General features: G+C 43.5%; 1 protein-coding gene across 6 annotated transcripts; it reads right to left on the minus strand.

Annotated features, from left to right (window-relative positions):
• Positions 1-21,370: 21,370 nt before the first annotated feature.
• Positions 21,371-78,804, minus strand: LOC132820209 (probable G-protein coupled receptor 174). 6 transcript variants are annotated; one of them, XM_060832192.1, is made up of 4 exons: positions 78,647-78,804; positions 50,206-50,262; positions 45,492-45,599; positions 21,371-23,052 (listed from the first exon to the last, which is right to left on the minus strand). In XM_060832192.1, exon 4 carries the CDS (start codon positions 23,001-23,003, stop codon positions 22,038-22,040), a length of 966 nt encoding a protein of 321 aa, XP_060688175.1. In that variant the 5' UTR covers positions 23,004-23,052; positions 45,492-45,599; positions 50,206-50,262; positions 78,647-78,804; the 3' UTR covers positions 21,371-22,037. The 6 variants fall into 6 exon arrangements, with proteins under 6 accessions (XP_060688175.1, XP_060688176.1, XP_060688177.1 ...); XM_060832193.1 differs by having other exon boundaries at positions 45,492-45,602; XM_060832194.1 differs by lacking the exon at positions 78,647-78,804 and adding an exon at positions 78,531-78,610 and having other exon boundaries at positions 45,492-45,602.
• Positions 78,805-144,179: the final 65,375 nt, after the last annotated feature.

The following is a 144,179-nucleotide window of genomic DNA, read 5'->3' on the forward strand; positions in this document are numbered from 1 at the left end:
GTTTTATACTCGCTCCCTGTGTGCTCAGTGAGTTTTATACTCACTCCCCGTGTGCTCAGTCAGTTTTACACTCACTTCGTGTGCTCCGTGAGTTTTATACTCACTCCCTGTGCGCTCAGTGAGTTTTATACTCACTCCCCGTGCGCTCAGTGAGTTTTATACACATTCCCTGTGCTCACTGAGTTTTATACTTACTCCCTGTGCTCTCAGTGAATTTTATACTCACTCCCTGTGCGCTCAGTGAGTTTTATTCTGACTCCCTGGGCTCAGTGAGTTTAATACTCACTCCCTGTGCGCTCAGTGAGTTTCATTCTGACTCCCCGTGCGCTCAGTGAGTTTTATACACACTCCCTGGGCTCAGTGAGTTTTATACTGACTCCCCCTGCACCCTGTGACTTTTATACTCACTCCCCGTGCACTCAGTGAGTTTTATTCTCACTCCCTGGGCTCAGTGACTTTTATACTCACTCCCCATGTGCTCAGTGAGTTTTATATTCACTCCCCGTGTGCTCAGTGAGTTTTATACACACTCCCTGTGTGCTCAGTGAGTTTTATACTCACTCCCCGTGTGCTCAGTGAGTTTCATATTCACTCCCCGTGTGCTCAGTGAGTTTTATACACACTCCCTGTGTGCTCAGTGAGTTTTATACTCACTTCCTGTGTGCTCAGTGAGTTTTATACTCACGCCTTGTGTGCTCCGTGAGTTTTATACTCACTCCCTGTGTGCTCAGTCAGTTTTACACTCACTTCGTGTGCTCAGTGAGTTTTATACTCACTCCCTGTGTGCTCAATGAGTTTTATACTCACTCCCTGTGTGCTCAGTCAGTTTTACACTCACTTCGTGTGCTCAGTGAGTTTTATACTCACTCCCTGTGCGCTCAGTCAGTTTTACACTCACTTCGTGTGCTCAGTGAGTTTTATACTCACTCCCTGTGTGCTCAATGAGTTTTATACTCACTCCCTGTGTGCTCCGTGAGTTTTATACTCACTCCCTGTGTGCTCAGTCAGTTTTACACTCACTTCGTCTGCTCAGTGAGTTTTATACTCACTCCCTGTGTGCTCAATCAGTTTTATACTCACTCCCTGTGTGCTCCGTGAGTTTTATTCTCACTCCCTGTGTGCTCAGTCAGTTTTACACTCACTTCGTGCGCTCAGTGAGTTTTATACTCACTCCCCGTGCACTCAGTGAGTTTTATTCTCACTCCCTGGGCTCAGCGAGTTTTATACTCAGTCCCCATGTGCTCAGTGAGTTTTATATTCACTCCCCGTGTGCTCAGTGAGTTTTATACACACTCCCTGTGTGCTCAGTGAGTTTTATACTCACTCCCCGTGTGCTCAGTGAGTTTTGTACACACTCCCCATGTGCTCAGTGAGTTTTATACTCACTCCCCATGTGGTCAGTGAGTTTTATACTCACTCCCTGTGCGCTCAGTGAGTTTTATACTCACTACTCATGCACCCAGTGAGTTTTATACTCACTCCCCGTGCACCCAGTGAGTTTTATACTCACTCTCTGTGTGCTCAGTGAGTTTTATACTCACTCCCCGTGTGCTCAGTGAGTTTTATACTCACTCCCCGTGCACCCAGTGAGTTTTATACTCACTCCCCGTGTGCTCAGTGAGTTTTATACTCACTCCCTGTGCGCTCAGTGAGTTTTATACTCACTCCCCATGCACCCAGTGAGTTTTATACTCACTCCCCGTGCACCCAGTGAGTTTTATACTCACTCCCCGTGCACCCAGTGAGTTTTATACTCACTCCCCGTGCACCCAGTGAGTTTTTATACTCACTCTCTGTGTGTTCAGTGAGTTTTATACTCACTCCCCGTGCGCTCAGTGAGTTTTATACTCACTCCCCGTGCACCCAGTGAGTTTTATACTCACTCCCTGTGCACTCAGTGAGTTTTATACTCACTCCCCATGCACCCAGTGAGTTTTATACTCACTCCCCGTGCACCCAGTGAGTTTTATACTCACTCCCTGTGCGCTCAGTGAGTTTTATACTCACTCCCCATGCACCCAGTGAGTTTTATACTCACTCCCCGTGCACCCAGTGAGTTTTATACTCACTCCCCGTGCACCCAGTGAGTTTTATACTCACTCCCCGTGCACCCAGTGAGTTTTTATACTCACTCTCTGTGTGTTCAGTGAGTTTTATACTCACTCCCCGTGCGCTCAGTGAGTTTTATACTCACTCCCCGTGCACCCAGTGAGTTTTATACTCACTCCCTGTGCACTCAGTGAGTTTTATACTCACTCCCTGTGCGCTCAGTGAGTTTTATTCTCACTCCCTGTTTGCTCAGTGAGTTTTATATTCACTCCTCGTGCGCTCAGTGAGTTTTATACTCACTCCCCATGCATCCAGTGAGTTTTATACTCACTTCCTGTGCGCTCAGTGAGTTTTATACTCACGCCCCGTACACTCAGTGAGTTTTATACTCACGCCCCGTGCGCTCAGTGAGTTTTATACTCACTCCCCATGCATCCAGTGAGTTTTATACTCACTCCCCGTGCACCCAGTGAGTTTTATACTCACTCCCCGTGCACTCAGTGAGTTTTATACTCACTCCCTGTGCGCTCATTGAGTTTTATACTCACCCCCCATGCACTCAGTGAGTTTTATACTCACTCCCCATGTACAACTAAGTCCAGGGTTTACCTGGTCATTCCGCTATTGTGGGGGATGTAATGGCATTAACTTTTATTCTTGTTGGCATTGTGGGCACTGCCCCACCAATGTTGCTATTTCAGCATCCAATCCTGGTCACCAGACATAACTCCTTGCCAACATATTGATATTGGACATCTCTGGATGACCCTGGTGGAGTTCGGCCAGTATCCAGCAGGGACCTTTGCTTGGGATACTCACTCTAGCTCCCCATAATAATATGTCGTCCTCGATGATGATCTGGTCTAGCTGGGTCCAGAATGCCTTCATATCTGGTTGTGATGGCCCTTTTGTTTCCCCCTTCACCATCAGCTGTTTTAGCCAGGACAGGATCGTTTTATGTCCACAGCCTAATATTATCAGCGGTGACCAGGAAGGTGTCCAGAAGGTTTTAAAACCAGCATGGACTCTAACGGCAGTCCCACCAGTGATATCCGCCAGCAGGAGGTGGGTCAAGACATTTGCCACTTGGCCTTCTGGGCAGTGTTCCAACTTGTGATTGTACACACTGAGGACAATAGCCCACTGCTGAATTTGATTTGAAGCTATGGACAGCACAACCCTCTCCTTTTTAATTAGCCCAAGCAGAGGTTTGTTGTCCATTATTATTGCAAATTTGTATCCATAAAAGTATTCATGGAACTTTTGCACAAGGAAGATGACTACCAAACCTTCCTTCTCTGTCTGGGGGTATTTTTGTTCGGCATCAGCCAAAGTCCAGTAATAATATAAAATCAGGCCTTCCTCTCGCTGGGGCGCCACTGAGTCAGCACTACCCGGATACCACGCAGTGAGGCATTGCATATTAGCCCTGACACTTGCTTCGGATCGTAGTAGGCCAACACCTTCAATGAAAATAGCTGTTTCTTCACATCCCTGAAGGCTCCTTCATGGCTTTGAGACCATTTCCAAGGGCTGACCCTATTTCAATGGCAGGTGTAAGGATGGTTACATATGAATTTTCCAAAATGATTTACCAATCCAAGGGAATGATTTGGATGTGGGATCATCTTCACTTTATCTTTCAATATATGCAACCTGGTTTTGTAGATTCTGTAGCCCAAGTAAGTCACTTTGGGTCCTGGAACACATAAGGTTATCCCTACCTTGGAGAAGCATTTAAGCACTATGTCCAAGTACTCTAAATGCTCTTTATTCGTTCTCCCGTTAGTAACAGGTCATAGATCCATACAGCTCTAAAGTCACACAGCCATACTGCACGGACACACACCCTTCACTTCAAACAGTCCCTGCTGACCATAATCCCAAACTAAACTGGTTCCAAATGCATGCACTTCCTTCCAAATATTTCATGTACTTTCCAAATGTCTTTTAAACATTTTATCTGCAACCGCATCCCCTCAACCAGGATCTTGGGTTCATGTCACAATATAGGTGATCCCATTGCCCTACACACACACACACACACACACACACACACACACACACACACACACACACACACACACACACACACTCTCTCTTGCAGACCTTTACACTCACGCAGACCCTCTCTCACACATACACCCCCACACACACCCTCGCGCAGACTTATACCTCTTTATACTCACACCCACACGTATACACACACTCTTCACAGAGACTCATAACCACACACCCCCACTCCCCCACACACACATACACCGACCCACATGCACACATACAATATAAGTTTGTGCAGTGAATTTGTACTTGCAAAAATACATTTTACTTTGCTCAAAAACTGCATGAATCCATGTAAGATTCTGTAAATCCGTTTTTTAGATAAGAATCAGTCTGACCATCGTGGCACAGACAGCCTCACACAGGGCACCTCACACCTTGAATGCATTATCTGGGCCAACATGACACCAATTGTTAAATGATTTGGAGATGCCGGTGTTGGACCGGGGTGTACAAAGTTAAAAATCACACAACACCAGTTATATTCCAACAGGTTTAATTGGAAGCACTAGCTTTCGGAGCACTGCTCCTAACCACCTGATGAAGGAGCAGCGCTCCGATAGCTAGTGCTTCCAAGTAAACCTGTTGGAATATAACCTGGTGCTGTGTGATTTTTAACTGTGTATTTATCCAGCTGTGAAAAGCAGTTTATTGTTTGTTCAAGAGACTCACAAAGGTGAATCGACCCATTGGGCTTCACAATCAGTACAACCGGTTTTGCTCATTATGCAAACTAGGTTGGTTTCATGATTCCTTTACATTCTGGCCCCCGATTTCTGCCTCTACATTTGTATGTCAGGTAAATGGCACTGGGCAGAGCTTACAGAATTGTGGCATTGCTTCCTGGTCAACATGCAAGGTGGCCTTTGCCCCTTTGACAACCCTGAGATCTTCTTGGAAAACTTCCGAGTATTTAATTCGGGCTTCACACAGGCAGACATTTCCTAATTGAAAAACGGCAAGCCAATCAAGTTGAATCTTTTTCAACCAATTAAGCTTGGGCCCAAGCCTTTTATTTTATTTTATTTTTTTTTCAGGCAGTGGCCAGCCAAATTAGAGTCAGCCTGTGAAGTGAAGAGATTCTGAATCTCCTGTTTATTTTTGTTTTTTTTTGGAAAACACCCGAGTGGTCCAGTGAACACGCCTGTTTATTTGTTTTTCTTAATCCCCACACTACCGCCTAACTGAGGTAGTGCTTATTTTTTTCTCCAGCACCCAGTTGTGTGTGTGCAGGGGTGAGACACAGTGAGAGACACAAAGTGCACAAATCTTTATTTAATTTCCACCACCAGGAAGATAGAAAAACACCCGACTGGCCTGTGACAAGCAGTGCCCTTCCCATCAAAGGGCAATGCTGTGTGATCAAACAGTGAAGGAGAGGACAGGGATTAAATCAAAATAGAGTTGGAGGGGGCAATAATGCACTCCACTCCCTGCGGCACCCACCTCTCCTGAACAACTCCAGGGTGTTGGTGGACACCGCGTGCTCCTTCTCCAAGGACACCCGGGCTCTCCCAAGCCTTTTATTCCAACTGAACCCGCTGTTTCTCATAATCAAAGCTGTACCTTTACTCTGTAAAGGTTCCCTGGTATAGGTTCTCAGCCTGGAAGAGGTCTTAACAAATTTTGTTAAAGACTGCTTCTGCGATAACTAAAATGGACGCACCGGTATCAATGACCGTGAAAACCGAGTGATCATTTAACTAGACATTTATTTTGATTGCTTAGCAACATCCAAATCATAACCAATCTAACTGTTCCAGACCAGCTGTAGGTAGACTTTCCAGGGTCTCTAATCTCCTAGATACCCGCCTATAAGTTCCCTTACTCCATTCATACCTAGTGGGACTCTTTTGCTGTCTTGAGTCCACATACCAGCAGCAACTACAATGGCCTTCCGACTTAGAGCCTCGAGAAAATGTTAACCATTTGACAAACACTTGGTAATGTTTTGGGGTTTTGCTGTCGGTGACCTAGAGTCCCTCTGTTCAGGATAATATCCTGATAGAAGCTATGCAATTACCTTCACTCAAGAGGTGTACCCCCAAGGTCATTCAGCTAGGGAGGGTGTCCACTTCCATCAGCATACCCTGTAACTCATACACTTCTCTTGCTACATTTTCTAATGATAAAGCCAATTGTAGTGCCTATTTGAAGTCCAGTTAGATTCAATGATTACGAGCTTATGCACGGTCACATCATCAATTCCACTTCGCATTGGACTCTCAGTATCTCCAAATTCACATGCCTCCACCAGTAATCATAACTTAATCCCCTGAGTAAAATGGGTGGCATCTCTGAATTAGAGGAGGCTCAGGGGCCTAATATTTCATAGCTAAATCCACCAACTCTTAAGGTTTTAGTATCTAGTGCCTCAGGGAAAGTTAGGCTCCTAATACCTGAAAAAGATGCAGGTCCGCAAGCTGTCAGAAGAATTAGTGATTGATGGCAGTATCAAAAGAGTCAAGCTTCCCAAAAAATGGCATAATGCCAGAAATGTTTACTCAAAGACAACCTTTGTGAGTGAATCTCTTCGGGGCGTGTATTTCTCTCTTCTACATGGAAATAACTCCATGAAGGCCTTCACAAGTCACCCTTTATTTACACGTCTGTAGTACAAGGCACTGACCCAGTTTCTTTAGAGCTGGCTGTGAGAGTGAACAGAACTCCTGACACTCCTGTATTTTTTCTTTTTTTTTCCCACACTACCACCTGATAGTGCTCGTGCTTTATTTATCCCCTGCACCCATGTCATGTGTGTACAGGTGTCGGACACAGTGAAGAACAACAAGTGTGTAAATCTTTATTTATATTCCATCACCAGGAAGAAAGGAAACACCCTAGTGGCCAGTGACAAGCAGTGTCCTTCTCAGAGGGCCATGCTGCGTGATCAAACAGTGAAGGGGAGGGCAGGGACTAAATCAAAATGGAATTGGAGGGGGAAATGATAAACTCGGCTTCCTGCAGTGCTCACCTTTCCCTGAAAACCTTGAGGGTGTTGGTGGACACCGCCTGCTCCTTCTCCAGAGACACCCGGACTCTAACATTACCATGGAAGAGGGTCAGGCAGTCGGCCCTAATGATCCCCTCCACAGCCCGATTCCTGGACCTGTTTATGGCCAGTTTGGCCAGGCCCAGGAGTAGACCCACAAGGAGGTCCTCTGACCTACCCTCCCCACTCCGTACCTGATACCCAAAGATCAGGAGCGTGGGACTGAAATGCAAACACCCTCGTTCATTTTTTTTTTAACCTTTGATACTCCTGTTTCTTTTTTCCCCCTTTTTTTTCTGTTCTTCCTTTCCCTTTATATCTAGAAGCAGCTACCAGAGAGACACTCTTGTTTATTATTTTAAAATTTTTTTTAAAAACCCCATATAACCGCCTAACTGCGGTGGTGCTTAATTTTTCCGCAGCACACATGTGTGTTTGCAGGTGTGAGACACAATGAAAGACACAAGGTGCAAGAATCTTTATTCAATTTCCACCACCAGGAAAAAAGGAAACACCTGAGGGCCAGTGACAAGCAGTGCCCTTCTCAGAGGGCAATGCTGTGTGATCAAACAGTGAAGGAGAGGGCAAGGACTAAATCAAAATAGAATTGGATGGGGAAATAATACACTTCACTCCCTGCGGTGCCCGTCTTTCCCTGAAAATCATGACGGTGTTGGTGGACACCACGTGCTCTTTCTCCAGAGTCACCCGGGCTCTGACACAGCAGCAGAAGAGGGGCAGGCAGTCGGCCCTAACGACCCCCTCCACGGCCCGATTCCTGGACCTGTTTATGGCCAGTTTGGCCAGGCCCAGGAGCAGACCCATGAGGAGGTCTTCAGACCTACCTTCCCCCTCCGTACCGGGTGCCCGAAGATCAGGAGCGTGGGACTGAAGTGCAAACACCCCTGTTTACTTTTTATCTTTATTAAGCAATTACAAAACAATTTCAAAACACAGTTTACAAAAAAACAGTTAACATTTGCAGCTGTATACAACAGCAATTCCACAAGGGAGGGGAGCAGCAAAGCCAGGCCCCAAACCCTATCGTTCAACCAGTTTACAGGGAATTGAGGACAAACCACAAATCCCAGTTTCAAATATGAAAAGGCATTTATACACAAGACAATCCCGTTACACAAAAAAGTGCAGACAATACAGGCCCAGCAAGCTCCCGTCCCTCCCACCTTCAGGCCACTCTAAGGCGGCCTGCCCCCATGCATCTTCAGGCTCTCTGTCCACGCCTGTTTATATCTGTCAGCCAGGGCTCCCTGATTGGACCAGATTAACAGCATCAATCAGAAAATTCATATTCAATGAGGTCCATTTGGCTGGCCTCATTCCTGTCACTAAAATACCGAATGTCTTTTAGTAGTCCACGTAGACCACATCAACAGCATTTCCCTCATCAACTCTCTCTGCTCTATCTTTAAAAAGACTTTGAGACAATTTTCACTAAGAAAGGTGGGGATGTATCCCAAGCAAATATGGAGCCTGGAGGGTCAATAGGGTTAGTGGTGTTGCATTTGGGGTGAGTGACAGTGAGTGGGCAGGATGTTGCAGGCAATAGTGAGAGTGGGAGAGAATGAGCCTAGGTGGCAGGCAGACACAGTTGAAGAGACAGAGTGCGTGTGAAGAATCAGAGAGAAGATGGTGGAACCTAATCTTCCAGCTGGAGAAGAATATTGACAGTCCTCCAGCCAGCTGAGGTTGTTTTAACCCGGGTTACAATCTCAGACCAGGCTGTCATGGTCTGGGGTTCTGGTCTCCATTGCATTCTGGAGGAAGAGGAAATCCCGCATTGGCACCATTGTTCAACAAAATGGGGCACTGTTTTCTCCCTGCCAATCATGACCAGGGCAAATATCCAGAGCTGTGTGGAGCAGTTCCAGACTGACAGAGCTTGTCCCCATACACAATAGGCTTTTAAAAGTGGCTGAGGTGCAAGATTTACCAGTCAATTCCAGAATATACACAGAGTTGTTCCAGGAAAATGGGATGGGCGTGGGGCATTAGAGTGCAGGAGAAAGTTAATGAAGCGAGTTTGGTAAGATTGGACAGGAGAACGTGTCAGGCTTTCTGGCAACAAACGTCCCAAAAAACTTGATTCAAATCAGACTTAGCCAAAAACAACCATAAAATTCAGCTTGCAATCTGGCAATATGTGCTTTTTCATTCCCATATAAATGTGGCTAACATAAACTGCCCTTTGAAATGGTCTCGCAAATCATAGCAAAAAGTATCAAGCCACTTTAAAAAGATTGGACTCAGCTGTTCGAGGAAAAGGCCTACGACATCTTTCACAGAGCAACTGGTGTGGACATTAACTGCTGGCCTTTGATGTGTTGAAGAATATATCTTTACAAGCTAGAGGAAGTGGCGGAGGCTAGTACAATTGCAACATTTAAAAGGCATTTGGATGGGTATACGAATAGGAAGGGTTTGGAGGGATATGGGCCAGGTGCTGGCAGGTTCGGCTATATTGGGTTGGGATATCTGGTTGGCATGGATGAGTTGGACTGAAAGGTCTGTTTCCATGCTGTACATCTCTGTGACTCTATGACTCTATGTTATGTATGTCATCCTGTCTTCAAGCAACTCTGAAAGGAAGTTCACTTTCGCATTGGTAGGGCATTAAAAGTTTGCATGTAAATCTAATGTAAGCATCAGATTTTATCAGATATGGCACATTGTTATGACAGAGGGCAGTGGAGGGTTTTTTTTGAGACTGGACGCCTGTGACTAATGGTGGGCCACAAGGTTCGGTGCCTGGTCCACTGCTTTTCATTATTTATATAAATGATTAGGATGTAAACATAGAAGGTAGAGATAGTAAATTTGCAGATGACACCAAAATGGGTGGGCAGTGAAGATAGTTACCTCAGAATATCACGGGACCTTGATCAGATGGGCCTATGTGCCAAAGATTGGAAAATGGAGTTTAATTTAGAGAAATGTGAGGAGCTACATTAGGAAAGGCAAATCAGGGCAGGACTTTTGGTAAAATGTTAAAACCCTGGGGACTGTTGCCTAACAAAGAGATGTTGGAGTGCAGGTTCATAGTTCCTTGAAAGCAGAGTTGCAGGTAGATAGGACAGTGAAGAAGGCATTTGGTACACTTGCCTTTGTTGGTCAGTGCATTGAGTGTAGGAGTTGGCAGGTCATGTTGCAGCTATCCAGGTAATTGGTTAAGCCACTTTTAAAATTCTGCATTTAATTCTGCCTCCTTGCTATAGGAAAGATGTTGTGAAACTTGAAAGGATTTAGAAAAGATTTACAAGGATGTTGCTAGGGTTGGAGGGCTTGAGCTACAGGGAGAGATTGAACAGGCTGGGGCTGTTTTCCCTGAACCGTCAGAGGCTGAGGGCTGACCTTACAGAGGTTGATAAAATCATGAGGGGCACGGATAGGATAAATAGATAAAGTCTCTTCTCTGGAATGGGGAGTCCAGAATTAAAGGTCATAGGTTTAAGGTGAGAGAGGACAGATTTGAAAGAGACCTAAGGAGCAGAGGGTGGTACATGTATGGAATGAGCTGCCAGAAGAAGTGGTGGAGGCTGGTACAATTACAGCATTTAAAAGGCATCTGGATGGGTATATGATTAGGAAGGGTTTTGGGGAATATGGGCCGAATGCTGGCAAATAGGATTAGATTGGGTTGGGCTATCTGGTCAGCATGGACGAGTTGGACTGAAGGGTCTGATTCCCTGCTGTACATCTCAATAACTCTATGATTCTAAATCCATGTTGGCTGTTCTGAATTAAACCATATTTTTCCATAATGGAAATCCTAATCTAATCTTAACCTGAATAATTGTGTGTTTTAGAACTTGGGGTAAAAAATGAGGTCTGCAGATGCTGGAGATCACAGTTGAAAATGTGTTGCTGGTTAAAGCACAGCAGGTCAGGCAGCATCCGAGGAATAGGAAATTCGAAGGGCTTATGCCCGAAACGTCGAATTTCCTATTCCTTGGATGCTGCCTGACCTGCTGTGCTTTAACCAGCAACACATTTTCAACTGTTTTAGAACTTGCACTACCACCAAAGTTAAAGTGTTTGACTTTTCATTGCTGGGCTCATCTGTACAAACCGGTTTTCCACAATGGTATACTGTTAGCAATTCTCCAGAGTTTTGGCACCTGGCCTAAATCCAGGGAAGATTGAAAATTAATGCTAATGCCTATGCACTTCTAAATAAACCTGTTGGACTATAACCTGGTGTTGTGCGAGATTTTTAACTTGCTTCAGCATGCTAGGATGCATCTCTTTATCAAATTTAAGTCATGACAGTAAATCCAATACTCCCCACTTATCAATTTTAAACTTTGCAGGTGACTGTGTTACTTCCAATGTCACAGGACCAGGGCAGCATCCATCTTATAGGGAATGGCAAAAGCAAAATATGCAACTAACACTTTGGCTTTGAATCTCACTTCCATGTGTAAATCCCCCTTATGGTCCCAATTGACAATGGTCCCCCTTATATCACCATTTGACTATTTATGTGCTATTGGAAAACTTCGGGATTTCCCAAATGCAGCCATAGAGTCACAGAGATGGACAGCACGGAAACTGACCCATTAGTCCAACTCGAGTATGCTGACCAGATACCCTAAATTAATCTATTCTATTTGCCAGCATTTGGCCCATATCCCCCTAAACCCTTCCTATCCATATACCCCTCCAGATGCATTATAAATGTTGTAATTGTACCAGCCTCCACTACTTCCTCTGCACTGCCCTCTGTATGTAAAGGTTACCTCTTAGGTTTCTTTTAAATCTTTTCCCCCTCACCTTAAACCTATGTCCCTCCAGTTTTGGACAGCCCACCCTGGAGAAAAGACCTTGGCTTTCACCCTATCCATGCCCCTCATGATTTTATAAGCCTCTTTAAGGTCACTCTTCAGCCTCTGACACTCTAAGGAAAATAATCTCAGCCTATTCAGCCTCTGCCTATAACTCAAACCTTCCAACCCTAACAAAATCCTTGTAAATCTTTCAACTTTCACTATATCCTTCCTGTAGCAGAATTGCACATAGTATTCCAATAGTGGTCTTACCAATGTCCTTTACAGTCACAACATGAACTCCCAATTCCCATACTCAATGCACTGACCAATAAAGGCAAGCACACCAACACCTTCTTCACTATCCTATCCACTTCATACTCCACTTTGAAGGAACTGCGAACCTGCACTCCAAGGCTCTTTGTTCAGCAATACTCCCAGTATCTTACCATTAAGTGTATAAGTGCTGAAAATGTGTTGCTGGTTAAAGCACAGCAGGTCAGGCAGCATCCAAGGAACAGGAAATTCGACGTTTCGGGCTGATGAAGGGCTTTAGCCCGAAACGTCGAATTTCCTGTTCCTTGGAGCTGCCTGACCTGCTGTGCTTTAACCAGCAACACATTTTCAGCTCTAACCTCCAGCATCTGCAGATCTCACTTTTTACTTGAAGTGTATAAGGGCTGCCCTGATTTGCCTTTCCAAAATGCAGTTCCTCACATTTTTCTAAATTAAACTCCATCTGCCCCTCCTCAGCCCATTGGCCCATCTGATCAAGGTTGTACTCTGAGAAAACCTTCTTCACTATCCCCCATACCTCCAACTTTGGTGTCACTGCAAACTTACTGATCATACTCTTATGTTCACATGCAAATTGTTCATATAAATGAAGAAAAGCAGTGAACCCAGCACCAATTCTTGTGGCACACCACTGCTCACAGGCCTCCAGTCTGAAAAACATCGCTTCACCACCACCCTCTGTCTTCTACCTTTGAGCCAGTTCTGTATCCAAATGGCTAGTTCTCCCTGTATTCCATGTGATCTAACCTTGCTAACCAGTATACCATGAGGAACCTTGTTGAACGTCTTCCTGAAGCCCATATAGATCACATCTACTGCTCTGCCCTCATCAAACGTCTTCATCACTTCTTCAAAAAACTCAATCAAGTTAGTGAAACACAATTTCCCATGCCCAAAGCCATGTTGACAATCCCTCATCAGTCCTTGCCTTTCCAAATACATGTACATCCTGTCCCTCAGGATTACCTCCAACAACTTGCTCACCACTGATATCAGGCTCACCAATCTATAGTTTGCTGGCTTGTCCTTACTACCTTTCTTAAACAGTGGTACCGCATGTTTGAGTATGTATTTTTATAATCTGTCTTTGTATTTCATATTGCCTTTTCACCTTCCCTCTGAACATCTGTATTCAGCTTGCTTCTAAATTGTTTTCTCTATCTGACAACAAATCATGGCAATATATTGCATTCCCAAATTACTAAGGGAACTCTTTCATAAGTCAGGTCATGGGGTTAAAAGCAAAATATAAAAAACAAAGTTAGTTTGGAGTATAACTTCTGAGAGCTTGAAACCAGTTACAGTCTGGAGAATGTCTTTGAGAGACCATGGAATGTCACATCTGAGGGTGTCAAGGAACCTTAGACAGAGACCGTTCAAAGGAAGAGATGTACTGTAAAAACTAAACTCTAATCACCTGCTGTTGTAGAAATTATGGCGACCACTAGTCCCTTAACAGATACCATCTGCTGTGAGTCTTCATGGTGGCTCAGTGGTTAGCACTGCTGCCTCACGGGTGCCAGGGACCTGGATTCAACTCCAGCCTCGGACAACTGACCGTGTGGAGTTTGAACGTGCTCCCGTATCTGCGTGGGTTTCCTCCGGGTGCTCCAGTTTCCTCCCACAGTTCAAAGACGATCATGCTAAATTGCCCTTTGTGTTAGGTGCATTAGTCAGGGGTAAATGAAGGGGAATGGGTCTGGGTGGGTTGCTCTTCTGAGGGTCAATGTAGACTTGTTGGGCTGAAGGGCCTGTTTCCATGCTGTAAGGTACCTAATCTAATCATGACGCGAAATAAAAGAAAGCAATTCAAGGTGAAAAATGATTTTCTGCTTTTCCCTTCCAGGAACCTGCTCCAAAGTTAAATGACTGCAACACATGAGACCAGACTGGGGTTCCAACCCATTGGACTTGCGAAGAGGAGAGCTGAGAAACATCCACTATGAACTCCTGTACTAGCAGATAAAGGGCAATCTCTCTTTCTATTCTGCTGATTACTGGAAACAAGTCACAAGTCAGCAAAATCACTGTCAAAAAAGGAAATAGGACAACCCCCTTTAATTTAGTTGCTAAATGAAGAACATGCAGACCATCTGAGGTCAGTGACATCCAACTTAATTAATTCAACTTTTCACACTATCTTCCTGCATAGACAAGCCAAAGACTCATTTATACACCCTTTTTGCTAACTGTTTACCTTCTCTCTTCTTATTTCTAATCTCTGTGTACGTGTTTTATTTTCTTGTGACTGATGATTTCTTTACCCGTGAAGGTATGGTTGAATTGGCTTCTTTTAACACATAGATGCATTTCCATTTCCAATGTATTTAAGACGGAAAGAATCCCTTATGTCAAGTTAACCTTGTTGTGGTCGAACAAGGAGAGGTGTTGAGTAAAAGAGAATCAGTTTCTCCCTCCTCACCTGGGAGTGTGAACAGTTTGAGGATGTATCTGTCCAGAATTAAAATGATTTTGGGATCACTCGACTGGGGAACAGTTGCAGCAGTTGTGAAACTGAGAAGTCAATTTTGCATTTCCACTTCTTCCCTGACCCCAGCATATCCCTCACAGCTTCGCCTGGTAGAACACCAAGGGCAGAATGTTGTCAATGTATGTGATCATGGAACCATTTCTAGCATCTTGCTTTTCCTTATTTGCTACACAATTACCATTGCCATGTGAAGTTCCAGTAACATTCATAGGAGACAGGAGCGATCACTGGGTGGATGATGCTCTCCAGGAAAACCTGGAGTCAACTAACAATCCAACAGTCAGACCATAAAAGAATCTTGTGTTTTCATCATGATCTCAACTTTCCTGCCCAACTCAACTACCATAAGACTCGAAAGCCCAAAGCTATTTTCTCAGAATTAAATGTTGCTTGTATATATTTCACATGACATTGATTTCACTTGTTCATACATGCACTGATGTGAAGATGCCGGAGTTGGATCAAGTGATAGTCCGACAGGTTGATTGGAAATTGTAAGCTTTTGGAGTGTCTCTCCTTCACCATGCATGGTATTTTAGGGAGGTCTAAGACACAGTATTTATGAGCAATATGTTAACAGCTTAAAAATAGCTGGCCTTCTTGAATCCTTTGAACAGTTAGGAGGTCAGCTACTGATTAAAATGCAATATCCAGATTCCTTTCAAGTCTTTGTCTGTAGATAATTAAAGGATTTATCAATGCACAATAAGTGATATCTCAGATTAGACAGTGAATTTAGGTATGAGCTTCTGCTTTGAATCTATATTTTAAGCTGCGGACCAGCTTTTTTTTGACAGAAAGAATCTTGAATGAAATATTTCCCGTGTGTGTGTGTGTGTGTGTGTGTGTGTGTGTGTGTGTGTGAGAGAGAGAGTGTATGTGGGTGCGTGTGTGTGTGACAGAGAGTGTGTGTGTCTGTGTGTGTCTTGCGGGTGTGTGTGCATTTGAGAAAGTGTGAGAGTGAGTGTGTGTGCACATATGTGCATGTGTGTGCATGCGTGAGCGTTTGCATATGTGTTTGTATGTGAGAAAGGGTCTAAGTATGCGACAGCGTGACTGTGTGTGTGTGTGTCTGTTTACATATATACAGTGTGGTGGAGTTATCTACAGTATGACATCAACCCAAGCTCACAGTTGACTGTCCTCATGGATACAGAACTTATCTATCAGCCTCTGCTCAGTGATTTTGTATTGTTGATTAGAGGCTTAATGTACTAGACCACTGAAGTGTTCCCCTGCTGAGAGCGAGCCCTGCTTTGTGTTGATCATTGTGTGGTGTCCACTCATGTTTTTGTAGCATCTGCATGGTCTCGCCAATGTACCATGCTTCAGGGCATCCTTGCCTATGTTATATAAGATGGACGACATTAGCAAAGTCACATAAGTACCTATCGTGTATGTGGTGGGTGGTGTTCCCACCTGTGACAGTAGTATCTATGTCGCTGATCTAACATGTCTTGCAGAGGTTGCCATGACAGGATTGTGCGGTGTTGTAGTCGATGTTGTCCTGAAGACTGAGCAGTTTGCTGCAAACGATGGGCTGCTTGAAGTTCTGTGGTTGTTTAAAGGTGAGAAGTGGAGGTGTAGGCAAGCTCGCAAAATGGTATTCATCATTGTCACTGATGTGTTGAAGACTGCAAAGAACATGGTGTAGTTTCTCTGCTCCTGGGAAGTACTGGATGACAAAGCAGAAGCTCACACGGTCGTATCCCGTGTCTGTCTCCTGAGGGGGTCCTTGCGTTTCTCGCTGTGGCATGATGGAATTGACAATTGATGAGCTGAGTATTGTATCCTACTCTTATGAGGACGTGTTTCAGCATCTTCAAGTATCCATCACTTACCCCCTCATCAGAGCTGATCCTGTGTATGTATATGGCTGTTTTAATATGTTTTGTGTGGAAGCTCGAGAGGTGAAGCATTGTGAGGTTATCCGTGGCCTTGCAGTAGAGTGAGGTGTTGAGGTGTCATCTTTGATGTAGATGCATGTATCCAAGAAAGAGACTGATTCTAAAGAATAATTCATGTCAAGTCTGATGGTGGTATGAAACTTGTTGATATCATTGTGTAGTTGTTTCAGTGATTCCTCGCCATGAGACTAAAGGATGAAAATGTCGTCAATGTATCTGGTTGGAGGTCCTGGATGGCAAAGACGTCTTGTTTGAACTTGTGCATGAAAATGTTGACATTTTGGGGTGCAAATATGGTCCACAGAGGGACAACAACTTGAAAGGAATCTAGATTTTGCACTTTCATCAGCATCTCCTAACTGATTAAAGGATTTAACAAGGGCAGCTAGTTTTAAAGCTGTTAACTTTTTACTTATAAATACTGTGTCTTATACCTTCCAATCATATCGTGCCTGATGAAGGAGTAGCACTCCGAAAATTTACAATTTCAAATCAACCTGTTGGAGTAAAACCTGGTGTTGTTATTTATTGAGACTAGCTTAACCAGAAAGCCAAAAGTATTGATATACCTTGTGATTGGCATATATTGGTGGTGACAGGGGAGTTCGGGAAATTTCCTTTATTGTCGAAGAAACAATAGTTTTTTTTTGTTTACACTTTATTGAATGTTCATAACTATTGTAGCACTCACCATTCTGGTTCATGACTGAATGTGTAGGCTCACCTGGTCTTCCTTCAATGCATCATAAAGGACATTGTCTGAGATCACTCTTCACAGAAATAACTGAAATGTCGTAAGTGAACTCAAATCCCTCTTACAGTCTCTGTCCTAGTTCAGATGGACTGAATATCACACAGCCTTAACCATCTCCACCCTCAGAGGGCACTAGCCTTCTCCATATCACTCCTCCTTATCTCTGATCCAATTCTCTGTCCTCCCCTTTTACATACCATTGACCTAACTCCATCTCCTCTCCCTCACCATTGATCCATCCTTGAGCCTTCATGGAAGTTACCATTCTTCTGATTACCTTCCTTGTGGCATAACGTAAAATAAAGAAAGCTACTGACCTTACCCCAACTGCACAAAGCTGACCGGTGCACTCCACCTTCAAGATAGCTGGATAGCAGATTTGTGTGCCTCACAGCTTTATCTCGAAGTTGGAATGTGATTCTAAAATGTTTGGCAAAAATAAGTATTCATGGCGTGCACATGCATTTCAGGATAAACTCACCACTGTCTTGGCATGAGACTTAACACCAAGCTGACATTAATCCTGCAACTCTACTGCTGTCAGCAAATTAAGATTTCACAATCTGCCTCATTAAGTTGCTACATTCTCCTGCTCTTGCAGGTTTCACAGAATCTCCCTGGAGTGATTGGTAGTGGGATTACCAGTTATACCACCAGGAACGCTTATGATACTCAGGTGGATCACAAGATGTATTATTTGGTATGAACAGGAGAGTTTAATCAATCAACTGTGAGCGTGCACAAGCAGGACTTGGGCAGAGGCATTATATGTTGTAATGAATGAAAATCTGTCAGTGCAGGGAAATTTAAGTCCTAAAATTAACTGCAATACATGGATCAGTAAATGTATCTCTCCTTACTATATCTGGAATAATTTGGTAACACCAGATTGCAGAAATTAGTACACAGGATCAAAGTTCAAAAAGCTGGAATAGCCTAACCTGTAGATTATTATCTCATCTGTCGGAAACACTCAGTGGTTCCATAACTGGCTGAGAGTGGAACAGAATTGCTATGATGCAGATGATGCCATTCGGCCCATCACACCTGCTCAGCTTGCTAAAAGAGCATCATTACCTTGTGCCAATATACTATTTTCTCCCCACACCCTTTGAACATTATGTTTGTCCAAATAATCATCCAATGCCCTCTTAAATGTCTCGATTTATTAACCATGACATATGGCAGTTGCATCTCTCTGTAAATATTTTAGAAATAACTGCTTCTGAAAGTTCCATGCATTTTCTATGACTATGTATTGGGCTAATAACGAATAAGGAATGCAACATTCTGCTTCCTCACTCAGAACCTATAAAGACTGGAACATGATGCCTTGTAACCATGTTGCTGTGGTTGTGACCAATGCCTCTATGGCCAAAGGAGCCTATTTCTTTTTTATTGCAAAAATATACTTTATTCATAGAAAGAAATCTTTGGTACCTGTACAGTTAATGGAGCCATTCATATCTATACTCTCTTAGCTTATAGAGAACAAATTTAATCTTTGATGTTTACCATTCTCTATATTTGCACTCAATCTCTTGGCATTTAACTGAGGAGTCAGCGGGGCCCAATTGCTGAATGGACCCGTTATTCTTTGGCAGAATTACCTTACACGGTGGTCTTTCCCAACCGCGCCTTGGCAGCAGCTACCCCAAGCTTCGGTGCATCCCTCAGCATGTAGGAGTGGACCTTTTAATGTGCCAGTCTGCAACACTCAGTGGGCGTCAACTCCTTCAGCTGGACGACCAGCAGGTTTCAGGCAGACCAAAGAGCATCTTTCACCGAGTTCTTTGTTCTCCAGGCACAGTGGGTGTTCGTCTCAGTGTGCGTCCTGGGGAACAGACCCATAGTGCATAGAGCTGCATGGGACGAACCTCGACAAACACCACCACATTCCTCTCCAGACTGCCTTTGTGTAGGCACATTCCAGAAGGAGATGTGTGACAGTCTCATCCCCTCCACAGCCGCTTTAAGGGCAGCGTGCGGTGGCGTAGAGAGTCCAGGCGTGCATAAAGGATCTCACAGGCAGACCCCCACTCACCATCATGCAAACTGTGTCCTGGTGCTTGTTGGAAAGTTCTGGCAATGAGGCATTCTGCCAAATGACTTTGATAGTCTGCACAGGGAACTGCTCGACAGGATCTGCCCTCACAACAGGCTTTGGCTTAACTCTAACATGATTACTCGGAAGACTGTAGGTTGAAGGAAGGAATAAAAGGCAATATAGTCAAAACATGGTTTCGACAAGGAACAACAGATCCAAAAAGGTGATGCTGATGATTTGGGCCCGTGTTTGTAACGACAACAGCTGGAAAACTAACATGGCCCTGTCTCCAAGGAAAACCAAGGAAGCAAAACTGGACGGACAATGTCCAGAGTGATTTACCACAAAGACAGGGGTATTTACCACAAAGACAGGGGTTTTTCCCACAAAGACAGAGGTTTTTCCCACAAAGACAGGGGTATTTACCACAAAGACAGGGGTATTTACCACAAAAACAGGGTTTTTTCCCACAAAGACAGGGGTATTTACCACAAAGACAGGGTTATTTACCACAAAAACAGGGTTTTTTCCCACAAAGACAGGGGTATTTACCACAAAGACAGGGATATTTACCACAAAGACAGACAATACAATGACTGAGGAAGCCAGGCTGGAAGAGAACCAAATACAAGGCAGGGAATTGACTAGGCTTCACTGTTACCGCCGGGCTGCAGGCATGAGTTATGTTTTAGCAGTAATAGTAATGGGTGCGTCAGCTCAGAAGCATTGGACTAATTGAGGCAAATAAGTACGTTCTGACATCAAGCTGGAAGGCAATTGTTTATTCCTATAATTATTAACAGTAAAAATCCATATTAAAATGCAAATAATTCACATGTAATGTCTAAAACATAGCAAACCTAAATTTTTCTAATATAATACTCATCAATGCATGTCTTATTGTAAGGCCACCAACAAATCAGGTCTTGCTGCTTTATAAACTGAAGAAGAAGCATTACAATACGCACCCTGTCACCAAATTCTGGCTAGATTGCAACTTCAACTAGTTTGGGTTTGTCAAATTATTGATGGATTCAGTTGCAGATTGGAAAACAAATGTCCTTAAGTAGTAGTTAGGATTTGAACCTTAGTCAGCTTTTCTTGTTGATTAAGGTTAACTCGAATTTCTTTGCACCCCGTTGGAAAATAACAGGTGCCAGTTTTGTTGATAAGAACACTGGAGGCAAAATAACAGCACAAAATAAGGCAGAAGAACAGAAATAGCTACATCTTTTGGTTTACTCCACTGTTGGGCGACTATTTTAATTTCCATATCGATTTGCCCTGAAATTCAAGGGAAGTTCCTGATGATTGCATAGACCCATTTAACCTTAAACACACAGGAAAAACAGTCCCGTGAATAAGTGAGATATTTGAGTTTTCAGATTTCCAGCATCTGCAGCACATTTGAGTATTTTGTGTTACATCTGCTGCCCTGTAAATGTCACCTGATCTCAATCAGTTTGGAGTTTCTTACGAACAGAAGTAAAAACTTAATAAGCGACTCAGCAATTTATTGGAAGCCAGCAAGAAACTGGAGCTAAGATCATAATCAGATCCGTCACAATCGGACTAAGTGACGCAGCAATCTCAAGAGCTAGATGGCCTAAACCCTGTTCCTAATTTGTCTGTTCAAATGTTCATAAAACCTACAGTTCACACACACTGTGCATTAAATTAAAAATCACACAACACCAGGTTATAATCCAACAGGCATGAGCTTTCAGAGCGCTGCTCCTTCATCAGGTGGTTGTGGAGTACACAGTTGTAAGACACAGAATTTACAGCAAAAGTTCACAATGATACATTGAAAAATACCTTGATTGTTTGTGAAGTATTTCATCTGTTAGAATGAGAGGTCAATCTAACAGATGAAAGACTTAAAACAATCAAGGTATTTTTCAATGTATAATTTCAGTTACATCACATTGTGAACTTTTGCTATAAATTCTGTGTCTTACAACTGTGTATTCCACAACCACCTGATGAAGGAGCAGCGCTCTGAAAGCTCATGCCTGTTGGATTGTAACCTGGTGTTGTGTGATTTTTAAGTTTGTCCACCCTAGTCCAACAGTGGCATCTCCAAATCATGACTGTGCATTAACACCCTGTTAAGATTGGCAGTTCATTTGTTTGCTGTTTTGAAGTGATCACCATTAATTATTACTTTGATCAGTTTCCAATCAGAATAAGTGACTCTTGGCTTACAGGGCAGTGTGTGGATTATGGACAGTAAAATGTGTTTAGAAAGTCACTGGTAATCCCCTATCATGCATATTATTAAATGAGTTTAATCACTGTCCTGGCATTTAAATGAAAGCTACACTGCAAACATTTTTTTATGGATGAACGTTGTAAAAAAAATCTTGTCTTTACTTTGCGGGCAGAATGTACATGAAACACAATTAATGAAGGTAAAAAAGAATTGTTCAAACACCACTAGTGACTTATGCTGACTACTACATTCCTTGTTGCTACCATTTCTGGTAGCTCACCAGGAATGGGTTAACATTTGCTGGGAAACAAATGGTGCTTTAAACATCAACTCGCTCGAAGATGCACCGATCCAGTGACTGCTGACTCAACGATATCTCCGTTGCAAGGTGGAGCAAGATGGAAAAGAGAAACGCCAAACAATTTGTCCAAAGCTTGAGATTATCGACTCGTGGTGCTTTCTCTGCTCAAGTGTCGGCTCCTTACAAGGAAGCTGCTGGTCCGTGAAAGCTGCTCTCTGAACTCGGCGGTGACAAAATAGTAGATGAATGGGTCCAAGCAGGCATTCATGCTGGCTAAGCACAGTGTCACTGAATGCAAAATCTCAATATTCTTCCGTGCGCTGCAGTTTGCAATGAGGTTTAACTTTCTCAGCTGGTTTAACAGGAAGAATATATGATAGGGAGCGAAGCAAATCAGGAACACGGTTGCACACATCAAGACAAGCTTCAAAGCCCTGCTTCCCCCTCGGTTGTTGGGGACTGTGCTCTTCTCTTTCAGTGACTGTGCAGTCTTCCAGGTACAGGTGAGAATGATGGCGATGGGCCCCACAAAGCCCAGGAGCTCTGCTACTGTAAGCATGAGTATGGAAGATGCCAGGTTGACCTGCTTCATGGGGAGATCCGCAAAGCATTGCGAGCTGTTGAACGACTCGGTGTTTCTCATGATGGGGAATGGAAGGCACATCAGGATGACGACCAGCCATCCAATAATACTCAGCGCCACATCATACCTGCGCCTCCAGCTACTGTACTTGAAGGGGTGGATGAGGAAAACGCAACGCTGGACGCTGATGCAGACTAAAAACAAGATGCTGGCGTACATGTTGAGAAACTTCAGGTAGAAACAGAACAAACACATGAACTTTCCAAATGGCCAGTTATGCGTTATGTAGTAAAAGATCCTCAGGGGCAGGCTCAAAACGTGGGCCAAGTCAGCCAGAGCTAGGTTGGTCATGAATATCACTGCCTTCTTTTCCCTTTTGATGTTTCCGATCAATACCCACAAGGCCACGCTGTTGCCAAAGAAGCCAGGGATAAGGATTATTCCATAGACAACTGCATACAAAGTTATCTCACTTTTCCAGTGCTCCTGTTCATCTTGGCACATGCTGGCATTAAGGGACATCTTTCCAAGGCGGCGGGTTTCTTTTCTTTGAGAGGAATGCCTTTCCAAACTGCCGAGAGAAGAAAACGGCATGTGTGTAAGGTCAACAGTTTCTTTCTCTCTCTCAGATAAATAGCATTCAAACAGCTCCAACTGTTAAATTCCTGTCTGTCAGCTCAATATTGCTTCCTCCCATTGTTGTTGGTTCTTAACTAGCCTGGCATTTAGTGCCATTAGAGACCCTTTCGTCGAACCCATCCATGCCAACCAGATATCCTAAATTAATCTAGTCCCATTTGCTAGCACCTGGCCCATATCCCTTTTAACCCATCCTATCCATATACCCATCCAGGTGCCTTTTAGATGTTGTATTGTACTTGTCTCTACCGCCTTGTCTGGCAGCTCATGTCTAATGGCTTATATTTAAGCAAATATTTCATAACACGACAAAGATTTATCTCAAGGAGAAGGATGAACCACTGATGGTTAACAAAAGCACTCACACAGAGCATCCAATCAAAAATTAAGATATTTGAAATTGAGCATGCAGATTCAGCAATTATGGAGGCAATTGAAATTTTGGTTTTTATTGGAGTTTAAAAATAGGCATGTCGTGGTACAACTATGCAGAGCATGGGTAAGGTTCTACCTGGAACACTGAATACAGTTTATCTTGCCATATTTACAAAAGGGCATGTTTAAGGCAATTCTAAAAAGATTCATTATGCTGATCCCTGGGATGATGGACATGGCCAAACAGGTTAGGCCTTCAGAGTTTAGAAAAATCTTGAATCATAAATCTTATTAAAACATACAAGTTCATGAGGGGAGTTGCTAAGAAGATGTTTCTGATAGTGAGGTGGAACTCGATTTCGAGGACTTAGTTACTGAAGAAGGTGATACTCATTTAAAACTGAGATGAGAAGGAATTTCTTCTCCCAGAGGATAGTGAATGTTTGGAATTCTCTCCGCCTGGAGGCTAGGTCACTGAAACTACTTAAAGAGGTGGTAAATAGATGTTTGAAATATTGGGGATTTATCGGCTATGAGGAGTTGGCACGAGAGCAGATTTGATCTTTGCTACTGGTGGGGAAGATGTGAAGGGCTGAATGGCCTCGAACTGTTCCTATTTCCTATGTTCTTAAGGTTGCTTCAGCCACCTACGTTTCTTTATAGTCGCTCTAGGCATTGTTTGTCTGGCCTTTCTATTTCCCGTTCCTCTGTGTGCAGGGCCTTGAAAGAGTTGTCTGTTTTTACTACAGGGCCAAACCATCACATCTCCATTTATATGCAATCACAGAATTGTTACAACAGAGAAAGAGGCCATTCAGCCCTGTAGTGGTCCTCAGCCAGAGCAACCTAGTCTCACTCCATCGCGCCTTTTCCCCATTGTCCTGCAAACATTTTCTGCTTAGATAAAATCCAATCGTGTTTTGAAACCCATCATTGGATCTGCTTCCACCGGGACATCATAAGACCATAAGACATAGGAGTGGAAGTAAGGCCATTCGGCCCATCGAGTCCACTCCGCCATTCAATCATGGCTGATGGGCATTTCAACTCCACTTACCAGCGTTCTCCCCGTAGCCCTTAATTCCTCGAGACAACAAGAATCTATCAATCTCGGCCTTGAAGACATTTAGCGTCCCGGCCTCCACTGCACTCTGTGGCAATGAATTCCACAGGCCCACCACTCTCTGGCTGAAGAAATGTCTCCGCATTTCTGTTCTGAATTGACCCCCTCTAATTCTAAGGCTGTGTCCACGGGTTCTAGTCTCCTCGCCTAACGGAAACAATTTCCTAGCGTCCACCCTTTCCAAGCCATGTATTATCTTGTACGTCTCTATTAAGTCTCCCCTCAATCTTCTAAACTCCAATGAATACAATCCCAGGATCCTCAGCCATTCCTCATATGTTAGACCTGCCATTCCGTGTGAATCTCCGCTGGACATGTTCCAGTGCCAGTATATCCTTCCTGAGGTGTGGGGACCAAAACTGGACACGGTACTCCAAATGGGGCCTAACCAGAGCTTTATAAAGTCTCATTAGCACATCTCTGTTTTTATATTCCAACCCTCTTGAGATAAGAGACAACATTGCATTCGCTTTCTTAATCACAGACTCAACTTGCATGTTTGCCTTTAGAGAATCCTCGACTAGCACTCCCAGATCCCTTTGTACTTTGGCTTTACTAATTTTCTCATCATTTAGAAAGTAGTCTATGCTTTTATTCTTTTTGCCAAAGTGCAAGACCTCGCACTTGCTCACGTTAAATTCCATCAGCCATTTCCTGGACCACTCTCCCAACCTGTCTAGAACCTTCTGTAGCCTCCCCACTTCCTCAGTACTACCTGCCTGTCCACCTAACTTCGTATCATCGGCAAACTTCGTTAGAATGCCCCCAGTCCCCTCATCCAAATCATTAATATATAATGCGAATAGCTGTGGCCCCAACACTGAACCCTGCGGGACACCGCTCATCACCGGCTGCCATTCTGAAAAAGAGCCTTTTATCCCAACTCTCTGCCTTCTGTTAAACAGCCAATCCTCAATCCATCCCAGCAGCTCACCTCGAACACCATGGGCCCTCACCTTGTTCAGCAGCCTCCCATGTGGCACCTTATCAAAGGCCTTTTGAAAGTCTAGATAAACCACATCCACTGGGTTTCCCTGGTCTAACCTACTTGTTACCTCTTCAAAAAATTCTAACAGGTTTGTCAGGCATGACCTCCCCTTACTAAAACCATGTTGGCTTGTTCTAATCAGACTCTGCTCTTCTAAGAATTTAGAAACCTCATCCTTAATGATGGATTCTAGAATTTTACCAACAACCGAGGTTAAGCTGATTGGCCTATAATTTTCCATCTTTTGTCTTGATCCTTTCTTGAACAAGGGGGTTACAACAGCCATCTTCCAATCATCCGGGACCTTTCCTGACTCCAGTGACTCTTGAAAGATCTCAACCAATGCCACTGCTATTTCCTCAGCCACCTCTCTCAGAACTCTAGGGTGTATCCCATCGGGGCCAGGAGATTTATCAATTTTAAGACTTTTGAACTTTTCTAGCACTATCTCTTTCGTAACGGCAACCATACTCAACTCAGCCCCGTGACTCCCTTTAATTTTTGGGATATTACTCATGTCTTCCACTGTGAAAACTGACGCAAAGTACTTGTTAAGTTCTCCTGCTATTTCCTTATCTCCCCATCACTAGGCTTCCTGCATCAGTTTAAAGTGGCCCAATGTCTACTTTTGCCTGTCGTTTGTTTCTTATGTACTGAAAGAAACTTTTACTATCATTTCTAATATTACTGGCTAGCCTACCTTCATATTTGATCTTCTCATTTCTTATTACACTCTTTGTTATCCTCTGTTTGTTTTTGTATCCTTCCCAATCTTCTGATTTCCCACTGTTCTTGGCCACTTTATAGGATCTCTCTTTCTCTTTAATACATTTCCTGACTTCCTTTGTCAGCCATGGTTGTCTAATCCCTCCCCGGATAATCTTTCTTTTCTTGGGGATGAACCTCTGTACAGTGTCCTCAATTATACCAACAAACTCCTGCCATTCCACATCCAGACATGGCATTCCACATCCTAACCACTCCCATACCAAACTATCAAAAAAAAACCCTGTCGTGAGATGAGCAGTGAATGTAGAGCAGCAAGTTGTTGGGGGGAGGGGAGAGGCTAGGCAGACTTTGAAGGTGAAGGAGATGACGGGAGCAGGCAAAGAGAGTTTTATGAAGTGAATTAGAGTTGACAGCTGCACAGATGATAAAGACTGACCAAGGAGCAGGTTAACAGGGGCAGACACCATGTAATGAATCAACAACAACAACACACATTTATGCGGTAGTTTTGTTAAAGGAAACAACGCGGAGTACTTCACAGCAGCATAATCAAGCAAAAATTCAATCAGTGCATATGAATAGGCTGACTTCCAGTCCATAAATTCAATGAAGATACGTTAATAGCATGTGCCTGATATCCTCAAATTGAAGCTAGGAGTTGCAGTCAACCAACAATGGACACACAAGTCTAATTAAAGGCTATACAATAAATTACAGGCATTTCTACCATGCAGGAAGAACCACTTAAGCTATGTTGCAGTTTCTCATCTCATTTTGGAACTTATCTTCCTCTCCTTCTGCACCATTCCCTCCCCACCATATCTCCACAGGATACTACATTTGGAGCTGCCTCACTTCTGCCCTAAATAAAATGTCACTGCAATCTTCTAATGACTTGCTTGCATTAACTTAACCATTAATTTTATGCGCTGATCTAGAACATAGAACATAGAAAAATACAACGCAGTACAGGCCGTTTGGCCCTCGATGTTGCACCAATCCAAGCCCACCTAACCTACACTAGCCCACTATCCTCCATATGCCTATCCAATGCCCGTTTAAATGCCCATGAAGAGGGAGAGTCCACCACTGCTACTGGCAGGGCATTCCATGAACTCACGACTCACTGAGTAAAGAATCTACCCCTAACATCTGTCCTATACCTACCTCCCCTTAATTTAATGCTATGCCCCCTCGTAATAGCTGACTCCACAGGTGGAAAAAGATTCTCATTGTCAACCCTATCAAAACCCCTAATCATCTTGTACACCTCTATCAAGTCACCCCTAAACCTTCTTTTCTCCAATGAAAACAGCCCTAAGTGCCTCAGCCTTTCCTCATACAATTTTCCTACCATACCAGGCAGCATCCTGGTAAACCTCCTCTGAACCCGTTCCAGTGCCTCCACATCCTTCCTATAGTATGGCGACCAAAACTGCACACAATACTCCAGATGAGGCTGCACCAGAGTCTTATACAACTGCAACATGATCTCAGGATTCCGGAACTCAATTCCTCTACCAATAAAAGCCAGTACGCCATATGCCTTCTTCACAGCACTATTTACCTGGGTGGCAACTTTCAGAGATCTGTGTACATGGACACCAAGATCTCTCTGCTCATCCACACTACCAAGTATCCGACCATTAGCCCAGTACTCCATCTTCTTGTTACTCTTACCAAAGTGAATCACTTCACACTTACCTACATTGAACTCCACTTGCCACCTTTCTGCCCAGCTCTGCAGCTTATCTATATCCCACTGTAACCTGCCACATCCTTCCTCACTGTCAACAACTCCACTGTCTTTCGTATCATCCGCAAACTTGCTCACCCAACCTTCTAGCCCCTCCTCCAGGTCATTCATAAAAATGACAAACAGCAATGGTCCCAAAACAGATCCTTGCGGAACACCGCTAGTAACTGCACTCCAAGATGAACCTTTACCATCAACTACTACCCTCTGTCTTCTTCCAGCCAGCCAATTCCTAATCCAAACCTCTAACGCACCCTCAATGCCATACCTCCATATTTTTTGCAGTAGCCTAACATGGGGAACCTTATCAAAAACCTTACTAAAATCCATATACACCACATCTACTGCTTTACCCTCGTCCACCTCCTTAGTCACCTTCTCAAAGAATTCAATAAGGTTTGTGAGGCACGACCTGCCCTTCACAAAACCATGCTGACTATTCTTGATCACATTATTCCTATTCAGATGTTCATAAATCCTATCCCTTACAATTCTCTCTAAGACTTTGCCCACAACAGAAGTGAGACTCACCGACCTATAGTTACTAGGGTTATCCCTACTCCCCTTCTTGAATAAGGGAACCATATTTGCTATCCTCCAGTCATCTGGCACTATTCCTGTAGACAACGAGGACATAAAAATCAAGGCCAATGGCTCTGCAATCTCCTCCCTTGCTTCCCAGATAATCCTAGGATAAATGCCATCAGGCCCAGGGGACTTATCTATTTTCACCCTTTCCAGAATCTACTGCAGTTTATTTACTAAATACTGTTGACTTCTGAGAACTTATACATTCAAGATAAAAACAAGTTGGCACCTGTTTTCTGAATACAAGGCTGAACTATTTGAGTTGCAGATTAATTAACAGGAGAATAGGTTACTGAGGAAACATTTTGACATAATTGGGAAATGGCTGAACGAGAGAAATTATGATTGTTTAACTCGAGGATGGGAAGATGAAGTGAATGAGTTTCCCGCAGATGTCTGCTCAATTCTAATGATCAAAAACCACCTCGATTGAAACATACACTATAAACTGGGAATGGGACTAACCTCAGGGAGCTACACAATCGGACACATTTTCAAGTCATCAAGACTCTGGGTTGAAGTTCAGGAGATTAATTGCAAAGCTTTACAAATTGGAAAGAAAAAAATACTGTGGGCATATTTAATAAATGGCACTAGATTAGTCTGAAAGAGATCTGGGAGCAATAGCAAAGCATTTTGAGTCACTGCTGAGCAATGGTTCACCAAAGCAAACTGGATGCTGAGCTGCACTGCCGTATCAGTACAGTTTCATCAGTTCATATCAGGTCACATCTTTCAGACCCTGACCAGTTCTGTGCTCAAAAAACCATGTGAAACATTCACACTTCAAAACTTATGAATCTCTGACCAATACTAATTAGCAACTTGGCCAAGTTCTCTAAAATCTATTCAACAAAACAAGTTTCAAAGTGAATGTTTCCACTGAGAACAGTTGATCACCTGATAATTAGACCATGTTCATTGATCATCCCCCACATTTCACATGAAAAACACAGATATATTCCATCCCAACATTCTTAGCAACATATTTAATGAATTCAGTTCATCTATCTCAGTGACCCTCCTATGATGCCAATTATATTTTACCCTCACATTTCAATTACTAATGGTGAGCTTGTAATATTTGACAATTAAACAATCTGGGATAGAAACTGATATGGTTGATTCCTTTTTCTGTGGTTTTGGATAATGGAACTTTAGCAGTGAGGGGCCAAACTGTCATAGTGCTACTCTTATTCTAAATTTGGAGCATCATTGGTAGCGGCCCACTGCCTGATGAGGGATCCCTGTGGTAGATTTGTTTCTGATTAATCTGGGGCTGCTTGGAATTTTCACAGCCACCATCTGCCAGAGTGCTTTCACAGGCCACCCACCTCGACCAAATAGTGCATGACCCAGATCTCCTCCGAGAACTCCTCGTGTGAAATTCTGGCCTGTGATACTCACTCAAAAGATGTGGATGAAGCCTGAGGCCCACAGTTCTAGGCCTAACAAAGGCTGCTCCAATTAGGCCAGAGAACAGGCCCTCGAGTTATTTTCTATTCCTCTGAGTACTGGCAACAGTACAGCAAATAACTCTTTCCATGGATTGAAATCATTTACTGTCCAACCCTGAATTTGTTAACAATTTAAGTGGAGAAGCAGTTGGCATCTGCTATTTCTCTTTTTGTTGCAAAAAGGAAATCCCCTTTTACTTTCCCCTATGTAAAAAACCAAAACTGAAGTTGTGGCAGGAACTTTAGCTAACAAATCTGGACTAAGTTCCGAATTTGTCGGTTTGTGCAGAAGGCACAGTCTCCCTGCTTTAATCCCCCAAATGGTTGAAATTTAATGACGATACAATCTGTGCTGCTATAACCTGAAGTAGAATACCAGCTGAAACAAAGTTCATGAAAATTGACCCCATGTACTGAAATGTGAGGGTAAAATATAATTATTATCACCGGAGGGTCATTGAGTTGGATGAACTGAAATCATTAAATATGTTGTTAAGAATGTTGGGTTGGAATATGTCTGTGTCTTTCATGTGAAATGTGGGAGATGATCAAGTGATAAAATAGAAAGGAAAGACAGAGTGACTACTGGAGCAGCATCTGTGGAGAGGGAGACAGAGGTAATGCTCTGAAGATTCACAGAATCCCTACAGCATGGAAGCAGGCCAATCAGCCCATCGGGTCCACACCGACTCTCTAAAGAGCATCACCCAATCCCTCTAAAGCTGCATTTCCCACAGCTAATCCACCTTGCCTACACATCCCTGGACACTATGGGCAATTTAGCATGGCCAATCCACCTGCACATCTTTGGACTGTGGGAAGAAACTGGAGCACCCGGAGGAAACGCACGTAGATGCGGGGAAAGTGTACAAACTCCACACAGACAGGTGCCTGAGGGTGGAATCGAACCCAGGTCCCTGTGAGGCAGTAGTGCTAACCACTGAGCCAACATGTCCCCCTTGGCTTATGCCCGAAACGTCGAATTGGATGCTGTTCCTTGGATGCTGCCTGACCTGCTGCGCTTTTCCAGCAACACATTTTCACCCCTTAATGTCATACCAGACTTAAAATGGTAACTCTGTTTCTCTCTCCACAGGTGCTGCCAGACCTGGTGAGTTTCTCCAGGATCCTCTCTCTGTTTGTTTCAGATTTTCAGCATCTGCAGTATTATAGTTTTACTAATTAGATAGGAAATTTGTTTTTTCAGAGGAGGGGCAGCCTAGCCTTGACATTACAGTCTTGTGATTTGAGCACAGAACAGCAGAATCCAATCATTGGAGTCCTTCTAGGATAAAGTCAGAAATCACAGGATGCCAGGTTATATTCCAACAGGTTAACTTAAAATCACAAGTTTTTGGAGTGCTGCCCCTTCATCAGGAGAAGTGAGAGAGAAGCAGACAGACACAGAATTTATAGGCAGAGACTAAGGGCAGAGAGATCAAAAGATCATACAAATGTGATGAGTGGAATATCAAATGATAGGTCTCTGTAGGTGACCAACGGTGTTAGACAGTGTGAGTTAAACCCTTCCTGATGAAGGGCTTGTGCCCGAAACGTCGAATTTCCTGTTCCTTGGATGCTGCCTGACCTGCTGCGCTTTAACCAGCAACACATTTTCAGCTCTGATCTCCAGCATCTGCAGACCTCACTTTTTACTCACAGTGTGAGTTAAACGTCAATAGCTGCCAGTAAAGGAGGCTCAGAGATAATTATAAAAACATTAAAAATAAGGTGGTGCTGGAAACAAACCAAATGACTGGAATAACATGGAACACAAACAGAAGCTGCTGGAAAAGTCCAGCAGGTCTGCCAGCATCTGTGAAGCAAAACCAGGGAAGGGTCACCAGACCCGAAACATTAACTCTTGATTTTTCTTCACAGGTGCCGCCAAACCCGCTCAACCCCCATCCCAGCAACCTCTGCGCCTGATTTACAGCATCTGCAGCTTTATCCTCCAGGATAGAATCCTATCGAGGCCTGAATGAGGTGGGCTATGGTGAGATTTGTGGCAGAATTGGAGCAAAAATCTGGCAAGGCCCATCTCAACTTCAGGAACTTCCTCTTTTATGTTGTTGATAAGCAGGGAGATGAGTTTCTCACGAGGCAGCAGTGAGTTGCCAATTAAGAGGGATTAGGAACTTGTTAAATGTCTTGTTGACGGCCTAATCCACCTCATTAATACCCAGCTTCCCATCTCACCAAGAAAGCTGGACATTAAGAGAAAACACGACGTGGACGCCAGAGCAGGTGCCTGGCAGATTCAGTTTGCCACCTGCTCCAAAGGGTACCCCTGTCAGACAGTGAGTGCCAAAATCTCAGGGCAAATCCATGGGCACTAGCCTTATGCATCCCATCTACCAACAGCCATAGGATATGGGCCAGCTTCAAAAAACCCACACAGCACATCTCCGATCCATTTACAGGGCACGTCTGAACTTCAATGCTTCACTGGCAACTGTTCTGGGAATGGCATATGGTGGCAATCAGACATGAGAGACACCATAGGAGCAGGGTAGGTAATTAATGTGGTGCATTTGGTAAGATGTGGTAGGAGAACTTGCTAGACCGCACAACAAAACTCCTTCCAAATCATGCCAAAACTACCGTTTACACCAGTCTATAGTGTCACTCCTGTCTCCCTTTTAATATTTCCACCATTGCCAAGTCTTAAATCATCTTCAGACATAAAAACTGCATTTCTTATTCCCAGTTAACTTGCCCTCGCTCCATGGATACTGCCTGACCCACTGTGATTTCCAGCATTTTTTTGTTTTCAGTACAGCCTTCAGCATTTGTAGTAATTTGCTCCGTCCTTATTCCCAGATTGTGATGCTAGGGGCACTTGTTAGCCCAGTGACTCACATGTGGATCAGATCAATCCTCAACATCAGGGGTTCAATCCTCTCTCTCGAGGACATGCAACACTTTAACTCCCCCTCCCACTCCACCGAGGACATGCAGGTCCTTGGACTCCTCCACCGGCAGAACACAACTACACGACGGCTGGAGGAGGAGCGCCTCATCTTCCGCCTGGGAACCCTCCAACCACAAGGTATGAATTCAGATTTCTCCAGCTTCCTCATTTCCCCTCCCCCCACCTTGTCTCAGTCGGTTCCCTCAACTCAGCACCGCCCTCCTAACCTGCAATCCTCTTCCTGACCTCTCCGCCCCCACCCCACTCCGGCCTATCACCCTCACCTTGACCTCCTTCCACCTATCCCACCTCCATCGCCCCTCCCCCTAGTCCCTCCTCCCTACCTTTTATCTCAGCCTGCTTGGCTCTCTCTCTCTTATTCCTGATGAAGGGCTTATGCTCGAAACGTCGAATTCTCTATTCCTGAGATGCTGCCTAACCTGCTGTGCTTTGACCAGCAACACATTTGCAGCTGTGATCTCCAGCATCTGCAGACCTCATTTTTTACTCACTGCAAAAGACCCAGGTCTGTCTCTTCAAAATGCTCTTAGTCAAAAATAAAACTCTCCTTTTGTTGAGTACATAACAGATAAGGATTGCCTTCATTTAGATAACTGAAGAGGAATGTCCTGCTCATCTTAAACAACACTCTGGACTGACTGTCTTTGGAAGGAAATAAACAGAAACTATAGAGGTTATAATCTGAGGGTGCAGGCAGAAAGGTGACTGACTGAAAAACCAGATGTGATTTGAAGATAAACTCTTTTTCTATCTAGTGAATGGTTAGAATTTGGAATGTGTTCCCTCATAGCGTGGATGTTGTGGATAGAACAGCTTGAGATGGGAAATGAATGAATGAACGCGTGAAAGAAAAAATGGAGGGTAAAAGCATGAAATTTGGGCATATTGCATTACTCTTCAAAAAGGTAGGACTGGGGTGTGGGGATGGTGTGGGTGGGGTGAAGGGCAGAATGTCCTGAATCATTGTATGATACATGTGTAGCTGTCTTAATGAGATCATGGAGGAGATGTGTTCGAAGCCATGATCTCAGGGTGATCGGATCTGATGTGGAAGGGGAGATGTCTGGCAAACAGACTGGGACAAGGTTTGGTGGTGATGCAGCTCACCCTACTCTGAGCAAGCCACAATTTTGTGAGTTAATACTCCCCTGGATATATAGCTATTGACTTTTACATAGAACATAGAACATAGAAAAATACAGCGCAGTACAGGCCCTTCGGCCCTCGATGTTGCGCCGACCAAAGCCTACCTAACCTACACTAGCCCAATAACCTCCATATGCTTATCCAATGCCCGCTTAAATGACCATAAAGAGGGAGAATTCACCACTGCTACTGGCAGGGCATTCCATGAACTCACAACCCGCTGAGTAAAGAATCTACCCCTAACATCTGTCCTATACCTACCACCCCTTAATTTAAAGCTGTGTCCCCTAGTAACAGCTGACTCCATTAGCGGAAAAAGGTTCTCAGTGTCTACCCTATCTAAACCCCTAATCATCTTGTACACCTCTATCAAATCTCCCCTAAACCTTCTTTTCTCCAATGAGAACAGCCCCAAGTGCCTCAGCCTTTCCTCATACGATATCCTACCATGCCAGGCAACATCCTGGTAAACCTCCTCTGCACTTGTTCCAATGCCTCCACATCCTTCCTATAGTATGGCGATCAAAACTGCACACAATACTCCAGATGAGGCCGCACCAGAGTCTTTTGGGGAACCCCAATGCAAACTTCCCTTCACCACAACAAAATCTGTTCACAATTACTGACTACCTTCTATCTCTATAGTTGGGCACCCAAGCCATCCTGTCCCTTGAGTACCATGTACTTATATTTTCTGTATATATCAGTTAGCTGGTATTTTAACAAATGTCCTTTAAAACCCATAGGTACAACATTTACTTATAACATTCATCAACCCTTTAAACTACTAAGCCATCAGGGTGCTCCATTAGATGTAAAAGATTCCATGGTACAATTTGAAGGACAGTAGAGAAGATTCCCCCAATGTTCTGCAGGTAACATTTACCTTTCAATTAATATTTAAATATGATCATCTTACAGCCTGTTGTACATCATTTAGTCGCTGTGTTTCCTACGTTACAGTGGTGACTACTGACTGCAAAGTGGTTTGTAACATTGGAATATAGATGGAGAAATAGTCTATTCAGCCCATCAATCTTGCTCCTCTAGTCAATTAAGTCAATTAGATAATAGGAAATCATCAATCTCTTTGCCTTTTTCCTGTACTAAACCCATATTTCTTGATGTTGATAGCAACCAGAAATCTATTGATTTCTGCCAGTGCATGTTCAATGATTGAACTTCCATAGCCCTTTGCCATTGAGAATTCCAAAGACTCACCATCTTCCTGATTGAGGAAATTCCCCCTCATCTCTGTCCTTACTCTAAGCTTCTGGACTCACTATGATGTCCCGTGTAAGAATTTTGCAAGTTTTAATGAGAACATCTCTCATTCTCTGAAACTCTAGAGACTGTACATCTGCCTTTCTTAAATTCTCCATACAGAGCGGGCTCACCAACCCAGGGATTCATCTGGCCAACCCTGGTTGTACTCTCTCTCTGGCAAGTATATCCTTCCTTAGTTCAGGGGACCAAAGCTATATGCAAAACTCTAGGGTTTGATCTTAGCAAAGCGCTATACAATTGTAATCAAAAAGTGTGGTGCTGGAAAAACACAGGCAGCATCTGAGGAGCAGGAGAGTCGACGTTTTGAGCATGGTCTCTTCATCAGGAATTAAGACCTTATGCTCAAAGTGTCGACTCTCCTGTTCCTCGGATGCTGCCTGACCGGCTGTGCTTTGCCAGCACCACATTATTTGACTCTGATCTCCAACATCTGTAGTCCTCAGTTTCTCCTAGTTGGCTATACAATTGCAGTAAGACATGGTTATTCCTATACTCAAATCCTCCTGTGATGAAGGCCAACATATCATTTACCTTCCTATTTGCTTGCCGTGCCTTCATGGTAGCTTTTATTGACAAGTCCCACACAATTAACATCAATACATCTGAATTCCAACTATTTTAGGAATACTGTCTGATTTTTCTACAAGTGGGATGACTTCACACTTATTCACATTATATTCCTGTGCTGTACTCTTGCCCATTCACTTAGCCTGTCCAAGTCACCTTGAAGCCTCCTTGTATCCTGATGTCCTGAGGTCAGCAAAGGCACAATATTATTCTTTCTTTCTTTCATGTAAGAAAAACTGAGGAAGTGTTGGTGAATGAAAATGGTGAGAATCTCTTTCAGGATCTAGATCATGTGAATCAAGCTCCATTACTTAATGTTGAGTTGTGATGAAACTGGAAGTATTTGCCCAGACGCATCTGAAATGTGCAAGAGTGAGTTCCTTCTCGAGATCTCCTGTGCCCAAATGTGCTTGCTGCTGGGTTACACCATATCATAAATTAACAATCTCCTCAAAACAGAGAAATGAGCAGAATCTATGATGTTTACCACAATGCCAGAGTAAAGAAAACCCCCAAAAAGCAGACTGTTGATAACTTGGAAACGGTCTGAAGCTGTGACCATTGTGGTTAAGACTGAAGCTTGATAGACCACAAACAGGAGTGACACACGCTATTGTGAGCAGGAACTGGAGCTCTGACAGAATGTGAGGAAACAGTCTCATGTTATAAATAATTTGCTGCATTTTCCTGCTTCCTAATTCATTTCAGCACAACTATGGACAGTGAGAGTGTAATTTACTGTGCTCTGGCCAAGCATTTGTTCAGGTACTTCTAGGGAGCTGGGAGGGTTAAAATGCCTGGAAAATCCTTTGAAACCAGGGGTGCCAGGCTCCTGTTGAATAAAACATCAGGGCACTGTTATTATTTCTTTCTTCTATCTCTGGTGTGGCAGCTACGCAAATTGCTAGGTTGGTGGGCAGGAGAAACCAGAGGCAGGACGTTTAATGGTAGACTGTGGCGGGATGTCGAAGTGAGAGATCAGGGTCAGGAGATGTGAGGTGGGGGAGGTATGTGGGTAATAGCATCAGCTAAAGATTGCAACATAGAGAGAACAATGGTGCTTGCTTTGGGGTCAGGGATGGTGACAGAAGTCTGTGAATGCTGAAGGTGAAGAGAGAAGCCAGTGACTGGCTGAGGGGAAGGTTTCTTTCAGGGACTTGGTGGGGAAAAAATCCTGCTCCTCCTGGCCCACAAGCAGTGCTGTAAAAAGAAGTTACCTTGTCAACCTGATCACTATCTCCTCCCATTTACTCCCCAGCGTTGGAAAAGCAGCACTGCAGAACCAGTAAAGCTGAAGCAGACTTCCAGCTACACTGTGGGTGTCTGATTTAATTATATTAATGAGGTGTTCCATCCTCTCTCAAATCAAACACTTGTACATCATAAAACTGTTTTCAAGTTTTTAATGCACTGAGATCCTTTCCAGCTTTTATCATTAATGGGAGTTGGTGGCTGTTGGTGGTAAAAGGATTGGCAGCGTTTGCTTGGGCCATAATGCCAAGGCCATTAATTCAGAATAACATCCTGAGGGGACAGGGCAAAGTGGGAGATTCCCAATTTTGGGCACAGTTCAGTGAGAGTCAAGGTAAGTGTATAAAGGGTCAGCGAAAAAGGAAATAAACTACAAGAAACAAAGCCAAACCCTTTGGAATATCATCAAAACAACGTGCCATCCCCTAGAGTTTGTGCAGCAGTGAAGGATAAGAAAAAGAAAAAGTGTTTAGGAAGAGAAAATGCAGAAAATTATACCCAAGCCCAAAAGAATTTCAAGATATGTAAATGTGCAGAGTTTCCATGCTGCAGTACAGTACTGAGGGTAGGCACTCGATTCTGTGCTGTAATGTGAACATTTTTACTGAAGCTTCCATAAGGATTGCCTGAGAATGGGAGTTCTATACTAGTTAAAACACTTTGAGATTCTCCTCTGCGGAGAGTAGTAAAGTAATTTCAATGTGCACTAGTAACACGTGGAAACCTCCCAAATGCTGGTTTATTAGCAGTACTGTAAAGATATTCACTCTTGGCAAGGTCCACAATTGCCTTCTGTCCCTTGACAGCATGATGATAAGTCACCTTCTTGAATGCTGTAGTCAATGTGGTGGAGATACATTCACCATGCTCGAAGAATGAAAAGCTATTAATGGAGACTGTTCGTGGCTAACAATAAGTTATGCGTAATAGCAGACTATGTGATATCAAGGCCTGGGGTATGGGGGTTGGGTTAAGGACATGGGAGAAGCTCAAGCCGTAAAGCTGTTGAACTCAATATTAAGTCCAGAAGGCTGCAGGGTCCGCAAGTGGAAAATGAGGTACTGTTCTTCCAGCTTGCACTGAGCTTCAGTGGAGCACTGCAGCAAGCCTGAGACAGAGATGTTGGCCTGGAAACAGGGTGGGGTGGTAAAGTGGCAGGCAAGCAGAATGTTTTTAGCAGACAGAACCTAGTTGTTCTACAAAGTGGTCACCCAGTCTTTGCTTCATTTCGCAAGTGTAGAGAAGACCACATTGTGAGAAGCAAATGCAACAGATTATGTGAAGTGCAGGTAAAATGCTGCTTCACCTGGAAGGTGTGTTTGGGCCCTTGGATATTGAGGAGGGAGGAGGTAAATGGGCAAGTGTTACACCTTCGGTGGTTGTAGGGGAGGGTGCCATATAGTTTTGGCAGGTTAGGGGGGCGGTTTAGATGTTCGGGGTGAAGGAGGACCAGACCAGGGTGTCCCTGACGGAACAGTCCCTGTGGAAGGCTTACAAGAGAGGGGAGGGGAATGTGTGTCTGGTGGTGGTATCTCACTGGAGGTGGTAGAAATGGCGGCTAATGATCCTTTGGACATGGATGCTGGTTGGATGGTAGGGGAACCCTATTGTTGTTGCGGGAGGGAAGAGAATGTGTGAGGACAGAAGTGCGGGAGATGGGTTGGACCTGGTTGAGGGCCCTGTCAACAACGGTGCTGGGGAATCCTCGGTTGATGAAGAAAGTGGACATTTTGGAGGCTCGTCTATCAAAATTGACCTCATCAGAATAAATGTGATGGAGACGAAGGAACTGGGAGATTGGAATCGAGTCTTTATAGGAAGCAGGATATGTCGTTGAGGTAACTATGGGAGTTGGTCGGTTTGTAGTGGATATTGGTGGCCAGCCTATCCCTAGAAATGGAAAATGAGATGTTGAAGAAAGGAATTTGCATGAAATTCATCCAAGCTTTCAGTTCATTTGTAAGTTCAAAACAGACATAACATGAGTCATTGCTATCTACTAAAGTTTTAAAAGTTTGCAACAGGAATGTAACCTGCTTCGAACATGCCTACTTTTAATTTTAAATGAGAAGCATTAATGAGTGCGTGATCAAGCCACTCTTGAGGAGGTGGGAACACCATTGAGACTATAAGGAGACTGTATAATCTGCTTTAAAGTGATTTCATTTGTGACCCAATGTATTTTCTTTTGGGAAATGCGGACAACATTTGCCAGGCCCAATTCTTATTGGAATAGGACATGGAAGATATAGAATGTAGGGAAATAAATGGTGACATCTTGAAAAATGTCAATATTACCGAGGAGGGTGCTGGATATTTTGAAACACATAAAAGTGGATAAATCCCCAGAACCTGATCAGGTGTATCTTGGAACTCTGTGGGAAGCTAGGGAAGTGATTGCTGGGCCCCTTGCTGAGATATTTGTATCATTGATAGTCACAGGTGAGGTGCCGGAAGACTGGAGGTTGGCTAATGTGGCACCACTATTTAAGAAAGGTGGTAAGGACAAGCCAGTAACTATAGACCGGTGAGCCTGACATTGGTGGTGGGCAAGTTGTTGGAGGGAATTCTAAAGGACAGAATGTACATGTATTTGGAAAGACAAGGACTGATTAGGGATAGTCAACATGGCTTTGTGCGTGGGAAATCATGTCTCACAAACTTGATTGAGTTTTTTGAGGAAGTAACAAAGAGGACTGATGAGGGTAGTGCAGTAAATATGATGTATATGGACTTCAGTAAGGCATTCGACAAGGTTCCCCATGGGACACTGATTAGCAAGGTTAGATCTCATGGAATACAGGGAGAACTAGCCATTTGGATACAGAACTGGCTCAAAGTAGAAAACAGAAGGTGGTGGTGGAGAGTTGTTTTTTTCAGACAGGAGGCCTGTGACCAGTGGAGTGCCACAAGGATCAATGCTGGGTCCGCTGCTTTTCATCATGTATATAAATGATTTGGATGTGAGCATAAGAGCAATAGTTCGTATGTTTGCAGAGGACACCAAAATTGGAGGTGTACTGGACAGCAAAGAAGGATACCTCAGATTACAACGGGATCTTGATCAGATCGGCCAATGGGCTGAGAAGTGGCAGATGGAGATGAATTTAGATAAATGCAAGATGCTGCATTTTGGGAAAGCAAATGTTAACAGGACTTATACTCTTAATGGTAAGGCCTAAGGAGTGTTGCTGAACAAAGAGACCTTGAAGTGCAGGTTCATAGCTCCTTGAAAGTGGAGTTGCAGGTAGATAGGATAGTGAAGAAGGCGTTTGGTATGCTTTCCATTATTGGTCAGAGTATTGAGTACAGGAGTTGGGAGGTCAAGTTGCGGCTGTACAGGGCATTGATTAGGCGACTTTTGGATAATTGTGTGCAATTCTGGTCTCCTTCCTTTCGAAAGGAAGTTGTGAAACTTGAAAAGATTCAGAAAAGATTTACAAGGATGTTGCCAGGGTTGGAGGATTTGAGCTATAGGGAATAGGCTAGGGCTATTTTCCCTGGAGCATTGGAGGCCGAGGGATGACCATGATTTACAAAATCATGAGGAGCATGGATAGGATAAATAGACAAAGTTTATTTCCTGGGATGGGGGAGTCCAGAACTAGAGAGCATAGGTTTAGGGTGAGAGGGGAAATTTATAAAAGAGACCTAAGGGACAACTTTTTCACATAGACGGTGGTACGTGTATGGAATGAGCTACCAGAGGAAGTGGTGGAGACTGATACAATTACAACATTTAAAAGTCATCTGGTTGGGTATATGAATAGGAAGGGTTTGGAGGCACATAGGCTGGGTGCTGGCAGGTAGGACTAGATTGGGTTGGGATATCTGGTCGGCATGCTCGGGTTGGACGAAGGGTCTGTCTCCTTTCTGTACATCTCTATGACTGTATGGCTCTATCCTCCAACTTTCCTGAGAAAGTGATGGGGCGATATAATTTGAACCACTGCAGTCTGTTTGATCAGTCACAGCTTGTGGAAACTCACAAAATCGGGCAAGTGACGGACAGTGAGATCAAGCACAAATCCGTCAGATTGCTGCATTTCCAGCACAGTTTTCAGGGAGAAGCAGGTCTTCTGAGACCAACAAAGCTAACTCCAGCCCTCCATCACTTCAATCTCTCCCTGAATTTCTAACTGAGTACTGTCTCCCTCTGACTCTTCCACAATGATCACCCGATCCACAAAATCGGAATTTCCTGAACATATCTCCACCCTGTCACTCCAAAATCTCAGTCTAATGAAAATCGGAATCACCCTCTCTGTCAGGCTAGTGCCCTTCCCTTTTACGGACAAATAACCTTTGGCAGAATGAAAGAGGAAGCTTGGGCTGGTGCACCTTGTAATTGCTTTCCCTTTTCAGGCTAACTGCACGATACAATGTGGCGCATCCTCCTGATGACTCAGAAAGCCTTCACATGTAATGGCACATGCTCTAACTTTGGCCCAGTTGTGGTGAACACAGCTTTCCTCTGTCAAGGCGGCAGGTTGAGCCTTGCATGCATTGAGTAAAACCATAAATCCACAAACCTCTCAGACATCTAACATGGGTCAGAAATAGAATGACTTCAGTGACCCAAAATCATGGAGTTGTACAGCCCAGAAACAGACTCTTCAATCCGATTTGTTCACGCTGATAATACATCCCAAATTAATCTTGTTGCATTTGGCCCATATCCCTCTAAACACTTCCTTTTCATGTTTCCACCCAGAAGCCTTTTAAATGCTGTAATTGTACTAGCCTCCAACACTTCCTTTGGCAGTTCATTACATACGTGTACTTCCCTCTGCGTAACAAAGTTGCCCCTTAGGTCCCTTTTAAATCTTTCCCCTCTCACTTTAAACCTATGCCCTCTAGTTGTGGACTCCCCTACCTTGGGGAAAAATACCTTGACTATTCACTCTATCCATGCCCTTTATGATTTTATAAATCCCCATAAGATCACACCTCAGTCTCCGATGCTGCAGGGACAATAGCCCCAGCCTATTCAGCCTCTCCCAATAGCTCAAACCCTCCAACCCTGGCAACATTCTTTCAAATCTTTTCTGCACCCTTTCAGGTTTCACAACATCTTTCCTACAGCAGAGAGACCACAATTGAATGCAATATTTCAAAAGTGGCCTAACCAATGTCCTATACAGCCACAATATGACCTCCCAACTCCTATACTCAATGTACTGATCAATAAAGGCAAGCATACCAAATGCCTTCTTCACTACCCTGTCTACCTGTGACTCCACTTTCAAGGAACTATGAACATGTGCTCCAAGATTCCTTTGTTCAGCAACATTCCCCAGGACCTTACCATTAAGTCCTGCCCTGGTTTACCTTTCCAAACTGCAGCACCTCACATTTATCTAAATTAAACTCCATCTGCCAAAGGTAGAAGACAGAGGGTAGTGGTGGAGGGTTGTTTTTCAGACTGGGAGCCTGTGACCAGCTGAGTGCCACAAGGATCGGTGCTGGATCATCTATTTTTCATCATTTATATAAATGATTTGGATGCGAGCATAAGAGGTATAGTTAGTAAGTTTGCAGATGACACCAAAATTGGAGGTGTGCACAGCGAAGAGGGTTACCTCAGATTACAGCGGGATCTTGACCAGATGGGCCAATGGGCTGAGAAGTGGCAGATGGAGTTTAATTTAGGTAAATGAGAGGTGCTGCATTTTGGGAAAGCAAATCTTAGCAGGACTTATACACCTAATGGTAAGGTCCTAGGGAGTGTTGCTGAACAAAGAGGCCTTGGAGTGCAGGTTCATAGCTCCTTGAAAGTGGAGTCACAGGTAGATAGGATAGTGAAGAAGGTGTTTGGTATGCTTTCCTTTATTGGTCAGAATATTGAGTACAGGAGTTGGGAGGTCATGTTGTTCTGGCCTCCTCCCTAACAGAAAGATGTTGTGAAACTTGAAAAGGTTCAGAAAATATTTACAAGGATGTTGCCAGGGTTGGACGATTTGAGCTATAGGGAGAGGTTGAACAGGCTGTGGCTATTTTCCCTGGAGCGTTGGAGGCTGAGAAGTGACCTTATAGAGGTTTATAAAATCATCAGGGGCATGGATAGGATAAACAGACAAAGTCTCTTCCCTGGGGCAGGGGATTCCAGAACTAGAGGGCATACGTTTAGGGTGAGAGGGGAAAGATATAGAAGAGACCTAAGGGGCAACTCTTTCATGCAGATAGTGGTATGTGTATGGTATCACCTGCCAGAAGAAGTGGTAGAGGCTAGTACAATTGCAACATTTAAAAGGCACTTGGATGGGTATATGAATAGGAAGGGTTTGGAGAGATATGGGCCAGGTGCGGGCAGGTGGGACTAGCTTGGGTTGGAATATCTGGTCGGCATGGACGAGTTGAACTGAATGGTCTGTTTCTGTGCTGTACATCTCTATGACTCTATGACTTGGCCCATTCGTCTATTTGATCAAGGTACTGTTGTACTCTGAGATAATCCTCTTTGCTGTCCACTACACTGCCAATTTTGGTATCATATGCAAATTTACTAACCATACCTCCTATATTCACATCCAAATCATTTATATAAGTGACAAAAAGCAGTGGGCCCAGCACCAAACCTTATGGCACACTGCTGGTGACCACTGGCCTCCCTCATATTATTTTTATAAATGACAAATCCACTTCCTCCAAATGAATCATTTGCTCACCCTAACTCCACTAATATCTGAACCTTGATGCAAGTTGGTATCTTTTCCAGATATTGTTTAGAATTTTAACCACTGATTTCATCCCAACCCAACCAATCAGATTCAGATCATAGATTCCCTACGATGTGGAAACATGCCATTTAGTCCAACAAGTCCATACCAACCCTCTGAAGAGTATCCCACCCAGCCCCCTTCCCTTACCTTACCCTATTACTCTATGTTTACCCCTGACTAACGCATCTAACCTACACATCCTGGAACACTATGGGCAATTTAGCATGGCCAATTCACCTAACCTGCACAACTTTGGATTGTGGGAGGAAACCCATACAGTCATGGGAGAACATACAAACTCCATACAAATCAGTCACCCAAGGCTAGAATTGAACCCAGGTCCTTAGCACTGTTAGGCATCAATGCTAACCACTGAGCCACCATAACATCATTGCTTTCAGATGATATCTGTTCTCGAGGTCAAGCTGTTAATTTCCTCCCACTTTAATATGTTTCCGAAATGATAATCGAACAGGCATTCAAAAGCAAATGAAGCCCATACATACTTTAATGCTCTTAAAACATTTCCCTCGGACTTTTCATATCTGAGGCCCAGTAATCCTGGAATGTTTCAGAATTTCCTGGAGGGATGGTTCCCATCCAGACAGGATGCTAACAACGGGAGTGCAGACCAGAGAAAGGAAAGGCTTGACAGCAGAATGAGAGAGCAGTATGATAATGAAGAATAAAATATTGTCAACAAGCTGTGGTTCATTGTGTGATCAGTTTTATAACCACAATTGTGTTTGGTCTCTGATGATGCCTCATGTCAATGATTCATCACTGCACGTGTCATGCTCCCCAGGTTTATCCAGTGTTGAAAACTGTCGTCACTGAAGTACAGTATTGATGCAATTAAAAAAAAGTCACCTAACGTTCAGGCTTTAGAAGATTGCCCTTGTCTTCTAATCATTTTTCTTAGAACATTTTGCATTTAATTTGTTTCCAATTATTTTCTAAAAGACATGAGAACAGTAAATGTGTTCAGGTCTGACAATCGTAGGGTCCAAGGTGATCCAATTCTTCATGTACTCAATTTTGTGCAGTCTGCAAGTACTTCCATTGTTATTGCCTTCTCTGGTAAAGCCATCTGTTTCATCAATGTCCTTCATGGAAGGAAATCTGCCAGTCTCACCTCGTCTGGCCTACGTGTGACTCTAGACCTACAGCCATGTGGTTGACTCCTAATCACCTCCTGAAATGGCCGAGCAAGCCATTCAGATGTACCATGAGCTACAAAAGTCTCTTCAAGGGCATCTTGGGATGAGCAATAAATACTGGCTAACCAGCGATGCCCACATCTCACAAATGAATTTTAAAATAAACTACCATCAGGGGATTTCTGCAAAGTTGAGAAAGCCACCCTGTAGATTATTCAAGCACCAACCTGACTGTGCCATACTCATGCAATTGACCTTACAGCCAATATCCCAAATCCCACTCTTACCGTTGCTGGGTCTGTCCTGTCGCACCAGCAGATCAGAACACTTGATGTGATGGCACAGTGGGAAAGAGTTGGGAGGAAGTCACCCAGTGATTCTGGCTCCCAGGAAACCTGCTGAGGAAAACATGGACAATTAAACATCCTTCTGATTCCTGTGTCCTGCCCTGCCTCCCTCACCGGGTGAATCAGTACTGCTTAATGTTAGACATCACATAAAAGGAGCACTGAGAGTGATAAGATCAAGGAATATACGAGGTTGAGGAATTCAAGGTCTCTTACCAAGAGTGGTTAAGTAGTGTCACTACTGATACCACTTTCTCCAGGGCCATTAAAAATAGGACATAAGTATTGCCCTCAGTGTCAGTGACACTCAGATCCCATGATGATTGAGGAAAAAAATGAACAGATGACAATCAGACCTCAAGCACAATAGCAGATTGCTTCTTTAGATTTCTTACGTAAGTTCTGGTTTAATGTCTTTGCCGTCCCACCAAAAATGCATGAATGAGCAAATTTCCAGATGTTTGTATAACTTTTGTTTTTTAATGAGGCCAACAAGCTGCAGACAGTGTAGCTTTAGCTCCTGGTTGCTTAAGTTTACATCTATGCTGTGGTTTAGTCAACCAGCCATCTGCGTCATCAGCCTTCGATCAGCAGGTACCTGGTATAGCAACCACTTTGCATGCTCCACGCACAGAACTCTACTTTATAACACTGCAGTGACATCATTGTACTTTTGTACATACTGGGGAAAGTGCTCAGATTCTGAGGAAATGAATAGCTTTTGTGGCTTTCAATATCAACAAAATGTTAAATTGCTTTTCAAAAATATTTTCGAATCAATCTGTCCAGAGATGTTTGTGATGTACCTCTGATGCAGGTGGGACTTGAAACACAGCCTCCTGGTACACAGGAAGGATGCTACCACTGTACCAGAAAAATCCCTTATTTGTTTAGGGTTCACCCCCCCCCCCCCAAGAAAAAAAAACACAAACACATGCAACTGAATGTGAAGCTCAGAGGGATATGGTGACTCAGTGGTTAGCACTGCTGCCTCACAGCACGGGGATGCGGGTTTGGTTCCACCCTTGGGCGAATGTCTATGTGGCGTTGGCACATTCTCCCCGTGTCTGTAAGGGTTCCCTTTGGGTGCTCCAGTTTCCTCCCACAGTCCAAAGGCTGGTGGATTGGCCATGCTAAATTGCCCATGTGTGCAGGTTACATGAGTTAACCTTGGTAAAAAACTCATGTGGGTTACAGGGATGGGATGAGTTAGTGCTGACTCAGGGGGCCAAATGGCAGGGCTTTATTGATTTCATGTGCCTTTGATGCTCCTGCTGAATCTCGCTTATTAGAAGCCGTGGTCAAGCCTTTACACCAGATTCTCTGATCTGTGTACACAGGGAATGTGCCCTGTGTTGAATGTAACAAATATGAACTGCATAATTTAGTGTCACGTGCACCATCACAGTTTGATGGTGTCCCATGCCACTGGGAACCTACAAAGTCATGTTCCCTATTCTCATCAGTAGGAAGAAAATGGTCTGCACTCATCTGGAGTAAATGGCTTCTAAGACATCCCAGATACTGCAATGGATGGCACACTGTGAAATATTGTGACAAGCACTGACTCCTGCGTGCAGCCATAACAACTGAGGGCAGCAAAAATCTGTGTAGCCAATAGCATGCCTTTCCTCATCATGTTGTGAAATCACGTTGAAGTAAGGAGTACAGTTCAGTCAACACCTCCTAATTAAAACTCTAGCCCTCTCAGTCACTAGTCCTGGGGTAGAGGTAGTAATGACAAGTGCTCTTGAAAACCCCAAGTGGATAGACTTGCTCCTCCTCCTTCCCCTGCTTCCCTTCCCAGCATCCTTTGTTCCCACGTCCTGATCATGTTACAGACATGTGATACCACACACCCACCCTCTGGGGGTCTGGTATTCCTCCCTAACTAGCAGACTGTCAAAAACCAACTGCAAACACAAACCCAGCCCAAGCTGGAAATAAACTTGTTGTTTGACAATTTTATAAAATGGCAGCGCAGGGACAACACAGAACACTTAAGCTTCTGTAAGTGAAACACAAATTCGTTGAAAGGACTGGAGTGTTCCAAATTTGGAAGACAGACGTCATGGTCAACAGATAGGGCTGTGCATTGTCAAAACCTCAGCAGGTCACGCCTGGTATGAAATGCGCAGCCCCAGAAAGGTGTTCAGGGCCTCTAGTGACACAATTGGTCTGAATTATGCACCCTAATTATTTGTTGGAAGTCCCCTGGGAGCATGTCAACATTTGCATGGGGACTTAGGGAGTTTCCAATATTTACAGGTGGTCTCTGGAGTATACCAATATTTACAGGGGGTTATTGGAGGTGATCAATATTTGCTGGGGATCTCCAGAACCTGCTACTATTTACAGGTGGTTTCTGGAACTGTGTCTACTTTGATCAGGTCTTCTCCACTTACAGCATTTTAAAATTATTTGCAGTGGAGGTTCCATGAAGCATAAATAAAGTTTGCGAAGCAGAGATGTTTAGTAGCTAATAATAAATGAAGAATTTCTAGTTTCTTTCTGCAACCATTGAGAGTTAGTCACATGTTCTGGTGGTTAACTGGATGAAACTTGACTTTGTTTGAGATTAACCATGAAATGTAGTCTGTGGTATAAAATACAGATATAAAGGACAGGGACAAAATTGAATGCAGCTGTTTCCTCAAAGTATAGCAATTTTCACACTAACCATCTATCAAATAGTCAAAGGGCACACAGTTACTAAAACTTTGGAATGTGCTTACATTTCCACTGTCTTCACCTTAGCGCAACAGTGCAAAGTGCACACTTAGTGATCATGTTAAAATGGAGAAAATTAAGGAGAGATTGGATAGAGGTGTTAAAAAGTATTTAGGGTTTTGGTGGGGTGGGTAGAGAGAAACTGTTTCCATTAGAAGGGCAGTCAGGGCACTGATTTGACATAACTGGCAAGGGAATTAAAGAAGAGGCAAGATTTTATTGTCCAGATTTGTGCGAAACTAGAAATAACTGCTTGAGCTGATAATGGATCAAGACTCAATAGTAATATCCAGTCGGGAGCTGGACAAATTCAGAAGGTGAAAAAAAATGACAGAGCAAGAGGGAAGTGCAGTGCAATGTAATGGATTTAAAAATGCCACCAAAGAGCTGGTAAAGGCACAGTTGGTCAAATAGCCTTCTTCTGTGCTAATGTTGTATGATTCTATCCTATGTGCAGCAAGGCTGTGATCATTGGAGAATGGAGCACATTTCACTAGATTCAGTCCGTATTTGCTACAGCACAGCATTTCTACCTTTTCTCTGCCCAGGCAATGTGCCAGCCTATTCCTCACTGCTTTAATGTGGCATTTTGTCCCATACCTACCATCCCTGGGGGTTAATCAGATTGCTAACTAATGGCAAAAGAACAGTATTGCACTGTCAAATGATACTGGCCACTGCCTGACCATGGGTCACAAAAGTCACTTAGAGCCAGGAGACAAAGAAAATTTAAAGTAGGTTGAATAATCAATATGTAACCCCAAATCCCAACTGGATCACTTCTGGTTATTGTGATGGAAGCATCATTCCAGTCATTTTAAATGGGATTATAATATGCGAGAGTAATAAAGGAATTTGTACAAACTAAGCAATGCTTTCAATATGTTTCATTGATCAGCTCTGAACCTTAAATAGCCATGGGTTACATTACCTTCCTTTTGCTAATGGTTTATAACTTCCAGACTTTATAATCTAGACCATTTTATTTTTCTCCAGCTTCAGTGCACTCAGGAAAACATTATCTTCCAATTATGCTAGTTTTCATCTTCAGTGATAGTGAGGTGGCGATCTGTTAACAACCCAATCCATTTTTAGAAATGAAGATCTGACGGGATTTACAACTGAACCCAAAATCCTGACCAAAATTTATTCGCAACAAATCATGGGAAATCAAAATCATGTGACTGTTAAAACTATTTGTCGGGGCCTTGCTGAATGCAAATTGACTGCGGTATTTGCTGCATAAGTAAACTGACTATACTTCAAAACTAACGCATTGGCTGTAAAGCTTTTTGAGAGTTCATGAGGTCAGTAAGGTGCTATACAATTTATTTGTCATGAACTTGTCAAAGTTGAACAGACCACGACAGAATAACAACAAAAAAAAGGTTGTCTGTGAAATGCAATCTTTCTCTCCTTTTGTGTGAAGGACTTTCAAATTGCTTTCATGGCATGGTTGAAGACTTTTCTTGACTTCTACCTCTATTGTGGCTTAAGTGTGTTTTGTTAAATATAAAATAGAAAGTGTGTATTAGACTGTGGGATCATCTAATTGCAGATCAAGTAGATGCAGGTATCTAGAACATACTCTGACAAGCCATTGCTGAGTCAGTTAACTTCAAATGTCTTCATTCTGAATTATATGTTTTTTCAGAGTAAGACTTCACCAGTTTTAACTGTGTGTGTGTGTGTGTGTGTGTGTGTGTGTCTCTCTCACACACACACACACACACACACAGAATGTCACTGCATACAAGTTCACATGGTGACAGTCATAGGAACAGAAAGAAGATATTTGGCACGTTGACCCTGTGATGGCCGTTTGCAAGACAAAGTTAGTTCGTCTGCCATGTTCCCGCGCCATCCCAAATAGGTCATGTGAAAAATATGACATTTGAAATAGAAGATTAAAACTAAACTGTACCTTTCACAATGGATTCCTCTTACTTCTTCTCTGTGAAGCCACTCTATAGAGCCACCTCTGGAACATAAAACAGGATTAGGCGATTAACAGATATCTCAACCTGAATAATGCTCAGCCTTAACTATATAACGTACTGTTAAACAGAAGAAAGAACATTGCAGTGCAGGAACAGGCCCTAAACTTTTCCCCTCTCACTTTGAATTCATGACCCCTAGTAACTGAGTCCTCCACTCTGGGAAAAAGTTTCTTGCTCTTCACCCTGTCTACGCCTCTCATGATTTTGTAGGCTTCAATCAGGTCACCCCATCAACTGCCTTCTTTCCAATGAAAATAATCCTGTTCTACTCAACGTCTCCTCATAGGTAGCACCCTCCATACAAGGCAAAATCCTGGTGAACCTCCTCTACACCATCTCCAAAGCATCCACATCCTTTTGGTAATGTGGCGACCAGAACTGTATGCAGTATTCCAAATGTGGCTGAACCAAAGTGCTTTACAACTGTAACATGACCTGCCAACTTTTGTACTCAATACCCTGTCTGATGAAGGAAAGTAGGCTATATGCCTTCTTGACCATTCTACTGACCTGCGTTGCCACCTTCAGGGAACAATGGACCTGAACACCCCGGTCTCCCTGTACATCAATTTTCCCCAGGACTTTTCCATTTACTGTATAGCTCGCTCTGGAATTGCATCGTCCGAAACACATCACCTTGCATTTGTCCGGATTGAACTCCAACTGCCATTTCTCTGCCCGACTCTCCAATCTATCTATATTCTGCTGTATTCTCTGACACGCCCCTTCACTATCTGCTACTCCACCAATCTTAGTGTCAGCTGAAAACTTGCTAATGAGGCAACCTACACCTTCCTCCAAGTCATTTATGTATATCACAACAACAGTGGTCCCAGCACATATCCCTGTGGGACACCACTGGTCACGTCTCCATTTTGAGAAGCTCCCTTCTACTACTAATCTCTGTCTCCTGTTGCCCAACCAGTTCTCTATCCATCCAGCTGGAACACCCTGGACTCTATGTGACTTCACCTTCTTCATCAGCTTACCATGGGGAACCTTATCAAATACCTTACTCAAGTCCATGTATATGACATCTATTTCTCTTCCTTCATCAACCAAATTTGCCATTTCTTCAAATAAATCTATTTGGATTGTAAGACATGAACTTTCCTGCACAGAACCATGCTGCCTATCACTGATAAGCCCATTTTCTTCCAAAGGGTATATCTCTTATCCCTTTGTACCTTCTCCAGTAGCTTCCCTACAACTGATGTCAGGCTCACTGGTGTGTAATTACCTGGATTATCTCTGCTACCCTTCTTAAACAAGAGGACATTAGCAATTCTCCAGTCCTCGGGACCTCCCCTGTTTTCAAGGATGCTGCAAAGAAATCTGTTAAAACTCCAACTATTTCCTCTCTCTCTTCCCTGAATAACTTGGGATAGATCCAATCCAGACTTGGGGACTTGTCTACCTTTAAGCCTTTTAGAATCCACAACACTTCCTCCCTCCTTATGCTGACTTGACCTAGAGTAATTGAAGATCTATCCCTAACCACAACATCCATCATGTTCCTCTCCTCAATAAATACTGATGCAATGTACTCATTAAGAAGCTCAGTCATTTTCTCTGACTCCACGCATATCTTTCCTCCTTAGTCCTGAAGTGGGCCAACCCCTTTCCCTGGTTATCCTCTTGCTCCATATATATGAACAAAAGACTTTAGGGTTTTTCTTAACCCTGCTCGCTAAGGATATCTCATGACCTCTTTTAGCCCTCTTAAATCCTCATTTCCTACATTCCTAATATTCTTCCAAGGCTTCATCTATCTTCAGTCGTTTAGATATTATGTACGCATCCTTTTTCCTCTGAGCTAGTCTCACAATTTCCCTGTCATCCATGTTTCCCTAATCTTGCCATTCTATTCCTCATTTTCACAGGAATATATCTCTCCTGAACTCTTATCAACCTCTCTTTGAAAGCCTCCCACATATTGGATGTGGATTTCCCTTCAGACAGCTGCTCCCAATCTGCATTCCCCAACTCTTGCCGAATATTGGTATAGTTGGCCTTCCACCAATTTAGCACTCTTCCTTTCAGACCACTCTCGCCTTTGTCCATGATTATCCTAAAATGTATGGAATTGTGGTCACTATTCCCCAAGTAATCCCCCACTGAAACTTCAACCACCTGGCCGAGCTAATTTCCTAACAGCAGGTCCAGCTGCCTTCACGAGTTACATATTGCTGTTGAAAACCCTCCTCGATGCTCCTGAATAGGTGCAATACCTAACCTTTCTTTCAATTTGGTAACATCTAAAAGGAGAAACTGAAATAGCTTTGTTCATGTCCCCCTTGAAGATGTAGCTGTGTAGCATAAGGCTACTGAGATGTACCTTGACTCTGATATCTCAGTGTGTCAGCTGTGACTGTCTGGGCTCACACACAGAGACAGCAGGTGGGGCTGGATTCTGGAGGATTGCTGGTGTCCATGAAAGTGATTTAGTCTTCAAGAAAGGGAAGGGGAATTTAGAGAGATCCAGCAAAGGGAAATCATCACTTTCCCTTCCCTCCCCTACACTTTGTACAAATACATTGCTAGCTCTGACACTTGAACATTGCTGTGGGTATTTTTGGCAGACGCAGTGTTTCTTTAACATTTAATTTGATGTTGATCATTCAATGAACAATGAGTCACTTTACCGGTCAATGCCCACTCTCAGGATCAATGTTGAACATTTAAGCAGTAATCATTTGGAAACATGCAAAAACATATATATGCTCCTGTCAGTTTCACCCACAAGTGCCATCTCCACCAGATAGAAACAATTTGCATACACAGTATCAAAAGAATGTCTCGCAGTTGGAACAAGAATATACGGCAATAACCCTCATATTCTTGATTCTAAAAGATAATTTAAACTTAGCCAAAACATTGCATATATTGCTAACTCTTTTACATGTTCTGCCGTTTTTAAAATGACCATTCTCTTCTCCCGCAGCTTTGTTGAATTATAATTATTTTGCATGATGCATATCTTTTTGTGACCCTTTTGTAACATGAACATTGCATAACATTTAACCGCTGCTGGTGGTTAAGAGCTATATTCCACACAGTATCGAGAATGATTAATATTTTAAGCATGTCCTGTTTGAGCAGATAGGTAAAATGGGGGTTGTTTCAGTACAATTTATTTGCAACCAAGTTTCAAGAGCTGAATGAGCTGGAAGCTAATGTGAAAATAAACTGTTGCTCTCCATAGAGAAAAAAAAGTGTGCTTCAGCCTTTGATCAGAATGAATACAGAGTTAAAAATATTTTTTGGTATTAACAGTCAATGTTCAAGTTAGAACAACAGCTTGCATTTCTATTTGTTGTTAAAGTAATGAAAATATCCCAAGTCATCTCCCAGACAATGGAAGCAGATGAAAAATAATGAAACTGAGTAGAAGAAGTTGACATTAAGTAACCAAAGGCGTGGTCAAAGGAGTGGGCTCCTAAAAGGAAGAGAGAGAATGTGGTGGCAGGACAAAGTGGTTTAATAAGAGCCTTCCAAAGCCTGGGTCCTTGAGAGCTAAAGATGAGGCTGTCAGTGGTAGGGTGAAGAGAGGTCGTGATGGCGAGAAACATGATGTTAGAACTGAAGAAGTGCAGAAGTCTCTTGGAGGTGTAAAGTGGCACAGTGGCTCAGTGGTTAGCACTGCTGCCTCACACTGCTAGGGTCCCAGGTTCAACAGCTACAGGCAACTGCCTGCATGTAGTTTGCACATTCTTGCTGTGTCTTCGTGGTTTTCCTCCCACACTCCAAAGATGTGCAGGTCGGGTGAATTAGCCATGCTAAACTGCCCATAGTCGCATTAATCAGAGGGAAGTGGGTCTGGGTAGGTTACTCTTCGGAGGGTTGGTGTGGACTGGTTGGGCCGAAGGGCCTATTCCCACACTATAGGGAATCTAATCTATTAAAATTGACCAGTAAAACTCACTGGGTGGCACGGGGGCTCAGCAGTTAGCACTGCTACCTCACAGATCCAGGGACCCAGGTTCAATTCCAGCCTTGAGCGACTGTCTGTGTGAAGTTTGCACATTCACCCAGTGTCTGTGTGGGTTTCCTCCCACAATGCAAAAGATGTGCAAGTTAGGTGAATTGGCCCTGATAAATTGTCCATAGTATTCAGGGATTGTAGGTTAGGTGCATTAGTCAGGGAGAATGGGTCTGGGTAGGTTACTCTTTGGAGGATTAGTGTGGACTTGTTGGGTCAAATAGCCTGTTTCCACACAGCAGGGATTCTATGATGATGAGAAAGAACATGACATTTCCTGAGATGTGCTATCGAATCAGAGTCTGCTGTTATATTCCATTTAATTGAGTAGAATAATGGTGAGTTCCCTCTAATATGCATCTCTCACAGGCTGGGCTTTCTTATAACCAGCACGTGGCCGTTCTAATTTCACCAATCCCCCTGATGCTTGGTTTTAGCCAAATTCTTTTACAATAGTTTGAGCTTGATTGGCCAGTAGGAACTTTGGAAGTTTTTTTTTAAATTTGCAAGTTACAAGTGAATTGAAATCAGTTAACTTGCTGAAAACCCAAACAGATGATTTAAACATGCAATGCATTGACATGTGACTAGTCAGGTACATATTACAATGAGTCAAATGTCTGGCTGGTAAGAAGCAGAGATTTTTCCCTCTCAATTATGCAATGTCTGGGAAGGCAAAGTTATAGCAAATCACACACGTGAATTTTATCAGCTGACTGTGGATCTCATATTTGGGGTGAAAGTTGGTCCCAAGACAATCTTTGCCAATAGCAAGACATGCTCAGCAATTTTACCACAATTGACCTCCTGACTGGCTCTGAAGCCTAAGCAGCATTTCTAAGGGAGCTGTGGTGGGGGCGATGACGGAGGTGGTGAAGCAGAGCACAATATCACAGATGACTGAAGTTGAAGTGTTTGGCCACAGTGCCATGGGGTTGGTTGGTGCATGTCTCCCAGAGATGTTCCACAAGTTGGCGTCCTGCCTCCCCAATGTAGAGGAGACCATGCTGAGAGCAATGGACACAGCAGATGACGTGTAGAGGTACAGGTAAATCACTGTCAGGTGTGGAAGGATCATTTGGGGCCTTGGATGGAGGTGAGGGGGAGATGTGGGTTGCAGTGGCAAGGGAAGGTGCCAGGAATGGAGGGTGGATTGGTGAGGGGCATGTCCCTAACAAGGGAGTCGCAGAGGGAATGGTCTTTGCGGAACACAGATAAGGGTGGGGACGGAAGTATATCCCTGGTGCATTAACTCTGGCACAGATGCTACCAGACCTGCTGAGCTTTTCCAGCAACTTTTGTTTCTGTTTCTGATTTACAGCATCTGCAATTTTTTCAGTTTTTATTTAAAACAAAACAGCGATGTTTTAGTGTTGACAGTCCCCACCCTTACCCGAGGGTTTGTTAAGACGTTAGTATTTGATGAGCATCTGGCAGAACCAGATTGCAGGTTTTCTCATCTGACAGCTCAGATATCCAATCACCCCTTCAGCACATTCACCTCGCTGTCCTATCAACTTAACTGCCTGCTCCTCCAGGGTGCCTTATGCCAGGCATTACCCTAACTGGGCACATTCACACTTATTGTGTACCTTTCCTCCAGCAGAAAGAAAGCAATTTTAAGAGGCATTAGCATGGATTCATGACAACGATGGCCACACTGATAGATACCACGTATGGAGTCAGATATTATGAGGGGGCATAGCTTTAAATTAAGGGGTGGTAGATATAGGACAGACGTTAGGGGTAGATTCTTTAGTAAGCGAATCGTGAGTTCATGGAATGCCCTGCCAGTAGCAGTGGTGGACTCTTCCTCTTTATGGGCATTTAAACGGGCATTGGATAGGCATATGGAGGAAAGTGGGCTAGTGTAGGTTAGGTGGGCTTGGATCGGCACAACATCGAGGGCCGAAGGGCCTGTACTGCGCTGTATTTTTCTATGTTCTATACCAATAGAGATGTCAATCCCAGGGCTGTCACAGTCCACTTGTGTTACTAGGAGCAGGAATGTTGTATGGGGTCAGTTAAAGAGTTTGGAAAGGAAGGTTTCAGCATAGTGAGATACTCAAAACAAACTCAACCCAAAGCCATCTTTTGTGGTTGTGCCTCCATTCCGGGCAAGCCTTTGATAGGAGCTAGTGAGGACTGGAAAGATGCTGGAAGGTCAGAGTCGAAAGAGTGCGACGCTGGAAAAAGCCACAGCAGGTCGAGCAGCATCAGAGGAGCAGGGGAGTCGACGTTTCAGGTCAGCACCTTTCATCAGGACGCACTGCCTTCGATGACAGGCTATCAAATGTGCATGTTCTCCTAACTGTGATGGAGGATCAGTGAGCTGATGGTGCGAGAGATCCTGAATTTGTTGCTACTTTTTATGATTTTAGTGTGAACCCTTTAGGTGTGAGACAGGCAGTACCACCGTGGTGTCAGAAGTGCTACACAAATGGCTGAAATGAAGCAATAGATATTAACTGTGCTTGGGGCTTCTGATGGAGATGTCTTATAAATAGTTTGCAAATCAAAGTCTAGAAGGTCCTTGGTAGGGGTGAGGCAGAATGTCTGAACTGACTATCCCCTAAGATTTCACCTATGACCTGTTCATGTATAAGCACTTGATAGTTTCTAATCAACCTGTTCATGGATCTTATGACACACCTCTAAATCAAATGGCTCTTGAACTTGAGACCTCCTGGTCCAGAGGTAGGGACACCGTCGGTGCACCAGAAAAGTCCTCATGCACACGAACTGAACGGAATGAGAGAATTAACCCTGCTTTTCGATCTGCCTCCGCATTCATATTGAAAATTCAAGCATTTGCCCATTACTTCCAATGCAAGATGAGCTGTGCAGTTCTGTTTATGTCACAGCATTATTTCAAGCTACTGACACAGATTCCAACCAGATAACATTTTGGCATCAAACAGCAAATTCTTAAAACTGTACGAGAAAGTCTCAGCCGAGGTTTTAGACACTGATCAGGGAAGGACTTGCTGCATCAAACCCCTACTTACCAACGATCTTCCATGTGAAATGCTTCATGTTTTTCTTTTTTGCCCTGTACTGGATCATAATCCGCGCTTGACTGTGTTTCTACCACAAACTAGGTCAGTTATGTCATACTAAGATAGAAAGAATTCTCTTTTTCAAGATTTCTGTGCAATGAACACTGCCTGCAGTTCTAATGTAATTTTTTAATTCTAGATTCATACAGGGCTATGTCCGTGATGCTGAATCTCCACATCATTAAGGCTGGGGCTGTTTTCCCTGGAGGGGTGAGGCTGAGGGGTGACCTTATAGAAGTTTATACAATCTTTAGGGGCATGTATAGGGTAAGTAGACAGGGTCTTTTCCCTGAGGTGGGAGAGTCCAGAACAAGAGGGCATAGGTTTAAGATGCGAGGGGAAAAATTTAAAAGGGACCTAAGGGGCAACTTTTTCTAGCTAAGGTTAGTGCATGTAAGGAGCGAGCTGCCAGAGGAAGTGGTATAATTACAGAATTTAAAAGGCACCTGGATAGGTACATGAATCGGAAAGGTTCAAAGGGATATGGGCCACGTGCTGGGACTAGGTTAATTTAGGATATCTGGTCGGCATGAACAGGTCAGACCAAAGGGTCTGTTTCCGTGCTGTACATCTCTATATCTCTATTTAGCATTACATGCAGTGGACCCCTGTACAACCCGATACTTAATGAAAATATCTCTGGTACTATTCTGACTCGATCTGAAGTACCAAAAGAGCATTATAAATATCACCAGAGATAGTATTTCCGAAACTGTTTGCTACCTTCCTGGAATAAGTCTGTTTTCTTACCCCAACCTGTTCTTCTGATTCTAACTTACTCAGCACTCTATGCTTTTAATTTAGGGAACTCTAAAGTAAATTTACACACACCATGTACATATAGGTTTCAGAAGCTGTTTTATTCCTCATCTTGCAGAAGTATGAATGATATGAGGTGGTATAGATTTGGGTAGATCTGAAGCATTAGTTCAATGTGAACTATGGCAGTCTGTTAAAGCACATGCTGTGTGAAACACAAGTTCATGATATGATGGGCTATAATTGGCTGTATCAACTCTATTTTGAATGGTAAGCTGATGAATGTACCATCAGATAACGACACAGCGAAGAAGCAGAGGATTTGCGACTTGAGTTAATCGGCCAATCAACGGTCGATTCCTGAGCTAAAAAAGATTGAGGCATTTTGAAATTAGTAGCAAGGACAAAATATTGTTCAATATCAAACCAGATACAAAGCAAGGATTAGAGAGGGGGGAAAAAGATTTGATTAAGGAGAAAAAATACAGACAGAAAGGAAAAGTAGCTTTTATTTTAATTACATTTTAAAAATTCTGTGCAAATCTGAAGGAATCGAATTCCACATTTGTAACCATTGACTGTCCGTTGTTTGGCAGTGACACTGAACCATATTATTAAAAGAAATTTTCACTGAAATAGATCGGTTTTAATTTCTCTGCAGTGCTCAGTTTTTTAAAATCTATCTTGCAAATAAAACATTCGTACAAACATACATACAGACATGCATGTTAGGAGCAGGAGTACATCATTCAGGCCCTTGATGCTGCTATTTCAGAATGCTAACTCAGTCTGTTTTACCAACAGCGACAGAGGTTAATGTCAAATAGGGCCTGCCCCTGACACCATTCAATAAAACCTTACTTGATCTAATTGCAATATCAACTCTGCACTTTTGGCCCGTTAATATTTTGCTCTCTTGCTGACCAAAAATCAAACAATCTCCACCACAAAAAATATGGAAAAACTCTGCTTCCAACCACTTGAAGAAGAGAGTTCCAAAGACGTTTAATCCTCTAAGAATTTCTCCTTATCTTTGAGAGACCACTCCTCACTTTTGAATTGTGAGCCCTAGTTCTACATCCTCCCGGAAAATAAAACAAAATAAAAAATTTTAAAAATATAGATGCTCTGTCAAAACCCTTCAGGATCTTTAAACCCTTCAATCAAATCACCACTTCCTCTTAAAAAAAACTTTTCACATTTTCCAGATTTTTGCCCACTCATCTAACGTAACTCTATCTTTTGTAGCCTCCTATGTACTCTTCACAATTTACTTTTCCAAATATCATTGTGCCATCATCAAATTTCACAACCACAACTCGGATCATTTGAGTGTGAAATGTAGTTACATAAATTGTAAAGAGTTAAAGCCCCTGCATTCACTGTGTAGCACACCAATTAGGAAAGAACTGTCTATGTCTATGCCAATGCTTGTTACCTAGCCAATCTATATTCGGTTGCTAATGTGTACACCATCAACTGGACTTTCAACAATAATCTTTGATGTGACACCAAGTGTCGTCTGGGAAATCTAAGTACAATACATCCATAAATTCCTCATCATCCACAATAAGTATTACTTTTTCAAATAAATTAGTTAGCATTATTTCCCATTCGCAAAACACATGCTAATTCTATTGGATTTGCTTGATTTTTAAAAATTATTCTGTTTTATTATCTTTAACGATAACTTCAAGCATATTCCCTATTTTCACACGATCCAAGATATAATCAGAATCAAAGTCAGATATTGTTCTGACAAAGCTAACTGCAGAACAGCAATCACAGGCAAACACATTTGGATTTCTGCATTTAGTCAAACATCTAACCCTTCATCTCAGCTTTATTCCTATTCAAGCATTTTGGTGACTACCACTAGTCCTATTATTATTTGGGCACCAACGAATTCCTGACTCAAGAAAAGATTTCCCCAGGCCCTAAAAAGAATCTGGGAAGATAACAGAGACCAGAATATTAATTTATGAATATGTGGAATGGTGAGACAAAGGCAACTGCAATCTTTTATTCCTGAAAGATAGACCCACCTCGAAATGTGATTTGTCTGGTGATATTTGCCAATGTGGTAACAGCACCCATCTGACTCACCCTAACAGTTTCTGTTTGTTTGGATTGGGAATGTGGATATTCAGCAACTCAATGATTCAGTCATTTGACCAAAGTGAACTTGATCTCAGGTCCGAAGTGGGTGGCGCTCTGGCATGTTGTGATCTTTTTGATTTTCACTTAATGTAGTTCCACATCAGAGTGGAATGATATTCATCCTCTTTCTCCTTCACTTTGTCCAAGTCATTAGCTTGCACTCACAGCATGAGTATGTGTGACAGAGCAGGAAGTGGGGGTCTCAGTCTTCCTCCAATGAGGAGTTCAGATAGTTCTGGGCCATTTTGGAGTATCTTCAACCATTCCCTGATATCACACGATTGGTTGTTTTAAAATCAGGGCTCAATCTTTAAATATTAAGTCAGGCAACTATACTTTTTCTCTCTGTCGTGAGTCTTTGGAACTCATTCCTTGAAAAGGCAATGGAAGCAGAGTCCCTAAATATTTTTAAGGCAGAGCTTGGTCGATTTGAGTTAAGCAAGGGGTTGGTAGGTTATATGGATTTGTGATTAAAGTCAGATCAGCCAAAATCTTAGAAAATGGCAGAGCTGGCAAGACTGAATGATCTACTCCCACTCCAGATTCATAAGTTCCATATGAGTTGGCTGAAGACTGGCATCAGTGATACCAGGGACTGCCAGAGAAGCCCAAGTTGATCACCCTCTTAACAGTTGTTACTGAAGGTTTTTGCGAAGACTTCAGGCTTACCTTTTGCACTGGTGTATTGGGCTCCCCCATCATTGAGAATAGAGATATTTGTGGAGTCTCCTCCTTTGGTGAGTTGTTTAATTGTCCATTACCATTCTTGACTGGATGTGGCAGGACTGCTGAGCTTAGATCTAATCTGTCAGTTATGAGATCACTTGGTCCTGTCTATCGCTTGCTGTTTATGATGTTTGGCATGCAAGTAGTCCTGTTTGGTAGCTTCACTGGGTTGAAATCTCATTTTTAGGTATGCCTGGTGCTGCTCCCAGCATGCCATCCTGCACTCTCATTAAACAAGGGTTGATCCCCTGGCTTGATGGTAATGGTAGAGAGGGGGATATGCCAGGCCATGGCTTTGCAGAGTGTGGTTGAATACAACTCTGCTGCTACTGAAAACGACCCACAGCATCTGATGGATGCCCAAACTTGAGTTGCTAGAGCTTTTCAAAGTCTGTCCCATTTATGTATGATGGCAGTGCCAAACAACTCAACAGTATAGTGGTTGTTCCTATTGATATTGTCATTAACAGATGCAACTGTTACAGGTAGATCACTGAGGATGAGGGCATGTATGCTTTTCTCCCTTGTTGGTTCTCTCACTGCTTGCCACATGCCCAGACAAGCTATTATGCCTGAGCTACGCTTGGTGATGAATAGAGTACACTCTGTGCCCTTGTCACCACCTCCAGGTGGTGTTCAATGTGGAAGTTGTACTGATTCATCAGCTGAGGGGTGGGGTTGGAGGAAGGAAACTGTGGGTGGGAGTCAACAGGAAATTTCCTTGCTCAAATTTGACCTGATGCCAAGAGAGCTTGGAGGTAGTTAGATTAATGTTGAGGACTCCCAGGGCAACTCTCTCCAGCTTTATACAATTACAATTCCATCCCGGAGGCATTCCAGATGGTGACAATGTCTATGGCATTGTCTGTAAAATCTGATTCCATGAGAATGGGTATGACAGTCTGTTGCCTGACTAATCTATGGGACAGCCCTCCCAAATTAATTGATCACTTAAGGTCCTTAATTGCTGGCCAAGTTGAAAAAGTTACTCGTGGACCTTCTGACCCAGCACTCAATCATATTCATGGAGGGAAGAAAGTGAATTTTTCACAAAGGCAAAAATGCTTCATTACTTCCTCTCTCATCACCTGTCTCGCAACGTCCAGGAAGAGGAAAAGACCACCCATCCCGTTATTGCATTCAACCTGATTGTCCTCTGTGTGAATCACTGTTCTTATGGAATCATCTTTGCTCATTCCTTAGCATTCAAAACTGTCACGAAGTGTTTGTGGTCTATCTATATCCTGAAGTAGAGACCAAGAACCTAACTGGCAAACTTTTCACAAGTGCATGTCGCAGCTTCTTTCTCTATCATTACAGACCTCTTCAGGAAACCGAACTGTGCTGTCCATGCATCGGTATCTGATAGCTCCCAGTCCTGTATATGTTACAACTGCTGTGATGACAGTAGGTAATTTTGGATCATCAGGTGGATATCAACATTACTTTGATCTAAAAAAAACTGCTGTGGTTCCTCCTAATACAATGCACTATTCAGTCAAAACATCTTTTGGAACTTTGTAACCTGGCTTACTGTATCAGTGAATCTCTTGACCTCAAGCTACAAGCCACTCCAGCTTGTGAGGAGCTGGTAACTCTTTAAATACCTTTGTCATCTGTGGATCAACTCTGATACTGGTTGCATCTGCAATATATTCATGATTTGCAGATGCCAGTGTTGGACGGGGGTGTACAAAGTCAAAAAGTTTTAGCAATATACTCAAGGATACTTTGTTCTTCAGTACAAGAGCTGCTTCCCTCACACTCTATTGTCATGTTCTGTGTGGTAAATCCGTTAGAGCATTCGGTCACAATCGCACAAGTGTTGCCAATCTCCAGCAGACAACTGCAAGCAAAACCCAAGAAATGAAGAGCATGCTTGCTTTATAATTAGTGTGGGAATGTAGTGCACATGAAAGATCGGTTTTCCAGGCAGCCAAAGGTGATTGAAGTTGGGGTGTCATACGAATCAATCTGCAGGAATACATCCAGATTTGGCCGTCTTAAATCATACTCATACTCAACTGTTCTTGAGAAGGTGAAGGTGGTGGTCTTCATGCTCTTGAATACAACACAAGCTTGCAAGATCATATCAGAGGACAGTGGTTTCTGTGCTTTTGGAGTCACATGAAGACAGACCAAGACAACAGGAAATTGTGACCATGTTGTAGATACATGGGCACCAATCCTGGTGCTAGCTTTTGCTCAATTAGTTGAATTTAAACTTCCCACTGCCATACTAGGTTGAAACATATTTCTCAAGATTATTTCTCCAAGCTTCCTGGTTACTGGATCTAGTAATATAATGACAATGCCACCTTAAGCAACAGTGGGGAATTGACTTCACAGGATCCAGGTCAACAAAAGAGGTAAAGAATCGTGTCAGTGCTATAAGGATATGATGATTATTGGGCAACGCAGGACTGGTGCATTAAATGATTAGAATGTTCAATTCCCTCCAGAGATGGTGCAGTACTAAAATATGGTTCCACAGTGAAATAAATAGGATTGCTCTCCTACTAATCCCCTTGTATCACACTCTCTGCTTCAGTAAGAGCCAAATGAGGTTCAATATTGTGCAGTGCCACCTTCCAGCCATCATCCTGCATATCAGTTTTCCATTGTGTTCTCTCTTGTCTGTCATACCTTAATTCTTCTGACCTTCAACTTGATGCACAGAGAAGATTTTTCAGTCTCTCAAGAGCTTGTCGACATTTCTGTTTCCATAATCTTCAGCTTTGTTTTTCAATTGGCATGAACACTTGAAAATTCATTGATATTCAAAAGTACAGTTCCATCATGGCACACTGCACCCAAAACAAAAACCTGCTGCAAAGTTGAGAGTAATTGTGTAAACAGTATGAAAGTTGAACGTTATTAAAGCACTAACTTTCAGGTATACTTTATACCAACTTTCACCATTTAGAACTGACTTAACAACCATATATTAATATCAGTCTCAATGTTATTTTTATTTGTACTTGACAAAACATGTTATTTGGACAGACAACTATCTTTTAATGAAGAGTATGTGAAAAGATCAATTCTCCTGTGATGACTGGACACAGCCCACAGCCAGCTGTGCTTCTACTGCTTTTTGCAGCTGGTTTGTAATGTTGTTTTTTTCAGACAGAAAAATATCAGAATATTTTTACTATTTCTGCCAAGCAACAGATCTTGAGAAATGTGGAACATCTGGTAACGCAAGATCAAGATAACACCTGTCAGTTCCCACCAACTTCACCAAGCTCCTAAGCAGAAGTTCAAGTCGGTATTACACAACCCTTGGCCTCATCCTCAAGACTCCCAGCCAATGGTCAAACCTTTCCGTTCCCAGCCAGCGCCATGATTTCTGGCTTCTACTGCTAGAATAATTCACCTGATCATTATTAAAACTCTTCAACTTCTAAAGTTCCCTCACTGATCTCCAGTGTGTCACAGCCTCCACACTCCATTAGATATAGGACCCAACCGACTTACTACCTATGATCATGTCTGACCATAAGACATGGGAGCAGATGTTGGCCATTTCACCTGACAAGCCTGCTCACCATTCAATGCGTATTCTGGGTAGGTCTTCTTTTTTAGCAAGACTGCCCTATTTTTATTCTCCATTCCTCTTCAAATAAAGATCAACAGTCCATTTGCCTTTTTCTATTACCTGCTGCACTTTAATGTTCTCTTTTAATGATTCATGCATGTGCTTGCCCAAATCTATCTGTGATGCAGCTTTCTGCAGTCTTTCAACAGCTAAATAACTTCCACTTCCTCCTTTCCTGCCAAAGTGTGTAACATCAAATTTTCCCAAATAATATACCATCTTCCAACTTTTTGCCCCTTCACTTCACCAGTCATCCTTCGCTGCGAGGTATCGCCAGTGATGATTTTATGTCATTTGCAAACTCGACTGTATTATTTTCATGTCCCTCATCCAAGTCAATAATAAATATTGTAAATAATTGTATTGCCCTCGCTCTGATTGCTATGCCACTCTGTTTACTGGTTACCATCAGGAAGCTATCCTCTTCATCCCAACTCTGTTTCCTGTTGGTTAGCCAGTGCTCCATCCATGATAACAGAATTTCATCCTTGCAGCCACGATGTCATTCCGGTGAATTTTTAATCTGTTTCTCTCCCAGGACTTCATTTGAAGAGTGGGATTAATCCATTGTTTGATACAATGTAATCCAATATCAAGACCATGAAACCAACTTTGCTGGGGCCTCTATGCCTGAGTTCCAACTGGCAAAGCAAATCTTTTTCAAGGCACTTGAATGGGAGGAAGACAAAGGAATTGTTTCAAAGACACCCTGAAGGCTTTCTTTAAGAAATGCAACAGAGATGTTAATGTATGAGAAACCCCCATTACGAAGAAACTAATCTGCATGAAGGGACAACATTTTTTGAGAACACCCATCAACAAGAGGAAGTATGGAAAAGGAATGCTAATGATCTCAAAGGTAAATACTACTTCCACCTCCCAGAAACACTTGCCAAATGTGTGGTTGGAGTTGTGGCTCTAGGATTGTGCTCATCAACCACACAAGGACAATCATACTTGTGAGCAAGTGATAGCCAACGACGACAATCCAAACATCAGCTCTGATGGGGAAGACAAACCATGAAAAATTAGGAAAATGTGTCCTACCTGCAAGGATGTTAAAGCACTTGTTGGCCACAGAAACAATGGCTACTCACAAGGAACTCTCCAGTTTGGTCTGGGTATGGGAAAGGATTTAGCAGTAGCAGTGTGTAAAATAAGGGATTTCACAGCTTTGAAAGCGCAAGTAAACAAACAAAAAGCACGTTACCATCGCATTTTGGATTTGATCCAAAGCAAAAGGTCTGCATAAATCACAAAAGGTGAATTTAATTGTTGTTTGAGGAACTTGGCACAGCCTCGCATACATATAATTCAGTAAAATAACCTCGCATGTCAAATTTCAAGAAGTTGGTGTATCACCAAGTCACAGAATTGTTACGGTGCAGGAGGAGGCCATTTGGCCCATTGTGCCTACACCAGCTCTATTTCCTCATCCCATTCTATGACCTTGTGCCAATCTCCTGCCTTTACCCCATACCCCTGCACATCATTACAATCCAAAAATACATCCAACGCCCTGTTGGAGACCTCAGCTGAACCTGCCTCCCCCACATTTCCAGACAGTGCATTCTATACCCTAACTGTTGTAATGTTGTCGCCATAGTCTTGCCAGACCATAGGGGCTGCACTCTTATTACAGACAAGCGGTGGCCCTCAGGTTAAATCACTTGAACTACTCGCTGTGTGAAAAGGTTTATTCTCACATCACACTTGCTTCAGTTGCACCTGACTTTAAATCTATGCCCTCTTGATCTTCTTTCTTTTTTAAGCAGAAACAGCTTTCCCCTGTCTACTCTGGCCAGATCGCCCATGATTTTGAAAACCTCAATCAGGTCTCCTCTCAGCCCTCTTCTCTTTAGAGACAACAGTCCCAACTTCTTCAATCTATCCTCACACTATTCTATAAGTTACATAAGACAACAGTATTCTTTCGCCTCCATCCCCCCCTCCCCCTCCACCACCAACTCAATAGCCCATTTATATCAGAGGATAATTCCAAATATAGCCGGTATCTCTGTTCAAATGTCACCTGACAGCCTTGTCGACAAGTACTATCATGCCTCACCACACAGATGAAAGTAAATGTGTAATATATTGAAGGAATAATTAAATTGCAATGAGAAGAAGGGAATTCAGGAGTATTAAAGCTATTTGCAGAAATATATTTATAGTAAAATTACAAATATTAAATCATAGCGGGCCCCATTCCTAAATTTGTTTTAAGTCAAGGAAGCCCCTGTGTATAGCCCAAGTTGCATGCCCGATGTAACAACAAAATCAAATGAAAACCCAATGATGCAATAAACATGTTAAAAAACAATCTTCATTTTCCAATTTGTGCACTTCTTACAGTGGTCTGACATGTAACAAAAAGGCATTGGAAAAGAACTTTGGGAGTTGGCTCTGGAAAAGCCCAGTGGTGTTTTTTTTTGACTTGGTGTGCTTGCCTTTGTATGGGTCCACCATGTTGCAAATGTAGTCAACCATGTTTTTGTGGTGCAGGGAGAAATGGCAGAAATTTGCCGCAGTCCCATTGCACCCTCAGTGAGGAAGGTGGGAAGAGCATCAGTCATCAGACATTTCCTTTCCTTCTCACCTCCTCCCCACAATTCCCCCCGCTTGATAAATTTTGTCTGGTCTCCCAATCCATCCCTCAAACATGTTGACAGGTATCCAACTGATTTTGTTACCCTCATGCTGCATGGGTCGTATCCTGATATTGAACATGCAATGTGGTTTCTTGGACATTTTCCATCACAAAAAGTGGCATGTTTTCTATGCCACCTTTGTTGGTGCAAACCATGGCAGTGGTACATTGCTTCCCACAATTACATATTTCATCCTTAAGGAGGGATCTGGTAAAAGATGGTAAAAATAATTCAGTTTCATTCGCATTAAAAATACCTCTTGATGCATGCCCATACAGGATGTGTGGGAGATTCTTTTGCACCGGATGTAGGTTTGCTCACTGAGCTGGAAGGTTCATTTCCAGATGTTTCATCACCCTAGTAGGTAACATCCTCAGAGGGCCTCCACTGACATTTGGACAGAGATACCAGACAGCTACATTTGGAATTATCTTCTGATATAAATGGCCCACTGATATAAATTTCTGATATAAATGAATCTTCCAGCTCAGCGAGCAAACCTACATCCAGAATCTTAACCTGAGATACAAATCTACTCAAAACTTGCTAACTCTTTTGCACCATTCAATGTGGGCTTGTGATTTTAAACTCCAGCATGGTCTAACTCTGTTCCATTTGGTTAGCACAGTATATGATATGCGTGCCATGAGTTTAACTAATAGAGATTTATCAGTCAATTCATCACAGGCATCCATCTACTAGATTTCCTATTCTGCCAGCAGGAACACAAACAGTGTTTTGGTTTATTTGAGTCTTACTGTCGGGTTTCTATGATTCTACTCATCGTGATTTCACTGTTGATAATTCTGCACAAATGAAGGCCCAAACACACAATCTTTTGATGGGGAAGGATAATCCTATGAGATGCAAGAGCCTACCAAATCCCAAGGGAAAATAACTTTGTCTTAATTACAGCTACTAGAAGGGGAATCCAACCAGAAGCTACTAGTTCGAGATTCTCCTTATGACCCTCCATGGGACATCACTGCTACAGCATAGCTGCTCCATTCACTGGAGGAGAAAGTGAGGTCTGCAGATGCTGGAGATCAGAGCTGAAAATGTGTTGCTGGAAAAGCGCAGCAGGTCAGGCAGCATCATTCACTGACCCAACACATGGCTGCAGGCTTAGTATTAGTTTGTTGCAACACTTTAGAAGCTCAATTTCTGCCTGTGTCACCAAGTTGCAGGTCAGAGTTCACACTCTGTACCAGCTGTCAGTGCAGCACTGATGCTGTGTTGTTGGAGGAGACATCTTTCAGTGAAACTGCCACAACCAGTTGTTAATGTGAAAACTTGTTTTCTGGCCAATGTTTCTCTCTTAAGCAACACAATTAAAATTGGATAAACTGATTGCTGACCTAATTTACAAAAGCAAAATACTGCAGCTGTTGAAAATTGGAAATAAAAAGGGAAAATGCTGGTAATACTCAGCACGTTTGACAAAATTTATAGAAAGGAAACAAGAGTTAATGCTTCAAGTTTGCCAATGTCAGAAATTTGATGTAATGTCCACAATGTTTGCAAGCTGCCAGAGGTCCCACTGCTGGACTAAAAGAGGAAAGACAACAAAATTAAGTTGCTGCTGCCATCCTGTTATGGATCATAGCCTACCTCACAACAACTGTCCAACTATAGGAATAGGCCAGCAGCCTCAGCAGCGCCATCCTTAGTTAAGTGGTTGCTGGTAAGATTGCACCTGGAATGGGGAGGCTCTGAGGCTTGTCAGCCAGGGCAGGTCACTGACAGTAGGCAGCACCAGTGCTCCTTCCCGAGACCATAGAGTTTCCACAAAAGTAGTCCCTGCCATCAACTTGGAACTTACCAGGCAAACCTTTCACCTGGTAGGAGTTCCCAACACCACTGAGACAGGAGGCAGCCCCTAACTTTAGTGGCTCAATAGAGATTTGGTGGGTGAGTTGACATCTCTGCCAAAGTGGCATGGTCTTAAGAAAACAACAAACAGGCCACTCAGTGCCTATCAATGCCATTTGATCAACCCACTGATTTCAAAATGTCCTGCAAAGTTCGAACCATTAGCTCATTTATTCCTCTCTTCCTAGAAGATCTACCTAGAAAATCTACAACTTTGATCTCACTTGTTAATTGTGGGACCTTAATTTTCAATAAATCCTGGCTGCCCACGCTTACAAAATAATGCTAATCGCCCTTCAAAAACATGTAATCAGCTGAAGGATATGAAAGATTTTACAGCAATGTGAAATGTTCAAACATAAATGTTGACTGTGTTTCCTACAAAGCAGATGTGGTACAGTGTAAATCTCACTCTTTGTATCCCCAAATTTTTATTGAGTATTAGTCACTCTGCTATAAATGAGATAAGAATAATGATCAATCCATTTTAATAAAGTTGTGATTTTCAAACTGTTCTGTCAGACAGTTCCATGACCAACACTGACTCACATTCCAGAGGGCCTTTCATTACTTGTCAAAGATTATCTCAATACTATTTCTATATCATATTAATTGTAGTAATAAGTGGACATTTCACACACTACAAATTACACACCAACCACATTTTACATTAGTCAATGAGCTCTGTAAAACTCTGCATCATGCAGAAGTGCTCTGGATAAGGGGTCCACCATAACATTTTATGTTTCAGCATCATGAACAACTTTGAAAATTATATGGTTGGAGGATTAAGCTCCACCAAAACAATCATCAATTTCTGTCCTTAAATGTTTCCAAGAAAATTAAAGGCCAATTGATCCATATCTCATCATCTTGCAGTTAACATCAATGTTACTGGTCTCACCCAGGGTCTGATAGTTCTGTGCAGCTCAACTGGTGTTGCTATCAGACCATTTTCCAAATTGTTTCAATGTTCCAATGCTCTAACATCTATCCAATTTTTTTGCCTTCATTTAAGGAATTCATTAAAATGTGTCAAGACAGTGTTGACATTTGGAGAAAATTTGTAATAAAATCCACTGCACATCATGTCCGAATCACGGGGAAATCCGAAAAAGCTGTTACTTTCAGTGTTTAAGGCACTACACAGAATTGTCCCATACCATAACACCATTAAGTCATTTGTACTTTAGCAAATTTACTTTTAGCTTGATTTATAGTTGAATTGGCAATTGATCAAACAGTTCAGTCAACTGGTATAAACGTTCTCCTCAGCTTTGGTTAAAATAACCAAATTGTGAAAGTAAACTGCACAAAGTCCTTCAATGACTTTATTGGTTAATCATCAGAACGTTGCTGGTGCATTTTCATTCCAAACAGCATAACTTTGCATCCAGTGTGACAAAAGTTAATATTTCTTGGGCTCTATCAATCAACAGAACTTGCCAATATCCCTTTTGCAAGCTGTATCAAATTGTGTGTATTTAATTTGTTCAAAGCAGTGCTCCAAACTTAGAAGCGAAACGAGTCCAAGTAATTACCATATTGACTTTGCAATAAATACAGAATTCCTGTGATCAATCCAGAGCTCCAGTTGCCAAGATGTAATTCAATAATGCTGCTGTTCATCATCAACTTCCTCCACATGAGCTAATCTCTCTGGAACTCTCTGTTATAGGTAATGCATCATCCAATTTAACATCATGAACAACGAGGCCCATTCCCACAGGTCAATTTATAATTCTGGAATAGCCTTTATAAGTCACCTTTATATTTTTGAAAGATAAATCATAGTGCTATCTAAGCATCTCCACATTGTCCAATTTAATTGTGGTTGGTTCAACTTTTGAATTTTGCTTCATTCTCCAATATTCTGATATTTCTATTTCCCTCCCTATTTATTTTACCATTGTAAGTATACTTGTCTCCCGACTATCATCCCTACCACAATATCTATTTAACATGTCAATGAGACTCATTCACTGTTTCATTTCTCCAGTCTAGTGTACTCACTATATAATTTACATCAATGAATTTATATTTGATTTGATTCAGTTCAATGAACCTTACTTTTAATGGTGCCCCATAGGTAAAGCTCTAACACCTTGTCTCCAGCGACAATTTTTTTGAATTTTTTGACTTTTTATCTGCTCTAGTTTTCATTGTTTGGTGAGCATCATTCAAATGGTTTTTGGCCAGCTGTCAGTTTCTCTCTGAAACTAAAAACATTGGCTGGAAGAATTAATTATGAACTAAATTTAATTAATATTCCTAACTCTTATGCATATATTAGTTCAAAAGAACTAAATCCCTGTGGCCTCATTAGGATTATCTCTAAAGGCAAACAGCAACAAAAAAACTGTCTTACCCCATCATTACTACGTAGAATTTGCTCTAATCACAGTGTTCAACATTTAATACCATCTTTCCATAGCATCTTGAGATTGTGAGTGATAAGCAGAAGATATAAATTGTTTATTCCCAAACTATACATAATTTATTTGTATATTTGCAATATAAAATTTGAACGTTGATCTGGTTGTATTTCTCTTAGTAATCTATATCTTGTAAACAAGTTGTATTAACTTTTCCACTGACACTTTTGCAGTGACTTTTCCTTGAGGCATTGTCTCAGGTAATCCTGTGGAAACATCCACAATCACTAAAAGATATTGATTCACATTGCTGATTTTAGGTCTATGTCCCACACAAATTGTTAAGGCCCTGCCAAATGGTTCTTTAAAAACAAATGAAAAGCTGGAAGTGAAAGCATAGGTTTAATTGAGGGTTGGGGGCTTCCGCACTAGCTTACACATGTGACATTTAAGGCAATATCTTTGTTTTATCCTGCATAATAAAATGTTTTAGTACCATAGCTGCCATTTTCCTAATACCCAATTCGCCTGCCAGTGGAATTTAATGAGCTACTCAAATGTAGTTGTGAAACTCAGACAAAATTCCACCTGATTGACTACTATCCATTCTTCATCAGTTGGTACGCAAGGTGGTCTCCATTTCCTCATTAAAGTTTTGTCTTTCAATCAATATCTCTGACATTAGTTCTGATTCAGAGTAGGCTGTTTGGATAACTCTTCATTCTGAATAATTCTGTTGCATTTTTATTCTCTTTATCTTCATCCTTTTTAGTTAAATCAGTGAAAATTGTGTCAGATTTTCAAATAATTCCCTTGTTCTATAAATTGTTTCTTCCTGTCTAATTCAATGGGACTGAGACTAGTCATAACAGAGTCAGAGAACAACCTAGAATGTTCCTTTTGTAAAATTTCAGTTTATTTTACTTCCACAAGTTGTTCCAGCACCCTTTGCTCAACGTGCCAGATCATTTCCGAAATAAAACCAATTCCTTCTATACGAGGACACTTAATTGCAATTTCTCCATTTATTAAAACATTCTTTAATCTGTACATATAATGAGAGGTTTGTGACCTCCATGTTTACCTCCGATCAATATTTCCTCCTTTGTTCACCCCTCTGAAAAACAAATCAAATCAGGCAAAAGTGAGTATTGCAGATGCTGGAGATTAGAGTCAAGACTGTGGTGCTGGAAAAGCACAGCAGGTCAGGCAGCATCCAAGGAGCAGGAAAATCAATGTTTCTGGCAAAAGCCACTCCTGATGAAGGCCTTTTGCCCGAAACATCGATTTTTCAGTCCTTGGATGCTGCCTGACCTGCTGTGCTTTTCCAACACCACACTCTTGACTGGAACAAATCATACCAGCCTGCATCAGTGACCAATTTGCTCTAGTGTCTGTCAATATCTTCAATGGTATAGCACCCAAATTCAAAGCATAAGAAAGTACATCTCCTTCTGAGTCAAAATACTCAAAACCTCAAATGGTCTGATTCTCCTTGTCAATTTTCAAAGAATGACTGAGTCATCTCTCCCTTTTTACTGCATTCTAAGGAAACATGTTCTCTGCATACAATTTTAATACCCATTTTCTGATGCATCATTTTATGAAGACTCCTTAGATATTCCGACTACTGCAGTTACCTCCCTTACAATCGCTAAACTCAAGAGCAATTACTGAGTTTCGTATGTAGCATCTTATTACAACAGAAGTATATTACTTTCTTTCTACAACTTTTTTGTTCCAGCTTTTCTCCTTTATTATTTTAGCATCCTTCTAACAATTCGCCAACATTAGATATTCCATGGATGGAAAAGATCCTCTTCCTCCAATTTTCTGTGCATTTCCTCACTTATCATTGTGTGTGCAAGATCAGTATTTGCCAGAGCTGCTGTTTATCTCATCTTTAATAACTGATGCTCATCTAACTCAACCTTTATGTTTGCAGGAATGCTTCTTCTGAATTCCTCCGTTACCAGAATTTCTAGTACATTTAAAAGGCACCTGATAGGTCTATGAATAGGAAGGATTTTGAGGGATATGGGCCAAATGCTGGCAAATGGGACGAGATTAATTTCGGATATCTGGTCGGCGTGGGCGAGTTGGTCTTAAGAGTCTGTTTCTGTGCTGTACATCTCTATGACTCTATTCTCAGAAATATTTGCTATCTTTAGTGATCTAAATCACTGATGACACAGCATTTCTTCCTTCGTTGCAAATTCTACAAATGTCCATAAGTTTTTGTCTTACAGTCCTAAATTTTAATTGGTAAGCTTCAGCACAAGCTCAAAAGCATTGAGAACTGCCTTCTTGTCAGCTTTGTACTCTACAGTTTGTCTTCCTGCCAAACTGCCACATATACACTGTTATACCTATACCCATCAAAACATTCTAACATTAAGGTCTAATCACTGTTTGACTGCTTCAGCTATCATGCTACCTTCTCAAATGATGTGCAACACTTTTCAACTCCATTCTCCATAAATTTTGGCCCCAAGTATAGATTCTTAGTTAAATCAAATCCATCCTTGGAATCAAAATAATCCTCCAAACTGCTACCTCCTCCTTCTTTCCTTGCTGTCAGCTCTTTTGGACCAACACACACCCCAAACTTTTTAAAGGCTCAAGCTCATCTCCCTCTGCTTTTCATTTTCTCCACTTTCCATCTCCCTTGCTCGTTTTCCTCAATTTCCATTTTAAGGTTCCTTAAATCACTATCTGTCCATTTTTATCTCTATTCTAACAGAGGCTGGTACAATTGCAACATTTAAAAGGCATCTGGATGGGTATATGAATAGGAAGGGTTGGAGGAATATGGGCCCGGTGCTGGCAGGTGGGACTAGATTGGGTTGGGATATCTGGTCCGGGTGGACAGGTTGGACCGAAGGGTCTGTTTCTGTGCTGTACATCTCTATGACTCTATGACTCTAAGTTGTTTCATTCCTCTCTTTCTCTCTCTCTCCAAGTTTGTGTTTTTAATTTCTAACTGTATCTTTCCTAATTCCAGCTCTCTCACCTGAATTTCAGATTTCCGTTTCTCCAGTTCTAAATACAGAACAACCTCAATTTTCCGAATGAGACAGGCGGAGTGTATTTTTGTTTGGATAACTGATTGTTCAAATAACAGATAACATTTTTAAGGGACCTTGAGATCTTGTACGGATAATTTGAAATTCAGATAATTGACATTCGGATAACAGAGGTTGTTCTGTATTACTTAATCACTTTAAGTACCTGACTCTTATTAAATCCTGCTTCTACTCCAACTTTCAATTTGCCTGCTATCTCTCTCTAGTTTTAATCAAAGATTTCAAATAATTCACTGTTAAATCTTTCACTTCAAGGAAACTCCAAAGCCATCTTCAAATTCCATGAAATAACCTTCACAATGCAACCACTTTATGTCCATTGCCACCACATATTGGCTACTTTTTTTTAAAAACAAGGCACAGAAAAGAAAATACAATAAACCAAATATTTACATTTTTCACAACTTGCAAGATTTTGAATCAGAGTAAAAACACAATCTCACCTATCCCAACACCATCACTTTACAGTACTCAAACATAAGAACGAGGATTCTCTTCTTCAACACATCTATATGTTTGGTTTATCTTCTTTTCCAATTCCCGGTCTTAAAGGTAGATAGCCTTTTCTTGAAATAGTCACACAATTGAGCTTAAATTTTCTTAGCTTCATATAATCAATTCTGGTTCTAATTACACACTTCTGGTCTGCAATTTCCAACTGAAACCCTTACATTGAGATAACCCATTTCCTAACTGTTCTTGACTCACTCCTTTCTCTCTGAGAAACTGTTCTTGACTAACTCCTTTCTCTCAGAGAAGTTCATACGTCAAACTTCAACCAGGACTTCTCAAACTGAAACTAAGCTGTAAGTTTGTCCAATCAGCAAAATAATAAAAAAAAATCAATTCCCGATCCTTCTAAGCTGAAGAGAAATAAGTTCTTTACAATGTTTACTCTGAAAAGTCAGAAAACTCTGAGAATACAAAAATATTCCCACTGCTATCCCAGGACATCTCTCTCTCATTTCACATTCACTCCAGACACACTGACAACTTATTCATCAAACCACTTCACAAACACAGGCAAAAACACATGCAAAAAAAAATCCAAATTCTAAAATAAATGATATTAAAATATCTACAAATCACATATCTTACAGCACAACAGAATCAAACTTATGAACAATGAATTAGGAGCAGGAGTAGGCAATCAGCCCTTTAAGCCTGTGTCACCTGAGCTGGTTATTACATATTTCCATATACCTCCAATAACCTTTGCCCTCTTTGTTTGCAAAGATCTATTGAACTCAGCCTCAAAAATGTTCCTGGTTTCTGTTTCCACTGCCTTTGCAGAAGTAGTTATCAAAATTCACCATCCACTGTAAGAAATAAATTCTCCTTGTCTCAGCCCTATATGGGTGACTCTTTGTTTTGATATAGTTACCCATAGTTCTATGTTCTCCAAAAGGCGGACACCTGGATTTTGCATTCATATCTCTCAAAACGTTATATATTTCAACCAAGTTGCCTCTTACACTTCTGCCCTCTGGTGGGTATAAACCTAGCCTCTCCACTCTTTCCTTAGAAGACATCTCACCCATTCCAGATACTAGTCTAGTGAACTTTGTCACCAAAGCAGAACTGCTCCCAATACATTTACATCTTTCTTTAAATAAAGTGACCCAGTACTTTACAAAATATTCTGGATGGGATTGCACCAATACTCTTTATAATAGAATCATAATCTTTCCAATTTTGTATTCAATTATCCCACAATTAATAATAATATTCTATTAACATTCCTAATTACTTACTCCAGGAGACAGAGCTGGTAGGAAGGTAATGGCAACAAGGTGCAACATAAATCCAGACTAAAGCTTTGTCTCTGACATAATTGCCCCGTTGTGAGTTTACTATGGTGCTTGTTTTTTTTTGCTGGCTGGTTAGAGACAGTCACTTTATTAAATGTGTAACTTAATTATCTTGCAGTTCAATCACTCACATGTGCACAATGACAGGCAGCAGAACCGAGCTGCTCCATCATACCAGCCTTTCATTTATAATAGCTGGAGCATTGTAACTACATTTCTTCCAACTAGCCAGCCTGTCACATCCCATAACCATGTAATCTTCTGGTAGAGGTACAGAAATGACAGAAAAACTCTATGCCCAACAAGACAACACTCTGGAAGTTCTTGAAAATTCCTCTCCAGCTCCCTCAGGCAATCCAAACCAATCTGGGAGCACACATGGGCCATGCATTCATTGAGTGTTAATTCATTTAACTGCAACACGCTGTGACCTCTGTCTCAGTAAGTGCGTGTGATGACACAATGATGACACAAATTGAGTTTGTGTAAAATCCCTCATCCCACTCTCAAAGTATAATCTAAAATATCCAAGATATGCTCTTTAATAGCATGGAGAGGGCTTTCAGAGAGTCAGCAGCAGAATTTCAGGAACATAGCTTCTCTTGACTGCATCCAATGATGGTTGAAATCAACAGCAAATTAGTATCCCTCTCAATCCCATGCAACAAACAGGCAATATATTCTCCAACCCAGAGTGAAGTAATGAATGTATACGTGTTGTGAGAGTAAAGAGCATGTTTTGTTTCAGCAAAATACTGGGTGCCTTCAAACCTTTGTAAATACTGAACCATTTAGGTTCTAGTTTGCACACAGTAGCCTATTGGATGTGTGGAAGTTACAAGAAGCATATAAAGACACAAATTTCTGTGAGAAAAGTTCTGTGCTCTTTTTTAGAGAGACTAAATGTTTCCTCAAGAAATAGTCAACTTAAACACAAACCAAAAAAGAGAACAAACATATCTTTCGGTTATTTCCAAACCATTTACTGAATAAAAATATGGAGCCTGGGTTGCGAAAAGCCAGTGTTTCATAAGGCGCTCTGTGATTACAGGGTGGTTAATGGGAGCAGGATGCTGGGAGTGGTCCATATAGATAAATGTGTAAATAGATAACATGCATTAGGAGAACTTGATGGTACTACCAGCTGTTAGATTGCAGGATTACTCCACCCCCGATGACAATTACAGTCGGTGACACAGGAAAATAAAAGAGAAATACTTCCAGAGCAGATTTAGACACAGAAAGTCGCGGGGAAAGAAGGACACGTCAGTCAGCACACCTATTAGCCAGTTCAATATCAGTCTCGGACTCTTGTTAACCAGCTCCTCAGTCTTGAGGAAGAGTCCCACCGGAAAACATCACTTCCCCCCCCCCAACCTTCCAAATGTTCCCTTACAAGCTGAACCAGGGATATGTATTTTGTGATTCACGGGGTACAAAGGGGAGGCCAGACGTGGGGTGACTAAAGAAAACTCTGATGCAGGTGTACACTGTATTCGGCTTGTATACTGTATTTTGGGCTGTTAAAAGTTCAGATTGACGCCAATTGCGTTGTTGAAAGCTGCAAGAAATGTTATAGGCAGCTTCGATCTGTTGCAACACTTTCCACCTGCAGACAACTCAGTTCCTACTTTTTCCTACTGAGGGAGTTTCCCGCCACTTTCACCGTGGTTAGAGTCAAACAAATAAAACGGCAGATGCTGGAAGAACACAGCAAGCCAGGCAGCATCAGGGTGGCGGGTTACACCCGAAACGCCGCCTTCTGCAGCTCCTGATGCTGGCTGGCTTGCTGCGTTCTTCCAGCCTCCTGCCTGTCTACTTTCACCGCTGGAGAGATCTTCAGATATCCCCTTTGCAACCTTCACGATGGGTCCGGCTGCAAGCCGCACACACCATTTCTCTGCAGTATTAATGTTACTGCACTTTCGCCCCACCCTCATCTACCGCCTAATGTACCACGCCCTGCTCCACATTCACGTGTAACCTTTAGCAAAGTGAGATTTCGAAAACTGAAGTGTTTAAAAACAAAAGGCACTTGATTCACTTCGAGAACTGCGCCCGATTTCACATTCATAAAGGAGATCTATCCACTGTTGTCACCATTCATACTGAATGTACTTCATATACAATATACACACACATAACATTGTTTTCTGCGCGCACTCACGTTACGACTGACGGCTGAAGATGCTGCATTTGCAAATTGTGCAGGTAGTCTCTCCCCGTTTAGCCTTGCTTCAACATGCCGCTGGAAATGTTGTTAGAACAGTGTGGCGTTCTTACCTGCGGGCCACGCGTTGTCCGGATTCCCCTGCTGATCACCAAATGAATTCCCAGACACACACACACTATCATATTTCCTTAATCAAAGAAGGGGAAGTTGCCTAACGCTAAAGCACCACGATTGGGCTTTGACAAATTGACTGTGACGTGTTTCATACTTCCCCAGTATCTGATATTTGTGGGCACCTTACGCTTTCTGTTCTTTAGCTGTGTGTGTGTGTGTGTCACACATGCGAATACGTGTGAGACTGTGACTGATCAATATCTCACTGCTGCATCCCTAGTCAGTCGCTCAGACCCTCCTCTCAGGAGAGAACCCTCGCTTCCAGTCAATCGCCAACTGGATTTACTGCGGACTAGAGAACCGCCAGCCAGTAAGCAAACAAACTTCTGACCAAAAGCAATGAGCAAGTTTCAGACGAGGGCTAAAATGGACCTCTTTGAATCCAAAAGGCAATTAATTCTCTCAAGGCATATTATGAACACGTGGGCGCTCAGAGAGAGAGAGAGAGAGAAAAGGACTTAAATTTAGATTATCTAATTCTTGTAACCCCCAAGTGGCAACTCGTTATCCTGGAAAAGGCAGAAATCAGCTCTACTCAGCTCACTCCAGAGTAGCCAAGGGGAAGGATGAATGTGGGAACTTGCGTGGAAGTCTGCTTATTGATATAGCTTCTCTCGGCAGGGGGGAAGAGGGGGATATAGCGGTCATGTTGTGGGACTAATACCCAGGAGGTTAATGCTCTAGGTTTGAATCTCACCACATTAACAAATTCAAGAGCTGTAGTGACGTACTGGTAGTGAGGCAAGGAGGTCCTGGTTCGAGACCCAATTGTTCCAGAGGTGTGCCTAAACTGGCATATCAGCAGTGCCCCTCCTGAGTAATCTCTGTCATGTACAATTCTCGGTCCTCTGGCATTGAACAGATAATCTGGCACTGGTTGAAGACACAGGAAACAGATTTATCCTTCTTCGGTAGGGTGGCAGGATCTTCTGCATGCATCTGAGAGAGCACATGGGTCCCTAGTGTAAGGCAGGGGTTTTCAAACTGTGAGTTGGGACTTCCCCCCCCCCCCTTAGGGTCACAGGCCTATCAATTATTTAAGGGCGTGAGTTCTGACGCGGCAATGGTAGCTGTTCACCAGAAAATGTGGCCAGGATGCAGTTATATTATCCCAAATAGCCGGTCAACAGATAGCATCCTGCTGCCCTGATTGCTCTTTTTGTTCAATGTCCTTATTGGGTCAGCTCTGAGGTGGACACTGAGACTCCATTGCAATCACGACCACAATGCCTAGCTCCAAGAGCCCATGACTGTTTTCAAAATGGTGCCCGGGTACAACAAGACCATGAAACTTGGGAGCAGAAATTAGGACATTCAGCCCATTGAGTCTGCTCTGCCATTAAGTCATGGCTGATAAGTTTCTCAACCCCACTCTCCCTGTAACCCTTGCTCAAGAACCTATCTATCTCTGTCTTAAACATCCTCAATAATTCCCCCACTTTCCCCAACTCAGCAACTGTCTCTGCCTGAAAATACCTCTGCTTAAGAATACCAAGTCCTCTCACTTGACAAATCCCCCTGCACCAACACTCCTCAACCCTGCTCATCCCATTCCACTCGAGCACCCTTCCCAACAACTGCTCTCACTCTAGAGCTAGTTTTAAAGAATTAAAACTGTGTACTGCACAGTTCAAATGTCAAATATACTTTATTCATAAAACGGTTAGGGAACATGATTAGATTAGATTACCACACCGACCCACCAAAGCGCACCCAGCCACATTTACCCCTGCACCTAACACTGCGAACAATTGTGGGGGGAAACTGGAGCACCCGGAGCAAACCCACGCCGACATGGGGAGAATGTGCAAACTCCACACAGACAGATGCCTGAGGCGGGAATTGAACCCAGGTCTCTGGCGCTGTGAGGCAGCAGTGCTAACCACTGTGCCACCATGCCACCCACTATATCAGGCCAAGTAAAGCACAAGATGTTCCTTATTTGTAATCTGTTTTTTTTAAAAATGTAGTGAACCTCATTCTCTATTACTGTAATAGAGTAGCAAGAATTATTGGCAGTTTTTTTTATCTCCCAGATCACAAACATCTGTGATTCAGAACCTTACTAAATACACTCACGACTGTCATTTAGTTGACCAGCATATGCAAAAATGATAATCAACCAACTGCTTTTTTGTTGCAACTCAAACCTCCTCCCCCAGCCTACTCAATCGGTGCTCACAACACAAAGGCAGCTCTCAAATGAGCTGTTAATTGAAACTGCAACCGTTTGCATATCGTGAGTGGAACAGTATACCACAGGACTAACGGCATCGTGCGCCAGTGATCACATGGGATGTCTACAGATCTAATTTATGCCACATTGCTAACCACTGTTCAGCTGGGAGTGCTCTTGCCTCTGAGTCAGACGCTTGTGGGTTCCAATTTGACTCCAGTGGCTTGGATGTGCAATCTCGGCTCACACTTTTGCTCATTACGGGGGAAGGTGCTGCCATTTGAATAGGCATATTGCACCACTGCCTGCTTTGCCTTCTCAGTTAAACCTAAAATACTCACTGGCACTATTTTAATGAACAGTATGGTGTTTTCTCCTCAGTGTCTGAGCCAACAATTTGCAGTCAACCCATATTGCAGCTATGGATTAGATGCTTGTTATTCTTCTTTATGGAATCTTGCTCTGTGGAAATTGGCTGCCACGTGTTTGCTCTACAACAGTAATGACATTCACAACGAGTATTTCATTGACTGTAAAGGGCTTTAAGATATCCCGATGTCATGAAACCCTATGCAAGTATGTCATGCTTTTCTCTCAGATGGAACAAATAGCCAAGATGAGACAAAAGAAAACAAGATAAGACTTGAACATTCTTTGTTTTGTGCGGATGTACTGCTCCTCCTCAGATGCTACAACTGTGCATTGTGAGTTCAGGGCCAAAATCTTTATTATCTAATGTAGCTGTGTGTAATATTTTGTTTTATATTGTTCCTGTGAAACATCTGGGAATGTTTCATTACGTTAAAAGTTGTTGGTCAATCTGATTCTTGAATCCAAAGCGACATTAATTTGGCCATTACAAGCAATTTAGTGGCCACAGTATTTTGTAAGTGGGAACAATGCCCATCACATTCACAGGCCACACTTAACGCAGGCACATACCACTGACTGTTTGCTGTTTCTAAATCCAAGGACCATAAGATCATAAGACTTCAGAGAAGGTCACTCAACCCATCGAGACTGCTGTGCCATTCAATGAGATCATGACTGATCTGATCATCCTCAATTCCAATTCCTGCCTTTTCCCCATTAATCCTGATTAAAAATCTGTCTGCCACAGAAGTATGTACTTAATGAACAAGCTTCCATAGCTCTCTGTGGTAAAGAATTCCACAGATCCAATACCGTCTCAGAGAAAAGAAATCCTCCTAATCTCTGTCTTAAACGTGTGACCCTTTATGTTGAGATTATGCCCTCTGGTCCTAGACTCTTCCATAAGAGGAAACAACCTTTTTGCATCTCTCCTGTCAAGTCCCCTAAGTGTCTTGTATCTTGTAGTATTCCAGCTGTGTTTCGATTAGTGCCTTGTACAATTTTGGCAAAACATCCCTACTTTACAGTTCATTTTCTTTGAAATAAAGTCCAACATTCCATTTGCCTTTCCTATTATCCACTGAACTTGGATGCTAGCTTTTTATGGTTCATAGAAGAGTACTCCCAGATCACACTGTTCCACAGCTTTCTGTGGTCTTTTCAAGTTCAATCATTTTTAGCTTCTCTATTCTTGCTGATAAGCTGCTCATAACACATAAACTTCAGTTTTCACTCCAAAACTGGAGTTGGGGAACTTCCCAGCACGCTAAATCTTCCTCGAGGAAAAGTGACATAACAGGATCTTGGTTATGTTGAGGACGTGGTATGTGCAATGGGAGTTAGGTTGGAGCTATGCAACCACACCTGGAAACACTTCCGACAAAGTCCAAAGATGTACAGGTTAGGTGGATTGGCCATCCTAAATTGCTCATAGTGTGCAGTGATGTGCCAGCTAGGTGATTAGTCATTGGAAATGCGAAGATAGGGTAGGAGGTGGTTCTAGTTGGGTGAGAGAGGGTGAGAGAGAGAGAAAAAAAAATGCGTGTATGAGAGAGAGAGAGAGTGTGTCTCTGTGTGTGCATGTCTGTGTGTGTGTGCGCACACATGTCTGTGTGTGTGTCGTTGTGTATGTCTGTGTGTGGTGTGAGAACGTGTGTATGTGAGAATGTGTATGTGTGTGAGAATGTTTGTGAGTGTGTATCTGTATGTGTGTGTCTGTGTGTATGAGTGTCTGTCTGAATGTGTGCATGTGCATGTCAGTGTGTGGCTGTGTGTGTGTTTGTGTGTGCGTGTATGTCTGTGTGTCTGTCTATGTGAATGTGTTTGTGTGTGTGATTGTATGTGTGAGTGTGTGAGTGTCTGTGTGTGTGTGAATGTGTGTGTTTGGGTCTGTGTGAGTGTGTGTGTTTGTGTGTCTGTGTGAATGTGTGTGTCTGTGTGAATGTGTTTCTGAGTGCATGTCTGTGTGTGTTTGTGTGTGTGTGAATGTGTTTGTGTGAATGTCTGTGTGTGTGTGTCTGTCTGTGTGTCCGTGTAAATGTGAGTGTGTGTGTGTCTGTGTCTGTGAGTATCTGTGTGAGTGCATGTTTGTGTGTGTGAGTTAGAAAGTGTGTGTCTGTGTGTGAGTGTGTGTTTGTGTGTGTGTGTTTATGTCTGTGTGTGTGAGAATGTGTATGTGTGCGAAAATGTGTGAGTGTGTATGAGTGTCTATATGTGTGTGTCTGTCTGAATGTGTGCGTGTGTGTGTGCACATGCATGTGTGTATGTGAGTATGTGTGTGAGTGTCAGTGTGTGTGTGTGTATGAGTGTCTGTATGAATGTGTGTGAGTGTCTGTGTGTGTGTGTCTGTGTGTGAATGAGTGTGTGTGTGTGAGCGTGAGCGTGTGTGTGGCTGTATGTGTGTGTGTGTGTGAGTGAGTGTGTATATGTGTGTGTGTTTGTGTCTCTGTGTGTGTGTCTATGTGTGTCTGTTTGTCTATCTGTCTTTGTGAGTGTGTGTAAGTGTGTGTCTGTCTGAGTGTGTGTGTCTTTGTGTGTCTGTCTGTCTTTGTGAGTGTAAGTGTGTGTCTGTCTGAGTGTCTGTGTGTGTGTAAGTGTATATATATGTGTGATTATCTGTGCTTGTGTGTGTGTGAGTGTGTGTGTGTGTGTGTGTGTGTGAGAGAGAGAGAGAGCAAATGTGAATAAACTCCCAATGTTGCACTTCTTGAGCTTCCATCCTAAACATGTTAAAATAGCCACCCCTTACAGACAGCCCTATCCATACACAGGATCTGCTCAAATGAGAGGGAATGCGACGAACACCTGAAGGTGTTGAAGGATGCCCTCATAAGAACAGGACACAATGCTCAACTCATCGATCGCCAGTTCCAAAGTACCACAGTGAGAAACCATAATGACCTCCTCAGGAAACAGACACTGGATGCAACCGATAGGATACCCTTCACTGTCCAGTACTTTCCAGGAGCAGAGAGGTTAAAATCTTCGAGTAAAAAGTGAGGTCTGCAGATGCTGGAGATCAGAGCTGAAAATGTGTTGCTGGTGAAAGCACAGCAGGTCAGGCAGCATCCAAGGAACAGGAAATTCGACGTTTCGGGCCAGAGCCCTTCATCAGGAATGAGGAGAGGGTGCCAGGCAGGCTAAGATAAAAGGTAGGGAGGAGGGACTTGGGGGAGGGGCGATGGAGATGTGATAGGTGGAAGGAGGGTGATAGGCCGGAGTGGGGTGGGGGCGGAGAGGTCAGGAAGAGGATTGCAGGTTAGGAGGGCGGTGCTGAGTTCAAGGGAACCGACTGAGACAAGGTGGGGGGAAGGGAAACGAGGAAACTGGAGAAATCTGAGTTCATCCCTTGTGGTTGGAGGGTTCCCAGGCGGAAGATGAGGCGCTCTTCCTCTAACCGTCGTGTTGTTATGTTCTGGCGATGGAGGAGTCCAAGGACCTGCATGTCTTCGGTGGAGTGGGAGGGAGAGTTAAAGTGTTGAGGGGTGGTTGGGTTGGTTGGTCCGGATGTCCCAGAGGTGTTCCCTGAAGCATACTGCAAGTAGGTGGCCCGTCTCCCCAATATAGAGGAGGCCACATCGGGTGCAGCGGATGCAATAGATGATGTGTGTGGAGGTGCAGGTGAATTTGTGGCGGATATGGAAGGATCCCTTGGGGCCTTGGAGGGATGTGAGGGAGGAGGTGTGGGCGCAAGTTTTGCACTTCCTGTGGTTGCAGGGGAAGGTGCTGGGAATGGAGGTTGGGTTGGTGGGGGGTGTGGACCTGACGAGGGAGTCATGAAGGGAGTGATCCTTGCGGAATGCTGATAGGGAAGGGGAGGGAAATATATCCCTGGTGGTGGGGTCCGTCTGGAGTTGGCGGAAATGACGGCGGATGATACGCTGTATACGGAGGTTGGTGGGGTGGTAGGTGAGAACCAGTGGGGTTCTGTCTTGGTGGCGGTTGGAGGGGCGGGGCTCAAGGGCGGAGGAGCGGGAAGTGGAGGAGATGCGGTGGAGGGCATCGTCGATCACGTCTGGGGGGAATCTGCGGTCCTTGAAGAAGGAGGCCATCTGGGCTGTACAGAATTGGAACTGGTCCTCCTGGGAGCAGATGCGGCGGAGACAAAGGAATTGGAAATATGGGATGGAGTTTTTACAGGGGGCAGGGTGGGAGGAGGTGTAGTCCAGGTAGCTGTGGGAGTCAGTCGGTTTATAGTAGATGTCTGTGTTGAGTCGGTCGCCCGAGATAGAAATGGAAAGATCTAGGAAGGGGAGGGAGGAGTCTGAGACAGTCCAGGTGAATTTGAGGTCGGGATGGAAGGTGTTGGTAAAGTTGATGAACTGTTCAACCTCCTCGTGGGAGCACGAGGCAGCGCCGATACAGTCATCGATGTAGCGGAGGAAAAGGTGGGGGGTGGTGCCAGTGTAGTCCCTGTACACCTCCATCCCCCATCACGAAGGACTCAAAGCCCTCCGCTTCTTCCTTTCCCGCCGCACCAACCAGTACCCTTCCACTGACATCCTCGTTCGACTGACTGAACTGGTCCTCACCCTGAATAACTTCTCTTTCCAATCCCCCCACTTCCTCCAAACTAAAGGACTTGCCATGGTCACCCGCATGGACCCCAGCTATGCCTGTCTCTTCGTAGGATATGTGGAACAGTCCATCTTCCGCAACTACACTGGCACCACCCCCCACCTTTTCCTCCGCTACATCGATGACTGTATCGGCGCTGCCTCGTGCTCCCACGAGGAGGTTGAACAGTTCATCAACTTTACCAACACCTTCCATCCCGACCTCAAATTCACCTGGACTGTCTCAGACTCCTCCCTTCCCTTCCTAGACCTTTCCATTTCCATCTCGGGCGACCGACTCAACACAGACATCTACTATAAACCGACTGACTCCCACAGCTACCTGGACTACACCTCCTCCCACCCTGCCCCCTGTAAAAACTCCATCCCATATTTCCAATTCCTTCGTCTCCGCCGCATCTGCTCCCAGGAGGACCAGTTCCAATTCTGTACAGCCCAGATGGCCTCCTTCTTCAAGGACCGCAGATTCCCCCCAGACGTGATCGACGATGCCCTCCACCGCATCTCCTCCACTTCCCGCTCCTCCGCCCTTGAGCCCCACCCCTCCAACCACCACCAAGACAGAACCCCACTGGTTCTCACCTACCACCCCTCCAACCTCCGTATACAACGTATCATCCGCCGTCATTTCCGCCAACTCCAGACGGACCCCACCACCAGGGATATATTTCCCTCCCCTCCCCTATCAGCATTCCGCAAGGACCACTCTCTTCGTGACTCCCTCGTCAGGTCCACACCCCCCACCAACCCAACCTCCACTCCCGGCACCTTCCCCTGCAACCGCAGGAAGTGCAAAACTTGCGCCCACACCTCCTCCCTTACTTCTCTCCAAGGCCCCAAGGGATCCTTCCATATCCGCCACAAATTCACCTGCACCTCCACACACATCATCTATTGCATCCGCTGCACCCGATGTGGCCTCCTCTATATTGGGGAGACGGGCCGCCTACTTGCAGAACGCTTCAGGGAACACCTCTGGCACGCCCGGACCAACCAACCCAACCATCCCGTGGCTCAACACTTTAACTCTCCCTCCCACTCCACCGAGGACATGCAGGTCCTTGGACTCCTCCACCGGCAGAACATAACAACACGACGGTTGGAGGAGGAGCACCTCATCTTCCACCTGGGAATCCTCCAACCACAAGGGATGAACTCAGATTTCTCCAGTTTACTCGTTTCCCCTCCCCCACCTTGTCTCAGTCGATTCCCTTGAACTCAGCACCGCCCTCCTAACCTGCAATCCTCTTCCTGATCTCTCCGCCCCCACCCAACTCCGACCTATCACCCTCACCTTGACCTCCTTCCACCTATCACATCTCCATCACCCCTCCCCCAAGTCCCTCCTCCCTACCTTTTATCTTAGCCTGCCTGGCACCCTCTCCTCATTCCTGATGAAGGGCTCTGGCCCGAAACGTCGAATTTCCTGTTCCTTGGATGCTGCCTGACCTGCTGTGCTTTCACCAGCAACACATTTTCAGCAGAGAGGTTACACCATGTTCTTCACAGCCTTCAACATTTTATCGATGAGGATGAGCACCTCGTCAAGATCTACCCTAGGCCTCCATTTCTCACCTTTAAACAACCTCCAAACCTTAAACAGACCATTGTTTACAGCAAACTGCCCAGCCTTCAGGACAGCATCGACCACAACACCGTACAACCCTGTTGGCAACCACTGCAAGACTTGTCAGAGTGTTGACATGGATACCACCATTACACATGAGGACACCAACCACGGCAGGTACTCATGGGACTTGGCCAATGTTGTCTATCTTAGACATTGTACGAAAGGCTGCCCAGAGGCGTGGTACATTGATGAGACCAAACAGACACTATGACAACGGATGAAAGGACGCTGCGCAACAATCGCCAGATAGGACTGTTCCCACCCTGTTGGGGAACACTTTAGCAGTCAGAGACATTCGACCTCAGATCTTTGGGTGACCGTCCTCCGAGGCAGACTTTTGGATGTTCACCAACACAGAGTGGCCAAGCGGAGGCTGATAGCCAAGTTCGGTACCCATGAGGATGGCCTCAACCAGGACCTTGGGTTCATGTCACACTACAGGTGATCCCACCACACTATACACTGTCTCTCACACGCAAACATACTCATACACACCCACATATACACACTCACACAAACACACTATCACACTTACACAGACCCTCTCTCATATATTCTCTTTCTTTTTTACACACACTTACACTCTCTCACATGCATAAATTCCCTCAAACTCCCACACACTCACACTCTCTCACACAATCATACCCACACAAACCTCTCTCAGACACACACATTCTTTCACAGGCATACACTCACGCACACTCTCCCTCAAGCATACATACTCTCGCACACACTCGCATGCTCTCACAGACATATACTCCCTCACACTCACACTCACTCCCTCTCAAGCACGTGCATGTGTGAACACACACACACATACACACTCTGTCTCTCTCTTCTCCCTCACAGACATACACACATATATAAATCCACATCTGCGGATTTGAATTTGCAGGTACATTCTATTTTGTTCAAAAAGCACACAAACTGTAGATAGTCACTCAATGTGGCATTTTATAAATTCCTTCTTTGTATATAAGCCAGTCTGACTCCAGTTGAATACCAACAGACTCGGCGCATGGCCTCACACCTAAAATGTATTGTCTGACCGAAGGTGTCACCTTTATTCCGATAAAACCCAAAGTTATCAAGTGGCAGAGATTTACATATTAATCAATCGAAACCTGCACCTCCATTATAACTGATTAAAGACTTAATAGCCATCTAGGTTTGTTCAATACATTCGCATAAGTTGTATGACCCTTTGAGTTTTTACTATAAATTCTGTGTCCAATGTATTCTCTTTCACTAGCTGCCTGAGGGAGGGACAGCGCTCCAAAAGCTTGCAGTTTCAAATAAACCTGTTGGACTATAACCCAGTGTCGTGTGATCTTTGATTTTGTTCACCCTAGTGCAACACCAGCACCTCCTCATCATATCTTCAACAAGAGGATTTACATGTGGAAGCAGGCAGTATTGGCTGTGATGTTTGATTAATTCTTTGCAGCTGTTTTTGCCAAGGTGACAGGAGGAAAGTCTGATGTGAGAAGTGTTCAAAATTTATATGTTGGTGGCATTGAATAAACTGTCAGTACTTGAAATTGGCAGGACCATGAGGAGAAGTTGCCAAAAAGAGTGATGGAGGTGTATACAATTATGATATTTAAAAGACATTTGGATGGGTGTGTGAATATGGGTTGAGAGGGATATGGGCCAAACACTAACAAATGGGACTAGGTCAGACTGGGATATGCTATAGCAAAATATGTGTCAGATCTCTCACTTTAGCTCAGAATTGGAATGTAACAATTTCCATGGATTTCTCTGTGAATGAGCCAATGTGAAGCAGGTCATTGAATCTTTTCCAGGACTGTATCTAAAATCTCTCATGGCCTCCTGCTATGCTCACCCCGATAGTTGTTTGAATCCAAGCCATCTTTGCAGACTCCCCTTCTGCATATCTTCCACCAATATTTGCAGGTTCTGATCAAAGAAGAAGGCACCGTTAGACCCATCCCTTCTTCAGCATCCCTCTGTGCGATATTCTATCAATGCATGTGAAGGATGAACTGAGTCATGAGCTATTCAGATTAAAATCCTCTCATTCATTTTCGTGTGCTTACATGCTCTAGCCATTTTCTCTATGTCATCAATGTCAGGTGTAGCAGAAGAATTCCTCTTTCTTTGTCCCTTCATAGTATGTGGGCATTGAATCATAGTCATAGACTCATAGAGATGTACAGTATGGAAACAGACCCTTTGATCCAACCCATCCATGCCGACCAGATATCCCAACCCAATCTAGTCCCATCCGCCAGCGCCCGGTCCATATCCCTCCAGACCCTTCCTATTTATACACCAATCCAAATGCCTCTTAAATGTTGCAATTGTACCAACCTCCATCACTTCCTCTGGCAGCTCATTCCATACACGTATCACCCTCTGTGTGAAAAAGTTGCCCCTTAGGTCTCTTTTATATATTTCCCCTCTCACCCTAAACCTATGCCCTCTAGTTCAGGACTCCCCCACCCCAGGGAAAAGACTTTGCCTATTTACCCTATCGATGCCCCTCATTTTTGTAAACCTCTATAAGGTCACCGCTCATCCGCCGATGCTCCAGGGAAAACAGCCCCAGCCTGCTCAACCTCTCCCTATAGCTCAAATCCTCCAACCCTGACAACATCCTGGTAAATCTTTTCGGAACCCTTTCAAGTTTCACAACATCTTTCTGATAGGAAGGAGATCTGAATTGCATGCAATATTCCAACAGTGGCCTAACCAATGTCCTCTACAGCTGCAACATTACCTCCTGACTCTGTACTCAATACTCTGACCAATAAAAGAAAGCATACCAAATGCCTTCTTCACTATCCTATCTACCTGCGACTCCATTTTCATGGAGCTATGAACCTGCACTCCAAGGTCTCTTTGTTCAGTAACACTCTCTAGGACCTTACCATTAAGTGTAAAGTCCTGCTAAGATTTGCTTTCCCAAAATGCAGCACCTCGCATTTATCTGAATAAATGCCACTTCTCAGCCCATTGGCCCATCTGGTCCAGATCCTGTTGTAATCTAAGGCAACCATCTTCGCTGTCCACTACACCTCCAATTTTGGTGTCATCTGCAAACTTACTAACTGTACCTGTTATGCTCACATCCAAATCATTTATGTAAATTACAAAGAGTAGAGGACCCTGCACCGATCCTTCTGGCACTCCACTGGTCACAGACCTCCAGTCTGAAAAACAACACTCCACTATCACCACCCTCTGTCTTCTACCTTTGAGCCAGTTCTGTATCCAAATGGCTAGTTCTCCCTTTATTCCATGAGATCTAAACTTGCTAATCAGTCTCCTACGGGGAACCTTGTCGAAGGCCTTACTGAATTCCATATAGATCACATCTACTGCTCTGCCCTCATCAATCCTCTTTATTACTTCCTCAAAAACCTCAATCAAGTTTGTGAGACATGATTTCCCATGCACAAAGCCATGTTGACTATCCCTAGTCAGTCCTTGCCTTTCCAAATGCATGTACATCCTGTCCCTCAGGATTTCCTCCAACAACTTGCCCACCACTGAGTTCAGGCTCACCGGTCTATAGTTCTTTGACTTGTCCTGACCGCCTTCTTAAACAGTTGCACCACGTTTGTGAACCTCCAGTCTTTCAGCACCTCACCTGGGACTATCAATGATACAAATATCTCAGCAAGAGGCCCAGCAATCACTTCTGTAGCTTCCCACAGAGTTCTTGGGTACACCTGTTCAGGTCCTGGGGATTTATCCACCTTTACCCATTTCAACACTTCCTCCTCTGTAATCTGTACATTTTGCAAGATGTCACCATCTATTTCCCTACAGTCTATATCTTCCATATCCTTTTCCACAGTAAATACTGATGAAAATATACATTTAGTATCTCCCCCATTTTCTTTGGCTCCACACAAAGGCCGCCTTACTGATCTTTGAGGGGCCCTATTCTCTCCCTAGTTACCTTTTTGTCCTTAATGTATTTGTAAAAACCCTTTGGATTCTCCTTAACTCCATTTGCCAAAGCTTTCACATGTCCCCTTTTTGCCCTCCTGATTTCGCTCTTAAGTATACTCCTACTTCCCTTATACTCTTCTAAGGATTCACTCGATCTAAACTGTCTATACCTTACATATGCTTCATTCTTTTTCTTAACCAAATCCTCAATTTCTTTAGCCATCCAGCATTCCCTATACCTACCAGCCTTTCCTTTCACCCTGACAGGAATATACTTTTTCCGGATTCTCGTTATTTCATTTCAGAAGGCTTTCCATTTTCCAGCCGTCCCTTTACCTGCGAACATCTGCCTCCAATCAGCTTTTGAAAGTTCTTGCCTAATACCATCAAAATTGGCTTTCTCCAATTCAACTTTTAGATCTGGTCTATCCTTTTCCATCACTATATTAAAACTAATAGAATTATGGTCGCTGGCTCCAAAGTGCGCCCCCACTTACACCTTAGTCACCTGCCCTGCCTTATTTCCCAAGAGTAGTTCAAGTTTTGCACCTTCTCCAGCAGGTACATCCACTGCTGGCAAAAGTTTGTTGCACATCTGTAATTGCCCTTGAACTGTGTGGTTTACCTGGCCATTTCAGAGGGCAGTTAAGAGTTATCACGTGGTATCACATGTAGACCAGAGCCAGTAAGATGGCAAAATTCCTTTCCTGAAGAGCAGAGTTTGTACAATAATTGATGATATTACTGAGACCCAGATTTGTTAATTGACATTAAATTCTGTTATGGTAGGGCTTGAGCCCATGTCCCCAAAATGTTAGCCTGAACCTCTGGATGACTAGTGTAGTACTATTACCATGATGCTACCATCTCTTCCTGCAGTTGTGATTGGTATAATGTATTTGTGACTGTTCGTCTAAGGTGGCAAGTTGTTCATAACCACCCATATTCCTGCTGTTACTCTTTCTTAGTCACAGTTATGCCCTGATAGTGTGTAGGTGTGAGGGACCTAGTCAAGGGTCCACTGTGTGGGTGCATTCTGAGGGCAAGAGGGCAGGTGGGCAGGTATACAGGATATTGACTTTGGCATTGCTCATTACTGAGGCATAGGTGCTGATAACATCAGTGCACTGAAGTTATACCAAGTAGAGGTGCCAAGGTGATGACACTCCCATTGCGATTTCTTGTAAATTCACTTCATGCTTTCAGCTCTTCATTGCAGGACACTGTGAAATCACAGCAATGATCATCTCTTGTAGGGAAAAGCCATTATGGGCCAACTGTTCCAGGGGCAGCAAGCGGCTGGACCACATCTATACATTCCCCACACACTTGAAAGTCAATGAGAACTCCTTCCAAGGCAAAGAGGTTTCATGGTGTACAGTCTGGCTGTCAAATGGTGCCCCAGAATCATCAACCCAAGGCTGGCCTGCCTCCGATCCCTCACTGCTTCAGGGTCACTTGCACCATCTCCTAGTATAACCTGCCTGCATTCATTCCCCAACACCAGACTGAAAAATCTGTCGGTGTGTCATAGAGTCATACAACATGGAAACAGATCCTTTGATCCAATCTGTCCATGCCGAACATAATCCCAAATTAAACTAGTTCCACCTGCCTGCTCTTGGCCCATTTCCCTCCAAACCTTTCTTATTCATGTCTCCATCCACATATCTTTTAAACATTGTAACTGTGCCTGCATCCACCACTCCCTCATGAAGTTCATTCCACATGCAAACCACCCTCTGTGTAAAAAAAATTGCCTCTTCTGTTTCTTTTTAAATCTCCTCTCACCTTTAAACTGTGCTCCCAGACTTGAAATTCCCCATTTTAGGAAAATGACAACTACCATCAATTCTATCTGTACTTTCATTATTTTATAAACTTTTTCCCATGCACCAATGGAAAAAAGTCCCATCCGATCTGACCTTTCCTTATAACTCAAATCTTCCATGCTTGGCAACTTCCTGATAAATCTCTACTGAACCCTCTCCAGCTCAACAATATCCTACCTATAACCAGGGCAACCAGAACTGGACACAGTATTTCAGAAGGGGCTGCATCAATCTCCTGCACAACCACATTTAACATTCCAAATCCTACACTCAAAGGACCGAGCAATGAAGACAAGCGTTAAACGCCTTTTTAACCATCCTGTCTACATGTGATGCAAACTTTAAAGAACTATGTACCTGCACACCTAGGTCCCTCTGTTCTATAGCACTACCCAAGGCCCTACCCTGTATAAGCCCTGCCCTTGTTTGTTGTACTAAAATGGAATATCTCACATTTCACCATTAGGGTATAGAAGTCTGATTCATGGAGCTGGGAAGTCTCTTGAATCTATACACTCGAACCATGAGTGTAGCTCAATGGTTAACACTGCTCCCTCACAGTGCCAGGGACCTAGATTTGATTTCACCCTCAGGCGACTGTCTGTGTGGAGTTTACATGTTCTCCCTTTGTCTGAGTGAGTCTCCTCCAGATGCTCCTGCTGTTCTGATTCCACCTCAGTTGAAGCAAAACGCTCAGAGACACAGTATGGTTTTACCTCCTTCATCTTTTTTCCAGGCCCTGGAGGGACAGAGAACGATCGGCCATGTGCACAGAGACGTGAGTTCTTGGTCTTCTCTCAAACAGCAGATACTTAATGAATTATACAGTCACTTACAGGGAACAACATCTGGATAAGGCAATATTCATATTGATTGGGTGACCAATACAATCAGCGAGCATCAACAGTAAAGATTAAGCCATCTGGCATTATACAATGAATGATCTTAACCTTCTTAACTTGCTTCACATAATGAATGCTTTTCACATTGTTAACTGGCTTTACATAATTAATACTTGTCACATTGTTAACTGGCTTTACATAATAAATGTTTTTCACATTGTTAACTGGCTTTACATAATTAATGTTTTTCACCTTGTTAACCCACTATCCTTGCCTCCAGCACCTTGATGTTTACTGCAAGTTCTTATCTGGTCAAAGTCATGCTAGCTGAGCCTTTGCAACCCAAAACGTAACTCTTTCCCTACCTACTCATACCTTATACACTTTCTCACTTCGGTTTCCTCTCACTGTCCAAACATGTGCAGGGTTAGGTGGATTGGCCATACTGTAGCTTCCAGGGATATGCAGGTTGGGTGGGCTAGCATAGGAAATGCAGGGTTACAGGGTTAGGGTAGGGGTTAGGGTCTGGGTGGAATACCCTTTGGAGGGCTAGTGTGGACTCAATGGGCTGAATGGCCAGCTTTCACACTTTAGGGATTCTATGATTCTGTAAAGGAAAATCAAAGCTTTAATTTTCAACATGATATTAGGTTTTTTAAAAGTTATATTTTAAAACCATCTATTTAATTCTAAGATACAATGGAGATGATGAACTAAATAACAGCAGATTTACATTCCCAGTCAGAGGCAGGACTCAAGTGATGAGTATTGAGATGAACATTGAGAGGGAGAGGTCCATGCTCAACCACTGTAGCATTCATTCACAGGCTTTTTCTTAAGACATGACTCTCACAGAGAAGTCAGTTCACAAGAATATGAACACAAGAGAAGGAGAGGCCAGAGTGACAAAAGAAGCTGGTCTCTGTTGTCCTCCAGGCAGAATATGGTTAGGTTGCTTGTGCTCAGATTAAGAAACCTACCAAGCGGGAGTTTAAGCAAGGTTAGATGATTCACCTATATTTAATGAAATGGCTAACTCTCCAGGGCAACTGTTGAAACTGGGTTTAGATGTTATGCAGCTGAGAAAGGAAAAGGATAAAAGAAAAATAGACTGAGAGATCAGAACAGCTTTGGAATGGGTCCTGGAGAATGAACAGTCCACTTAAGGAACAATGTAAAGTATTGCAATAGAGAGGGGAGTTGAAATCATTTTAAAAGTTAAATGAGAGAAAGGTTTCCATTGTTTAGAATCTGTGGTCTACAATTAGTGTGCTTAGTTAATGTTGTTTATGTTTGTTCAATGCATTAAGAATACTAAACTTGTATTTTTTTTGTGGAATCCCTCCAATCAGTTACAGGATGTTCAGATATTTCTTAAAAGACTCCAGAGAATATAATAAATCACACAGGAAGAACCACAGGAAAATAGAGAAGGAAATATAACCCAGATGAAACAGATAGGCGAACACAACCAATCCTAAAGTGTAAGTGATAGGTTATTTTAGATGTGGGCATGAATTCTTGGAATTTTGTGGATATCCACTAAAATTACCACTGACAACTAAGAATCTGCAAGGAATTTCATTCCTTTATCCTTTGATTTAGTGTATGGGAGAAGGGACGTAAAAATGCTTCAATAGTTTTTTTTATCATAAGTAAGCATAGATGATAACGGGGTGGGGGGGGGGCAGAATCCTCGGGTCAGTAGTTTCTTCAAGTTTGCTCCCACCACCAATATGTACCAGAAAAGTTTTCCTGTTAACTTCACACAGTAACTTCCTCTCCAACTTGTCTGCTACGTCGTATGACAGATTAATCTATGCTACAAACTTAACCAGACTGCAACTTGGCATCATTCCCAAATTTGGTTCAACATCACAAAAACGTTGAACCACAATTTGATAAGGTTGATCTGTGAAGCTGTTAAAATGTATGATTAATTGATTTTATTACAGACAGGTTTGGATTTCAAAGAGAGAAGGGTTTGTTTTTATGGAATTGGTAGCAGGTGCAAATTCTGGGTTCTGACTTGTGTCTGATGCTTTCAGAGGAAGAATACTCAATATTATAGTTATTTTGTTGGATAGAGTAATGTCTAATATGTTTGTGTTACATCTTTTAGATGTTTCAGTTAACTTACACCAAGAATTACTGCAGTGTTAAACACAAGCTATGACAAATGATTGTGTCCATTGGCCATCTTCCTGCTCATTCCTATTTCTTTTATTAGCAATAGTCCCCTAAAACTATTATTGATTGATCAGCATTCTCCACAAAACAATCCGAGCCATCAGAAACTACTTCACATCAATTTGAATCAAAGGAACTAGGTAACCATTAACTGGAAGAGCTGACTGAAAGAAAAATAGGGAGACAGACTTTAAAAAGAACGTGAAAATGCCAAGTGTGGCCATAAAGCAATCTAACCTAAAACTCTGATATAAAAATGAGGAAGTCATGACTGTACTAAATCCATCTCATCTTCCTTCATTGCAGACTCTCCTTAAAAAAAATTAAAAATTATTTATCAAATTTAAAAACTAAATATCTCAGTAACGTACCCCTCTTGGGTAATTAGAATCGCCACAGTGTGGACACAGGCCCTTCAGCCCAACAAGTCCACATCAATCCTCTTAAGAGTATACCACCCAGACCCATTCCCCTACATTTACCCCTAACTCATGCACATAACCTACACATCCCTGAACACTATGGGCAACTTAGCATGGTCAATTCACCTGACCTGCACATCTTTGGATTGTGGGAGGAAACTGAAGCACCCAGAGGAGACCCACGCAGACACAGAGAGAATACAAATTACACACAGTCGCCCGAGGCTGGAATCGAACCCAGGTCCCAAGCACTGTGGGGTAGCAGTGCAAACCACTGAATCACTGTGCTACCCGAGTCTATCAATTTTAAAATTGTTGATTGAGAGCAATTTAGAAATGAACAGTTTTGTTTTTATTGTTGTTTCTCAGGATCTAGCTATTGGTGGCAATGCCAAGATTTATTATCATTTTCAGTTCTCCTGTTTTAATACTAAGGATTTTGTTAGGCTCCTGCAGAAAGCAGTTAAAAGTTAACTGTGTTAATGGGAGACTGGAATTAAGTACAGGTCAAGTAATGATAGCGGGTTTCCTTCTGCAAATAACATTTACAAAATTGCTTTGTGAAAGTAAATTCTGACTTTTACCATCTTTTCACTTCACTTTTTTTCAACTGAATTGAAGTTTTTAAACCCCCCCCTTGTGGAATTTGAATTCTATAGTATTACTTCAAGTATCCTATACTACAGGCCAGGAACATAACCAATAAATGAGTGCCCAAAAACAACATAGTCACTTTGCAACATAGAAGGTAGTTGGAGGAGTAGAGTCATTTGTCCCCTCAAGTCTGCACTGCCATTCATGATGATCGTGGTTGACCATCGAGCTCAATACCCTAGTTCCACCTGCACCCCCCCCCCCCCCCCATATCCCATGATCCCTTGAGCCAAAAGAACTATATCTGTCTCCTTCTTGAAAACATAATATGTTTTGGTTTCAACCATTTTCTGTGATAGTGATTTCCATAGGCTTACAACTCTCTGGGTGAAGAAATTTCTCCTCATCTCAGTCCTAAAATGTTTAACCTTATTCTTAAACTATGACCCCTGAGACAGAACTCTCACACAATCTGGAACTTCCTTCCTGTAGACAGACTCGAAATGTTAACTCTGCTTTCTTCCTACGGATGCTGCCAGACCTGCTGAGTTTTGATAGCAATTTTTGCTTTTGCATCTAACCTGCCCAGTCCTTTTAGAGGTTTATAGGTTTCTATTAGATCTCCTCTCATTCTTCTAACCCCCAAAACCAGACCCAAATTTGCTCAGACTAACCCAACATATTGCATTCTGAGTGAATGGGCTATGCCAGTGGTACACAGACAAGTTGTAAACTTAGCACAACACTGTTATCTATGCCCCTCCAATGTAGTCATGACAAAATATTTCCAAACAGCAAATCTTCACTTGTTCCATGCTCTAGAACAGCACTTAAGGAGGGCTGCTCAGGTGGAGATGTTATCTAACAGATAAAGTACTAAGTATAAGCTTAATCTTCATCAATATCAAATGGCACAATTCAAAGAAGTGTAGATCAGTTCTCTGCTGCATTCTTACCATCATTTTTCCTTCAATCAGCATCACTCAGCAGATTTGTCTGGTCATGATCTCATTGCTCTTCATGGGATCTTGCTGGGCTTGTGGACATCTATAATGTGTACAGTGGTCAGTGGGAAAACCCACTGTACCTCTTTGCAGCTAAAACCATTCCCATCATCTAGCACTGAAGTGACACTGACAAAGTCATCCTTTGATCAAATGTTTCCTGCTCAGTGCTGACCCTTGCTTTGCTTCATGCAGACAGGAAACCTGCATGATGTTGCAACACATTCATGTGTTTTAAATGAGAAAGATGGTCTGTGAACAAAATGTGAATATGTGTTGCCATGCTTGTGAATAAAGGTGCAAAGCAGCTTGAAGCATATGCACTAATTTATGTTGGAGTTGGACATCAAAATGGACATTCCACAACTACTTTCCGTAAACTCAATCCAGGAAGAATGATTCCATTGGGTTCTGCAACACCTCTCATTCAAAAGGTCATGGGTGTAAAATATCAGTGCTCTGCCGTCAGCTCCAAAACTTGCAAAACTTAAGTACAACGCTGAAGAGCTGTTGCAGTGTCCAATGTGAACCTTTCAGTTGAAGCATTACCTGGCTATTTAGGTGAACATAAAATAATTCATGCTACTGTTTAAAAAAAAACCATATCCACCTAAAATAGACTCATGGCTCATTCATTTTTGTGGGGCTCACTATGTATAAACTGTTTGGTGTGCATGCAAGGCTACTTGGTGTATTGTGATGGTTTCTCTCTGACAAGTTGTCCATTCAGCGCACTCTGTCATTCAATGAGATTATGGCTGATCCGGTAATCTTTAGTCCCAGCTGAAAATGTGTTGCTGGTCAAAGCACAGCAGGCCAGGCAGCATCTCAGGAATAGTCCCACCCTCCTACTTTTTTCCCATAACCCTTGATTCTCCTACTAATTAAAAATCTGTCCTCAGCTTTGAATAAACTTGATGGCACACCCTCTGCAGCCTTCTGGGGTAAAGAACTTCCAGAGGTTCACAAACCTCAGAGAGAAAATGTCCATCCCATCTCTGTTTTAAATGGATAATCCCTCGTTCTGAGATGGTGTCCTCTGGTTCTAGACTTCCCCACAAGGGGAAACGATCTTTCCACAAATACCATGTCAAGTCTCCTAGGAAGCTTGTATGTTTCAGTAAGGTCACCTCTCATACTTCCATATTACAATGAGTCCAAGCTTAATCTACTCAACTCTTCCTCCTCCATTTCTAGTATCGGTCCAATGAACCTTCATTGGACTGCCACCAATGGCATTATTTCTTTCCTTCACTAAATGTCCCAAAACAGTTCACAGTATTCCAGTTATGGGCAGCATAATGCCTTACATAGTTTTAGCAAATCCACCAAATTTTTAAATTGTGATGGCCTTGAGTTATTATTACTGCACTATTAATCCAGAGACCCAGGCAATGTTCTGGGGACCCAGGTTCAACTCCCATCATGGCAGACGGTAGAATTTGAATTCAAGTGAAACAAAAAAATCAGGAATTAAAAGATCAATAATGGCCATGAAATCATTGTTGGAGGAAAAAACCCATCTGGTTCACTAGCATCTTTTAAGAAAAGAAACTGCCATCCTTATCTGGTCTGGCCTACATGCATCCGAGGATATTAAGGGAAGTAGCTGCTGAGATGATGGATGCATTGATATAAAACTTCCAGGAATTCTTAGAGTCTGGATTGGAAAACTACTAATGTAACATCTTTATTTAAAAAGGGAAAACCACACATGAAAAAGCTAACTGTGGGCTAGTAGCTAATACCTGTTATTGGGAAAATGTTGATTATAAAGGACTAATAGCGGGGCATTTAGAATTGCATAAATGCTCAAGCATAATCACCATGGCTTTGTGAAGAGGAACTCACACTTGACAAATTTAAAGTGTTTGAGGAGGTAACAAAAAGGATAAGGGTGTGAGCATAGTATATATGGATTTTCAGAAGTGTTCACACGTACTAAACATTAGGCTATTGAACAAGATGAGCCCATGATAGTGGAGACAGTTATCCGAACATTTCTCGGTTATCCAGAAATGCATGCAATAGTGCCATTTAACAGATAACTGATCTATCATCAGCAAGCAGTAATTTGAGTGCCAGTTATGCATACCATAATACCATTTAACTGATAACTGAATGCTGAGTTGCCTAATGCCATTTCTACATGACTTTGAGGCCTTGTTCCGGATAATCCGAAATTTGGATATTTGATGTTTGGATAATCGAGCTTTTATTGTATTAGCATGAACAAAGGAAAGGCTCATGGTTCAGAAGATGTTGTCTCAATAGTGGGTGTTAATTGTGGTACAATGAATTTAGTAATTTACCTACATTAGCAGGGTCTGAGAGACAAACAGAGGACTGAATGTTATCAGAAATTGGCTAATTGTCAATTTCTTTTGGATCATAACTGTAGCACCATACTTCTATGGCCCCCTCAGTTATCATACCTCCCTTGGAGGAAGAACTTGTCACTGCCAGAATCTCTTGGGATTCCTGGCGACTATGCCATTGTCAGAGCCTAGTCTGGTCAAGCACTGCCCTTCATCATGCACATTGTAGGGGGGACGTCAATAACAAGTTCTGAGGGAACCTGGGTGGGACAGCTGGCACTTCATTGCAAATTTGCAAAGTTAAGGAACAATCTACACTGTCTACCCATCCTCCAGCATCTTAGAACCCTATCTAAGGGAGTGGGACTCTTCTTCCAAAGTCTTATGTAGCCTAACATTTTCTCATTGTTCCATGTGGGATGCAACCTGGTGGAAAATGGTTACAACCCTTCACTTCTTTTCAGCATCATCAAAGTAAGCAAAACAAATAGAATCTGGGTTTGCCACCAAGGTTGTTGTTGTGATTTGTGGCCTGCAGGTGTTACTTTTAAGGTGACCTGTGATTCCTATGGCTTCACAGAGATAAACGTCTCCAGTCTGCATTGACCAACAGTTCCACCACAGAACACACCAGATGGCCTCCTTCTTTAGAGACTGCAATTTCCCTTCCCACGTGGTTAAAGATGTCCTCCAACGCATCTCGTCCACATCCCGCACCTCCGCCCTCAGACCCCATCCCTCCAACTTTAACAAGCACAGAACGCCCCTGGTGCTCACCTTCCACCCTACAGACCTTCACATAAATCAAATCATCCGCCGACATTTCCGCCACCTCCAAAAAGATCCCACCACCAGGGATATATTTCCCTCCCCAACCCTTTCTGCCTTCCGCAAAGACCGTTGTCTCTGTGACTACCTGGTCAGGTCCCATGCCCCCCTACAACCCACCCTCCCATCCTGGCACTTTCCCCTGCCACTGCAGGAACTGTGAAACCTGCACCCACACCTTCTCCCTCACCTCTATCCAAGGCCCTAAAGGAGCCTTCCACATCCATCAAAGTTTTACCTGCACATCCACTAATATAATTTATTGTATCCGTTGCTCCCGATGCGGTCTCCTCTACATTGGGGAGACTGGGCGCCTCCTAGCAAAGCGCTTTAGGGAACATCTCCGGGACACCCACACCAATCAACCACGCTGCCCCGTGGCCCAACATTTCAACTCCCCCTCTCACTCTGCCGAGGACATGGAGGTCCTGGGCCTCCTTCACCCCCGCTCCCTCACCACCAGACACCTGGAGGAAGAACGTCTCATCTTCCGCCTCGGAACACTTCAACCCCAGAACATCAATGTGGACTTCAACAGTTTCCTCATTTCCCCTTCCCCCACCTCACCCTAGTTCCAAACTTACAGCTCAGCACTGTCCTCATGACTTGTCCAGACTCGTCCTACCTGCCTATCTCCTTTTCCTCCTATCCACTCCACCCTCTCCTCCCTGACCTATCACCTTTATCCCCTCCCCCACTCACCCATTGTACTCTATGCTACTTTCTCCCCACCCCCACCCTCCTCTAGCTTATCTCTCTCCACGCTTCAGGCTCACTGACTTTATTACCAATGAAGGGCTTTTGCCCGAAACGTTGATTTCACTGCTCGTTGGATGCTGCCTGAACTGCTGTGCTCTTCCAGCACCACTAATCCAGAATCTGGTTTCCAGCATCTGCAGTCATTGTTTTTACCCAATAGATTGCTTGTGGTCAGGATTAGTAACCCATGGTGCTGGATACCGTCTGGATTTCACACAGCAGCTACTATGATAATAGATGTCTTCAGATTGAAATATGGAATGATGAACGGCTTATGCTGGAATCGTCAACTCTCCTGCTCCTCAGATGCTGCCTGACCTGCTCTACTTTTCCAGCACCACACTTTTCGTCTCTGATTTTCAGCATCTGCAGTCTTCATTTTCTCCTGAAATGTGGAAGTGCCTAATTAATGCAGTTGTAGGGCCTATTGTAACTGACTATTTAAGACGATGTGCTCAGACAGGAAAAGATACACCCACTCCAGCTGTGATCGGTGCCATTCCCAGTGCCAGTGCACATTGGAAAGAGGCTTGGCACCATGAGTCACATGGTTAGCCTGGTATGAGGGAGCCCCCACCCCAAGCCTCCATGTTCCTTTCCTCCTTGCAGTCCCTGTTAAATCCATCTGGACTGATTTTCCAAACATTTTAACACACCACTTTGAATCACAACTTCATTTCTCAACCTCAGCCCCTGCCTAACAGTTTAGTCATGCCAATCATCATGCTGCACTGTCACTCCATCAAAGTCAGACCGGGTGGTTGTGACCATTGATGACTCCTCTAGTACATGGACATCTCCCTGCCATTTACCCTAAGTTTCCATCTTCACAATTATTGCCCTCCTCCAAGCCAGCACACTGCCTCTCATCCCAATAATTGACTGCCCAAACTTCCATGCCACACTAGTGGCTCCCGATAACTCTCGAGAGTGTGATGCTGAAAAAGCACGGCCAGTCAGGCAGCATCCGAGGAGCAGGAGAATCGCTGATTCAGGCATAAGATCTTCAATTCATCCCTGATGAAGGGCTTATGCCCAAAACATCAATTCTCCTGCTCCTCAGATACTGCCTGACTGGCCATGCTTTTCCAGCACCACACTCTTCGTCTCTGATCTCCAGCATCCTGCAGTCCTCACTTTCTCCCAGCTCCCACAGAACTAGCTCTGAGTGAACTGAGCCTCTGACACTCCTGTTTATATTTGTTAGCCAGGACTCCCTGATTGGACCAGGTAAACAGCCACAATCTGGGAACTCACATTCTGGAAGGTCCACCTGGCTGACCTCATTCCAATCATTAAATCCCTCCCCTCTACATCCTGGGACATAGGCCTGTTCTTTTTCCTGTAGCATCTTTTACACCAGGTCTGGTTCCTCTGACTCTGCCTCGGATACTGGCAGCATGTACCAGGCTGTAGCCTAGCTCTTGCACCTGGAGTACCTTGGCCAAAATTTGTCTTCTTCAGGCATTAATGACATTGAGGCTGGGACTTCTGCCCTATCCATCACATACTTAGAGGTTTCTTTGATGTTAGGATGAGGAGGAGAGTCCGTGTGTTCTCCCAGCTTTGTTGGATGTTCTGAGGGGCCGGGTAAGTTTTGCTCCTGTCCCGTTTGCGAGATTGCAACATTAGTTTGGTCCATGTGCTTGCTCAGGTCCACATTTCCTATTTGAATGCTGTACGTCACAGGAGCTGACCTCACATCAACCATGCTGTTTACTCACTTAGGGCTATTCCCATGGTTTTGATACCAAACTTCATCCCTTGAGGTAAACTGCTCCTTTCACTTAGAGGAGCTTGAGTCCACCACTGGCATTCCTGATACCATTTCCCCCTCCCCTCCTCCCCTCCCCAGGTTCATGTAGATCATGTTTAGCCTGGTGGTTAGTCTTGTCCCTCTTAGCAACTCTGCTGGACCTGTCCCTGGAGTTGCATGAGGGGTGATCCTGTAGTTAAACATGAACTGGGACAGTTTGGTATCGACTGAAGCTGTCGGCTGCCTTCAAAGGTTGGACTGCTCTTTCTACTAAGCAATTGGATGATAGATGGATGTCCTTACATGTTGCATGCCATTAGACTTTAGGAAAGACTCAAATTGCCTGCTGGTAAATAATATTCTGGATTAGTGGTGCTGGAAGAGCACAGCAGTTCAGGCAGCATCCAAGGAGCAGCAAAATCAACGTTTCGGGCAAAAGCCCTTCATCAGGAATAAAGGCTGCCTTTATTCCTGATGAAGAGCTTTTTGCCCGAAATGTCGATTTCACTGCTCCTTGGATGCTGCCTGAACTGCTGCGCTCTTCCAGCACCACTAACCAGAATCTGGTTTCCAGCATCTGCAGTCATTGTTTTTACCTTGCTGGTAAATAATGGCCCATTGCCTGTGACAAACACCTCCAGGAATCTGAACATTGTGAAAGAAGCTTGCAATTTTTTGATCATTGTCCCCGTGTTGATGAATGAACTCTCTGCATGTCCAAGTACATTGAAGGGAGTCCACAATGACTAAAAACGTAGAAGCTGTGAAAGGCCTGGCACAGTCAACATGTGACTGAGTCTAATGTTTAGCCGGCCAATGCAATGAATGTGGGGGAGCTGCTGGCGGTAATTTTTATATTTGTGGGAGAATAAGAAATTTCACATCAATGAGGTGAGACCCAATGCTAATGGCCTGCTAATAGATGCAACTGGGCCTCTTGCTGCTCACCAGAAAGATACTTGTCTCAAGCCTTGTGGTTGGTTGGAGAATTGGACTTTTTCCTCTTGACGTTGAGAACCTTATTTTTGCCAATCTCACCGTATTTTCCCCACTGACTGAACAATGACCCCATCGCTCGGGGCTGGTTCGGTTCTGCCCAGAGTTAACATTCAAAGTTAGTACTTTTTCATCAGAGCTGGCGTTAGTTAGAAAAGTAGGGTTCAAGCAGGTGAGAAAATGGAGTGGAGAAGAGAAATAAAATGGAAGGCCTGCGATGGGGTGAACAGCAGGAGAGATTAAGTGACAAATGGAGCAAGAATAAAGGTAGTGGCAATGAGGCAAGCAAAGGAGCCATATGATATGTGGAGCTCTGAGTAGATGCCATACAAAAGCAAAGACAGTTAATTAAGGCAAACAAAAACAAAAGAGAATGGAGATGAACTTTGCAGAGGAATTAGAAATGCCTGGGAAAATAGAGCTGAGTTAACATGGCTTCATCAAGGGGAGGTCTTGCCTGACAAATCTGTTAGAATTCTTTGAGGAGTTCACAAACAATTTAGACAAAGGAGATCATGAGCTATTTGGATTTCCAGAAGGCCTTTGACAAGACATTGCACAGGAGGCTGATAAATAAAGTAAGAGCCCGTGGCGTTAGGGCCCAGGTACTAGCATGGATGGAGGATTGGCTGACTGATAGAAGGTAGAGGATGGAGATAACGGAGTCTTTTTCAGGTTGGCAGCCGGTGACTATTGGATGAAGGAACTGAGAGCATTGTTGCTAAGTCTGCACAAGACACAAAGATAGGTGGAGGGATAGGTAATGTTAAGAAGGTGTAGGGGCTGCAAGTAGACTTGAATAGGTTGGCGGAGTAGGCAAAGAAGTAACAGATGGAACACAATATGGAAAAGTGTGAGGTTATGCACTTTGGCAGGAAGAATAGAGGTATAGGCTATTTTCTAAATGGGTAAAATCTACAAAATCCTGAAGTAAAAAGGGACTAGTTCAGGATCCATTTTAGGTTAACATGGAGGTTCATTTGGTGGTTAGGAAGGCAAATGTAATTTGATTTGATTTGTTGACTGTCACATGTATTTATTACAAATACAATGAAAAGTATTGCTTAGTGATGCTGCTCTCTGGTACCTTCTTAAAACACAGAAAATAAACCAACAAAACACAGAATGTAAAGTCAGAAAAATAAAACAATGAAGTTCAGTTTATGGCCTTATCTCTATAACGTTAGGTGGTCTTCAGAGCAGCTATCACTTCTGGCTCATCCATGACCCTGGATCTGGGCTCTTCCACCCTGTTGCCTCAAGTCCATTCTGCTAAACAGTGCTAAAAGAATGCTTCACCATGCCACTACCTCTGGAACAAAGAGATGGCACCCTGCTGTGCCAGCTCAACTCTGCCAATGCCATCAACTGCCATGAGTTCACACTGGGTTGACTTTGCCAATGCAGCTGCCACCGGGCACTGCACTGGGACCAAAATCACTGCCATTGCTCCCTCTGCTGTCAGCCTAGCCAAGGACCTGCAAATCTGAGCCAGGGGAATGAAGCCAGGGACCTGCTCCTCACTCACCAGGAGCCACGTCCACCTCGTCTTGGCATCACTGCTGCCGGATGCCTCCCCTCCAATGTTTACTTGGCCTCACTGCTCCCTGAGCTTGAGCCGCCATCTTTATTTGCCATTCCGCGCAGGGCCCGTCCGCACCAATGCTGCTGCAATCAAGGTGAAAAGATAAAAGACTTTAAAGAAATGTGAAAAAGAAGTGAAAAGAAAGAAAAGAAAACAGAAGTGGACGATCCCCAGGTTCAGTATCTTGAACACTGCAGCCACAAACTGTCAATAATGTTAGCAATGATATTAGCATTTATTTCAGGAAGTTTCGGATACAAGAGCAGAGATGTACTGCTGCAGCTATAAAAGACTCTGGTCACACCGTGTTTGGAATATTGTGGGCAGTTTTGGTCCCCGTATCCAAGGAAGGATGGGCTGTCTTGGGGGGTGTCCAGCGGAGGTTTACAAGAATGATCCAGGGGTGAAAGTCTTGTCAGATGAGGAGCAGTTGAGGACTCTTGGTCTTTACTTGAAGGAGGATAGGGGGAATCTGATTGAAACCTCCAAATCACTGAGAGGCCTGTATAGAGAAGACATAGCGAAGATGTTTCCACGAGTAGGAGAGATAGGACCCGAGAGCACAACCCTTTAGAATTGAGATGAGGAGGAATTTCTTCAGCCAGACCATGGTGAGTCTGTGGAACTCATTGCTGCAGAAGACTATGGAGTCCAAGTCATTGTGTGTATTTAAGACAGATAGGTTCTTGATTAGTAAGGGGATTAAGGATTGCAGGGAGAAGGCAGGAGGATATGGGTTGAGAAACATATCGGCCGTGATCAAATGGTGGAGCTGACACATCGGGTTGAATGGCCTAATACGGCTCCTATGTCTTCTGGTGTTACCTCATTAATGGCTCCCATTTCTAAGCACTGGGCAATTCTCCCACACACGGTAAGAAATTAGATGATTCCAATTCCTGAATTGACTGTCTGAGCAGTGATATGACAGATGAAACTCGCTGTTTGCTTCTCTGAGCCTGTCATCAACATTTCATGGCATGCTCCATGGGTAGTGACTATCCCTACCCTTCACTCATTGGGAAGTTAGTGCTGGCAAAGTCTCTTCACGTCAGCATGGCTTATCCTGGACTAACTCAGAATATTCTTCAACAATTCACTATTGTATTTTGGAGCTCACTTACACTTTGTACCATACCTGCCAGCTCCCTCAGTGCACAGCAACACACATTTGTGGGTGGCACGGTGGCACAGTGGTTAGCACTACTGCCTCACAGCGCCGGAGACCCGGGTTCAATTCCCGCCTCAGGCGACTGTGTGGAGTTTGCACGTTCTCCCCGTGTCTGCGTGGGTTTCCTCTGGGTGCTCCGGTTTCCTCCCACAGTCCAAAAAGATGTGCGGGTCAGGTGAATTGGCCATGCTAAATTGCCCGTAGTGTTAGGTAAGGAGTAAATGGACGGGTATGGGTGGGTTGCGCTTCGGCGGGCCGGTGTCGACTTGTTGGGCCGAAGGGCCTGTTTCCACGCTGTAAGTAATCTAATCTAATATCTATCTCATGCAACTCACAGGAAGTACCTCAAGCCATTTAGTCTGCTATCTTAGTGCTCACTCTCTTTCTGCTTAGTTGGATGCTCACATCATCTTGGCTTGCCTTGCTTTTATTACACTGTGGTTTCATTTAGAAGTGACAGATTCACAGTTGCATCAGAGTGCAGACAGAAAGGCAGCAGCTTGCCCTGGTTACTGAATAGTACGGGAGGTGTATGTGTTGCTGTGTCAATGCTGCATTTACAACATGTGCCACCAAACTACACTACAAACACATTGCACATGCCTGAAGTAATTGAGCATATCTGCAAATCCTCCATCACAGCCAGTGAGGGGGTGAGGCCAAACTAAGTCAAGGCCATCTTTCAATCTCAATCCAGGGGGTTGCCCATGGTCAGGTGGGTATTTGGGGTAATTAAGGTCCAAGATCCACATTCACCCAGTCCAGCTATTAGATTAGATTCCCTACAGTGTGGAAACAATCCCTTCGGCCCAACAAGTCCACACCGACCCTTCAAATAGCAACCCACTTAGACCCATTCCCCTACATTTATCTCTGACTAATGCACCTAACACTATGGGCAATTTAGCATAGCCAATTCACCAAACCTGCACATGTTTGGACACGCGGAGGAAACCCACATAGACACGAGAGAACGTATATACTCCACAAAGAAAGTTGCCGGATGCGGGAATTGAACCCTGGTCCCTGGCACTGTGAGGCAGCAGAGCTAACCACTGAGCCACCATGCCGCCCCATGTGCCATGGTAAGTGCTGCAAATCAGCTCCCACTCATCCATGGAGTACGGCTAAGTCAGTTCTGGGGCTCTAGAGGCATTAGAGCAGGAACGAAGCCTTGCTTATTGGGGATTGTCCTCACAAGTCAGTTTGGGGTCCTGGATTACAGTTAATAATCATTGTTCGGGCAGTAATTATTAAAGAAGATCCTCAATCCATGTTGAGGAAAGCAGGAAACAAGTGTGGGCATAGTCATTGCCCTGGGCAACCAAAAAGAGGTTGGTAACTCCTTTCTAAGACTGAGATCTGATAAGGCCTGCGGGGAATCAGAAACTGTAGAGGCTTTTCATACATGCATATTAAATAGAGGCAGCTGGTCATTCATATAATCAGTATGGTGTATGACTCAGAGGGGAAGATTCGCCTGCTGCTGCTGTTTGATGAGTTACTACAGTGCATTTTTTGTATGGCACATGTTGTATGTATTCTGCAACTAACCAGTTAATACCTGGGATGGAGTACTGCCCCCAACTTTCTTTTGACACCATCACCAAGACCTACGTGATGAACAGTGGTAGGGGATGATCCACTGGTAAGGCATTTTCTTTAACAAGATGTAATTTATCATATGATGATATCAATGGGTACAAGGTAGATTGGCTAGTTACATAATAACTAAGACTATTAGCAGACACTAATAACACATTTGACTTAATTGTAAACTTTGTGCTAGACTTCTCTTTCCCCACCCAAGACTGTGTGCTATTGTCAGATTGGATGGAGCTTAACTCAGTCTCCAACATTAATCCATTCAAAACCAGTATTTTATAGCACAATACACAACACTGCCATTGTGTGCAGATAGTTTTGGGAATATTTAAGTTGGTGGTGAAGTGCTGATGAAGCATTGCCAAGCGCTGCTTTGTCCTGGTTGTAAGATACACGTATTGGTGTTTAATTTGGTTAGGTGTTGCTTTAATTAGTGATGTTCAAGGAACAGGTTCATCAATCTACTTGGCCAGGTTTTCAAGTCCTGCTGCACTTCCTCTTGGATCTGAACTAGAAAGCTTCTTGGCAGCTGTATTACTGGTTGCACTGCTGTATTAAAAAACAGCTGGAATATGAAATAGTTGCTTTGTGAGCTGTCTGAATATTCATTAAGCAGTTTTACATCTTATTTTGACTTTGAACAGAATTAATCTAGCAGGTCAATTCTGATGCTGACTGATATTGTTGTAAGGGTCTGGTATTCTCTCACAATATGTAATAAATGTATCAGTTTATAAGGCAAGGGCAGCATGGTAGGTACCACTGCTACCTCACAGCGCCAGGGACCCAGGTTCAATTCCAGCCTTGGGTGATTTCTGTGTGGAGTTTACACGCTCCCCTTGTGTCTGTGTTGGTTGCCTCCCGCTACATTGGTTTCCAAGGATGGGCAGGTTAGGTGGATTGGTCATGCTTAAAAATTGCCCCATCGTGTTCAGGTACATACAGCTTAGGTGGGCTAACCATCTAGAGCTATAGCGATGGGTCTTTCTGGGATGCTGTTTGGAGGATCGGTGTAGTCTTGGAGGGCCACATGGCCTCTTTCTGGACTTAGGGAATCTATGACAAGCACCCCCATAACATGATGCATACAACTCACACAACACCAGGTTATAGTCCGACAGGTTTATTTGAAAGTATTAGCTTTCGAAGCAATGCTCCTTCATCAGGTGGTTGTGAAGCAGGACCATAAGACACAGAAGTTATTACAAAAGATTACAATGATACAACGATACCTTAAACCAACCGAGATTGCTAAGTCTTTCATCTTTTAGAATAGGTTTGCTAGTTTTGGTTATTTAATATGTAAATATGACTTCTTTTAAGTCATATTCTCGAGATAATTTAAGGCTTTATAACAAAAGGTGACATCTCAGCTCAGAAATGCCTTAAAGGTGTGAGGTTAGAGGTTGCCTGTACCTCAATCTTAAACCAGACTGCTTCTATTCCCCGAGTAGACCTTATAAAATATTACACGGATTGACTGCCTGCATTGACTGCTTGCAGGTTCTGTATTTTTTGAGCATAATAGAATGTATCTGCAAATATAATTCTGCAAATACAAATTCACCCCGTAGACATTCCAGAATTTTCTTTTAATTTCAAAAATATACTTTATTCATAAAATATTTTGATGTACAATTAGTGATGCCATTCATACGTATACATTCCATTTTTTTACATACAGAGATCGGAATTAATCATTTGTATATACAGGTCTGTACGTTTACCATCCATGTATTTAACTGAGGCTTCAGTGGAGCCCACTTACTGAGTAGGCCCCCTGTTCTTCATAGGCAGGCAGGCAGACGTTATACGGTGGTCAGTCCCCACTGCGCATTTGCGGCAGCTGCTCCAAGATTCATTGTGTCCCTCAACACGTAACCCTGGACCTTGGAATATGCCAGTCCACAACACTCAGTTGGGGTCAACTCCTGCAGCTGGAAGATCAACAGGGTTCAGACAGACCAAAGAGCACTTTGACCGAGTTGATGATTCTCCAGGCACAGTTGATGTTCGTCTCAGTTTGCATGCTGGGGAACAGACTGTAGAGCACGGAGTCCCACGTCATGGAGCTGCTCAGGATGAACCTCGACAAACACCACTGCATTCCTCTCCAAACTGCCTCCTGCTGGCCAACTGTCACCTACAGGATGAACAGCGGGCCGGTAAGGGAACGTGGAAGCTGAACGCAAATCTGTTGACCTCGGGAAACATCGAGGAGCTCAAGAGGGGTTACGCAGGTTGGAGAACCGTGAAGCCCCTGTTTGAGTCTCCAGCGGACTGGTGGGAAACAGTAAAAGGGAACATCAAGAGGTTCTTCATCCTCAAAGGTGTTCAGGAGGCAAGAGACAGACGGGGAAAACTGTCTCAACTCCAGGAAAGTATGCAGAACCTGCTCCTGCTGCAGACAATGGGAGTTGATGCCACGGAGAACATCCAGGAGGTGAAGGGCCAGCAAGCCTCGCTCTTTGTCTCGGAGGCCTCCAAGATAATCTTCCAGTCCAGGGTCCGCTCGGGGGAGCAGAATGAGGCATTTCTTCTTCCAGAAGGTGCACAAAGAGAACTCTGTGCAAAGCAGCTTGAAGGAAGAAAATGGCTCGGTAACGTCATCTCAGGCTGACATCATGAGGATCAGCAAATCCTTCTATGCCAGTCTGTATGACTCGAAGCCAACTTGGTTCCCATTTCCTGTTACAAGTCAACTCTATTCGAAGAGCGTACCTTGGTGAATGCCAAATGACATGTTAGTGCATGGTTACATCCTATATAGGAACCTCATTGTTCTTTTTAAACTCCCAACAATAGCTACGCAACCCTACATCATGAAGCACTTCAAGATATAATTTTTTCTTGGGATTTTTAAATAAAGTTATTCGTTTTGTGCGATGTGGGTGTCACTGGCTGGGCCAGCATTTATTGCCCATCCCTCGTTGCATTTAAAATGGTGGCTGTGAGGTGCCTTCTTGTACCGCTGCAGTCCAACTGCTGCGGGTTGACCCACAATGCCATGAGGGAGGGAATTCAAGGGTTTTGACCCAGCGACGTATTTCCAAGTCAGGATGGTGAGTGGCTTGGAGGGGAATTTGAAGGTGGTGGTGTTCCTGTGTATCTGCAGTCCTTGTTCCCCTAGATGGAAGTGGCCAGGGGTTTCGAAATGTGTTGTTTGAGGATCTTTGGTGAATTTCTGCAGTACTTCTTGTACATAGTACTTACTGCTGCTACTGAGCATCAGTGGTGGAGGAGTGGCTGCTTGTTGATATGGTGCCAATCAAGCAGGCTACTTTGTCCTAGATGCTGTGAAGCTTCCTGAGTGTTGTTGGGGCTGTATTCATTCAGGTAAGTGGGAAGTATGTCATCATTCTCCTGGCTTGTGTCTTGTAGATGGTGGACAAGCATTGAGGAGTCAGGAGGTGAGTTACTTGCCACAGTATTCCTAACATCTGATCTGCTATTGAATTCACTGTGTTTATGTGATGACTCCATATGAGTTTCTGGTCAATGATAACTCCCAGGATGTTGATAGTAGGGGATTGTTGACCTTGAAAGGTAGTGGTGAACTGCCTCCTTGAAACATTGCTGTGCACTGAAGTACACTATCAGATAAATAAAAGGGTTACTTTTCTACTTAGTGGGAGCACACAGTTAGTATAAATTACTAAAATGTTTTTATTTTCCCCTTCCTATTTAAATTAACTTATCTTTTCAATGTGATAAAGTAGTCAGTCATTTGGTTTTTATTCATTGACAGGATGTGAGTGTCGCTGGTTGGGTCAGTATTTATTGCACATCCTTAATTGCCTATAGAGCAGTTCAATAGCAACCACGTTGCTGTGGGTGTGGAGTCACTTATAGGCCACACCAGGTAAGGACAACAGTTTCCTTCACCAAAGGACATGAGAGAACCACATGGGTTTTTACAACAATCAATAAAAGGATTCATGGTCATCATTAGACCGTTAATTCCAGATTTTGTTTTTAGATTTAATTCAAATTCCAGCATCTGCCGTGGCAGGATTCATAGTCAGGCCCCAGAACATTACTTGGATGTCTCGATTAACAGTCTAGTGATAAAGATGTGCAGGTTAGGTGAATTGACCATGCTAAATTGCCTGTTGTGTTAAGTGCATTCGTCAGGGGGAAATGTTGGGAGATGGGTCTGGATGGGTTACTCTTCAAAGGGTTGATGTGGAATTGTTGGACCAAATGGCTTGTTTCCATACTGTAGGGAATCTAATCTAATCTAATCTAATGCCACTAGGCCATCACCTCCCCTAGTTGCCCTCAGCTCATGGGTGAGTCTTGAGTGTTAACTGGGTCACGACTGCTGAATCCAAAGGATTCTGATCGGGACAGAGAAAGTAACTGGGAAGGGGGAGAGCTTATCTTTCTCTTTTCTCCCGCCTGGTCCTTTTTAGTTCATGTGGCCCCCACCCCATCACTGTCCCAAGACAGGATCAGCACAGACCAGAGACTCAAGGGCAGGGCAGACCTTCCGAGCCTGTGGTGGTTAGGGATAATCTCAGGAAATGAAAGCTGGGTGGATTTAAGAACAACAGGCCCCAGGTGATGGGTTCCACCTACATTAGCTGTGCAAGAAGCCATCAAAAAAAGAGGGAGTTAATGCAATTTTTCAGAGAGGGACACAGCTGGTTTTGGTGTAGGTGGGAATTACCATTCAATGCCGTTCTGGTTATATAATTAGGCAGATGATGGAATTAGGTGTCTGTTTCCTAGAAGTCCCCCCTCGGATGCTGCCTGAACTGCTGTGCTTTTCCAGCACCCCTCTAATCTAGACTCTGGCTTCCAGCATCTGCAGTCATTCTTTTTACCCTACAGTGTGGAAACAGGCCCTTCAGCCCAACAAGTCCACACCGGCCCTCAGAAGATCGACCCAATCCCTCACCCTGCTACTCTACATTTACCCTTGACTAATGCACCTAACCTACACATATCCCTGAACACTATGGACAATTTAGCATGGTTGATTCACCTAACCTGCACACCTTTGGCCTGTGAGAGGAAACCGGAGTATCCGGAGGAAACCCACGCAGACACTGGGAGAATGTGCAAACTCCACAGACAGTTGCCTGAGGCTGGAATCGAACTTGGGTCCCTGGTGCTTTGAGGCAACAGTGCTAAACACTGAGCCACCGTGCCAACATTGGCACCCTTGCGCATTTTAGACTCTCTGTCAAAGCTGGAGGGAACGGGGCTTCATGGTACCTATGAGATCAGTGGGATGACATCCCAAAGAAGGTCAGGACCGATATCCTGAATTGTACTTACTGACATTCCACTGTCAGGGTTTACTTTAGCAGTGACTTTCAGCAGAATCATAAGAATTACAACCCCCTTACTGTGGCAGCAGGGTAGGAGTACTACGGAGGTGTCTCAGTTTCGGTTCTTCCTCTTCGAGTTGGTGAAAAATAACAATAAGGTATCATGATGTTTATCTATGCTATTCAGAATTAGCTTAACTGTGGGGTGATGTTATTTTTCCAAATAGGCAGGGTTCTTGTGGTTTAGTGCCACCTGCACTGAGAGAACAATAATAAATTACAAGGTATTGTGCAGAGTCTGTTGTCCTACTATGGATCTTGACATGTTTTTTACAGAAAAGAAGTTACACTTTGAAAACTGTGAAGTCAAATCTATACATCCGATCGTGATCTCAGAGCAACTTAGATGGAAATCATGTGATTTAATGCAACAGCCTTCATAACACCCTTCATAATAAACCATTTTACAACTGATTAAATATGTAAATTGCTGTGACTGATGTGATGCTCCAAGCACAGTAGTCAATTTATGACTTTCATAAGCAAGCAAGCTTTCTCAAACAGCAATGTAATAGCCATCAGACGGTCCTTGTTACGGATGTTAAAGAATAAATACTGGCATGACTTTCAAAGAATGCCCCTTATTTTTATTTCCTTCGAACAATCATAGAATCTTAAAGAAACATTTGGTCTATTGGACCTGCTTTTGCTGTGGAAATAGTTTTTCGGTTAGTTTCATGAACCTCTATTTTCCCCATTGGCCTAAAATGTTTCCCATTTCAAACATATATCAAATGCCCTTGTGAAGACTACAAGTGAATTTGCCTCCATCTCTCTTTCGCCCTGTGCAGTGCAGCTGTGGAAAATCATTTATTTTGAAGGGAAATTCATCTGCTCCCTGGTTCCTTTCAACATAGGCCTTACATTTATACTCTGACTGTTGGCCATCCAGTCAATGGAAATTGTTTCAAAAACAGAATTTGCTGGAAAAACTCAGCAGGGCTGGCATCATCTCTGTAGAGAAAGCAGAGTTAATGTTTCAAATTCAGGGACTCTTCATCAAAATGTTTGTCTCTCATTTTCAGCCCCTGCTGTTCTTTTCTTTCGTGTAATAGAAATAGTTTCTCCTTCTTTCCTCTATCAATGTCTTTCTCAGCCCTGATCAACTCCATCAAATCTCCCCTTACTAGGTCAGAGGTTGAGGGTGGTGACCTTATAAAGGTTTATAAAATCATGAGGGATATGAATAGGGTAAATAGACAAGGTCTTTTCCCTGGGGTGTGGGGTGGGTGTGAGGGGGGGTGGGGGGGAGTCTAAAATGAGAGGGCATAGGTTTAAGGTAAGAGGGGAAAGATTTAATAAGGAACTAAGGGACAACTTTTTCATACAGCAGGTGATGCATGTGTGGAATGGGTTGCCAGAGGAAGTGATAGAGGCTAGTACAATTAAAACATTTATAAGGCATCTGGATGGACACGTGAATAGGAAGGGTTTGGACGGATATAGGCCAAATGCTGGCAAATGGGACTAGATTAATTTAGGATATCAAGTCGACATGGATGAATTGGACAGAGGGTCTGTTTCCATGCTGTTCATCTCTATGACTCTATAATTCTGTAACACTTTGACCTTCTCTTTTCTCTCCATGTAAGTGAAATCTCTCATTCCTCTTACCATTCTGGTTCCTGTCTTCTGTGCCCACTCCAAAGGCCTTGCCGTCCTGCAGTGAAGCATTATGTGTGGAATAAGATTCAAGTTTTCAATCTGAGTGATTTAAAAAGGTTTTATCGCCATAACATGACAATTTTCCACCTGGCCTGCACCAGGACCCGAATACAAAAATCAGTCTGTCACTGCAGTGTAGTACTGAGGAACGTTTTGTCATTGGAGACCCTGTCCTCTGGATGAAGGATGACATTGAGCTTCATCTGTTTGTTGCGGTGGATGTAAAAGAATCCAAGCCACAGTGTCAAAATAAGGGTTATTTTTGACATCTTGGCCAATAGTTAGACCTCAGTCAACACCACAGGAACAGCTAACCTGATCATTATCCCAAGACTGCTTGTGGGAGCTTCCTGCACATGAATTGGCTGCCCTATTTCCTGTTTTGCAACAGTGACTACATTTCAAAAGTACTCATTGGCATAAAGCATTTGAGATACCCATTGGTCATGAAAGGCGAACCATAATTCCAACTCTAATTCCAATTCTTTTTCCTTTTGACATTCTTCCAACCCTGTTTGCCAATGGAAATGAAATGTTTTGGCCCTACACATCCAGAGGTTTGGAGAACAGTAGATGAAGCTTTCCAGGCCCTGAGAGATGGATTTTAAAGAAAGATGGATGGAAAGGTAGCAGCAAACATTCGTGGGACGGCACCTCTCTGTTTTCCTACATCCCGTGGGACCTTCTCAGAAGTGGGCTAAATGTTAGCTGAGATGGGGAGCAAACAATCTACTGAAGGCCCAAAATCAAGGAGACATTATCCCAGACTGACAGAAGTTTACTGTCATCTGAACCACTGACACTGGGGCCTGGAAACGTAATGGTGATGGCCAGCCCACAGCAGGTTAGAGTCATAGAGTCATATAGATGTGCAGCGTAGAAACAGACCCTTCAGTCCAACTCGTCCATGCTGACCAGATATCCCAACCCAATCTAGTCTCACCTGCCAGCACCTGGCCCATATCTCTCCAACTCTTCCTAGGTTGATGGTTCACCGGAACTTCCTTTCAAACAGCAAAGAATGGAGTCCCATGACTATATAACATGCAAAGCCACAGGCAAGGCCTTCCTGTGGAGGAGATCTCCCTGAGCACTGTTGGCCCCAACATTCCTGGCCATTTGTTTATGTAAGCTTGCTCAGTTGACATTCCAGAGTATCTCCACATGGAAAGCATTCTGTGATCACCTACTTCCCCCAGAAGAGGCCAACTCTCATGATGGTTCTGCTTATCATTGCTGACATTATGATGGAGGAAGTTATACAATCGTGTCGGCAGCTGATTTAATAATACCAAGAGGAGTGTGAGATGCATATCACAGGTTCCTCAGCATCTCAGAGAAACAGGCAGGATGACGTTTTTAGTGTGAGTAGTACTGAGAAAGGACCCTGACCAAAATGAGAACCTAGTTCTCTTCTGTCAGCTGTTGCCTGCACTTTCATGTAATTCCAGTTTTATGTTTCCAATTTCTCATTTTATCAGAAGTGTGCATCCTGATGTCTATGCCATTAAGTACAGTGCTTAAGGTACTGAGTTTTAGTTAGCTTTGCAAATGTAATGAACTCAGCTCAATTTTATTTACCCACTTAGCTTCATGCTCCTTGCTAAGGCTATCCAACAAAACCTTTATTGAGAATTTCTCTGAGCATTCACAGCCATTGCAGACTTTGATTATTCCTTGTGTGAAAAGATGTTTCCTGATTTCTCTGTCAAATGACCAAGCTCTAATCTACTTATTCTTGACTTTCCAACTGGGCAAGGAGGTTTCTAGCAAAGAAAAGAAAGCTGAGTACTCCTGGAACATTTCAGAAAACTAATACACAGGTACAGCATGTAATAAGGAAGATAAATGGAATTTTGGGAAAGGAATCGCGTATAAAAGTAAGGAAGTGTTGCTAGAAGTGTACAAGGTATTCATAAGACTGTACCTGGACCACTTTGTATAATTTTGGTCCCCTTACTTGAGGAGGGATGTAGTTGTGTTGGAGGCATTTAGAAAAGTTCCCGAGATTGGTTTCTGAACTGAGGGGTTCGTCCAATGAAGAGAGATTAAGCAGTCTTGTCCTATAATCCGTGGAATATGGAAGAATAAGAGGAGATCGAAATGAGGTATTTGAGATGTGAAAGGGGATAGAAAAGTAGATGTAGAAAGGAAACTTCTGATTGAAAATATAGAACTGACGGCCATTACTTTAGGATAAGTGGTAGCAGGTTGAAGTCAGAGGAGGAGAAATTATTTCCCTCAAAGGGTGTTGAGTTTGTGGAATTCACTAAACCAGAGTATGATGGCTGCTGTGACATGAAGTAAATCGAAGGATAAGATAGACAGATTGTAAGCTAGCAATGAGTGTTTGGGAAGTGCTATGGAAGGTGGAGTTGAGGCAAAGATATGTCCAGCCATAATCAGGAATAGGTTCAAGGGACTGAGTCTTGTTCCTTTAGTCTTATGTTATCATGTTGCTATTTCTTTTTTAGAAAGATTATCCTGGCAGCAGACCATAAAAGGTATCTTCTGTATATTAGACTTTAGTGGGAATTCAGTATTCTCCACACTGTTCTTCTTGGTTACTAGAAGCTGAATACCTGCTGCATCTTCCCTCACCAACTTTAAGCATTGACCTGAGTCTCAGGTTGCTCCAATGGTCCTCAGCATCACAGAACCATTTAAATTCATTCCATGTGATATCAAGAAACAGTTGGAAACACTGGATACCGCAAAGGCTGTGGGCCCTGACAACATGCCAGCAATAGTACTGAAGGCTTGTGCTCCAGAACTTGCCGCTCCCCTAGCCAAGCTGTTCCAATAAAGTTACAATATGGCATCTACCCGACAATGTGGAAAATTGTCCAGGTACATCCTTTTCATAAAAAGCAGGACAAATCCAACTCAACAACTACCGCAACATCAGTCTACCCTCCATCATCAGTAGTAATGGAACGCATCATCAACAGTGCTATCAAGCAGCTCCTGCTCAGCAATAACCTGTTCAGTGATGCCCAGTTTGTGTTCTGCCAGAGCTACGCAGTTCCTGACCTCATTACAGCCTTGGTTCAAACATGGACAAAAGGGCTGAATTCCAGAGGTGGGGTGAGAGCGACAGCCCTTGACATGAAGGTTGCTTTCGACTGAATGTGGCATTTGACTGAATGTGGCATGAAGATATCCTAGTGAAACTGGAATCAATTGGTATCAGGGGGCAAACTTTCCTCTGGTTTGACTCATAGCTGGCACATAGAATATGGTTGTGGTTGTTGGAGTACAGTCATCTCAACTCCAGGACATCTCTGCAGGAGTTCCTCAGAGTAGTGTCTTTGGCCCAACCATCTTCATCTGTTTCATCAATGACCTTCTCTCCATCATAAGGCCTGAAGTGTAGATGTTCACCAATTGCATAATGTTTAGCATCATTCGTGACTCTTCAGATATAGGCAGTTCTGAAGAAGGATCACTGAACCTGAAACATTAACTGTGCTTTCTCTCCAAAGATGCTGTCAGACCTGCTGAGATTTTCTCCTGAAATTTCTGATTTTGTTTCTGATTTGCAGCATCCACAATTCTTTGGGGTTTTGTTCAGATCTGGACAATATCCTGGACTGGGTTGACAAATGGCAAGTGACATTCATGCGACACAAATCCCAGGCAATGCCAATTTCCAATTAGAGACAATCTAACCACCAATTCTTGACATTCAGTGTTATTACCATCGCTGAATTCCTCACTATCAACATTCTTGAGGTTACCATTGGCCAGAAATTTAGTTGGACTCACCGTATAAACACAGTGGCTACAACAGCAGATCAGAGGCTAGGAATACTGTAATGAGTAACTCACCTCCTGACTCCCCAAAACCTGTCCACCATCAACAAGACAAATATGTTTTGGGATACTCTCCACTTCCTTGGACTTGTGGAAAGCTAATAATATTTAGCAATCTTAACATCTTTCAGGACAAAGCAGCCCATTTGATTGGCACCACATCCACAAATGTCAAACATTCACTCCCTCCACCATCGACTCTCAGTAGCAGCAGAGTGTATTATCTGCAAGATATGCTGGAGGAATTCACCAAAGGCAGCACATTTCAAACCCATGACCACTTCCATCAAGATGACTATTTTAGCCAATTTATGGGAACATCAGCACCTGAATTTTCCTCTCCAAGCCACTCACCATCCTGACTTGGAAATATATCACGTTTCCTTCACTGTCACTGGGTCAAAATCCTGGAATTCCCTCCTTAAAGTGTCTACCTACAGCAAATGGACCGGAGCAGTTCAAGGAGGCAGTTCACCACCATCTTCTCAAGGGCAACTAGGAACAGGTAATAAATGCTGGCCTAGCCAGCGACAGCCATTTCCTATGAGTGAGTTTTTAAAAAAGCACAAGGCTGATGTTTATCTTCCAAATGAACAGTTGGCCTAGTCCCCAGGAGTTAGCCTCTTCTCATATCCTCTTATGCTTTACTTATTCTTAAAACTGTCATTTTTTAAAATATTAATATTGGTCCTGCATTCAGAGCTCTCCCTCTAGACATCTTTAATCGTGTGAAATGATCTGATTTGGTGAGGATAGTGTGCGGGTAATACACAGTGATCACCTGACTTTAGTGTGAGACAGTGAGTACTATAAGCATGAAAAATCAAAGAGGCTTTTCAGACCTGTTTAAGCTTCCATTTCCCAGGGATGTTTTCTTTTGGCTGCACGCTGAAGGAAAGGATTTGATTGTCTTTTTCTAATGGGAGAGGCTTGAGATTTAACATAAGGAAGAGGGCAGAGATGGACAAGTGTCATTTAGGCACCCCACCTATATGTGAGGCATTGGTTGATAGGTAGTTTCTCCTTTACTTCAGTTAGGTTTGGGATTATTTATTGGTTGCAAAAAGAGGTTTTTTTGAAGATGATGGTTTGAGCACATGAGTTTAACTGAGGCCTTCTATATTTGCATCACTTGACCTGTAAATCTTATCATATGCCCCGAATCCCCATCCTCTCACAATGACCAACATTTCCAACCACATTCCCCCCACCGCCCCCCCACCCCCCTCTCCCCAAACCTTCTTTCATTGTAGGGAGCAAATGAGAAATCCTAGCACCTAATATATTTCTGAAACTATGCATCTGCCTTCAGGATCTGATATTTCTGTCTTCGTCACTGCTTCCAATAAAACTGTTTCCCCCTTCCCCCTCCCTTAACTGCACCGCCCCCCCTCCCAGTGCAGCCAAAGGACTCACCCTGACCTAATAGTTTGAATTCCATTGTGTGTTCACATGAAGTTCCAAGATTTTAATCAGTGCATTTTGGAATTTAATTCCATAATTCCAGTTTTCCATGTGATTGTGATAGCTTCATTTCACCATCCTGACTTGGAAATAAATCTCCAGTCCTCCACTGCCACTGAGTCAAAAGGCTAGAATCCCCAGCATTTGGGTTTACTTGCATCAGGGGTGACCTTGTACCAGTTTATAAAATCATGGGGGGCATTGGCAGGGTTAATGGTTGGTGCCTTTTCCCTAGGATGGGAGATTTCAAGACTGGGGGCATATTTTTAGGGTGAAAGGACAAAGATGTAAAAGGGACCTCAGGCACAACCTTTTCATAGATGGAATGAGTTGCCAGAGGACGTGGTAGATGGAGGTACAGTTACAACATTTAGAAGACATTTGGACAGGTACATGAATAGAAAAGGTTTAGAGGGTGCTGGGTCAAATGCAGGCAAATTGGGACTAGTTGGACAAGTTGGACTGATGGATCTGTTTCCATGCTGTATGACTCTATGATACACAGACAGCAGTAGTTCAAGAAAATAGCTCACTACCACATTCTCAAGGGCACTTAGGGATGAGCAACAAATCATGGTCTTCTTGACAATGATCATATACAATGAACAAATAAAGAAAATGGATGTTTAATTCCTGCAGTTTCCTGTACAACCGGTGGACATTCTCTGAGTGGAGAGGCTACTGATTTTCAACGTCGCTAAGACTCCCATCACATCAGGAAAATCTCAAACCATAAGACCATAAAACCATAAGACATAGGAGTGGAAGTAAGCCATTCGGCCCATCGAGTCCACTCCGCCATTCAATCATGGCTGATGGGCATTTCAACTCCACTTACCAGCGTTCTCCCCGTAGCCCTTAATTCCTCGAGACAACAAGAATCTATCAATCTCGGCCATGAAGACATTTAGCATCCCGGCCTCCACTGCACTCCGTGGCAATGAATTCCACAGGCCCACCACCCTCTGGCTGAAGAAATGTCTCCACATTTCTGTTCTGAATTGACCCCCTCTAATTCTAAGGCTGTGTCCACGGGTTCTAGTCTCCTCGCCTAATGGAAACAATTTCCTAGTGTCCACCCTTTCCCAGCCATGTATTATCTTGTATGTTTCTATTAAGTCTCCCCTCAATCTTCTAAACTCCAACGAATACAATCCCAGGATCCTCAGCCGTTCCTCATATGTTAGACCTGCCATTCCAGGGATCATCCGTGTGAATCTCCGCTGGACACGTTCCAGTGCCAGTATGTCCTTCCTGAGGTGTGGAGACTAAAACTGGACACAGTACTCCAAATGGGGCCTAACCAGAGCTTTATAAAGTCTCAGTAGCACATCTCTGATTTTATATTCCAACCCTCTTGAGATAAGTGACAACATTGCATTCGCTTTCTTAATCACAGACTCAACCTGCATGTTTACCTTTAGAGAATCCTTGACTAGCACTCCAAGATCCCTTTGTACTTTGGCTTTACTAATTTTCTCATCATTTAGAAAGTATTCTATGCTTTTATTCTTTTTGCCAAAGTGCAAGACCTCGCATTTGCTCACTTTGAATTCCATCAGCCATTTCCTGGACCACTCTCCCAAACTGTCTAGATCCTTCTGTAACCTCCCCACTTCCTCAGTTCTACCTGCCTGTCCACCTAACTTTGTATCATCTGCAAACTTCACTAGAATGCCCCCAGTCCCTTCATCCAAATCATTAATATATAATGCGAATAGCTGAGGCCCCAACACTGAACCCTGTGGGACACTGCTCGTCACCGGCTGCTATTCTGAAAAAGAACCTTTTATCCCAACTCTCTGCCTTCTGTCAGACAGCCAATCCTCAATCCATCCCAGCAGCTCACCTCGAACACCATGGGCCCTCACCTTGCTCAGCAGCCTCCCGTGTGGCACCTTATCAAAGGCCTTTTGAAAGTCTAGATAGACCACATCCACTGGGTTTCCCTGGTCTAACCTACTTGCCACCTCTTCAAAGAATTCCAACAGGTTTGTCAGGCATGACCTCCCCTTACTAAATCCATGTTGACTTGTTCTAATCAGACTCTGCTCTTTTAAGAATTTAGAAACCTCATCTTTAATGATGGATTCTAGAATTTTACCAACAACCGAGGTTAAGCTGATTGGCCTATAATTTTCCATCTTTTGTCTTGATCCTTTCTTGAACAAGGGGGTTACAACAGCCATCTTCCAATCATCCGGGACCTTTCCTGATTCCAGTGACTCTTGAAAGATCTCAACCAATGCCTCCGCTATTTCCTCAGCCACCTCTCTCAGAACTCTAGGATGTATCCCATCGGGGCCAGGAGATTTATCAATTTTAAGACTTTTTAACGTTTCTAGCACTATCTCTTTTGTAATGGCAACCATACTCAACTCAGCCCCCTGACTCCCTTTAATTGTTGGGATATTACTCATGTCTTCCACCGTGAAAACTGACGCAAAGTACTTGTTAAGTTCTCCTGTTATTTCCTTATCTCCCATCACTAGGCTTCCTGCATCAGTTTGAAGTGGCCCAATGTCTACTTTTGCCTGTCATTTGTTTCTTATGTACTGAAAGAAACTTTTACTATCATTTCTAATATTGCTGGCTACCCTACCTTCATATTTGATCCTTTCATTTCTTATTACACTCTTTGTTATCCTCTGTTTGTTTTTGTATCCTTCCCAATCTTCTGATTTCCCATTGTTCTTGGCCACTTTATAGGATCTCTCTTTTTCTTTAATACATTTCCTGACTTTCTTTGTCAGCCATGGTTGTCTAATCCCTCCCCGGATAATCTTTCTTTTCTTGGTGATGAATCTCTGTATAGTGTCCTCAATTATACCCACGAACTCCAGCCATTTTTGCTCTACTGTCTTCCCAGTTAGCCTCTGCTTCCAGTCTATTTTTGTCAGTTCCTCTCTCATGCCCTCATAATTACCTTTATTTAACTGTAACACCATTACATCTGATTTTGCTTTCTCTCTTTCAAACTCCAGACTGAACTCTACCATGTTATGATCGCTACTTCCTCAGGGTTCCCTTACTTTAAGATCTTTTATAAAGTCTGGTTCATTGCAAAGCACTAGGTCCAGATTAGCCTGCTCCCTTGTGGGCTCCATGAAAAGCTGTTCCAAAAAGCCATCCTGTAAGTATTCCATGAATTCCCTTTCTTTGGATCCACTAGCAACATTATTTACCCAGTCCACCTGCATATTGAAGTCTCCCATGATCAATGTGACCTTGCCTTTCTGACATGCCTTCTCTATTTCCCGGTACATGTTGCGTCCCTGGTCCTGACCACTGTTAGGAGGTCTATACACAACTCCAATTATGGTTTTTTTTGCCTTTGTGGTTCCTCAATTCTACCCACACAGACTCCACATCATCTGATGCTATGTCATTCAATGCCATAGATTTAATTTTGTTCTTAACTAACAAGGCAACCCCACCCCCTCTGCCTACCTCCCTGTCTTTTCAATAAGTTGAAAAAACTTGGAGGTTTAACTGCCAGTCCTGATCCCCCTGTAACCAAATCCCTGTGATGCCTACCACATCATAATCATTCACTATTATCTGTGCCATTAGTTCATCTGCTTTGTTATGAATGCTAGGAGCATTCAGGTAAAGTGCCTTAATGCTAACTTTCTTATCATTAGAGATATTGGAAGTCACATGATGTCCTAAGTTATCCTTGCTTTTTTCTGCATTCTCAGTCTGCCTCAATTTTAAATCCGCCTGGACACATGCTATCCTGCTGCTTATCTTTCCATTTAACGCCATACTCCCTGTCGCTTTCATTTTCCTTTCCCCCCAACTCAGAAGTTTAAAGTACTACTGACCACCCTATTTATCCTCTTTGCTAGAACATTGGTACCTGATCGGTTCAGGTGGAGACCGTCCCAACGGTACAACCAATTGAATTTAAAGAGATCTGCTGGACTTATAAAGGGTATTTAATAAAATCTTAAATGAAAGACTACTCGTTATTCTCAAAGCATAGGACAAGTACAAAATTGGCCCAAGGTTAGAAATCAATGGGACTTGTTTGAGGAATTCTGTCAAAGTTGGACGAAGGACTGAATGGGATCTCCTTCCAGTGTGAGAGCCGATTCTAATTTCGGGAGTTCAATGAAAATATGATCAATTTTCTATGTGTGACCAATATAGTAACTTTGAAATTTCAGAAATTACAGATTGAGATAGACAAAAAATGTGAATAAGGGGCATTGAACCACATTCAGAGAACAGCAGAAAGACAGGCATTTAAGTGACTTTATTAGCCTATGGTATTCCAGATTGCTTTATAGCTGTTGAAAGTGCACTTACCTTTGTAAATTTATTTTTTATTCATTCATGGTATGACGATGTTGCTGGCTAGGCCAGTATTTATTGCCCATCCCTAGTTGCCCAGAGGGTAGTTAAGAGTCAACCTGTGGGTCTGGAGTCATATGTAGTTTCCTTCCCTAAAGGACATTAATGAACCAGATGGGCTTTTCCAACAATCGACAATGGATTCATGGTCATCACTAGATTCTTCATTCCAGATTTTTGTTGAATTCAGATTCCACCATCTGCCATGGTAGGGATTAAAACCCAGGTCCCAGAACATTACCTGGGTCTCTGGACTAACAGTCCAGCGATAATGTCACTGGGCTATCACCTCTCCCTGTTGCCAGCAGTCAATCTGCACACAGGAAACTTCCACTAATTGCAATATGATCATGGCCCAACAACCTGTTTTAATAAAACTGATTAAATATTGGCCAGGTCACGGAGGAGAACTTCTCTTCCTTGAGTAAGGCCACAGGGGTTTTTATGCCATCTTGACGGGCATACAGTGCTTCAACATAATGTGATATCCAATGCTGCTTGACCTGCTGTGCTTTTTCAGTGCCACACTTTTCGACTCATCCAAAAGATGCGTCAATGAAGGAAGATGGATGATACATGTATCTATAAATGGTGTTGAGAAAGCTAAGGATGAGGTTGAATGAAACCTTGATATATTCAGCATTCAATGGGTGCAACCTTCTAGGTCATCCCAGAGCTTTCTGAAGGGCTGGCAGGGGAACTTCACTGGGTGGTAAGCAAGCATTCATTTTCCAGATGCAGGTGAATGCTTCACAATTCCTTTCTCAGAACCTTTCCGGAGGGACAGAGTTCCTGGCCACCTCTTTTCTATTCATTAACGTGCGATGAATACTCATTGATATTCCGGCCCACAGGAATTCTGTTTATGAGCATAATCTTCTTTCACAAAAATAGGCAATACAAAACTGACTAAGTCCTTCTTCCAAGTTCTTCCAAGTTCCAACTTCATCGGTAACTTGGGCCCTTTGTAATGAAGCAATTCCGTTTATAATACAGTTACAGTTTGGGGGAGGGTGTGGTACCCTTACTGGGTCAAACAACTCATGAGAAGTCTCAGGTCATGTGCAGTCTTGCTTGGTGTTCATAAATGCTTACAGTTTGAGGGGTGAAGCCTGATCTGGTCAACAACTGAAGTAGCCAAGCATCAGCAAACCTGCAGCCATCTCCTTGTAAAGGGTCAACGTTCACATTATTGTAATAGTGGTCTCCAACAGCAGGAGAGAAACGTTAAGAACATGGATACATGTACAGACACCTATATTGCTTAACACAGATTGAAATGTCCACCCCCAGCTCCAGGATTGTGGATGTGAGTTCCTCACAAAAATATGCATGAACCTTAGCATGCTTCTCTAATGCTTTTAAGATCTCTCTTGATTTGATACACAGTTACCACTGTTATATTCAGCTCCTATTCTACTCCATTGACCATCAATATTCTTTGGGGTTTTGTGATATCTCGGAGGAGGGCAACCGGAGTGGGATTCTTGGCAATGGGGGTAGCAGTAGGCCCAGAGCGGGGACCCCTGGTGTTGGTGAGGCAAAGGTGGCAGTGTGGTATGCCCAGAGCCAGGACTCCTGACATCATGGGGGCAGCAAATGAGCTACAGACACCCAGGTGCAGGGCGAGTGTGGGCTCAGCACAACACCAGGCATCGGCATCACCAGCGGCAGTGTCGGCAATGTGGGCCCAGCGGTGAAGGGATGGGGGCCTGAAGAGTGACACCTCCTACATCAGTGAGTCCAGCACAGGCAGCAGTGCGGTGGCGGAGGACGGGGTGGAGTTGCTGGTGAGCTGGCTCAGGGCTCTCTTTCACTTATACCTTTTATCCGTTTTATTCCGAAACTATTCAAAAAGGTCCCAGATTGTGGTGACTGTTGAAGCTTTTCATTTTATTTCACTACACTATTCACTGTAAAATACAATAAATTAATAATTCATCATCCATTTGTTGTTCTACATTGAATGGACACTTTCTGCAGCTTTTATTCAAACTGGCACTGAACCTGTAAGTGGGAGGTAGGTCCACTTGGGGGCAGAGTGGAACTGTAAAAAGTTTGGTGTTGAAGCATCCTGAAAGAAAAGGTTCTTCAGTCTCAACAAAGAGCTCCAGTCTGTGATGAACACTGAAGGTTGATACGTTGCATGTGCCTGCGGTGTGTTGGTCTTAATCATCATTCTTGCAAGCCTTTGTTGAAAAAAATTATCAAATATGTATGTTCCCTTAGTTGTGGAGAAAGATCAGTGAGCTGATGATGCATGAGCTATTAAGTGTTGCATCCCCTTTATTGTTTGAAGTGTGAAACCTGGCAGATGAGTGAGAAGCAGTAACACTCTGATGTGAGTACATTGGTGGTGGTACATTGGAGGTGACAGCTATTGTAAGCACTGGATGGGCCCCAGCTATGCCTGCCTTATTGTTGGCTATAAAGAACAGTCCCTCTTCAGTATCTACTCAGGCACTGTGCACCAACTCTTCCACTGCTACATCGATGACTGCATCAGTACAGCTACCTGCACCCAGGCTGACCTGGAGCAGTTCATTGACTTTGCCCACAACTTCCACCCTGCCCTCAAATTCAACTGGTCCATTTTGGACACCTCCCTCCCCTTTCTTGACCTCTTCATTTCAATCTCCGGCAACATTCTCCAGACGGACATTTACTATAAACCCACAGACTCCTGTAATTACCTGGACTACACCTCCTTCCAGTATCCTGCAAGAACTCCATCCCATTCTCTCAATTCCTCCACCTCTGCCGCAACTGTTGGACGAGGAGACATTCTCTGCGACAGTTCTTCATTTGTGCCACTCTCCCCACCGACCCCTTCCCCTCCCCGAACCCCCAAGCACCTTCCCCTGCAACTGGAAAAGATGCAAAACCTACCGGTACACCACCCCCCTCAGCTCCATCCAGGGCCTCAAACAGTCCTTCCAGGTGAGACTGAGGTTCACCTGCCTCTCTTCTGACCTAGTTTACTGCATCAGGTGCTGCCAATATAGTCTTCTGTACAACGGGGAAACCAAACGTAAACTTAGGGAGCGGTCCACTGACCATCTCAGCCAGCTCCACAGGGGCTGACCGGACCTCCCAGTCACCTTCCATTTTAATTCCCCTTCCCATTCCCTTTTTGGCATGACCATTCTTAGTCTCCTCCATTGCCACAACGAACCAAACCACAGATTGGAGAAACAACACCTCATCTTCCGCCTGACCAGCCTACGGCCTGAAGGACTCAACATTGAGTTCTCTAGTTTCAAATAAACTCCCTTCCCATCCCCCCCCCCCCTTCCTAGTCCCTCCCTCTCCCTTCCACTCCTCCCTGCCACCAACTGGATTAATTCCTCCCATTGACCAACCAGGCCGTACCCACTGTCTGTTTTCACCTATCCCCACTTCACCCTGGCCCCACCACTTCCTTTATCTACAGCTCCCCCTACACCCACCCTCAGTCCTGAAGAAGGGTTACACCCAAAACATTGACTTGTCTACCTCCTGAATCTGCCTGGCTTGCTGTGTTCTTCCAGCCTCCTGCCAATTTACATTATTTGAACCTGATGGAACCTCTCTGCTCCACCCTCCTCTCTAACCTATCACATTCCCAGCAACTCTCCCCTCTTGCCCCACTCTCCTCCCATTTATCTCTCAGCACCCTTGGCCCACATGCCTCATTCCTGATGAAGGGCTTATGCCTAAAACGTTGAGTCTCCTGCACCTCGGATGCTGCCTGACTGTCTGCTTTTCCAGCACCACACTCTTCAACACTGATCTCCAGCATCTGCAGTCCTCACTTTCTCCCATCTAATGAAAAGGTCTAGCACCCACTCTCATGTGTGTGAGAGTGTTATGGAGTGATGACCTTACCTTGCTAACTCCTTGAGGTATGAAGCATTCAGGTGATGGTAGTGCATATGTTGACATAGTGCAACAGAATATCTTCCCTTCCCTCAACAAAAGGGCCTCCCTTCTCTCTTGGACAGTCTCCAGGACAATCTCTAGGAAGATATTACAGAAGTATGGTGCTGCCTTTTGCCTGGATTTTGACATTGGTAATAAATTGAGAAGAATGGAATCGCAGAAGAAAGCCCAATCTGCTCTGAGTGGAAACACCTCCTGCTTTTAACCTGACACCAGAGAATATTTCCACTGCAACATCTGCCAAATATCCAATCGATGAAGAGCACCAACGAACAATAAAAAGAATATTGACAGGCAGTGCTGTAGAATAGAAATTCAAGGATTGATCCATACCGAATCAAGGGAGATGGTAAAACCATGAAAAACAAGTGTGGAGAGTCCTGAGGCTAACCTGTGCTAGTGCGAGTGTGATGCATGAAAGCTCGACCTTTCAGCTTGGACAGGAGGTGGTGGCTGACAGGAGATTTTCGTGAAAATATGTAAAAGGGTAAATTAAGTTCATTCACATATCTACCTTCAATTAGATTGTCGAAGTATGCCAAGAGGACACATTGAAACTAATGAAAGGGAAATTGAGGATTTGCATGAATATGTTGATCATCGCACAAGAAGTAATTAACACTTAGTATTAACTTCCAAACAGGCGAATGGAAAGGGAAGACACAGGGTAATCTTTTGTTTAACGTTGTAAATGCAAATGCAGAGGTCCCCAGTTTATGAACGCTTATACTTACCAGCATGATCCCACACTGTGGTGTCATTTTAAAGGTCTGGCAGATGAACATTTCCCTGTACTTACAAATGGCTATTACATATTGTCCTACATTATGTTCTGACTTGCGTATAAACTGCCTTGCAAACAGCCTCAAGAAACCATTCGCAACCTGGGGGCTACTCACAAGTGTATTTTCTAAAATTAAAGTAAGAAATTGTTTCCATTGAGACTTAAATCATGGGGTTTCCTGATGAAGGGCTTATGCTCGAAACGTCGAATTCTCTATTCCTGAGATGCTGCCTGGCCTGCTGTGCTTTGACCAGCAACACATTTGCAGCTGTGACCTCCAGCATCTGCAGACCTCATTTTTTACTAGATGACTTCCAACAGTCCAGTGCAAGGAGTACAGAACAAGAAATCTAATTTCTCTTGATCACATTTGGACAAGGAAGCTCACACACTCTCTTTCTGGGTCACTTAGTCCTAACCCTACCCTGACCCCAGTTGTGTGTAATTGTTCAAGTGCCTGGTAACCCAAAAGTTGATGGCATGTCCTAACTAGGAGACTACTGATGGTAGTTAATGAATTGATACAATAATATCACAGGCAGAAAGCTAAAGCCCTGGCTGTCTCAGACTTAGTGCAATAACTAAGACACTCCTGGTGACCTTTGCTGCAGATAATCAGTCAGTTTTAACAGACATCGCCATTCCCTTTGGACAACTGACACCCATGCAGTGAACTCCTGTGATAACCCGACCCCATCATTCCTTTCAAGGTCTGCCAAAGACCTCTTCCCTGCCCGGAGTCAGCTACAAATTCACGGCAAGTGGTGGAAAATTCCAGCCCATTCCCGACACCCCACTGTCCAAGTTTGCAAAAAGGCAGCGTTAGCCAGCCAAAGGAAACAACGCTTCCTTTGTATGGAACATGTTGGATCAGTAGACCAAAATTGATCGTCAGCCGACACAAGTCTCCCTGAAGCAGAATCACAACTTCAAAATGTAATCTTGCGTAAGATTTTGTTTTGAATTCTAATTGCTGTTTTAAACATGAGCCACCTGTGAATAATCATATACAATGCTTATCTCTACGCTAAATACTGATCTTTAAAGCTGATTTTCTTGGCTGGTTTCCCCTTCGATAGTAGGGGGCCATCGCACACATAAAAGAGATTCACAGCTTCAGTAAGATCTGGCCATTTGCTGGTCCTGTTCACTTCACAGGGGCTGCATTATAAATATATTAGTTACAAAGTAGCTCATTCTACCATGCAACTTCCACATGGGACTCATATGAGAGCTGTGCTCATTGTTAAAGAGCACATCCTACACACACACACGCATTTAGTTCCATAGGGTCCTAAAGAGTGTTGCAACAGCAAACTGTATTGATTGGTTCATGAAGTTCACAGGCTGCTCACAGACTGGCTCAAAGGACTTCCTGTTCTTCTCTGTAAACAAATGAAACTGTAATTTTGATGCAAAAGATTAGAATTCATTTTGATACCTTTACCTAGAAAGGGCTGGCCAACAATTTCAGAAGAACCATGCAGTCCTGGCAAGACTGTAAAATAGAATGCACGCTTTATTTGAAAACACATGAATGCCTGTTAATATCAGTTGTGACTCATTTCATAACACTCACCCCTCTGAGTCGGAGAGTGTGAGTCTCACCTCAAATACTTGGTAGCACAGTCTAGGCTGAAACTCCCAGCCAGTTCTGAGGCAATGCTGCAGCTCAGAGCTACTATCACTCAGATTAAATGCTAAATGAAGCATGGGTGAGTAGACAGGATATTGACTTGAATTATTTTTATTGCCACATGCACTCAGATGATTACAGTGAAAAGTTACCTCTTACAGTGCCATCTTAGGTACAAGGTACCTAGGCACAGGTTCTTCAGGACAAGTTCTTAGGAAAAAAATGAGAAAAATAAGGAAATGAAAAGTCCAGCATTACTATCATAGGAATAAGATAGAAAATACAGAAATTAAAAATCCAGAAAAACGGTGCTTTCAACCCAGTCCACGTTGACACCAAGCCTTTAATCCACACTAGATCTTTACTTCAGACCACGTCGGGCTCCATCTTGAGGCTCTTGATACTGGGAGACCATTCTGGAAACACCTCAAGGCTGGAGTTCATGCTGAGGCCACGCTGAGCTGAAAGAATGGCATGGTCTGCTAAAAGTTTCCTGATGAAGGGCTTTTGCCCGAAACGTCGATTTTCCTGTTTCTTGGATGCTGTCTGACCTGCTGTGCTTTTCCAGCACCACTCTAATCTAGACTCTGATATCCAGCATCTGCAGTCCTCACTTTCACCATGGTCTGCTAATAGACCACCATACTAGCCAAGAGACCACCAAGTGCTGCCCAGAGACTGCCACAATGGGCCAGGGACCACCACATTGGGCTGGGAGATCACTAGATTTGGCAGGAGATCACCACAGTTGGCTGGGAGACCATCATATCAGGCTGGGAGATCACCACAATGGGTTGGGAGACCACCATATTGGACTGGGAGACTACCACAGTGGGCTGGAAGACCACAACATCGGGCTGAGAGTCCACCATCTCAGGCTGAGAGACCACAACATCGAGCTGGGAGACCATCACATTGGGCTGGGAGACCAACACACCAAGCCAGGAGACTAGCAAGCCAGACTGAAGGATATCCTGGCCCATTTAGAGAAAAGTAACTGTATTTCTCTGGCATCCTAGCCAACATGATTTATGGAGGAAGACACAATACTGAAGATCAGAGTATCTGATTGGTTATTTGAATTCTGTTTGAAAGAGTTTACTGTGTGCACATTGGTTCTTGGTTTCCTACATTACATTGTTTTATTGTCTAATATAAAGATTATGAAAGAGTTCAATCTACGTTCAGCTCCATGACAACAAGTGCTGAAGAGGTGGTGAAGAAATACTGGTCAAGCGCAAGGGTTCAATGGAGACAGATGTGTCATTTCTGGCTCCTAATAGTCTTTGTAACTCTGCCTACCTAGTCAATGTTACTTGTATCTACTGTTATCATACAAAAAAAACAGGCTGTCATGCATGGTACGTGCCTCTTCACTGATTATTATATAGAGCTTTTGATTCAGACAAGCGAATAGGATTTAAGATTGTTGTGTTACAGTATTAGAGTCCCCACTACTAGGGAAAACTGGCATGGTTCAAATCCTACCTCCCTCAAGTGATGTATCAGAAGAGGTTGATTTAAAATATTTAAATGGGTAGAAAGGAGGATTGGGGGCAATGCCCTACAGCAACCACAAGCACCGGTCATTGATATGAAGCAGTGGTTTGGATTTTCCCACTGACGACAGAACCAGATGGTGTTCCTGGTCCCATACTTGACTGCAGTGAGAGTAGGAGTGCAAACATCTGGGGAATGATCTTCTGTTAAGGAAAATGGGCAGGTTCTCGATTCCACAGACCAATCTGAGGGCCAACAATTCTGGAGCTTTAATAGCCCGAGCGGGGGAGATTGGGTGATGCTGAGGCAAGAAAGAACTCAACATGGAAGCTCCCTTGGAGACATGGCGACATGTTTAGCTGAAGCTTGAGCACACCTCGGAGGGGAGTTGGACCCCCTCTACAGAGGAATGGCTTGTTCGGTTCCATTTCTCTCCCCACCCCCGATGCCCTGTAACTGACCATAACGAGGCTAGCTCCACTGAGCTGGGAGTGTCTGTACATGGGTAAATATCAACAAGGCCACAAAACCACCCTAATTGGAGCCTTAGTCATTTACATTGGCTAGTTCCCTCTGTGAGTTGGGCTGCCACTCTTATTCCCAACCCAGTGAAGGATACACATTAGGGAGCCATCACATTAGGAATCTGCTTTTTTTCCCCAGCTTCACGCCCCAGGGCAAAGCATGTTTGGATTAAATAGAAAAACAGATCTAGCATCCTTTTCAAAGGAAGAAGAGTTGTATTGGACATATTAACTTTGTTTCTCTTTCTCTCTACGGATGCTTCTAGACTGCTGAGTTTCTCCAGCTCTTTTTATTTCAGATTTTCTATGCTGGTGATATTGTATTTTTATTTAAGCACTTTGAGACATCATGATGTTTGCAATTTAAATTCAAGTTTTGTCTTTCTTCCTTTCTAACTGAAATACAGCTAGACTTCCCAAGGATCAAAGACCACAATGACATGTAAATTATGAATAATCAGTAACTCCACCAACTCGGGTCTCTCAGATGGGATGGTGGAGAGGAAGGTTTATACATAAGGAAGCGTTTCCACAGTGTTACAAATGAGTATAACTCATGAAAATTCCAATTGATTCAGACACCTCCAATGCGTTGTGAGTCACAAAAGCAGCCACAAAAAAAAACTGAGGCAGAGCCCTGCACACATTGAATTAAAAACAAAGTACTTGAAATAAGCCTTAGAGCAACTGTGGAGAGAGAGAGAGAGAGAGAGAGACAGAGAGACAGAGAATAGAGAGACAGAGGCATAGTTAATATTTCATGTGATGTTCTCAAGAACGGTCATTGACCATTTTCACAGATGCTACCCGACCTGCTGAATATTTTCAGCATTTTCTGTATTTACTAAAAATATTTCCCAGTAGAACAGTTAGCACAATGACACAAGAGTTTGTCGAGAGGAATGAGTGACTCACATGGGTCAGTGATGCCCTGCTTTGATTCTTTTCCTCAATGTACAAGTTTTATGAGAATTAATTCCCACAAGTGGTGACAAAGTGTTGGCCTGTAGGTGGCACCATACTCCAACATTACCATCATAAAGAAAGTATAAATATCACAGAACACAAGGTTATAGTCCAACAGGTTTACAGAACAATCTTGATTATCCAAATGAGACAGGTGGGGAGTATTTTGTTTGGATAACTGATTGTTCGGATAACGGACCTGATATTAAACAAAGGAAGCAATTTTGGGACCTTGAGTTCTTGTTCTGATAATCCAAAATTCAGATGATTGATGTTAGGATAACCAAAGTTGTTCTGTACTTGAAAGTACTAGCTTTCAGAGTGCTACTCCTTCATCAGGTAGCTAGTGGGGCAGGATCATAGGACACAGAATTTACAGTAAAAGATCAAGGTGCCCTGCTCCACAGCTACCTGATGAAGGAGCAGTACTCCAAAAGCTTAGACTTCCAAATAAACCTGTTGGACTATAACCTGGTATGTGATTTTTAACTTTGTACACCCCAAGCCAACACTGGCACCTCCACATCTTAAAGAAAAACAAACACAATTTCTTGCTATTATTCGCTAAATACTGTGCTGTGATCTTGTTTATAATTTTATTAATGTTACAAAGATGCAGACATTTGATTTTACAACATAAAGAGGGACCAGTTTCAGCTTTGGATGAAATATCTTCTCCGACTGAAACGTGTTAATTCAAAGGAGAAACATCCCCAGCTGGACACGGGACTTATCGTATACTGGACACAAGCTTATTCTCTGGTCAGAGCAGAGAATTCTGCAGACCAGAGTAATCTTAGTCCATGATGTAAAGATGTAAGGTGCCCAAAACTACTCACAGCATTCCTGTGGTGGTCTGACTAGTGCCTTGTATTGTATCAACAAAACCTTCCTGCTGTTACACTCCATCCCTTTGAAATAAAGGCCAACATTTCATTTGCCTTCCCCATTACTCACTGAACTTGGATGCTGGCTTTTTGTGATTCATTAATGAAAATTCCTACGTCCCTTTGTTCTGTAGCTAACTGCAGTCTTCCTTCATTTAAATAATATTCAGCTCCCTTATTCTTCTTGCCAAAGTGCATGCCTCACATTTTCCCACCTTGTATTACATCTATTAAGTGTTGCCCACTCACATCTCCCTCTGCAAACTCTTTGAGTCATCCTCATCACTTGTCTTCCGACTTAGTTTTTGTGCTGTCTTGGTTAGAAGACATTTCTGATCAAAGACATAGATATACACTGGAAATAATTGTGGGCACAGTGCTGATCCCTGGGGCACACCACTACTTACAGGTTGCCAATCTGAAATTGCCTCCCTTATCCCAACGTTCTCAAATTCCCTTAGTTAACCAAAGATCTGTCTGTGCTCCCATACCATGTTCGCATATCTTATTAAATAGCCTAATTTGTGGTATCTTACCAAATGTCTTCTGAAAATCCAAATATATTACACCCACTACCACCCTTTTATCTATCCTGCTTGTTACATAGAGTCATAGTCATGGAGTCATAGATAGAACATAGAACATAGAACATAGAAAGATACAGCGCAGTGCAGGCCCTTCGGCCCTCGATGTTGCGCCGACCGAATCCTACCTAACCTACACTAGCCCAATAACTTCCAAATGCCTATCCAATGCCTGCTTAAATGACCATAAAGAAGGAGAGTTCACCACTGCTACTGGCAGGGCATTCCATGAACTCACAACCCGCTGTGTAAAAAATCTACTCCTAACATCTGTCCTATACCTACCACCCCTTAATTTAAAGCTGTGTCCCCTAGTAACACCTGACTCCATTAGCGGTAAAAGGTTCTCAGTGTCAGATGTTGTGGTTCTGTTCGCCAAGCTGGGAATTTGTGTTGCAGACGTTTCGTCCCCTGTCTAGGTGACATCCTCAGTGCTTGGGAGCCTCCTGTGAATCACTTCTGTGATCTTTCCTCCGGCATTTATAGTGGTTTGAATCTGCCGCTTCCAGTTGTCAGTTCCAGCTGTCCGCTGCAGTAGCCGGTATATTGGGTCCAGGTCGATGTGCTTATTGATTGAATCAGTGGATGAGTGCCACTCTCAGACAACAAGTCACCAGGATGAAGGACCCAATACCCAGCATGAGCAAAACCAATGTAGTGTACAAAGTCCCATGCAAGGACTGCACAAAACACTACATAGGACAAACAGGAAGCCAGCTAACGATCCACATCCATGAACGCCAACTAGCCACAAAACTACACGACCAGCTATCCTTAGTAGTCACACACTCAGATGACAAGCAACATGAGTTTGACTGGGACAACACTACTATTATAGGACAAGCCAAACAGAGAACAGCCAGGGAATTCCTAGAGGCATGGCACTCATCCACAGATGCAATCAATAAGCACATCGACCTGGACCCAATATGCCGGCTACTGCAACGGACAGCTGGAACTGACAACCGGAAGCGGCAGGTGCAAATCACTATAAATGCCGGAGGAAACATCACAGAAGCGCTTCACAGGAGGCTCCCAAGCACTGAGGATGTCACCTAGACAGGGGACGAAACGTCTGCAACACAAATTCCCAGCTCGGCGAACAGAACCACAACAGCGAGCACCCGAGCTACAAATCTTCTCCCAAACTTTGAATGGAGTCATAGAGATGTACAGCACACTTCGGTCCAACTCATTCATGCAGACCAGATATCCTCACCTAATCTAGTCCCATTTGCCAGCACTTGGCCCATATCCCTCTAAACCCATCCTATTCATATACCCATCCAGATGCCTTTTAAACCAGCCTCCACCACTTCCTCTGGCAGCTTATTCCGTACGTGTACCATCCTCTTTGTGAAAACGTTGCCCCTTAGATCTCTTTCATATCTTTCCCCTCTCACCCTAAACCTATGCCCTCTAGTTCTGGACTCCCCCACCCGAAGGAAAAGACCTTCCTATCCATGTCCCTCATGATTTTATAAACCTCTATAAGGTCACCCCTCAGCCTCCAACGCTCCAGGGAAAACAGTCCCAGCCTATTTAGCCTCTCCCTATATCTCAAATCCTCCAACCCTGGCAACATCCTTGTAAATCATTTCTGAACCCTTTCAAGTTTCACAACCATGGACAGGGAGAAGCTGCTCCTGCCCATAAAATACTAAAAGATTTGAGAGATCATAAATTTAAAGTGATGTGCAAATCTTTAAAGAATCCTAGTAAATTTGTTAGGCTTGATATCTAAAAGCTAAATTTTAATTTCTTTGACTATAGAACCATAGACTATAAGATGTAGAAGCAGAAGTACACCATCCAACCCATCAGGTCCACTCTGACATTCAGTGAGGCCCTGCCTGATCTAATAATCATCAACTCCATTTTCCTACCCTTTTCCTCATAACCTTTGATTCCATTCCTGATTAAACATCCATCAATCTGTCTTGAACGTACGTGATGACCCAGGCCTCTGTGATACAGAACTCCACAGACCGATTACCCTCAGAGAGATCAGTTTCATCTCTGTCTGGAAGGGATGACCACTTGTTCTGAGACTGTGCCTTCGGACTGAGCAGCTCTCAAATATTTTAGGTGTTTTCTACTGTGGCTGCTTTCTAAGTTCTTTTTCAAACTAAGCAGAAAATTCTACAAAACACTACCTTCATTAATTGGATGAAGGTGATAGGAATGAGATGGAAAATAACACAGAAGATTAGAGGTGCCACATCAATGTTTAAAAATAAAACTTTATTTGCATTACTTTGTTTTACTAACCTATTCTTACCGCCACCCAACCATTCCCCAACTCTGCTTTTCTTCCAAATGACCATAGTCATTTGGCAGGGAAATATTTTAGCTTATTTTAACAGTATCAACAATATATTGACCTAATCAGCCGGTGTAAACAACAGTTGACTACTACATTCAAAGGCCGATAAAATAAAGTGCATAACACCAAACCCTCAGGGTGGAATCTTAGAGACACCTCAGTGATGTGGCCTATCTTGAAATTTGTGGCAGAATCTGTCAAAAAGTCTGACATCTTTGATGTTAACGCAGGAGCATTTCACTATAGCTTTGAAGAGTTTGCAAAGCGAAGAGTTTCTCACCACACAGCGGTGAGTTGACAAGTATGGGGGATTATTGCTTGTTATACGGCATTTAATGCAGCATTTCCCCTCATTAATACACAGCTTCCCACCATAGCAGGTACCTGGTGACTTCAGCTCAGCACTCTGAAGAGTCTTCATGTTGGACATTGGGTATCAACATCTAAGGGCACGGTCCCTGGACACTGGCATCTGACACGTGCCAGCTTCATGGCACATCTCTGATCCACTTACTGAATCCTTCTGTGCTTCAAAGCTGCACCTGGGAGCACAATGATAATCAGCATTGTATTGCTGAGCAAGGACATTGTGTGCTCCTGGATATGTACCCAGCTCATGGACTGGTCAAGGCTAGAACTCTTAGCTCTTCACTTACTCATTAGACTGACTTACTCTGAGCCTACTTGGATACACACAGCATCCCTGCTTTGGATTGCATTGCTTTGCCTTTTTACGCATTACCCCCTCATTCAGAGAAATGGCAGATCATATTACCTTGCTTTGCTGTTTCACGAGGACACAAAGGCAGGAAGCTTGTCATTAGATGTCCTCAGTCAAGTCAAGGGGGAATAGCCTTTTCTCGGGGGGGGCCAGCACAGTGAGATAGGGTGGATTCAGATTCCAGTCTAGCTTAGAGTGATGCTGGAAAAGCACAGCAAGTCAGGCAGCATCCATGGAGCAGGAGAATCAACACTTTGGGCAAAAGCCCTTTATACAGAAGCATCTTTCCTGATAAAGGGCTTTTGCCTGAAACATTGATTTTCCTGCTCCTCGGATGCTGCCTGACCTGCTGTGCTTTTTCAGCACCACTCTGATCTAGACTCTGATCTCCAGCATCTGCAGTCCTCAGTTTCACCCTGGATTCAGATTCCAATCCATGGGCTTGGACACAATCAGTCAGACTCAGGGGGTGTCAGAGTTGGAATTCTCTCCTTGCAAGGGCTGAGGAGCCAAAGGTTGGGCAGCTCACCACAAGGCTTGCCTCTCCCTGCCCTGCTGTGTGCTGTTTATCTCCTGGAACGAAATCAGCTGCAAGACTTCTGAGATAAAGTCCCAAAAACTGGATACTGCGGGTGCTTTGGGAGTTCTATTAAAATGTATGTACAATTTAAAATGCCTATTCAGGCTTTAACAAATTTAGAAAGCATGACAGGCAGTCAACAGAAGAATAGATATTGAATTTAATCACCTGTACGTCAGATTACAAGCATTCCACTTGCAGACACCTAACCAGGGCTTGCCTTTAAATTGTTGGATTGTGCTAAGGAGTCATTCATGAATAGATTCCTTCAGTTACCAGGAGTTAGGTTTTCAGAAAGAAGCAAGTTATCAAACAACTAACAGGAACCTTTTAAAAAGGGAGTTATACTAATCATAAGAAGCTTTAACCTCGTAATCAAGGTTTTAATCAGAGACTAAAATAGTCATCCCATTGTGCTATGTTAGACAGTAGATGTACCTTTGCATTGTATAGAGTCAAATGGTTAAGATGCTATATAGGTTCTTCGGATAATACGGTCTGAAGTAAGGTTGAGGAATTTGAGAGTTCTATATTCTGCAGATTTGGGGAGAACAACATATTGAAATCCTTTGAAAGTTTGGTGATTGTCTGTAATATAGTTGGATGAACCACTTCAACCACATGCATGGAGTCATAGAGATGTACAGCATGGAAACTGCCCTTTTGGTCCAACCTGTCCATGCCGACCAGATATCCCAACCCAATCTAGTCCCATTTGCCAGCATTTAGTCATCTCCCTCTAAACTCTTCCTATTTATATATCCATCCAAATGCTTTTTAAATGTTGTTATTGTGTCAGACTCCACCACTTCCTCTGGTAGTTCATTCCATACATGCACCACCCTCTGTGGGAAAAAAGTTATCCCTTCGGGCCATTTTAAATCTTTCCCATCTCAACTTAAACTTAAGCCTTCTATTTTTTAACTCGCCCACCCCAGGTAAAACTTTGTCTATTTATCCTATACATGCCCCTCATGATTTTATAAACCTCTTTAAGGTCACCCCTCAGCCTCTGATGCTCCAGGGAAAACAGCTCCAGCCTATTCAGCCTCTCCCTATAGCTCAAACCCTCCAATCCTGGAAGCATCCTTGTAAATCTTTTCTGAACCCTTTCAAGTTTCACAACATCCTTCCTATAGGAGGGAGACCAGAATTGCGCACAATATTCTAGAAGTGGACTAACCAATGTCCTGTACATCTGCAACATGACCTCCCAGCTCCTGTACTCATTACTCTGACCAATAAGTAAAAAATGAGGTCTGCAGATGCTGGAGATCACAGCTGCAAATGTGTTGCTGGTCAAAGCACAGCAGGCCAGGCAGCATCTCAGGAACAGAGAATTCGACGTTTCGAGCATGAGCCCTTCATCAGGAATCGGATGACCCCGCCCCCACGTCGAGCAACGTCACCACGTCTAACTCCGCCCCTACGTCGATCTCTGTCCCCGCCCCTAACCCCGCCCCCAGCTCCAGCTCCAGTCTCTCACCAGGTCCTAGCTCCCAGCCTTGCCGGATTTTCACCATCCCTCCAGATCTCCCCCTCTCTGAGGATGAAAGATCAGTCCTCAGCAGGGGCCTCACCTTCGTTCCCCTACGCCCTCGGATTAATGAGTTCAACACGCGCCGAGATATTGAGCAATTCTTCCGCCGCCTTCGCCTCCGTGCCTACTTTCACAACCAAGACTCCCACCCACCCTCTGACGACCCCTTCTCCCGCCTCCAACACACCCCATCCACCTGGACACCCCGTGCTGGCCTCCTACCCGCCCTCGACCTCTTTATAGCCAACTGCCGCTGTGACATTAACCGACTCCACCTGTCCACCCCTCTTACCCACTCCAACCTCTCACCCTCAGAACGTGCAGCCCTCCACTCCCTCCGCTCCAATCCCAACCTCACCATCAAACCCGCAGACAAGGGAGGCGCGGTGGTAGTTTGGCGCACTGACCTGTATACCGCTGAAGCCAAACGCCAGCTTGCGGACACCTCCTCTTATCGCCCCCTTGACCACGACCCCACCTCCCACCACCAAACCATCATCTCCCAGACCATCCAGGACCTCATCACCTCAGGGGATCTCCCATCCACCGCCTCCAACCTCATAGTCCCACAACCCTGCACCACCCGTTTCTACCTCCTGCCCAAAATCCACAAACCTGCCTGCCCCGGCCGACCCATTGTCTCAGCCTGCTCCTGCCCCACCGAATTCATCTCCCAATACCTCGACACGGTCCTGTCCCCTTTAGTCCAAGAACTCCCCACCTACGTTCGGGACACCACCCATGCCCTCCACCTCCTCCAGGATTTTCGCTTCCCCGGTCCCCAACGCCTTATTTTCACTATGGACATCCAGTCCCTGTACACCTCCATCCCCCATCACGAAGGACTCAAAGCCCTCCGCTTCTTCCTTTCCCGCCGCACCAACCAGTACCCTTCCACTGACACCCTCCTTCGACTGACTGAACTGGTCCTCACCCTGAATAACTTCTCTTTTCAATCCTCCCACTTCCTCCAAACTAAAGGAGTTGCCATGGGCACCCGCATGGGCCCCAGCTATGCCTGCCTCTTCGTAGGATATGTGGAACAGTCCATCTTCCGCAACTACACTGGCACCACCTCCCACCTTTTCCTCCGCTACATCGATGACTGTATCGGCGCTGCCTCGTGCTCCCACGAGGAGGTTGAACAGTTCATCAACTTTACTAACACCTTCCACCCCGACCTCAAATTCACCTGGACTGTCTCAGACTCCTCCCTCCCCTTCCTAGACCTCTCCATTTCTATCTCGGGCGACCGACTCAACACAGACATCTATTATAAACCGACTGACTCCCACAGCTACCTGGACTACACCTCCTCCCACCCTGCCCCCTGTAAAAATGCCATCCCATATTCCCAATTCCTTCGTCTCCGCCGCATCTGCTCCCAGGAGGACCAATTCCAACACCGCACAGCCCAGATGGCCTCCTTCTTCAAGGACCGCAGATTCCCCCCAGACGTGATCGACGATGCCCTCCACCGCATCTCCTCCACTTCCCGCTCCTCCGCCCTTGAGCCCCGCTCCTCCAACCGCCACCAAGACAGAACCCCACTGGTTCTCACCTACCACCCCACCAACCTCCGCATACAACGTATCATCCGCCGCCATTTCCGCCACCTCCAAACGGACCCCACCACCAAGGATATATTTCCCTCCCCTCCCCTATCAGCGTTCCGCAAGGACCACTCCCTTCGTGACTCCCTCGTCAGATCCACACCCCCCACCAACCCAACCTCCACCCCCGGCACCTTCCCCTGCAACCGCAGGAAATGTAAAACTTGCGCCCACACCTCCACACTCACTTCCCTCCAAGGCCCCAAGGGATCCTTCCATATCCGCCACAAGTTCACCTGTACCTTCACACACATCATCTATTGCATCCGCTGCACCCGATGTGGCCTCCTCTATATTGGTGAAACAGGCCGCTTACTTGCGGAACGCTTCAGAGAACACCTCCGGGCCGCCCGAACCAACCAACCCAATCACCCCGTGGCTCAACACTTTAACTCTCCCTCCCACTCCACCGAGGACATGCAGGTCCTTGGACTCCTCCACTGGCAGAGCACAACAACACGACGGCTGGAGGAGGAGCGCCTCATCTTCCGCCTGGGAACCCTCCAACCACAAGGTATGAATTCAGATTTCTCCAGTTTCCTCATTTCCCCTCCCCCCACCTTGTCTCAGTCGGTTCCCTCAACTCAGCACCGCCCTCCTAACCTGCAATCCTCTTCCTGACCTCTCCGCCCCCACCCCACTCCAGCCTATCACCCTCAC

Source organism: Hemiscyllium ocellatum, chromosome 11 (assembly GCF_020745735.1).
Source record: "Hemiscyllium ocellatum isolate sHemOce1 chromosome 11, sHemOce1.pat.X.cur, whole genome shotgun sequence".
Taxonomy (NCBI): Eukaryota; Metazoa; Chordata; class Chondrichthyes; order Orectolobiformes; family Hemiscylliidae; genus Hemiscyllium; species Hemiscyllium ocellatum.

Excerpts from the sequence above, each read along its gene's own strand:
- LOC132820209 (XM_060832192.1), bottom strand. The coding sequence starts at position 23,003 with ATGTCCCTTAATGCCAGCATGTGCCAAGATGAACAGGAGCACTGGAAA.